The sequence below is a fragment of the Cavia porcellus genome, unplaced genomic scaffold, assembly GCF_034190915.1.
Source record: "Cavia porcellus strain 051 isolate PalLab524CR breed Dunkin Hartley unplaced genomic scaffold, mCavPor4.1 scaffold_26, whole genome shotgun sequence".
Classification (NCBI taxonomy): Eukaryota; Metazoa; Chordata; class Mammalia; order Rodentia; family Caviidae; genus Cavia; species Cavia porcellus.
Genome location: NW_026947509.1, coordinates 13106692 through 13250870, shown reverse-complemented (window position 1 = coordinate 13250870; position 144179 = coordinate 13106692). Strand labels below are relative to the sequence as shown.

Genomic DNA, 144179 nt, shown 5'->3' with positions numbered 1-144179 from the left:
ATCGAACTCATGACCTCACACTTACCAGACAGGTGCTTATGCCACTGAGCTAAATCCCCAGCTGAAGGAGGTTTTAACCTGGGGGAGATGGAGCACACCTGTAAGCCTCGCTCTTGGGAAGCTGAGGCAGGAGGATTGCCTAGAGTTCCAGGCCAGCCTGGATCACATAGTGAGTTCAAGGCCAGCATGATCTGTCTCAAGACACTGTCCCAAAAAACAAAAAACCAACCAACCAAAAAAAAAAAAAACCCAAAATAGACAACAAAAACTGGTGCCCAGTTAGTTTCATGCAGTGTCAAGGATACACACTGGAATTCTTCCATTGTGAGCATCGAACGCCAGGCCAGCTCGGGCCACAAAGTGAGTTCAAGGCTATGCTGATAGCTGTACATGCTGAAACCCTGCATCAAAACAAAACATCAAAACCAAAACGAAGGGAAGCAAAAGGATGGCAAAGCCCAGAAGACTCACATGGGCAGTAAGCCTGGAGCAGACACGGCAGCTGAAAGGTGCACCTGGTGGCCCCCTTCACGTGCTGCAGTGCTCTCTGGTGACCGTTTTATTCCTGGGGGGACAAGGTGACCGCGTCTCCTCTCTGGGCGGTGGCTGCTGCCTCATCCCCTCTGCTACTCCACAGCACTAGCCAAACTGACTTCTGGTTTCTTGCATTTGGTCTTTTTGGACCAGGTCTCGCTATGTAGCCCAGTCTGGCCTTGAACTCACAGGCGATCCTCCTGCCTCAGCCTCCCAAGCGCTGGGATTACAGGTGTGCGCTACCTCACATGGCCCCAAAACCAGCCTATGATGGAGACGCCTTCCCTCCCACAGGGGCAGCTTCAGCAGTGACAGTCCCCACCAGGGAAGGCCAGGACATTTCTTGTGTTTGGTCAATGTCAGTTGTCCTCCTCAGCCCCTCAGGAGGATTGTGGAGCTGGGAGAAGTTTCTAGAAGCAGCTCCCAGTCAGACAGCAACAGCCATGCTCTCTGGTCCTTGGCAGTGGGGCTGAGCATCCAGAGCTGGGCCCTTCTTGCAGCTCAGCGAGCTCAGCTGGGGCTTGGGCTCCAGGGCTGCTGGGTTCGGACCCAGTGAGGGAGGCAGGGAAGGGGGGTGCAGCCGCTCTGGAGCTCAGACTGGGTTGGGATGGCCTCATCAGGCCCCTTCCCCAGAGCCACAACAGCACAGCCACTCGTGTGGGGGGTCCCTGAGGGACAAACGACCTGATGGTTGCTGGGCGAGGTGGTACTCATCTGTTTTCCTAGCGCTGGAGAGGCTGAGACAGGAGGATCCCCATGATTTCAAGGCCAGCCTGGACTACACAGTGAGACCCTGTCTCAAAGAAACAAAACAAAACAAAATTTCAAACCACATCAATCAGGAGGCAACTATGGATGATGTGTTTTGAAATTTTGTTGTGGTTTTTTTTTTATCCTTGAAATCAAATGGATTTGGAAAAAAATTTAAAAATACAAAATAAACAAACCACACAAAAAAGCAAAACAAAGAACTTATGTTGGAGGAGAAAGGACCAGAAGGGTGAGCTACCCGGCTCCCTGGGGTTCAGTGGGTCAGGGTATCCTCACTCGAGGCAGGGACACTGCCCCATTCACCTGCCCAAGCCCACCAGATGCATAACAGCCCGAAGGTGCCTAACACATTTCTTAATTGAGTGACTAAGTGATAGACAACTTCCTGTGTCCTTAGCGCTCCTCCCCACAGGCTCCCCTGCCCCTCCTCCAGTCCCAGCCCCCACTGACCTTCCGGCCTGGCAGAGCTTCTGCCCTCCTCTGGTGCCCGTCCTCCCTTGAAGGCTGTTATGGATTAAGAACTGGTGGTCAACTTAACACATTTGGATTACACCAGCATGGCATTGAGCGAAGATGCTCCACCTGAGGAAAGTCGTCAGGATAAATAAGTGGAGAAGGAGAAAGAGGTTAAGGGTTGAGGCCTTGTGGGCTCTTCTACGAGTTGCTGTTTGAGCCGTTGGTTCTCCTGGAGAAGCTCTGGTCCTCACATCGAGCATTGCTTCCTGGCTCCGGAGGGGAAGACATGTGCCACTTGGTCTCCAGGATGAACTCATCACGCTGCTTCCTGGCATGTACCTGACTGTGCTTGTCGGAGGAGGAGCTCGGGGCTTCCGTGTCCCTGAGGACAGCTGTGGTACCTTCAGGACAGCCCTGGTCTTTGTTGTGAGTGTGACTTCACAGCTCCAGCATAGAACCCTCATCCTACCAGCACAGCTCCTCACCCCGCTGGCATGGACTTTCTGGCTTCCACCACTGACCTTTGGGCCTTCCTGGCATGGATCCGTAAGAGACTGGCGTGAGTCCTTGTTGTGGGCTCTGGACCTCCAGTTGGACTCATGGGAGGCACTGTCCTGAGCTCTGGGTTTTCATCTGGACTCATGTGGGACATTACTGTGGGATTTAGGCTCTTGACTAAATATTCTATGTCTTTGGTGTTGTGGATAAATTTCCTGCATTTTCTTGTGTTAACTCCCGGTGACCATTATAAAAATAGTATTATAGACTCCATGTCCTGATTCTAATTGTTCTCTGTGTACAATCCGTAGCCAATACAGAGACCAATGCCCACACTCAGACAATGCAGCTCCCTCCAAATCCCATGCCCATACCCAGCTCATTTGACTCAACCTCTGCCCCTCAGAGAGGGGTGGAACCTCTCCAGTCCAAGGGCTTCATTCAAGGCGGCTTCTGGAGAGTCCAGGGTGATAGGAATGAATGGCACTGCCCAAGGAGTACCCCGGGCCTTGCCCAAGCTAGGAGACACTGCATGTCCCTAGAATCTTACTTTGGAGCCCAGGCTGGCCTCGAACTCTCAGAGATCCTCTCACCTCAGCCTCCCGAGTATTGGGGTTACAGGCATGTGCCACCATGCCTGGCACAACAAAGCTATTTTTAAAAAACAAGCTAATGACATAGAATCATAATGCCGGCACTCCGGAAGGCTGAGACAGGACAGTCCAAGTTGGAGCCCAGCCTAGACAATTTAGCAAGACCCTGCCTCAAAATAAAAAATTTACTAAGGGCTGGAAATGTTGCAAACCCCAGTATCACCACACAAAGGAAGCCCACATCCTGCTTTGTGGAGATCTGAGAGGCAAAGTTGCTTTGTGGGCTCAGTGTGATCACCCGGGGCCCCGTGAGTTAGTGGGTGTGGACGAGAGTAGATGCAGGGCCCAGGGGCAGAGGAACCAAATGCCCAGGCCTCATCCCATGCCACACAGGCAGCCTGCAGAGGCCGGGAAGGACGCCTGCCCTGCCCCAGGGCCTGCAGAAGGGCCTCCGTGCCAGGCATCTTGATTTCAGTGACAGTGGCAGCAGATGCTGACTTTGGAAATGATCATTAATGCTCTGTTCTAGGCCACCAAGCGGGTGGCTCTTTGTTAGGGCAGCAAAGGAAACAGATACAAAGTTTCAGAGGCCAAGTCCAGCCAGGGGGCTTTGGGTGTCATGAAGTTAAGTGGAGACAGGAAACACCACACTGCCCCGTGGCCTTGAACTCGCGGGAGTCCTCCTGCCTCAGCCTCCTGAGTGCTGGAGTCACAGGTGTGCCCCATCACACCAGGTGAGAGCAGGTCCCTCACACCCTCCCAGCTTGTTCACTTACTGCTTGGGGTTGACACAGTGACTCCATTTTGATTACGGCAACGCGCATGCTTCTTTCATGGTATCAAGGAGCCCACTTTGCAGCTGAGGAAACAGAGGCCCAGAGTGGCAGATTTCCCCAGGATCACTCAGCCAACAGAGATCTCGGGGCCACTGCAGGTCAGTTTCCCACCAAATGGTGCCAAAGCTCAAGGGAGACCAACAACCCCAACCCCCAGCTCATCCATGGGCTGAGGTAGGTGGGGGACAGGTGAGGGCCCTGCACAGGCTTCTAATTTGGTTTTTCCAGCTGAGATTAGAGGTGCCCAGGAGGCCAAGGCAGGAGGATTTCAGTGAGTCCAAGACCAACCTGGGCTACATAGCAAGTTCAGCCTGAACTGGGCCATGAGACCGTCTCAGGAAACAAATAATAATGTTCTGTGCCTCTGCATGTCTCCCCAGTATGTGTTCAGTGGAAGCATAAGAAAACTCAAGCCTGTGTTCAAGAGTCTTTTTCATCCTTCAGGGGCAGGCGTGGAACCACATATTGCACCCGGGGCTCTCACAGTCTTTTTCTTATTTTTGAAACAGGGCTTTGCTAAATTACCTGGTCTGGGCTGTATTTTTCAACCCTCCTGACTCAACCTCCCAGAGGACAGGATTACAGGTGTGCAGTGCCGTGCCTGGCTTCTCTGTAAGTGACAGGCACTGGGTATAACAAAAAGCTTCGCCACACCCCGCCAGCGCTCTGTCCTCTTCCCACTGCTTGGAGCATGAGTCCTCACACACTAGAGAGGCAGCTTGCACGATTACGGAGACCAAGACTTGTTCAAAACGTGTTTGCAAATGTTTTCCCAGCATTTGTGTCGGCAAAGTATTTTCTACTTTTTTTGTGGTTTCTCACTTTTGCTTTCTTTTGCAATTTTGCAATTTGATGACTCCAGGAGATCCTCGGTCACATGACTTAGAGTTGTAAGAAATGGAAACTCAGATCAACAATGAAGAAGTGCTTTGTTCCGGGATCCACTGGTGCAGACGACCCAGCTCTTTGGGTCAGCCTGGGTCAGCAGCTCAGTTCCACTCCCAGCAACCCTTGCAGCTACACTTCGGGAATCAGAGAGTGGAAGCAGCATGTGTCCCCCTGGAGTGAACAGGTACATGAAAGGCGGTGTGTAGGATCAACCTTTAAACATCAAAGACAGACTAAAGAATCGTAATAGCTGGACACGGTGGCTGTGCCTCTCATCCTAGCACTCCGGGAGGCTGAGGCAGGTGGATCACAAGTTGGAGCCCAGCCTGAGCCATTTAGAAACTTAGCAAGACCCCATCTCCAAACAAAAAGTAAAAACAGGGCTGAGGACAGGGCCGTAGGTTCAGCCCCAAAGAGAGAGAGGAGGAGAGGGCATGATGCCATTTCTATGGGAATAAGCAAGGGCTGCTGCGATGTGGACTCACTTATGGGGGAGACAGTGGCTCAGTCAAGGGTCGGGCTGGAAGGGGAGCCAGGACAAAAGGGGTTCATGCGTTATCTGGACACAAGAATCCCTGTGACCAGGTTGACTGACGGCTGCTTCCTTGCGGAAGCACTCTAGGTGATGCCCTTGTGATTCTGTTAACTTTGACAGGACACACACGCTAAGTGAAGTAAGCCAGTCACAAGAGGCAGACACCCAACAACCTCCCCTTCCAGAAACTCTCCAACCAGATTCATGAGACAGGAAGGGGTGGGGGCTGTCAAGAGCTGGGGAGAGGGGAGGATGAGGGGTTCTTATTTAACAGGCCCACAGCTTGAGTTTGGGAAGATGGGAAAGTTCTGGAGGCGGACGGGGGTGGTGGGTGCACAGCAGGGTGGATGAATCTCACCCCCTAAACCGCACACATGAACTGGTACAACGGTGAGGTTCATCTTGCACCTGCTACTGAGGTTTTCCACAGCCTGGAGTCCCAGCCTCCTCCTGCTCACCCAGGCCCAAAGCAACCAGAGACAGAAACTCCAGAACCTGGGAGCCGAAATCAACCTTTCCTCTTTTTAAGTTGATCCATGCCAGGGGTTCGTCACAGCAGCAGAAAGCTGACCAACACAACTGCTGGAGAGGGAGAGTCTAGCAGCTTTACCAAGACTCCATGGGACCCTGGCCCCTGCCCCACCAGGGCCATCGCCTGCTGCCTGGCTGGCCCCTGAACCTGCACTTCAGGAGTGAGGAGGCCAAGGCGCTGCTGGCGGGAGCTCCTGTGCCTGCCCCGGCCTCCAGGTGTGAGGTCACCTCCTGATGCCCCTGTGCTGATGGAAACGCAGATAGCACCCAGAGATCCCATGGCAGGGCATGGCGCTGTGCACCTGTAACTCCAGCTCTCCAGAGCCTGAGGCAGGAGGATCACTGTGAGTTCAAGGCCAGCCTGGCCTATATAGCAAGACCCTGCTTCAAAACACTGCCCCAACTCCAAGAAAAGAGAGGGAGAAAGATAATGTGGGTCATGCAGCTGGACTGGATTAAGAGTTTAAAACCAACACCTGGCAGTTTCCTGCCAGGCACTGGCACTGGCACAGCCAGAGGGTGGTGCTGTGGGACCCAGAGGCCCTGCTGGAGCCCACAAGGGTGAAGCAACTGGATAGCGAGCCCACCTCCATGGCCAACTTGGGGACCAGCGCTTCAACCTTCGCCATGGAGCACCCCGAGGGCTTCCACAAGCTGGCCTGCACCTTGAACTGGCCGCTCTGCACCTGGTGGTGGGCCCATGGCTACAGTGACGTCCCAACTGGCCTGTCCTGAGGCCACCCCATGAAGCCTGGCCTGGGGTCACTGGTGCTTGCTGGAACCTAAACTAACTCTTCCCGTAGGGCGGAAAACAGCGTGTGAAGAGAAGGAGGGAAAGCAAATGATGCCTTTGACCCCAGAAAATCAAAGTCCTTTTAAAATTGGCCTTCCTTGGACAAGTATAAATTTGGTTCACATCCACAGGCTGGTGTTTTGTGAGAAAGAACACACAGCACTGATGTAACTCCAAGTGAACTGGGGATAAGTGAGCCAGGCTCCCTGCAAGCAGCCAGATCTCAGCGGCCGGGGAGCCCCGACCTTACTTGTCCTCCCCTGGGGGCTGCGTGCTTCCCTGCTAGATGTCACGTGCTTGGCCAGGCTTCAAGGTCCACCTCTCTGGGGGAGTCCTCCAGGACCAGTTCAGGCCCACAGAGCAGGCTCTTTATTGTGGGGTCCACAGCTTTTATCTCCCAGTTACCTCACAGAACCCCTGTACCCCTGTATCCCTTATCCAGCCAAGCCAAGCCAGCCCCGGGTTACCTGACTGTACTAAGAAATCTGTCGTTAAAAAGGACAGAGATTTTCCCGGAAGTTCACAAGCATAAGGCTTATAATCATTCTAGTCTCCTTGTTTAAAAAATCAGCCTTGTTCTTTCCCATGTAAACCTTATGGAAACCAGGGTCATATTTCCTTATTTCTCCTTGATATGAACACTCTGGGAAGTAAACTGCATACGGAAGCCCATGGTGGTCCCTCTTGTTAATGGTCCAGCTGACCTCTGAGCCCAGAGACATTGTGGGCTGTGTTGTTGGTGGTGTTGATCTCATTTTGTGTCAGTTTCACACACCGGAGACTCTATCACCAGCAAAACCCCACCTCCTTACTTGCGGGCACTTTACAGGACAAGCGTGCTGCTCCTGGGCTACCTGGCCACTGGATCTGTCAGTCAGGGCAGCTTGGCCTTCCTTTAGCTAATGCAGGACACTGCAAGCTCTGCACCACCGCAGTCCGTGCCGCCAGAGTGACACCACGTGTGTGTTCCGAGGAGGAAACCGCGTCCCAGAAGCAGCCGTAGAGGACACGCACCTCCGGCAACTGTTGGCTTCCGGGTTGGGGGTCCAGACAGCTGGCCGGCGGGAAAAGCTTCAGCAGGAAGAAGCTGGCGCTCAGAGGCGCACACTGGATTCCTCCTCGGAGACCTTGCTGTCTGGCAGAAGCGGGCGCAGCTTCCAGCCCCAGTCATAGGAAGAGACGTTTGGAGAAACTGAGTTAAACTCTGAGGTCCCCAATCCCGTGGCCTCCCAGGAACTGGGCCACCCAGCAGCAGGTGAGCCGTGAGCCGTGAGCCATGAGCCACAGTCGAACAAGCAAAGCTCCATCGTGTCTGCAGCAGGGATGCTCTCAGTACCCTGCAACCAGGTGAACTAGACACGCCCTCGAGCACAGTGTGCCTGTGAACTGCGCATGCCCAGCAGCTAACACCGCCCCACCCCACCCCCCTTGTGAACTGCGCATGCCAGAGAGGCAGGGGCGCCTGTGAACTGCACATGCGCAGAAGCTAGGTTGCGCCTCCGTGTGAGACTTAATTGCTGTGATCTCAGATGGGACTGACGCCTCATCTGCAGTTACAAACATAGTGAACATCAGCAGAGAGGTTTGTCTGCACATAGCTCATAAAAAATCAATTCTTTAAACTGGGTGTGGTGGCATACACCTGTAATCCCAGCACTCAGGAGGCTGAGGCAGGAGGATGGCTTTGTAACCTGGGCTACGAAGTGAGTTCAAAGCCCACTGTCAATTGCATAGTGAAATCCTGTCTCAAGAAGGCAATAAACAAACAAACAAACATTGTTTGGAGACCCACATCAGTGAATGGCAAATGACAAACTACATCTGGTGGCCAAAAAGGAGCTCCTGGGGTAAACAGGAACAAGCACACCCCTCAGGTGTCCCTGCCTCCCATCACTCCTAGGAGGGATCATCTAGCTGCGGGAACCCCCACTGATGGGGGGGGTACAGCTCTGTGGTGAGCTGTACGATTATTTCACTATTATTACACCATAATAACTACAAAAATAAAGTGCACCGTAAACATACGGTGCTTGAATCATCCCAGAACAAAATGTCTTCCCCAGGACCAGTCCCTGGTGATAAAAAGTCTGGGGCTGGTGGATTAACTGCTATTTCACTCGTGTTCTCCGCCCATCAAGACTGGCACCCCAGAAAGCAGCAGCCTGACCCCACCACAGCCCGGGCACTGTGTGATGCTCCTCCCAAGGTAGTCTCTGCCCGCCCCACCTGGCTGTGGCTGTCAGGGGTCCTGGGGTGCAGGGCCAGCGTCCTGCTGGACTTGAGGTCTCACACAGCACAGGAAGGACCCTTTGCACTCTCAGTGGGGACAATCCTGACATCAGTCAGACGAAAGCCTTGCACACTGTGGGTCTATAATCGGAAAGGAAGCACCCAGGGCTGATGAGACTGGATGGACTCGCAGAGGCACCTGAGCCCCAAGCCACCCACTGTCAGCACGCTCACCTGCTGGCCTGCCAAGGGCCAGAGCCTCAGCACCAGGCCCGGTATGGGTCTGAGTCTGTGTGCACAGGTACGTCACTTCCCTTCTCTGGGTCTCAGAGTCAACAGCAGCAGGGCCTCACCTGGGGCTGTCACAGACCTGGCCCGAGATCCTGCCGAACAAAGGCTTTGGCACCCGTGATCACTGCCAGCTCTAAAGTTCACATAAAACAATCCGAGGACGCAGTGCTGGAGGCCTCAGTGAGGAGCCGGCCACCAGGAGGTGACGACTCCTGTGTTCCCTCAGAGCAGAGCCCAGACCCTGCCTTGCAGGACAAGGGAAGGGAAAAGGGGAAGGGCGTGTATGTAAGAACATCAGATCTACCCTGTAACGAGGCTGCTGTACAGCAGTGTTAATGCCACTCAACCCACTGTGCCTTAGCTCTGCAAAACTTACTGGGCGTCCATAGCTGAAATTCTGCACCCCTTGAACACCTTCGCCATACTTTCTTTTTTTGAGACTGGGTCTCACTGTGTAGCTCAGACTGACCTCAAACTCATCGTGTAGCTCAGGCTGGACTTGAATTCACGGGGATGCTTCTGCCTCAGCCTCCTGAGTGCTGGTCATGTACCACCACACCCAACTCTACTCTCTCTAATTCTATGAGTTCACCTTTTTCACACTTCCACTATGAGTGAGATTGTGTAGTGTTTGTCTTCCTGTGCCTGGGTTACTTCCTTTAATGTCCATGTGGGCCAATCCATGTAGTCGATCCTCATGTCCATCCACGTGGTCAAAATATCCTTCTTTTTAAAGACCAAGTAATATTCCATTGTATGTGCATACCACACCTTTAAAAAGCCGTTCACGCTGAGTAACTGATTTGAGGATAACAATATCCAATGTATATTCCATTATTACCCCCTAATTGTTTTTTTAAAATTTGACTTAAAGAAAGACAAAACAAAACAGAAAATGGGTAGAAATAGTACATACTTTCAAAGAAAAAGTGAATAGTAATCACTTGTTGATGTTTACATATTGTCCTCTTACAAATAATTGTTCAAGATACAAAAGTGGAACATATAAATGGGAATTCAAACAGGGAGACTGCAAATAGTTCTGTTCAACTATCTAATAAAAATATGGCTATCAATCCTATACACTTAAACATGTACACATTTATCTATATCTTTATTTATGTTGAGATTAAATAAACTAAAGCATACTAAAATCGCTCTGAACAAAGATTGCTGGATTTCACATCATGACATTCCAGAATCAGCACTGGGTACTGTGGTGCCTTTTTTTCCCTGAAAGCATTTGTTCATTTCATCATGTGTCATAAGATCAGTTCTCGTAAACTGTTTATAGGTTTTACGCAAGCATGAGTCTTAACATGTATTTCTATCCTTTCTATATTAGAGGGAGAAACAGAACAAAGCAGGACAGAACATAACATATTCCTATAGACACATAAAACTAAAAAGACATATAAAACTGCTGTATAAGGAGTTCTACCATGATTACTGTGTTGTCTCTTGTTATCATCAATAGAATTGACTATATCATCAGATAAAGTATAATTGAATATATCAGTACATAACAGTATTAATAGAAATACAACTTTGTAAATGGTGTAAAGATACAAAAACAGATAGTAATCAAATCAGAATGGGTATTGTATTATCATTTTCAGTATAGTATCTGACTTGATACTATCAACCTAACAGTTTTGAATAAAATCTGTCAATAACAAGCAGCAATCAACAAATCACAATTAACTAAGATCAGTCATGATATAACAGTATAAGTTATACAGAGATCCAGATTAAGTTAATAGGAAATTAAGGATGATTGCTGTGCTATATCCTAATAATTCTGGGACAGCTGTCTGTGCCCTCAGATCTAGTGCTTGTATACAAACTGGGACAGAATAAGTTCTATCTAAGCAGAGCGGTGAGAGTAATATGGGTTTTAATTCCTGAAACACTATTAGCAATATCTTCTGCTGTCCTTTTTAAGACTATTCCTCCCCTCTCACTCCCGCAGGGTGTACTGAATATTTTTGGGTCTCCCCAACACCCTCGGTTTTATATTGGGGGGCAACCTGCTATTTACCTAAGTGGTTCTGAACCTTCTCCCTCCTGGACTTGATCTCTAATTGTATTTCTTTACCTATTAAAGCCTGTCTTTCCAACCTATCCACAAATACTGGTCCAGTTGCCCCTATTACTCTCTGATTCCCTGTCACATAGAGTTCTGTTTTCTCATATTTGATTTTGGTCCATATACCCTTCTTCAGGCTAATTATATTTCCTATAAAGAGTGTCTTGGTGGATCCTACCACTTGATCTGCGATTCTCTCTTTTTTCCCCTTAATTTAGTGTGTCTAAGCCATCTATATTAGAACTTATATCCAACCTTCTCTGCCTCATTTCTGTTGTGCTCTTTTTCCATCATTAGTTATCTGTTTGTCTTTTTCATTTTGCTTTTTGCTCCATTCATTGGGGCCTCTCTGCCACTGTTCCTGAAATCCTGGTGCTTTTCTCTCTCTTTAGAATGTCCTGTAGTATTCTCTATAGGGTTGGATTGGTGGTTGCAAATTCCCCCAGTTCCTCTTTATATTGGAAGCATCTTGTTTCTCCATTAATTTCCAGGGGCATTTTTTCAGGGTACATCAATCTGGGCTGGAGGTTATTTTCTTTTGGGACTTGGAATACTTCGCTCCAGTCTCTTCTCAATTTGATGGTTTGTGCTGAGAAGTCTACATAATTCTGATGGGTGTTCCCTTGCAAGTAATTTGTTTCTTGTCTCTGACAGCTTTTAATATTCTGTTCTTATATTGGATTTCTGGGATCTTGATTATTATATGCCTGGGTGCAGTTCTGTTTTGGTTGTAGGTGGCTGGAGTTCTGTATGCCTCATACATCTGAATATCTTTTCCTTTTCCTACGTTTGGTAAGTTTTCCTTAATTATTTCTGTGAGTAGCCTTTGCAGTTCCTTTGTTTGTACCCCTGCTTCTTCATTCACATTCTTTATTCTTAAGTTCTAGATCCTCTTGTCATCTTCTAGCCTTTTTATTGTTACTGCTTGTTTCCTTACTATTTTAAAGAAATTTTTTCCTTTCATGATCCCACATTGCAAACCTGTCCGCTAGTTCGGATAATCTATCCTTAGTTTCTTTCAAGCAATTTTGCCAGCTTTCAATGGAGTTTTTAATTTCCTGGTAATCTCTTTCAACCTGCTTCATGTATTCTATGTTTCCTCTACTGTCTTCATCAAACAATTCTCCCCTTTTTTTGTGTTCCTCCATTCTTCCATCTGTTTTTTTTTTCTTGAGAGGTGCTTAGAATTTCTTTAACTATTCTACTTATATCTTGCTTTACTTGGTTAAATACTTCACTTTTGAACTCGTCTATGAGGTCCCGAAGATATAGCTTTAAGTCTATTGGTGCCATGCCTGATATTGCATGTTTTCTGCCCTCATTCTCCTTTGCATTTACCTTTCCTGGATCAGTGTTCTCAGGATTGGGGACTGAGGACCCTTTCTTGTGCCTCCTCTTCTCATATTTTTTGTTCCTTCCATACAGGTATATATAGGAGGCCCAGTTTCTTTCTTTGTTGGTTACAGTTTGTCTGAATCATGTACTAGGGAGGTACAGACTGGGGCAGCCTACAATGGGCCCGCCCCTCCAGGTCAGTCAAACTGCTGAGGGCTTCACTGGGTTAGGGTGCACTGCCAGGCACAGGGACCTGGTTGGTCTAGCCTACTGGGTCTCAGTCTGGGTGTCACCCAAGTGAAGTGCTCCCCACCAATCCCACTTGAGAAGGGAGCAGCCCACTGAAGTCACTGCAGCCTCTTGTTCTGGCCAGTGTGCCTGGTCCCAGAATGTCCTCTGTTGGAGCCTCTTTGTCTATGGAAGGTTTTTATTCCCATCACTCAGCGCAGGTCAGTGCAGGGCTCCCCCCAAGCTCAGCTCTGTTCAGTTTGCCGATTCCCATCCTTAGAGGGAGTGCATCTCCAGTGAGTTGAAACTGGCAGGCTTTCAGGTAGCTGGGTAGGTTTCTGCTGCATGGGTTCAAGCAGCAGTACCGAGATTGTAGCTGTTCCCTACCCCCTAATTGTTATGTTTTGAAATTTGGTTTTTTTTTTTTCTCTTTAAAATAAAATAAAATAAATAAAACATTCACTGGGCCTTGCACATTTGAATGGTTTACTGTCTTAACCAAGAGGAACCCTCCAGCCTGACTCAGCTTCTGGAAAACCCCATCTGAAGCTGCCCAGAAGGCCTGGGCCCCCTGCTGTCCTGGTCCCCACCATGGAGCATCACCGATGTCCGTTCCTGCAGCTGAGGGCTTAACAGAGCGCAGCCACACCATGCCCTCTCTTCCGCAGACTCGCGGCCTGTGCGGGCCAGGCAGGGTCGCGGCCCCAGGCACCCTGTGAGCCTGGCCCTTGGGCCTCACGGAACCTGCATGCTGCCCGTGGTGGGTGCCACAGAGCTTGCTCAGATCTTTGGCTCTGTTTTGAATAAAACCAACAATAGCTGCCGTGACCTGGAGTTGACGCTGTCCCTGAGGCCCTGCCCTTGCCTCCTGCAGGTGACCGCGGGGTCATGTCCGCTTCGGGGTCAAGCAGGTCGGGGGATTGCTGCACCCGCAGCTCCCACAATTCAGTCACGGGTGCTGCAGTTACCCACGCACACCCGACTTCGGAGCCCCTCAAGCTGGACCTGCGGTGACCAAGGTGGCTTCGGCATCTTGCTGTAAGAGTCAGGAAAGGAACTGGAAAACACAGACGCTGGACTCCATCTCCCGCAAATCACAGTGGTCTGGAGAGACCTTGGCTGGGGCAGGTTGGCCTGGAACCGCAGACCACACACAGCCCGGCTCGGGAAGGCGGGGTCTGCCTTCCCTTGTCTAGCCGCAAGGAGAAAACTCATGGGGTGGGGAGGACGCCGTCAGGGTTTTAAGTTTATCTCCAGCCAGGCCTGGTGAGACACAGCTGTAGCCCCAGCATTCAGGAGGTTGAGGCAGGAGGATCGCTGCGAATTCGAGGCCAGTCTGGACTCCATAATGAGTTCAAGGCCAATCTGAACCAAATAGTGAGACTCTGACTCAAAAAAAAAAAAAAAAAAAAAAAAAAAAAAAATATATATATATATATATATATATATATATATCTTGGAGATGAAAGCAGATTTCAAAATCCACCTGGGTCTTTAATTAACCTTCCCGGAGGGAGTCAAGAGTCTCTAGAGGGAGGGATAGGATAGCTCAAGCCCTCCTCCCACCTCCCCAGTTGGATTTCCTCTGGGAAAGCAGGTAGGAGGCACCAAAGGGTGCGACAGAACTGAGCCCCCTCACGCCCTTCCATGTCTTTGGCTGATTTGCAGATACTGTGCATTTCCCGTCAGCTCCCTCCTGGGTGCTCTTACTGTGAACGGGACCTCAGGGAGTTATGCTTTCTAACTAGTTTCTCACTGGTTTAGAAGAAATCTAGAAAACAGGTGTTACTGTTTCTCGTTTGCAGATAAAGAAATAGAAATTAAGCTCCCTCTGAGATTCTAGCAGGGCTCAGAGATGCCCAGAAGGACCAGCTGTGCTGGACCCTGCCTTGGTGATGTTCCCCTGGTCCTCAGAGGAAAGGTGTTTTCAGTCTCTGATCTCCCAGCTCAGGGTTTGTGGCCTGGAAGTTTCCAGCTGCCAGGGCAGCCACACTCTCAGGGCAGCATGGTCCCTGCCTGGCCACACCTGGTCACATCTCCAACCGTGATGGTGCACAGCAAGCCACGACCCCAGCCCAGGGGTGCCCACAGATGGGCACGGCCAGGGGGAATGGTGTGGGGGACTTTGGCCGGGGCTGTGAGCATCATTGCTCCTCCTGTTTGGGGTGAGGGAGCCCAAGCCAGGAGCTCTCTGAATCTGTACCCACTAGGCCGGCAGTGGCACTGATTTGGGATCAACTGAGATCACGTGGGTGACAGTAATGAGTAACACAAGAGCAATCGACAGCTCACACCAGGAGAAGAACAGTGCCCAGGCCGGGTTCAGTCTCGGAACCGCTGATAAGGCCCTCCTGCTCTGCAGGCAGAAGTTACGGCCGGCCCTGCTGACCCAGCAAAACTGTGACGAGGCAGCCAGATACTGGGAGAGAAACGTGGGGGACTTGTGTTCACAGGTGCCGGTCTCCAGGTATGCTGAGGATTAAAGATTAATCCTTCGCTGCACGCTGGCTGAGGGAGACCTGGGGCCACGCGGGGGTCAGGAGCAGGGACAGCTCTCCGCGGCTGCATGTGACCATGCTCAGCCTCCTGTCTCCATTACTTTCTCATTGCTGAGACACAACATCGGATACCCTCAAATTACAGGAGAGGTTCAGAGCTTGCAGAGGGCTCAGTGTATAGTCAGCTGGCGCCAAGGCGGGGGCACATGGCCGAGGAGAGACCGTCCATGCAGGGCAGCAGGAAGTGGAGAGATCAAGGAAGGAGGTGGGCAATAGACCCTTCAGGTTACAACCCCAGGATTCCTCCGCCCCCGGCTCCACCTCTAACATCACGCTTAGCTGGAAACTTGTCCATGGACTAACCCTAGGTGAGTGTCCTGTTCCAGTGTCCAGCCACCTGCTGAAGCCCCACCCTGGAGCACAGGAGGCTTTGGGGGACTTCAGGTGTAAATCATGACACACCCTCCACTCCGCCCCAGGACACTGCTATAAAGTGACGGCTGTGCTTGATGAAGGGGAATTTGTAACTGAAAAATTCTGCAAATTGGGATAATAAAGTCAGGTCATTTAAAAAGGACTTCGAAGCCTTTCCAAGTTGTCCTCCTCCTGCTCCCATCAGCTGATGCCACCTGTCCTTCTTCCAAAGCGGAAGTGAAGGGTTCTGTGTGTGTGCATGCGTGTGCCATGCCACATGTACTCTCATGGGGGTGGACTGAAAGGAGAGAGCAAAAGAGCACACTGCTTGGAACCCCATTTCATTTCATTTCATTTTATCTTGAGACAAGGTCTCACTATGTAGTCCAGGCGGGCCTTGAACTCGTGGTGATCCTCCTGCCTCAGCCTCCCAGAACCTTGGATGATGGCTGTGCATCTCCACATCCACTAGGAAAGCCCTCTGCCACCTGCCAGCCCTGTTCAACCACCCCATGGCCACTTTGCTCCCACTCTGTCTCCTCTCTTGAGCACTGCTGCTGGTCCCAGCCCTGTCATGGTGACTTTGGGATGTCACCAGGAAGCAGCCTGGGTGTGAGCCGTGGTCAGCAGACAGCAGGGCAGTGCACAGAGCAGGTGAGAGATTTGCTGCGCTCCGGCTGCTCTCGGGAGTACACATTGGCCCCCAGCACAGATATAAAGTCCGCTGGGGTCCAAGGTGTCATGATTTCCACCTGCGCGTGGGATAGGTCGCAGTCCGTGAGCAGCTGACCGGCCGGCAGAGCTGAACATTCAGCTGGCCAAAGTTCAGCTCTAATGAGCCACCCTGCTTCCCAGGAAATGTGGCTCAGAAAGCCAGAGGTCCCCGGCTGGCCCCTGCACAGCTCTCTCTGCAGGTGACTGTCTGGTCCCCAAGCTGAGCTGTCCCCTGGCCCTCTGGGCATGAGCTCAGGCTGATGCTCTGGGTAAGGATGGCTCACGGCCACCTCCTCTGCCCCCCAGCACTCCTGCCCTCCCTGAAGCGTGGCTGTGGTCTCCACTTGGCCCCCGTGGGTTCCCACTAGAAGCCCCAGTGCACAAACAGGGAGCTGGGCTCCCCCTTTCCTGTCTGTGGCCCACAGGGTTCTCCAGTCAGACCTGCACACGTGGGGTCTGCCTGCCTGCTAACCCGGTGCTGGGTGACCCTGAGCACATTACGGTTCTTCCAAGGAGCAGCACTGGCTTGCATCACCCCCTGGGGGCTTTGCCCCTGCATCCCTCAGCACTGTGACCTGCCCCAGAAGGCCTGGCTCTTGGTATGAGGATTCCAGTTTGAATGTTGGGCTTGTTCCTGCTCCTGCCTTAGGTTGTCATCTTCTCCCTTTCATGTTCTTGCTGTGTAGCCCAGGCTGGCGAGGAATTCACTGCAATCGTCCTGCCTCAGCCTCCCAAATGTAGTGACTGGCAGGCATGTGCCACCATACCTGGCCCTATTTTTAGGATGTGCATTTGGCTCTCAACTGTAGGCTTTCATAAGCCACTTTAAATCCCTGGAGGCCAGGGAGAGTGAGTTCACGGGCAGGGAGTGTCCGAGGTCCAAGGTCCTGGGATACAATTGATCCCATTTAATCCTTCCCAGTATTCCCATTCCAGCTTCACAGACCAGGAACCCAAAGCCCAGAGAGGCCACCCTGGGCCCCCGGCAGCAGGTCCAAGTCAGGTCTGTGCCCAGAGAGGGCAGGAGACCTGGACATCACCCTCTGGGCCGGCAGTGACCACCCTGCCTGGAGAGTGGGGAGCTGAGGCTCCGCCTGCACCACAGAGATCTGCCAGGCAGCTGGGACCCTCTTTGTTTTTTTTCTGTTTTTGTTTGTTGGAGACAGGGTCTTGGTGTGTAAACATACACACTCAGGCACAAACATCGACGCGCACACACAGACCTTTGTTCACAGACGCATGTCCACCATGAGCACTGGGAAGTTCAAGCCTGCAAAATAGAGACCACATACAGCTTCTAAGCCATGTATTAATTATTTTTGGTCCAGTGATCACAGAAACATACATGTCATTATTTAGCGTGTTTATTTACCATTGTTATAATTAAAACTGAAGGACAGTTAAGTTTCTTATTGACAAAACAAGGAGTCTACCTACTATATCTGGGTAAACACCTCAGAATAAATAGAAGTTAATATTAAAAACAGAAGAGTTAATGCCAGCACTTGGGAGGCTGAGGCAGGAGGATTGCTGCAAGTTCAAGACCAGCCTGGGCTATAAAGTAAGCTTAAGGCCAGCCTTAGGTGCATAGAGAAACCTTGTCTCAAAAAAATAATGTTTGTGAGGCAGGGTCTCGCTACGTAGCTGAGTCTGTTCTTGAACTCACTGTGTAGCCCAGATTGGCCTTGAATCCATTAGCAATCCTCCTGCCTCAGCTTCTTGAGTGCTGTGAGTAGAGGCATGCACCTTCGTGTCTGGCTAAGAAAGACAAATTTTATTTATTTTTAAATTAGATTTTATTAGTGCATTTTAAATACACGTAATGGTACCTTCCCCACACAGAATTTGCACCTGTACATGACGTAACTTCACTGCTTTTCTCCCAAATTCCCCTGCCCTCCCTTTGACCCCGCCTCTTCTCCCCATTTACACATTGTTTCCATTTTTAACTTTTCTTCTCTTTTTTAAAAACCTCCTCCCTTCTTTGCCTTCCCCACTCCTCTCCCTTGTCCCCTCCCCGTTTGCACATTTTTCTCCTCTTTCACACCTTCTATACATTTTGGTCCTTATTTACACTTTGTTTCTCACACAAGCGATATTTACCCGTGTGTCCGATTTATTTCACTTGAGTATGGACTCAAGAGGCAGGAGCCGCTTAAAAGACAAATGTTAAAAAAATTATGTATAGTAAGTAAAGCCAGGCGCTGGGAGCATTTCCGGAGACCGTGTGACCGGTTCCAGGACGCCCTGACATCGGGGACAGGGGGGCAGCTTCGTGGCGTGTGGGGTCCGGCGGGGCCGCCTCACAGTGATCACAGTAGCGGGGGACCCGGGGGGACTGGAGGGTCGCGTGGGGGGCTCGCAGCAGCCGCCCCTCCTGTCCCTGGGCAGGGCCGGTTCCACGCCCTCCTCGATGAGAAATCCATGCGACCGGGAGGTCTCTGCCTTCCCAATCAAAAGAATCCTTCGTTGTTGGTATATGTAAATTCCATTTCATTTTTATTTATTTTACATTGTATTTTATTTTATTTATTTTTGAGACAGGGTCTCACTATGCAGCTCAGGCTAGCATTAAGCTCACTTTGTAGCCCAGGCTGGTCTCGCACTTACCACGATCCTCCTGCCTCAGCCTCCTAGTGCTGGGATGGATGACAGGCGTGAGCCACCACACCAGGCTACTTTATTATTTGTCTTTTTATTATTTTAAATTCTTTTTTAATGACCTAGGTCACTGCCCCGTGGAGACCGAGGTGAGCCCTTGGCAGGAGCTCGGCTTTGGCGCCTAAAACGTCGGCTGGAACCCAGCGGTTCCTCGGGGCTCCGTGTGAAAGGCTGCACGCCTGCTACCTGAGTCACAGGCGCGTGGTGACCCCGCAGTGACGGACAGAGGCACCAAGGCCAGCCCGGCTCCAGGCCCAGGACCACAGCGCCACCTGGCGGCTCGTGTCTGTCAGAACACGGGGCGAGTCCAGGGATTTGAGCGGCCGTGGGGTGGTGCTTGGTTAGAGACGCACACGATCTGTCCCTCCGTCCCTGCCCCAACCCCCTTCGACCCACCTGTCCTCTCTCTACCATCGCAACCTCCTCCCCTTCCTGTTACACCCCTAAGTGCCGCCTCTGCAAATCTGAACTCCTAGTCCCCACGTCCTCCTGCTTTATTCTACTAGTGAGCTCACAGCGACTGTCCTATCCTTGTCCCTTACTCAGCTGTCCTCGTCTCGCCCCATTTGGACCAGCAAGAACCAAGGCAGGGCCTGTCTGTCTCCTTACTGCTGTCTCTGCAGCCCCTTAAACGGTGTTGGCTTGGAATCAGTGCTGCTTAACTGTTTGTTGATTGAACAAAGTTGGAGGCTGAGATGGAGAAGGCCAGGGATGCCACAGATTCCCAAACGAAATGAAAGCTGGGGGCAGTGGTGCCCACCTGTGACACCAGCACTGAGGAGGCTGAAGCAGGACGATCACTGAGAGTTCAAGGCCAGCCTGGACTACATAGCAAGACCTTGGGTCAAAAACAGATACAAAAGCACACACACACAAATCAAAAACTTGTCAGTTTTCAGGGTAGGAAGGGCATTTCCTGAAGACAAGACTGGCTAAAGGGGTGAGGAATTGGGGCGCCTGCACAGCCCTGCATGCAAAGGACCTGGCATTCAGGAGAGCCGATCCCAGGGCGGTGTCTGTAGCTGCCACCTGGAATATGTGTTAGAAATGCATCCTGCAAGGAACCCTTGTGGACATCTGAGTCTCTGGGCGTGTGGCCCCTTAGCTCAGGTGCAGTCCTGTGTCCTCACACTCCCGCAGGGGAGTTCTCGGTCTCATATGGCCCCGGGCATCAGTTTTGCCGCTCAGCCAGCTCCAGTTGGGCCACAGAATGTGTTGAGACAGGATGTGGCAGCGGCACCTGCAGGCAGCACTGTGGGGTGAGCTCAGCAGGAGGCCACAGCCCGGCAGGGGCCCCCAGGACCCTGACCCAGCACAGAGTCCCTGACAGGCGGCAGGGCCCACGGGGGAGAAGACACTGGCCGGACTTCTCCAGGCCTGGCGTTGGGCAGCACCATTGAGGAGGCGAAGGCTGAGCCTCACAGGCCCCCAGAGGCCTGAGGCTGGGTGTGTTCATCCCTTCTGGCTGGCTCCAGGCATCCCCCACCCCGGGACAAGTCACAAAATATGAATTGCACAATTCCACACTTGAGCTAAATGCTCTGGAATTTTTGCACTTAAACTGACATTGCACAAGATAGACAGGAATGGTGAAATTCATGCCAATAATTTAAGTTTCCTTCTTTTCTTTTTGGTTTTGGTGATTCGAGAGTGTTGCTATGTACTTCAGGCTGGCCTCAAACTCTTGGCAACCCTCATCTCAGCCTCCAGAGCGCTGGGAACATAGGCATGCACCACGTGTATTATTTTTTCTTTACTTAGAGCATTAAATAGTAAATATCTATTAACAGAGAGACCTTAGAGGAAATTCCAAAGCTTCAGATGTACCTTTAATATACTTGTGAGGCCCACACCTTCATTTTAGGCCAGGCCTGGCCAATTATACAGCTGGCTGGGAGTTACGCTCAACATTTATGTCAAAACAGTGCCATTAGGATTCTTCTCTGGATATACCATCTCAAGTACTTTCTCATCGCTAAGAAACAAGATCTCACATCCACAAATTAGAGGAGGAGGTTTCCTTGGGCTCACGGTTCATAGGTTTCAGCCTGTGGTGGGCCGGCTCCCAGGCAGGGTGGGCTGGCAACAGGAAGCAGCGATCAGCAGAGGAGGAGGGAGCCCAGCCCTTCCAGGCCACACCGCCGGTGACCTCCTCCAACCAGGCTCTAGCACCCAGCATCACAGTTAACTCACCAACTGGTACAGATAAGAGGTACCCTGCCCCAGTGACCCATCTGGGGCAGGGTACTTTTTGACCCAACAAAAACTATCAAAAACGCTTCCAGGTATTACCAAGTGTTCCCTGGGCAGCAGTCACCCAGAGCCGCCGGCTTCCATGAATTAGTGATGGGGGTCTCGAGGTTCCAGTACGGAGTGGCAGAATGTCACGGCCCCCACTTCCCTCTCACGTCTCCAGTCCTGATACACAACCCCCCAATTAAGAGGCCACAATTCAAGACACAGCAATACAGGAAAACTTTTATTTAGTGGGAGAAAGGTGGGAAATGATAGCCAGAATAGACACTATTAAACAGAAACAAGGGATAAAATACAGACAACACAGTGACGAATTCCCACCACGGCCACAGGTTTGTGCTGCACTGAAATATTTACAAACTAGATGTCGTGGGGTTAGTGACCAATTTATATCTAATGTGGTTTCCTAAAAAAGTTCAAGAACATTTAAAACCCGAGACTCCAACTTTAAAGCGAGGCACGACAGTTGCAAACACATGACTCAGTCATTTAAAACTTTCCAGGAAGAGCGGCTCCAGCGTGAATACTTTTTTCCCCTGGAAACTACCTTACCAACTCTGACAAATCAGGCAAATTATTTTTTCCCCAACATCTCAAATGTCGACTCTTGTATTCCTACTGGTAACCACACACAGGGCCAACAGCCTAACCGACGCAGAAAGCATCATTCCTTCCATAAAGTGTTCTTAAAGAAGAAAGAAGCATTTAAAATGTGTTGCTGAAAACAGCAAAACATCAAGCTCACTAGGGCGAGGAGGAACCAGGGATGGAAAACGACAGCAGTTAACAGCCAAGGCCACAGCGCCGCACAAAGAACGCTGTGCTCCCCGCGGCCCGGGCTAGCGCATGCCCAGGATCTGCCGGCTCTTGAGCTGGTAGTTCTTCTCCAGGTCCGACAGCGCTTGCGCCCGCAGCTGTGCAGCGTGAAGCCTCTTCTTCAGGTCCTTGCACTTGGACTTGGCCGTGAGCTGGCTCACGGAGCTCTCCGTCTGCACTGTGTTCTCTTTGCTCTCCCTGCTGAAGTGAACCTTCTTCTTAACTGTTGAGGATGGCAGATCAAGAAGTTCTTCAGGGAGAAAAAGAAAACGGGTTTTGAGTTACGTAGAGGGGTGTTCAACTGCTGTGTCCTTCTTTTCCCCCCTTTTTCTATTGGCGCGTTCTAAGTATACATAATGATCACTTTCATCATTGGGAATCTGCGCCTGTGCACGATACAACTTTCTCCCCTCCCTCTTCCCATCCTTATTTACAAAAGCTGTTTCTTGTCTCTTATCACACTTCACAAAAATTATCATTCTGAGGGTTCCCAAGTGGAATCCAGGTGCCTGGGGTGGGGTTAGGGTGTGGGTCTGGCAGAACTCAATCGGCCTTTTAGTTGGTACCACGTGACGGGCTGAGCATCCGGAAACACGGTTTATTCTCTTCAGGCAGCTTTGCTCTGAATGTTCAGTGCACTGAGGACATCATCACAGTGTCAGACTTACGGAAATCAGGGCTATTTATCTCTATCCTTTTTTTTTTTCTTTCTCTACAGTACTGGGGTTTAAGTCAGGGCCTTTGAACTGTGCTACCTCTGCAGCTCGATTTCTGCTTTTTAATTTGAGACAGGGCCTCCCCTTTGGTCCAGGCTGGACTCCTGCCTCGGCCTCCCAGAATGCTGGAATTCCTGGCACGTGGCACTGCACCCCACTCGGTCTCTATTCTTCGGTAATGTGGGGCACTTTACTTCCACAAAGGCATAGAGGCAGACACCTGCTCAGTGCTGTGGGGGAGCGTGAAGCAGGTCCGTGTCCCAGGGAAGGAGCCTGGCAGGTCTCGGTGCTGGAGCCCTTTGCTTTCTGTTCTGTGCTTCGAGGAGAGGGTGAGCTCCGAACCCTGAGCTGAGCCCTGAACCCCGAGTCCCAACCCCCCAGCCCCCAGAAGCAGGTGAGGAGCAGACTCCAGGGGTCCGCATGGAGACTCCTCTGATTTAGCCTCAGGCTGCCAGCTTCTCCTTACATCCCGCTGTGCTCTTGCAGCTCAATTCTATTTTCCCAGTGCTCACAGCCCTGCTCCCGAGAATCCCTGTGACCCAGAGGTGCCCACCGCATGCACTGGGGCAGCCTTCATGGCACCCCATCCCGTGGCAGGGGAAGAAAGTCTCACCAGGCAGACACACGGGGGACCTCAGGAGACCCAGCGCTTTGCCCGGGCGGGGAGGAGCAGCTCCAGCACGGAGCTTGTGCTGCCTGCTCCTGTCCCACCCTGCAGCTCGGAAGCACTCAGTACCTGCAGAACTCAGTCCTCTCGCAGGACTGCAGCCCAGGGAGACGGGATTCCTGTGGCTCATTTTAATCACCACCACTGTTCTCAGCAAGATCCCTTTATTTATCATCCTGATCAGGATTTGAGTCTGCTTTCCTTTACGGATGGTAGTATGGGATTCTCAAGGATGGAATGAGTTACTATAATACAGAAATGGTGCGTGGTGGCACACGCCCGCCAGGCCACGCTCAGGAGGCTGAGGCGGGAGGACTGCTGGGAGTTCACGGCTGAAGGATGCAACCCTGTCTCCAAGAAAAGTGCCACACAGATGTGGCTTTCACACAGACCTGGAGTACAGCCCCTGGAAGCGCGCTGACCCCGTACCTGGAGTGCTGGCCAGGGACAGCAGCCTCTGCTCCCTCAGCAGCCCCTCAGCTCGGGCCAGCTTGTCCTCCGCCAGCCTCTCCCGCATGCACAGCTCTCGCTCCTTCTCTAAAGATGACCAAAAAAAGAAATCAATGAATAGGTGGCGTGGGCTCTGTCCCCATGACCTCGTCACCTTCCCGTCACTCGGCTCTCATGCTGACATCCCACGAAAGGGGGACTTCTGTGGTCACCTGCTCAACATGACTGCTGGGGCTTATTTATTTATTTATACAGGGTCTCACTCTGTAGTGCAGGCTGGTCTCGAATTTGTGGCGATCCTCCTGCCTCAGCCTCTGAGTGCTGGGATTACAGACCTGTAGCACCATAGCCTGCTACAGTGTTTCATTATCAACCACCAAAATATCAGGAATACACTGGGTGCTTTACAAACACATTTAGATACACAAACTTTATCTACCATGTTTTTTGCTTTCTAGAAAAACAGTAAAAGTCCACATTGGCATCAGGCCACAGAAGCAAAAATCAGAGGGGTTGTAAGGGTGTAGGAGACACACAGCTCCTCTGGGCTCTCAGTGTGAAGAGCCAATACCACACCAAGGTTCAGTTCCACGCAACCTTACAACTAACCCTGGAACCCTCCTCCTCCTCTGCTCTCCACAGCACGCACCCTGCACGACCCCAGCTCAGACCCTGCACTCGGCTGCAGCCTTTTGGGAGGCGCCTTCCTATATGCTGGAAGCACAGTATATCCAGGACGGGAAAGGAACAAGTTGCTGTACAACAGAATAACAGCCACTGTGTTGGGGTAAACACACTTTGTGCCAAGTATCTTCTGGCTGACTATGGATTCCGGAGAGAGAAATCTAACGTGAAGTGGCCGGTGAGCTTGTCGCCAAGGTCCCGGTTTGGCAAGAGTTTAGAAGAAGACTCTGGGGTAAGCACAGTGGCGCACTCCTATCATCCCCGCATTCAGGAGGCCAAGGCAGGAGGACCGCTGGGAGTTCGGGGCCAGCCTGGGCTATACAGGGAGACCCTATCTCAAAACACTGAAACTAAAGAAGGCTGCAGAAGGACCCCACACACCAGCACTCCGCCTGCACAGCCGCACCCGCTCTGTGCCCAGACTCACGCTCCAGCCTGTCCTCCCGCGCCTTCAGGGCCCGCTCGCGCTCCTGCAGCTGCAGCTCCTTCAGCCTCAGCTCGCTCAGCGCAGGGCTGGCGTCCCCGGGCTTCTCGGGCTTCTCGGGCTCCTCCGCGCCTGTCACTCTGCGCCCTCGCCACTCCAGCTGTCCCCTCTGCTCTTCGGTGACCAAGTCTGCTATCAAAGGGTTCTCGAGAATCTCCTCGACGGAAGGCCGATGATAGTCCTGGGAGACAGCACAGAACAGAAAAGGTCACACCAAGGGCAAAGATTCCCCCGGCAGAGGGAAGGGCTCCTCCACATGGGGGGAAACACCTGGAAAATAAGTTCACCGGCCTCAGCCCAGCCTTTCTTCACTTTATTTTGAGACAAGGTCTCTTTTAGTCACCCAAGCTGGGTTCAAACTTGTGATCCTCCTGCCTCAGCTTCCCAGAATGCTGGAATCACAAAATGTGTACCACTGATTTTTTCCTCTCTCTGGTCTCCAGCTGGAGCCAAAGGCAGGGCAGAAATGTCTGCTACACCCGAGGCAGGCGAGGACAAGGGGAGAGATCTGGGTCCCTGGCTACAGCCCTCTGTGAGGACAGAGTGGGTGGTGGGGACATAAACCAGGTCCAGCGGTAGGGCCGCCAGGGTTCGGGACCACTGTCCACCGAAGGTAACCTCAGTCACCTTCAAGTTCAGCATCCGTGCAATGAGGTCGTTCAGCTCGTCAGAGAAGCGGTAAGGAATCCGCCGGAACTTGCCCTCCCTGATCTTCCCAGCCAGCTCTTTTTGGTTGAAAGCTGTAAATGGAGGCCTGGGATGAAAGAGGGAGAGAAAGAAGTTTTAAAACATGAAAATGAAAATATACAACAGGAGCAGAGCCTGAAGTCCCAATTTCGGTCCGTGCTCCCCTTCTGGAATGCTCTTCCATAGCTGCGGTTCAAGGTTTCCCAGCCCCACTGCCAGCCTGGGCTGAGTACAGCGGGCTGCTGGCTCCCGGGGTCACTGTGACCACGAACAGAACCTCCAGCCACTGCTGCTCCCAGGCCGGGGAGCCACTTTGCCACCCGACAAAAAGGAGCCAGGTGGGCGGGCCAAGGGGAGGAGGCAGCGCTCCTGCCTGTAACCGGAGCCCAGTCCTCCTGGGCTGCACTGTCCCCATGTCACCTCTGCACCCTCCCTTGGCCTCTACAGACCTGTACCAGCGCGGCTGACATGTCCAGATCGCTCAACTCGTCAGGTCAGGCCCGGCCTCATGGGCTACAAGCTCAACTCGTATAAAGTTTGTTTTTCAGCCTGTCCGTCTACCTCGACTTAAAAGTTTTGGGATTCTTTCAGACTTTGATCTATGGTTTTGGGGGGATTTTTTGGCACAAGAATCGAACTCAGGACCTCGTGCTTGCCAGGCAGGTGCCACACGGCTGAGTACACCCCAGCCCCCTTTCAGACTCGGAATACACAGACTATGAGACACTGCTCCTCAGAATCCAGGTCCAGGCCAGAGAGCAGCCTGCGGCCTCATGGCTCTCACTGGATCCCCACCCCTTGGTCTCCTACTGTAAAAGACCCTTGCACACCTGGACAGGTGAGAGGTGACCACGAGCAGATGAGGCCCTTCCCCTGCCTCAGAGCTAGCTTTGAATAAAAATATTTTTGCTTTTTATTGGTTTTTCTTTTCAGAGGCAGAATCTCATTACGTATCTCAGGCTAGCCTCAGACTCTATGTAGCCCAGGCTGGCCTCAGATTTCTGGTGATCCTCCTGCCTCAGCCTCCCAAGTGCCGGGATGACAGGTGTGCACCATCACGCCCGGCTTCACCGTCCTTTTCAGGAAAAATGAACGGCCTCCTTTGGTTAGATCAGCGGTGAGCAGAAGACCCAGCCTGCCATTCACAGTCACACTTACATCAGCGCGCACAGCTCGTACAGCAGACAGCCCAGGGACCAGATGTCTGACTTCTCGTTGTAGGACATGCGATTCATTTGTTCCTACGTGGGAAAAGTAAAAGTAGGAGCTGAATTTATTTTAAAACTTTTTAAAAAATTATACCAAAGATAAAAATGGAATCTCAAAGCTCAGTAATGTTTACTCAAGAAAAAGAGGGAAACAATTGTAACAAATCTAAATATTTTGTAAGCATAACAAAAATCTCAAACACAAAAGGTGAATTCTGCTTACACCACAATAACAAGAGGCGGTAATTCACACTTTTATCTTTAAATTTATCATGGAAAGGTAAGGCTGTAACTCAGTGATAGCGCATTTGCTTAGCATGTGCAAGGGGCCTGGGGTCACTGCCTAGCAATGAAAAAAAATATACACTCATATGTAAATATAATAGGGAAAAGGCAATGATTTTATTTCAACATACTTACATATAAACTCAACTCCTAAGTCATACATCAATAAAAATGTTGAATGCAGTCTAGATACTAAGAATTCGAGTGAGAATATGAGAGTGCTCTACCCTCAGGGCATTCATAATCTAGAAACCCCATTTGATTTCATTAGATATTTTATTGTGCTAGGTTGCCCAAACTGACCTCAAACACCGGGGCCTCCTGCCTCTGCCTCCCAAGTGCTAGGATTACAGGTGGATGCACCACATCCAGCTCGTAAAAACTATTTTAAAAGGACAAGAGAAAACACCAGAATAACCAAAATACATATCCAGCCTATATATAAATGGACACAAACAGAAATAGCTAATGAAATTATACAAGTATTTTTTTGTCTACTGTATGCACCTTGGCAGCCACTGATCTGCTGGTTACCCATTTGAACTGTTTGCCTTTCGGTAACTCACTACCAGGTCACTCGGTCTCCAGAGTGCCAGGCTAGTACCAAGCCCTGGGGAGTCCGCTCGGCAGTCAGAACCCAGCCGCTGCCTCTGACATCAATCCCTGACAATTACGCCTCAGGAGAACTGAACTCATCTCATTACTAAAGCAGAAGGAAAAATGAAACAAAGACCATGGGTTTCAAATTTTTCAAAAACCACATATACATAACCTTCCTTTGTGTTAAAGGCTTTCTATTTGGAATTCGATACGGTAGAAAATGACATTGTTCTGGCCACGTCTAATCTTACTCAAAAATAAATCATAAATCTGTAAAGTTTTACAGTGCAGTCAAATCTGGGAACACACCTTTATAAAGATTTGAAAAGTTTTAGAGAAACTATAAGCTGGGCACAAGTCTGCCATCTCAGCATGCAGGAGGCTGAGGCAAGAGGATTCCAAGTGTGAGCCCATTCTGAGTCACTTAGCAAGGCCATCACAAACAAACAAAAACCAAGATAATGAACATGTCCACGTGTGGATCCTGCTGGATGTCACACAGATGCTGGCCCTAATAGACTCTCCTTTCTAAAGCCACCAGACGATACCTAATGACTGCCAGACCATCAGCCCTGTCACCTCAGCAATTCCCTCCTGTGACTGACACTCCAAGGAAATAACCACAGAGGAAGAAAGTCCGCCCAGATATACACGGCAGGGTCCTGGAGGAATTCTGGACACAAATACCCAGCCACAAAGTCAGTGGGTTAAGCAGAGAGGGTGCATTTCAGGAAAAGCACACGGACGGGAATCAGCACAGCAAAAACATGTCACAAGGTGAGCGAGCCCCAAGTCCAGTCTCCAAGCAGGGTCTAAATGCAGGAACAAAAAAAAAAAAAAAAAAAGAAAAGTAAAAGAAAAAACAAGAGAGGAATAAAGTGGAGCCTAAAATTCACTGGATTTGATGTGGGTCGGGTATAACAGGTACATATTTGTAATCCAAGCACCTGGGAGACAGAGGCAGGAGGATCTCTCAAGTTCAAGGGCAGCTTGAATAACAGAGCAAGAACTTTCTTACAAGATCAATAAATACACACACTAAGTTGCTAAATTGCAAAAGTTAGGCTCAAATTTGCACTCCTCCTGCCTCAGCCTACCAGAGTGCTGGCATTCCAAGGATGTTCACCGTGGCCAGCAAGCCTGCATTTTAACCACTTCCCAGTCCAATTATTTAAATACTGGATGACAAAAAATGGCATTTTTAAAATTAATTTTTATAATGGGAAATATATAATTTTATTAAATTTAATATAAAAATCGATTGACTGAAATGACACCTGCCCAAGCTGAGCTCCTGGTAAACTGTGAAGTGGTAAAACAAAGACTCCAAGTGAGTGTGAAGCCAGTGTGCCCACTGTGCCCAGGACAGACTGGGTAACGCTGCTGCTGCGGCTGCTACTGAAACACAGACAAAACCCATTTTATCTTTGCAATTCCAGAGTTTATCACATGGCAGCCATTCAACAGAAGCTTGAGCTGAGCTGCTGATAGAGGATTTAATGGCCAGTGGTCTACTTGGAAAAAATACAAACTTAAAACAGCACTCAATTCTTGACTACTGGATTTACTAACCAGCAAACCAAGAAAAATTCGCTTTCCTGGCACCAGCATGCTTGGCATTAAAATGCTGTGAAGTATCTAAATACTGCAACACTTACAGGAGACATATAGTATGGTGTGCCGACGAAGGTTTTTGCGAAACTCGTATCGTGGTTTAATATTCTCGCTAAGCCGAAGTCTCCCAGCTTGACGTTTTGCTTGCCGTCCAAGAAAACATTGGCTGGTTTCAGATCTCGATGCAACACCGTGTGACCACCGTCACTTCGCCTGTGACATTCCTTCAGGGCCAGGGTCAACTGTGTCATCACTCGAAGAACAAACTCTTCCTCTAAGTATTGTCTGAAACCAGAGCCAGTGCATGGCATGAAACTTCTGAGTAAAATCACTGCAAATATGGGATGAAGTGAATTATCTAGTTTTGAGAAGTATTCAAAGAGAAATAAATTATTCTGCCTCGAAATAGGGATATTGATTTACCAGTGATTTTCTAAATGCTACTGACCCACTGAACAAATACAGGCACACACTTTCACAATACTAAGAACTCATCCCTGATATAGACACTCGATGCTTATCAGGAACAGAAAGCCATTTTCAGCTTACATTCAAAAGACTCCCTGCACGCCTGTAATCCCAGCACTTGGGAGGCTGAGGCAGGAGGATCACTGCAAGTGTGAGCCAGCCCAACCTACATAGTGAGTTTAAGGTCAGCCTAAACTACACAGGGAGACCTTGTCTCAAAAAATAAATATATATTAATTAATTAATTAATTAATTAAAATGCCTTTACCTTTCCCTGGTTCCCTTGGTAATTACACTAGCTAGGTCCCCTCCTTCACAATATTCCATCACAATGTACAGGGTTGTGTTGGTTCGGTCGATGATTCGATCATAGTAACGGACGATGTTGGGATGCTTCAGTTCACGGAGCAGATTCACTTCAGAGACAAGCATCTGTTTCTCGGCCTCCGACATGGAGCCATAGTCAAGTTCTTTCCAAACCAGTATCTGAAACAAGAACGCTTCCAAAGTATAAACTGGAGACACTCAACAACATAAAGTCTCGAAGTCTAAAAAATTACTTCCCATTTATTTATTTGTTTTTGGTTTTTTTTTTTTTTTTTTTGGATTTTCTGAGACACGGTCTCACTATGCAGTTCAGGCTGGCTTTGACTGAACTCACTTGGTAGCCCAGGCTGGCTTCCAACTCACAACCACCCTTTTGCCTCAGCCTCCCCAGTGCTGGGATCCGAGGTGTGCGCCACCACGCCGACTACCTCCCTTTTAAATACACCCTACTACTCGGGGTCACGATCCGGTGACTCAGTTCACTAAGCGCAAAGAGCCCGGAGTTTACGGCCGCACTCTTCATTTTTAAGCAGTGAAGGTCGCCACGTAAGGAGGATGCAGAGGCCGGCGCAGAGGGTCTCCCTCAGCTCCCACCGCAAAACTGCAAAAGGGCAGTTCGATCATGCCCAGGGAGAGATGGTCAAAGTCCCGGGCCACTGTGGCGGCCGCGCTGTCCCCGATGCGAACGCTCAGGTGAGACCCCTGTCGGAAGCCAGCAAGCAGCTCCCTCTCCATTGGGTCCATGCCGGGGCGACCGCACGCAGGGGAACGGAATCCACCGCGCGGGCTGCGGTGGTCCCGCCCCTCTCCCGCTGCAGGGCCGCTCGGCGTTTTCTAATAATAGCTCAGGGACCCTGCTTGCTGTCACCATCTGTCGTCTAAGCGATAAACGCAGGGGAGGTGGAGGAAAGGGGAGAGAAACACATGACAGATGCCGGCCATGGGGAGACGCCGGGGCCTTAGTACATCCACGCCACAGGCCTGGAGGTCCCCTTGCGGGCCCAGGGAGGTCGCCCTGGGCCGAGGCAGCTCTGGTGGGGCGGGGACAGGGAGAAGACGGGGAGGGGCCTGCGCTCACCTTGCCGTCGCTCTTCCTCCGGATCTTCTGGCAGCGGCCGTACGAGCCCGTGCCGATGGTGTACAGCACCTCGTAGTCCTCCACTCGGGACGGCATGGCTGGGTCGGCCGCACCCGAGCTGTCCCCGCAGAGCCGCCCCCAACTTCACTCCGCAGCGCCGGATCGCACCGCCTTGCCGCCGACCTCAGCCGAGTTCAACCGCCGCGGGCCCTGCTCTGGCGATCCATTGGCTGCCGGCGAAGCCGCCGGCGTCTTTGATTGGCTAAGAAAAACACAACACCCTAGGCATCCTGGGAATAGCGTGTCGCTAGGCAACGTCGGAGTCCGTTCTGCGCTGCAACTCAGCTCAACCTTTAGGGGAAAGAGCTAAGCCGGGCGGAATCTGGCGCGGGGAACAGGGCCCCAGCGGGCAGGTTTTAGCAATCATAGCCCTAAGCTGAAGTCGCCAAAGTGCCTGAGGTCAGAGGATCTGTCTTAAGAATCCTTAGTAACCCGAACCTGCGCAGGGCCTCCCGGAAGCCTAGGTCAGTGCAGAGTAAGGGTGAATCCCCGGTGAGGCTCTCGGAAGCGCGCGTGCGTGCTAACCGTGCGTTCTTAAGCCCTTTGAAGTACAGTGTCTTACCTGTACTATAGCGGACCTGTATAGCAGGAACTAGTGTTACTGTTATTTCTAACGAGGAAATGGAAGCACAGGCAGGTTGTTTAGGTCCAACCGCCAAGAAGAACAGACTTGATGCAAAGGCAGTGGATCCTTATAGCAGTGATTTAAGTGTAGACATGACGTTAGGGCGCAGTCATGAAACTATTTCTGAACACCAAACTTAATGGCCCAGTATAGAATACGGACATCCCTGATGTTTGGAACATTCAGAAGAAACGGTGGTCCTAAGACCGGAAGCCTGTAATCCTGGCACTCAGGCCTGAGGCAGGAGAATCGCCTTGCATTTATTTTTGAGGGTGTGTGTGTTTTTTTGGTTGGGGAAGGTTGAAACAGGGTTTTGCTATATGTGATAACTCGGACCCCGGTATAAAATCCAAGGAAGCAAGAAATTAAAATTTGGGAAGCAAAGGCTTTATTAGGTAAAATCCAGGCCTGGTGACCTCCGGGAGCCAATTTGGAGACTGTGCACCTCACAGCTAAAAGTCAGGTCTTTTTATCTTGTAAATCCACAAACAGCTGCTGGTCACACAATGTAAGGAGGAGGATGGGGGTGTGACGCACTACAAAGCAGAAACGGCAATTGCAAGTCTCCCTGCATACTAGCAAGTTTAGGTAAGAAGAATAGAGAAGTCTAACAGCAATTAACAACTGTAGTTACCTTACTTTAGCACTACAACTGTTATTTGTAGAGGGCAACAATGGTTAACATATCAATTAGGTATTTAGCTCAGTGGCATAAGCACCTGCATTGAAAGCAGGCAGTCGTGAGTTCGATCCCTGGTACTGATAAAAAAGACAAAAAAAATTAAAAAAAAAAAAGATTTTATAATTCTTTACAGAGGAGAGCATTGATTAACATATCAATCCTTTACTCAGAGGGAAAAGGAAAACACACATTTACAGTAAGGCCAAATTACAGATTGCTATGATATAAACGAAGCTATTTTTGTGAAGAATGTACAATCTAATACAATTTAATGTAATTAACACAATTTGTGAGGGGCCACCGGCTTCGGCGCGATAGTTAGGGGGGCTTAGGTTATAACACTATACAGTTCAGAGTGGCCTTCAACTCACTGTGTAGCTTAGGCTGGCCTCAAAGCTGTGGTGATCCTCTGCCTCAGCCTCCTGAGTGCTGGGCTTATAGGCATGCATCACCATGCCTATGGATCACTATGATTTTGAGGCCCTCCTGAGCCACAATAGTGCAAAGCAATCCCTCTCCCTCCCTCTCCCCTTCCCTCTTTCATCTTCCTCTCACTCCCCCCCCCCACTTTGCTTTTGCTGTCTTCTGCTGCCTTGAACTGGTGCCATGCCAGCCTGCCTTGGAGCCAGCCAATAATGCAATGAAACCTCTACAAACAGCTAAATAAACTTTCCTTCTAACTTTGGATGCTGGATATTTTGTTTCAGCAACAAGAAAAGTAAGTAAGGTACAAAATATATCATGTATGGGTACAAATGCCCTATGATGAATGTTATCAATATGCACATCTAAAAATGTACCAATAAAAAATAAATTAAAAAAATAAATGAGCCAGGCGTGGTGGCTCATGCTGTAATCCCACCACTCCGGAAGCTGAGGCAGGAGGATTGATGGAGACCAGCCTAGGCTACAAAGTGAGCTCAAGGCCAGCCTGAACTGCATAGTGAGACCTTGTCTCAAAAAGACAAAAAAAAAAAAAAAAAGAACCTGGTTTTCTATTGATAAGAATTACAAACCTCTCCATGTTAAAAATAATTTGTTACATGCACTGAATATAGCATAAGATAATTAGAACTGCCAATCATGAGAATTTTTAAACTAATATTCAAGGGCACTGTTTTGTTTCAAAGGAGTAGGAGCTACTCAGGTTTCAGAAGGTAGGGAAGGAGCTACAAGTGACTGAGGTCAATATATTTTAGTGCCCCTTGCAGACTGGTATTTGTGCAGCTCTCTGGCTGGCCTGCCCCAAACCAAGCACACTTTCTCAGATTCCACCACCACCACGGCTTTTGTGTCTGCTGTTCCATTTGTCCAGAACTTTGTCCCCATTCTCTTCTCCATTTCCCAACTTCAGTCGCATCTGTCCAGAGGACAAACCTTGTCTTTCAACGTCCCCTTCAAGTTTGTCACCTCTGTGCTCAGGAACATCTCTAACGCACTTGGACAGTCAGCCCTCTCCCCACAGTGCCACAGACCACATGGTCCACAAAGCGGCACTTTACCTTATTGATTGTTGTCCTTTTGCAGAGCTGAGCCCCAGGCTCCTGGTAGCCAGCATGAAGCATGGAGTAGAGAATCACTAAGTGAAACCTGACAGAGCCACTTACTAGTAACTGTGCAAGGGTTTGGGGTGAGCCTTTCTGACAGTTAAGCTCCGTGGTCTTTGATCGGCCTAGGAGCCACTTGGTGGTGGTGGGGGGGGTAAAGCATACTTCTGGGTGTGTTTTATGGGCTATGAAAGGGTGATTCTGGGGTCCACATCTGGTCCCCAGCTCCTCCCTTGATGATGCTACTGTTTCCCTGCTTTGCTTCCCAGACTCTGTGGCTCCTCCACACCCTCCACCATGTTTCTGCTTGGAACCCCCTGACCATGGACTGAACCCTCAGAAGCTGTGAGCCATATCACACCTCTTCTCCTTCTAATTGTGGGTAGCAGGGACCAGAAAGCTGGCCAACACATCGTTCAACCACTCAGTTTTCAAATGTTTCCAGCTCCAGATTGAGACTCAGCATTTGAGGAGCCATCCCAGAGTATGGCCAGCAGTTTCTAGGCTGTGGGTTCATCCAGCAAATGTTTACCAGGCCCTCACTGGAGCCGGGGTAATGACGGCATGGATGCACTGGGCGTTCATTAGTAGACAGACCAAGGGGCTGCAACGGCCCTGGTAATGAAGAGTGGTAAAGGACAGTACCACAAGCCCTGATCACTGGCTGGATGAGTCCATATCAGGACGGGGCTGGGGAGGGCAGCCCAGCTGAGGGCACAGACCTAGGAGCACACAGTGGTGGCCTCAGAGCACGCGGGGATGATAGGACAGGTTCCCGGAAACTGCCCTTCCTGACACCTCATTCCCTCGTCCTTTGTTCCAGACTCAGTCCCAGCCCAGTTCCTCCTTGAAAGTGTCCCTGAGTAAGCTGGGTGTGGTGCCCAGCACTTTGGGAGGCTGAGGCAGGGGAATCACAAGTTTGAGCTCAGTCATGCGTGGATAACTTAGTGACTTAGCAAGACACAGTCTCAAAGAATACAAAAGGCTGAGGATGTGGCTCAGCATGGAGGCCCTGGGTTCAATCCCAAAGCCCCCAAAAACAGTTCTTTCCCCTGACTGGTTTCAACCCCAGTCACTCCCAAGCCAGCCTGACTGCTCTGTACTGCGGAGTTTTCCAGAGACTGCGCTCGCACCCAGTATTCATCCTGTCTGCCTCATTAAGTCAAAATCCACCTTCAATCAATGCACAGGAGCCTCTGCTGGGTACCAGGTGCCAGGCCCCATGATGAGCGAGGTGGGGGGGGGAGTGTCCTGGGAGGAGGGATTGAGAAGGACACAGAGTGGGGAGGGTCATGGGGGGCAGGTGGGGCAAGTCCTAGGCTCCTCTGCACCTCCACACATGCCCACAGTCACACCCCCAGCAGGGGTGTGGTTCTCATAAATAGGCTGCTGTAATGGGGTTTTTCTTTTGTGCTTTTTCATACTGAGGATTGAACCAGGACCTTTGTACTGAGCTACATCCCCAGCCCTTTTATTATTTTTAATTTTGATTAAAAATTTTAATCTTGCTAAGTCACTGAATTCCTCAGATAGGGCTTCAACTTGAAACCTCCTGCATCCCTGTGGTACACTCAGCATCCCAGAGTGTACCTCTACTCTTAGCTCTTTGTTTTTTGACAGGGTTTCACTGTGCAGATCAGGCTGACCTTGGACTCAGTTTGTAGCCCAAACTGGCTTCTGATTTGTGGCAATCCTCCTGCCTCAGCCTCCTGAATGCTGGAAATACAGGCTTGTGCTACCATGTCTGGCTCTGCTTTTGTTTTTACTGAGATTTGGTGAAATCTCAAATGAGAAATGATTTGCACTTTGTGTTTTCTGACCCCAACGAAGACTAATGGAAATCTCAAAATGGGTCCCAAATCAAGCTTGTGATTCATTTTTTGTTGTTTGCTTGTTTGTTTTGAGGGAGGGGTGGCTACAAAGTTCACCCTGCCCTTGAACTCCCTATGGAGCCCGGGCTGGCCTTGAACTCACTGTGATCCTCCTGCCTCAGCATCCCAACTGCTAGGATTACAGGTGTGTGCCAACACGCCTGGCTGAAATTTGTGATATCTGCCCCAGACCGGTTCTGCTGTCTGGCTTCCCTGTTTTAAGTCACTCTGGGGCATGATTTTGTTTGTTTGTTCTGTGCACGTCAGTGTCCCCAGCATCTACAGTGCGGTGGGCGCTCATGGACCTTTGCACACTCTGAATGGACACAGCCTCTTGCTGCTCTCAGCATCACTTTTTATGTTACACTAGAGGCCCACTAGGGGGCTGCAGATCACAGGAATCCCCGGGCAGCTGGTGCCGCAGGGCTGTTCTTCCAGGATCCCCCAAGTTTCTCAGATTTAAGGTTTAAAATAACACATTTTAGGTCCAGGTCTTACCGCCACAATTATTTGCAGTATACTAAAGTCAGAAAATACTTAAAATGCTTCTGAAAGATTTCTACAAGAAAAAAGGTCCCTTGTAACAATCAGCAGCTAGAAGATGTTTAAAAGCAAAAGGTCACAGGGTGCTAGTGGCAACTTCCAGACAAGTTTAAAGAACACAGGCATCCTGGGAAGATAGCGGAGTGGTGAGCAGCAGAGAAACAGCCTCTCCGAGATTTGGGATCCAGGGTTGGAATATAGTAACATGAGGAAGAGAAGAAAGGGGGAAGTGGGTCCTCAGGACTCAGCAAGGATCTGAAGTGAGAATGGACGCCCAGGGGAGGAGTGAAGAGAGCTCAGTGCGGAAGGAGATGTACATGGCACCTTCTCCCTGAGTCCGACTCACTGTGGGTGGGGACAGCTGGAACCTGCAGATGCGCGGTGACCACTGGTGACCACAGAGGCCTCCACAGAGAAACATGCCAGTGGAACTGAGCAGGGGACACAGTGGAGTCTGTTGTAAGAGTCTACCTCTTCAGTTTACCTGCAGTGACTGGGGACATCCCCCAGGAGCGGGCGTTCTGAGCTCAGAACTCAGAATGGCTGCAGGCTGGCTCCACCTAGTGGCTCCCAGTGTCAGGATGAGGATGAGGCCAAACCAAGTTCAAATCAGGTTAATGAGCTGAGTTCAAGCCGGCAGGAGGCACATGGAGGGTTGCAGGCTGAACAGATCAGGTTCCAGCCTCACAGCCAGAAAGCAGTCTGAATGTCAGTGGGACTAAACTTCAGGGACTGTCCACTCCCGGGCCATAAATCTACAGCTGGGGCTAATCAGCGCAGACCTGGACTCTGCCCAGCACTGACAGCAGAGACACTCCTTGAAGTACATGTGTTTTTAAAATTTTCTTTTTGTCATTTTTTGTTTTGTTTCCTTTTCTTTTTTCTTGATTATTTGTTCTTATATGAGTGTAAACATTGTTCCTAGTTTTCTTGTTATTCTGTTGTTTTTATTTCTTCCTCCTCTCATTCCTCCTGTCTTCTTTGTCAGTTTCCTAAAGTTCATACAAACTTCCTTTATCCTCCAGCCTTCCTTCGAATCTCTTCCTCTGCTATTCCCCCCAATCTCTTTTAAATTTCCTCTCCTGTGGATAAAATAGCCATATTGTAGGTATATTTACATATACAATATTCTGGTTCATTTTAGATTTGTTATATAACCACAAATCTAATTTATACATTCAAAATTGGCAAATCAACAGTTACCACAGTTTGTCATTTTCTAGGCTGTGTTTGATGCTGTCTTACTGCAGATTGTATGTTTTAGTCAAGATGACATAATTGTTCCGATCAATTGTTTTTCCTGGAATACCATGAGTTATGTTGCCTATAGTTTATAAAAAAATACTACAGGCCAGTGCCAAGGAACCAGAGACTAAGCCAAATAGACCGCAACTTCTCATCCCCAATAAACTGAAGAGGTAGAATCTTACAACAGACTCAGAACCCAAAACCACGCTACACCTGGAAGACATCTCTGAGAAGCAGTCCCTAAGGGTTCAAAATACTGGCAATAAAGTCACTTGCCATAAGCAGTTTGCCCTGGAATTGAACTAAAAAGTAAAGTAAAATAAAATGAGAAGACATTTAAGCAAGATGCAGCTATAGATTTTCAGCTCACCAAAGGCAAACCAAGGGGAAGTGAGGTGGAGCAGCTGAGAAGCCACCCATCTAGACCCTCTGCAGTGCTAAGGATGGAAGTAACAAAGCAGATGAATGAGGTTCTAGGGAAAATCAAATCAGAAATAATCTCTCAGATAACTACAGAGACGGTGGCCATAATGAAAGATAGGATTAGTGACTCTAAGGCAGATACACATAAAAATAATAGAGGCGCTTAGGAAAATGATAGAAACCATGTGTTACAGTTTGTGTCTAGAGTTCCCCCAAGCCTCGTGTACTTTTAAGTGGGCTTTTTCAGAAGCAGCTGAATCTAGAGTTTCTGATTTGTAGTGCACAGAAATTAGAATTAAGGGTGGGTGATTGCTGGATCACTTCACCAGCTGGATTGGCATCACCCCAATCCCAGCAGTCTGGATAAGATAAAAGGGGCAGGAAGAGGCGCGGTTCCCCACCTTTTGCTCTCGCTGTTGCTTTTGCTGTCTCCTGCCACCATGTACTGTTGCCCCTCTGCCATGTGCCACCCTACCTTGGAGTCACTGATTATGATTTGAATCAAATAAACCTCTCCTTCTTTAATTTTTTGTTGGGTATTTTGTCTTAGCAATGAGAAGTAGTATCTAAGACACATGGATGCCCAACATAGGAAAGAAACAGAATCTATGGAATAGATTTAAACAGACAGCCAGGAGATTAAAAATTCCATTGAATTTTATATGCAGCAGAATGAGCTAGTGTGACAGCAGAATCTCAGATACGGAAGACAGAACTGAGCTGGGCGTAGTGGCACACATCTGTAATCCCAGCTCTTGGGACACTGTGGCAGAGTTTCAGGACAGTTTGGGCTACATAGTGAGTTCAGGGTCATCCTGGACTACAGAGCAAGACCCTATCCCAACCTCCCCCCTGCAGAAAAAGCACAGAAAAAAAGGAATTGCAGTTAGTGAACATGAAAAGAAAGATTTCTTAAAATAACAAGGACCACAAAAAAAGATCAATCCAACAGCCGCTGGATGATGCAGAGAAGAATGATATAAGATTGACCAGAATCAATGACAAAAGCAGGAGATCGCGCAAGTTCCATTTAAAAAATCTGTTCACAGAAGCAATAGTAGAAAACTTTCCAATCCTGGAAAAAGAATTTGATGTACAGATTAGTGAGGCATACTGAACCCCAATTAGACATGATCAAAAAAGAAAATCTCCGCAGGCACAGATAAGAAGCCACGTCCCATGGTGAGCTCATCCCAAACAAATCCAGGAGACGTAGACACAAAATAAATTGGAAGCCACACACCTGAAATTCTTGAAAGGATAAAAACTTTAAGAAATAACTTAGTACTTATATTCTTTGATTAATTTTGCATGCCTGTACCTAGTAGTTTGAGCAACAGTTTGGAGGATAACAATGTGCAGTACATAACTATTGTTGATTTCCTACTGTCTTGTTTTTGGCATCCAAGGTCATTCTCATTGTATTGTTTTGTTTTATTTTGTTTTGTTCTCTTTAAAATTAAGGAAAAATCTATACCAAGGTATATTATGGTCAAAATTTCAGAAATTCAAAAAGAGAACAGAGTTGTAAAAGTATTGAAGAAACAAATTTTAAAAAACCTTGTGTTTAGCTCAGTGGTGTAAGCACCTGCCTGGCAAGCGTGAGGTCATGAGTTCGATCTCCAATACTGCAATAAATAAATAAATAATAAATACTCATGGAGAAACAAGATACTTCCATGACAAAGAACTTCTGAAGAAGTTCATGATCACCAAACCAGCACTGCAAGATGATCTGAAGGACATTTGAGAAGGAGTTAATGAAGATTATAACTTCATGGACCCCAACAGAATCAATCTACCAGAAAGACAAGTAATTAAACAGAAGAGAAAAAGAAGGGATCCAACAACAGGAAAATAACATACACAAGGATAAATCAGTGTGTATAGTTGTAACCATCAATGCCAATGACCTTGATTCACTAATAGAAACAGACTGGCAGAATGGACCAAGAAGCAAAATCCAACAATATCCTGCAAATAAAAAACACATTTCATCAAAAAGAAATTCATAGGCTGAAAGGGTGGAAAACAATACTTTATGTAACAGAAACCACCCCCCAAAAAGCATGAATACCATTTGCAGACAAAGTGGATTTCAAGTCAAAATTAAAAGAGATAGTAAAGATCACTACATCCTTGTAGTGGAACAATGCAAGAGGGAAAGATAACAATCATAAATATATGTACACCAAATACTAGTGCACCAAACTATATAAAACAAGTATCAGTGGATTTGAAAAATCAAATAAGCAATGTAATTATAATGGGGACCTCTATAGCCTGCCACCAATGAACAGATCAGCTAGACAAAAATATCAACAAAGAAATATCAGCACAGAACCAAACTTTTGAACAAGTGGACTTCGTAAATTTCTAGAGTTCCATCACACAGAAGGCACATTCATCTCAGCTTCACACAGTGTTCTCCAAAATAGACCACATACCAGCTCATAGAACATGCTTAAACAAATGCAAAGTCATGGAAATTATCCCACACATATTATCAGACCATAGTGTAATGAAATTGAAAATCAACGGCAGAAGTCACAAGGACTTCATAAATATAGGGAAATTAAATAGCACCTGTCGGGGTCGCTCCCGGCCGGCAGGAAAGACACACGACAAAGTCTGGCGGTGTGCAACCTTGCCTTTATTTGTCTCCGCGTGGGCCCCGCGAGGCCTCCACTCTGCCACCAGCCCTTTCTCGCCGGTGGACTTTCTCTATCTCTCTCTGTGCTTCCTCCTCGTGGCGGGAGAGGCATTCACTTTTATAGGGTGACAGTGGCCAATCAGTTTAAAGCGCGCGATGCGGGCTGACTGGCTAACATCAGTTGTTGCTAGGCAGACTATCTTACAGAGCGGGTTGTTTAAGTCGCCAGGGCAATCAGGGGGCAGGAAGCAGGCGCCAACTTGGCTCACTCGATGGGAGGGGCAATCTAGCTCAGGCTCCGCTCCCACCCACAGGCCCTACGTCCGCCAAGTAAGGCGACCGGTGTCGGCCGCGGCTCCCAACATCTCCCCCTATTTTATTTACTTTGAATGAATGTATGCATCGCAGCCCACCCTGGATCGAGTGCAGAGGCTTATGCCCTGTGTTGAGGCCCACCGTAGGCCCTTGGCTTGGACCCTGGTCGGCCATCCCCGGGTCCACCAAGGCCTTGAGACCCTCGTCCTTTTTCCAGGGCCAGGAGTGAACTGGACGGAACCTGGATGCACATAGGCATGCACTCATGCCCCTCCGTGTGATCCCCTCGGAGAGACATCTAGATCTGGGCAGATTCTAGTAATCCAGCGGCTTTCGTGCAGTATGGGGTAGGGCCTGGCTTAGGTCGAGTCGTGCTGGGGAGGCACGCTCTTACCCGTCATTGACTCATCTACCCTGCTGTGTAGTGTCAATAGGGAAGGAGTGCGGAAGACCCGCCACATCTAGACCCGGTCGTAGGCCAGTCGAGCGAGCCATGCGTAAGCCTGGGGGTCATTGTGCCCATCACGGGCTGCTGCCAGGGCCGCATGGGCAACCAGGCGTACTTGACGCCGGGCCGCCGCAAGGCGCCCATTAATAAATGATGTGACCCATCGGAGCAAGCATGGTCCTATAAGTAAGAGCAGAAGCAAGGAGCACAGGGGACCTAACAATGGTAAAATATAGGGGAGCAAGCCATTCCAGGCTCCCCAAAAGGGATTGTCTTGTAGTTCTTTTCTTCTCTTTTCTAGGTCTTCTTGCAGTTTCTTTAATCGGTCTCGAACGATTCCGGACTTGTTGGCATAAAAGCAGCATCTTTCCTGTAAGGCAATACAGATACCTCCCCTCTCTACAGTGAGTAGATCTAGGCCCCTTCTATTCTGCAGAGCAACCTCTGCAAGGGAATCAATTTGATCTTGTATCTCCTGAAGGGTTCTCTCAACTATAGACATGTCTTCTATCAATTGCTTGGATAACTGAGTATATTTGGTTAATGAAACTCCTAGGCCCGCAGTCCCGGCGGCCAGGGCTCCAGTTATCCCCAGACCAGCCAAGAGAGGTAAAATCTGTACATCTCTCTTATGTCTTTTTATAAAGGTGTCCACAGCTGGGATGGGCATGGGTTGGTCCCCAGGGACAATACCAATGTCAGGCAACAAGTAAGCTAGGCCACATAGGCCGGTCCAATTACTGGGCAGGTAGGTATAAGCATGACCATTGCCGCAAGCAAATACTTTGCCAAAGGGGGCACATAGCGGCGAGCTACTACTTACATTGGTTATGGACTCACACGAGGCGACTGCCAGCGCTCCAACAACAATATCATAACTATTATTTTGTGGGTACTTTTGGAAACAGGATGCATTAAACTGTCCCATAAACTGGACCCGAAATGGAGGCCCATGTGAGCAATTATAGGGTGTGCTATAATTGTAAGGTTCACTTTCATAGTCTCTAAACGGCATGGCCAGCGGCCATGATTCTCCCATCATCATACACAGCCAACAATCGGAGGCCAGCCCTGGGTCAGTAAGATTGAGTGCTTTGTGGGTAGCCTCTAATATGGATTCAGTAGCGGGGTCAAGGTTAATGCCTCGGGATTTTGGGCGTAGGAGTGGATGGTAATTGACTTCAGGGAACGGATTTAATTGTTCCCATCGCTCGATGACCTGTTCCTGCCGGTACTGGTCTTGGACCCCTCCACCGTCAGAGATGTGAACGGGAGCGGTCATAGACCAACAGACCATTTCTCCAACCTCTCCATTACAACCTGACTGCATGAATGGAGAACTGCCTACAGCAGCGGGAATGCACCCTCATGAGGAACCAGTGGGGCAGAGATGAAATTGAAGAAATTCACATTTCTGCAATTAAACAATACAACATATCAGAACTTATGAGACACACTGAAAGCTTACGAAGGAAATGTTTAGCAGTGAATTCTCATATCAGAAAAACAGTGATCTCAAATAAACATCCTAATGTTAAACCTCAAACTTCTTGAAGAAAAAGAGCAAGTCAAGCCTCAAGCTCTTTGAGGGAGGAAATAAAAGATCAGGGCAAAAATGCAATGGAGACTAAGAAAACAGTACCAGACTCAGTGAATTGAATTGGTTCTTTGAAAAATTAAATAAAATTGACAAGCCCTTAGCCAATCTTTTTCAAAACAAAAGAAAGACTCATGCAATTAGGAATGAATTAGGTAAAATCACAACAGATCTTGCAGAAATGCAGATCATCAATACCTACTTTGAGTACCTGCATTCTACTAAGACAGAAATCACAGAATGGATAGATTTCTAGATGCATATGAATTATCAGGGAAGAATCAATAAGATAGGGGCTGGGGATTTCGCTCAGTGGCATAAGCGCCTGCCTTGCAAGAAGGCAGTCGTGAGTTCGATCTCTGGTACTGATCTTTAAAAAAAGAATCAATAAGATATAAAAATTGTAAATAAACCAGTATCAGTCAATCAAATTGAAGATGTAATTTAAAAAACTGTTGTAGTCATGGGTTACAAGGAAAAAAATTACATATAGGACACATAATTTATAGTATTATTTATAATGGTCACCCAAGAGTTAAATACAAGAAGTGCAGGAAATCTGTCCACACACTGGGACCCAAGGGATCCAGCTAAGGGCCTGGGCCTGCATGAGTCCAGCTGAAGACCTAGAGCCCATGACAATCACTCATGCAATCTGTTTCACAGATCTGTACTGGAAGCCCCAAAGGTCAGAGGTGGAAGCTAGAAAGTTTGTGCCAACAGAGTTAAGGAGCTGTGCCAGCAGACTGAGGGATCTGCGCTGGAGCCAGGAAGCAACATCAAGAAAGGAGCAAGGCTCACAGCCGTCCTGAGCAACAGAGAGGTTCTGAGACTCTGACAATGAGAACAGATGAGCTCATATCAGGAAGCCAGCGTGACTAACTTCTCCTGGAGATTGAACGGCACACATCTTCCCATCCAGAGCCAGGAAGTGATGCTCAGTGTAAGGACCAGAGCTCCCCAAAGGGAACCATAGCCACTCTCAGCAACAACAAGGTCCCGAGCTCTTCTGATGAGTTCATATCAGGGAAGAAGCTCCATAACCTCCTCCAGGAGAATGCACAGCAGGAGAACCAACAATGCCAAACAGCAACCATGGGAGAATCCACGGCACTCCTCTTCCCCTCCAGGTCTCCTTTTAGGCTGGCAGCTTTCCTCAGGTGGGCCATCCATGCTCAGCACCATACTGATTCAGTTCAGCTGGTGTTTAAGTTTTTAATCCAACACAACTACCAACACAGAAAAGCACAGACCCTGACGGATTCACTGCTGAGTTCTATAAGAAATTTAGAGAAAATCTAATGCCACTAATTCTCAAGCTCTTTAATGAAACCAAAAGGGAAGCAATATGACCAAATTCATCCCTGGAAGCAAACATTACTCTGATACAAAAACCAGAGAAGAATCCAACCAAAAAAGAGAAGTACAGGCCCATCTCCCTAAGGGACATGAGTGCAAAACAAATCCACAATAAGATACTCGCAAATAGAATGCAGCAAATCACCAAGCAGTTAACACACCATGACCAAACAGGATTCATCCCAAGGGTGCAAAGATGACTTGACTCCATAAATGTAATACACCCATATTAACAGAGCCAAGGACAAAACCATATGATCATCTCAATAGATGCAGCAAAAGTATTTGATAAAGTCCAGCACCCACTTATCATAAAAAATAACCCTATAAAAATTGGAATAGATGGTCTTTATCTCAATCCAATAAGTCATCTATGACAAACCAACAGCCAACATCATACTAAGTAGACAAAAACCAAAAGCTTACACTCTAAACTCAAGATTACAACAAGAATGTCCACTATCGCCACTCTTATTTAATACAGTTCTGAAAACATTAGCCAGAGCAATTAGACAAGAGAAAGAAAGAAAGTGAGTAAAAGAATAGTAAAGGAAGAAGTTAAATTATCATTATTTGCAGATGACATGATATTTTATATAGAAAACCTCTAAACTCCACCAACAGACTTCTAAATTTAAAACTCAAATTCAGTAGTGTAGCTGGATACAAAGTCAACACTCTAAAATCAATAGCATTTAAAAAAGTCAATAGCATAGATCAGGTGTCCTAAAATTCATTTGGAATCAGAAGAGACCTAGAATAGCAAAAGCAATCCTGGGAAACAAAGGCAAGGCAGGAGGCATCACAACCCATGACTTGAAATTATACTACAAAGCTACTGTAATAAAAATAGCATGGTACTGACCGAAAAAAAAAAAAAAAGCCTAGACCTGAGGATCAATGGAATGGATTAGAAAATGCAGAAACAACCCCAAACATACTCAGCCACCTTATCTTTGACATAGGAGCCATACACTTTTAGTGGAAGAAAGATAACCTGGGAAAATTGGTTTTCCACATCCTGAAGATTAAAACTAGACCTATATCTTTCATCACAGACTAAATTAAAATCAAAGTGGATTTAAAAAGTCTAAATATTCAAACAGAAACACTAACTCTTCTGGAAGAGAGAACAGGTAGAATTCTTGAAGACTTCAGTGTAGCCTATGACCTTATGAACAAAACCCCGTTGCACAGGAGCCATCACAGAGAATCCACATCTAGGATCCCATCTCATGAAAGCTGTTGCACAGCTGGAGAAACCACCAGCAGAATGAAGAGACAGCTCACAGGGTGGAAGAAAGTTTTTGCCAATTGTTCCTCCAAGGACTACTATCCAGAATATGTAAAGAACTAAAAAAAAAACTTAAAGATTGATTTTAAAAATGGGCATCTGAAACTTCACAACTAATAAATATATGAAAAAATGTTCAGCATCACTGGTCATTCAAGAGACGCAAATTAAAACAACACAGAGATTCCACGTCACCCCAGAAAGAATGGCTCTCACCAAGAAACCAACCAGTAACAAATGCTCCAGGGGCTGTGGGGAAAAAGAAATCTTTCTCCACTGTTGGTGGGAGTGTAGACTGGTGCAACCACTGTGGAAATCAGTGTGGAGATTCCTCAAAATCTAAAACTAGAGGTTCCATTTGACCCAGCTGTTCCCTTTCTTGAAATCTTCCTAAAAGAATGAGAAGCATCACATCCCAGTGATATGTGCACACCCATGTTTACAGCTTTAATAATCTTGGAAACAGCCCAGTCCCCTTCAACTGATGAACAGCTAAGGAAGATTTGCGTCTTTTATAAAAGGGAGTACTACCCTGCCATAAAGAAGGCTAAGCTTGAGACATTTCTAGCTGAATGGATGCACCTTAGGAGCCTACTCTTACGTGAAATAAATCGCACACACATGCTTCATACCACATTGTTTCTCTGGTGTAAGAAACTGAAAGTGTAAATAAGGACCAAAGTGTATAGCACATATTGGGAAATGGGAAGAAAATGCTCAAATAAGAAGGGAACACGGAAGGGCAGAGAGGGGAAGGAAAGAGGGGATAAGGACAAAAAGGGAATAGAGGGAAAAATGGGGGGAGCTTTTTAAACACAGAGGGGAAGAGGGCCTGAAACCAGAGGAGGGGATCGGGAAATAAATGAGCAATACCTGTCACATACGGGACCCAATTCCCTGGATGACTGGGGTCGTTAAGTACCTGAGATGCTCCAATAAATTTTTTAAAAAACGCATGAGCTCACAGGCAGCCATGACTCTAATGGTGTCCTAGAAGGAACGGGGCACGGTGGAGACGGTCCTGAAGGGCTTGTCTGACGGGAGAGAACCTCGCACAGACTGAGGCAGCCGGAGCTCACCGCAGCAGCTGGCGGGAGACCCTGCGGGCAGCACTGGAAGCTGGGACTGTTTGGAAGCCGCACCCAAAGGTGCGCACTGGGGGAACCCAGACTCCTGTTCAGTGCAACGATAAATCTCAGACAGAGAGGTGTCTTTGCCTTCACAAGTCGCCCCTCAGAGTTATGGTACACTTAAAAACGCGCCTGGGTCTCCATCCTGGAGGCTGTGCGCTGAGTAGGGCAGAGGAGGAGGTGACACGTGAGCTCCAGAGGTCCCTGAAGGAGAAGCAGAGGGAGAACACTCCTGCCTCAGCCTCCCTGCCCTCGTGTTGGTGAGCAGGTGAGAGGACACCCCAGAGGCCCTTTCATGAAGGTCCGAGGAGCCGCCCAGGGCAGGATCCAGAGCCAGGCCTGGGGAAGTGCTTGCCCTACGCCATGCTCACCTCGTGCACCTGACCCGTGTGCTCAGAGACAGCTCAAATGTACCGTTTTTAAACTCAAAAGAACAGAATGAAACGGAGGCAGCCCAGGCAGAGAAAGCAATTCAAAAGTGATTGAATGCATGCGGCGCGTGGGTGAGGCCCTGCTCCATCCCCAGCACCCAGGCTAACAAATCACCTATTAACAGCCAGAAAAAGAGACTGACCCCTAGGCTCTGTGAACGGAGAGGTGTCTGTGACCAGATGCGACACCTGCATCTTCACACGTGGCAGCTTGGCAGCATCTTGGAGCTTGAAACTGTTGGTTGTGGCTGGTGACAGTGGTGTCTGGTTTGCCTTCCCGGAAGGGAACCCAAGGCCTTTCCACTGAGCTATATCCCCAGCCCTTTTTATTTTTTATTTTGAGACAAGGTCTTGCTAAGTAGCTATATTGTCCAGCTGGGCTCAGACTTGGGATCCTCCTGACTCAGCCTCCCATGTACTGGGTTCTCAGGCACACACCACGGGTGCTGGCCTCGATGATGCTTTAATAGGAGGCCCCCTCCTGCTGACGTTGACAGGTGTGGCAGTGATGCCAATGTGGCCCCTGTACTGGGCATGGCTGGAGGTCAGGAGGGCACAGTGATCCCCCAAAGGAGGGGCACACATGTGGGCAGGTGTGGGCCGGCTCCACCTTCCTGCCCACATCGCACACAGGGCAGCAGGGTCTCGGGGCCCAGGCCAGGCCAGCACTTCAGGCATCAGGTGCCCCAGCATCACGCGACTCAGCCCAGAGGCCGCGTGTGCAGCAGGGCCAAGGTCACTTATGCCTGGGCCAAGGTCAACGCCCTGGACAGGGAGTGACCTTTTAGAGCTGGGCGGGCAGCCCGGCGGTAGGGGCCTGGGTCCCACCCAGAGCTCTGAAATGAAAACCGACCAAGGCGAGGAGGAGGCAGAAGTTAGTGCCGCCTTCCCCATCCCGGCCGCCCGCTCCTACCAGCTCCGGAACCGCGCCGAGCTCCACCCCCCGGTCCCGCCGCGTCCGCTCCGCGGAGGAGCCACGCTGGGGGCCGATGTCCCGGCTGCGGCTGTGCGGTGCGAGAGGACGCGGACGCGGAGGGCGACTGCGGCCTGGAGCCTGGGCAGGGGCTCAGGGAAACATCCTAGGGCGACCCGGTCCCAGCTCCGGTCCGCGGGGTCCCGGCACCCGGGCTCCTTAGAGCCCCGGCCAGGTGCAGCTTCCAGCCTGGCTGCTGCTGCTCCCACCCCCCGCTTTTTTTGTCTTTTTGAGGCAGGGTCTCACCATGCAGCTCAGGCTGGCCTTGAGCTCACTCTGCAGCCCAGGCCGGCCTCGAACTCTCAGCGATCCTCCTGCCTCAGCCTCCTGAGAGTTGGGATAACGGGCATGTGCCACCACACCACAAAAAATTCTAATTTTTAAAGATTCCTTTTACTCTGCCAGTTATAAGAGGGGGCCCTACTCATCCTCTTATCAGCACCACCCCCCCCCCCCGCCAGCCCCGCAGCTTTCTTAGGACCCCAGAGCCCTGGGACTCCTCCCTGCTTCCCCCACCTGCTTCCGGCTTCCTGCAGCACAGCAGTGACATCGCCACACCGTCCTGCAGGGAACGTTGTTCCCACCACAGCGCAAGCCAAGAGTGTCACCCCCTGACTCATAGGCCAACAAGTACAGGGAAATTCTGTCTTCCCGGGACACCCCCTCCACAGCAGCCTCAGACACCCCGCTGGAGGCTCCGCCCCTCAACTCAGCCACGTTTTAGGTGCCAGTCAGGAGTCTGTGCTGGGAAGGGAGAGTGGGATGGGGAGGGCGCTCTGCAGGGGTCCCACCTCCCCCAGGAGAGTGTGACACTGGTCAAATATCAAAATTGAAGATGGGGGGAGCGCTCTAGGAAGAGCTGTGTACACGTTTTAGAATGAAGATCCATGTTTTTGATTTCCAGAAAGATCAAAGACTCTTTTGTTTGTTTGTTTTTGTACTGAGGATTGAACTCACAACCTTGTGTTTGCCAGGGCAGGCACTTATGCCACTAAGCTAAACCCTCAGCTAAACCCTCTTTATTGTCATCTGGAAGACCTTTGGAACATGTCCTGAAAGATCTGTCTATAAAGAGATAGCTTCTTCCCAAAGATGAGTATTGTTTTGAATTAACAAAATAGAATCGTCCTGGGTTCCATGCCACGGAATTTAATGCACGCGTACATCGGTGTAGCCACCACCATCTGGACACAGAGCCGTTTATTATGCACAAAGCCGTCCTGGTGCAATCCCTTTATGGTCCTGCGCTCCTGCCGCTCCCCACCCCTGGCAACCTGTGATCCGCTGCCTTATGTTCCTGTTTTTCCAGTATTGTTACATAAACGGACTCATACAGTTAAAAACAAAAACAAGACAGTCTGATCTTTCTGTGCTCCTGGTCCACCAGGGACACATCGCAGACTCCCAGAGCTCTCCCTGGGCTGGGTGATTTGCTGGAGCACTCAACAGTCTCAAGGAACATTGAAACTACAGTTTCTTCCACGGGCTGCAGCTCAGGAGGGTCAGATGGAGGAGTCACACGGGGCGAGGCACGGCCAGGGCCGGCTGGTGGGCCCACAGAGCTCCCCACCCCCCTGCCCCTGGGCCGCCATCTGGTCACCAACCCTGACGCTAGCCGAATGAGGTGAACAGAGGGTCACAGCAGACAGACAGCAGCCCAAAGCTCATCAAATCCCATTGCTCAATCCCATTTTATAGACTGTAATCTTCTCCTCCCAGGGGTCCTTGGGGCTGCAGGGCAGGGGCAGAGAGTCCTTGGCCCTGTAATCACTGTCTTCCTGGCCTGAGGCCAGCCAGCCCCTACCTCAGGCCTCGCTTTTTAACATAAACTCCAGTGAGACCAGCTGGGCTCACAGAGCAACAAAACCCCTTCCTACTGTGCAGGACTCTTAGGGGTCTCCTCCCAGGGCTGCAGGAGAGACCCTGAGGCTTCTTATATGACACTGGGGACACTGACACAGCACAGAGATCCAGGGAAGCCAAGCGTGTGGGAAGAAGCCACCAGAGCAGGAGGCTGAGCCCGGAAGAAGTACGCAGGATGGTGGAGCTGGCTCCGGGTTCTCATCTAGGGGTGCAGCTACGGTCCCAGGGACAGGACAAGGAGGCCACAGCGGGGTCGAGGGGACAAGCCAGTAACATACAATAAAGCATCATTCTCACAGACAGAGCCAGCAGGGCTGGGCACAGAGCCGAGGGTGCCATCGAGGCACAGGTGGAAAGCAGACCAGAGGGATGCCGCAATGGAGGTGGGGCTGAGTGCGAGGAAGGTGTCATGGTGGAGGCTCAGGTTCCCGCAAAGGTGACCTCAGGGTGACAGGCCTCAGAGGATGGCACAGGCTCTGGACCTTCTCGATGGGGAGTTCTGAGGCCAGGAACAGCTGATTCAAAAGGAGAAAGATGGTGACTTGGGGCCCCAGCAGGCAGAAGGCAGTGGAAGCCACAGGGGTGGGTGAGGGTGAGGCGGCCACAGCTGTCACAGCAGGAAAGAGACTGGAGACCAACATCACCACAGGTCTTTGCATGGAGTGTTGTTGCTGCAGCTTTAAAGCCAGGCCCTGGGGCCTGTCGAGATTAGAAGAGTTTGAGGTGTCCCCCTTCTCCTATTGGATGCTGGCAGGTCCCAGAGGGAAGGGCGTGTTGGGGCGTGAAGGGGCAGCAGGAGGGCTGCGAGGGAGACAGAGGCACCGGAGCTGGGCACTCAGGCTGCCCAGCGGGTCCACCCCAGGGTGGCCTCCCTTCCTTCCTGGGCCAAAAGGAGACGGTGGGGAGCCATGAGTGTTGGACTTGCACCCACACAGAGGCTCCAGAATGGGAAGTCTAAAGGTGGAGCCCAGCCGTTCCCTGGTGACTCCAGTCCTGGGGGGCAGCAGGATTAGGGTTCGGCTGAGGCAGCCCCTGGGGACAGCTGTGCCTTTGGCTGAGGGTTCACCCTAGATCCGGGGTCCCCCAGGCCTCCTCTACCCACCCCAAGCAGCAGCTTCAAACGAGCCCCTGGGTGCTGGTGTCCCTGGGGTGATGAGGGCCACTGTTGCCCTGGCTGTCTTCACAGCAGGCCCTTGGGGGTCTTTCCCTCTGGGACTCCCAACAGGAGTTCCTCACAGGCTTACATGACCTGTCACCAGATGACTCCTCAAAAGAATGAAATGGATGAAAAGGACCCATTTTACAAACTATGCCAGGAAGTGTGAGTGCTTGTCTCCCCTGATACTGTGTCTGTCAGCCCCTCCAAAGATGATGGGGCTCTAACCCCAGTAGCACTGAATATGGCCATATTGGCCAACAAGGTCCTTGCAGATGCATTTAGTTAACAGTGGGTCATTTGGGGGGTCCCTAATCCAATGTGACTAATATCCTTAATCCCACAGCTGAACGGGAGGATTTCCAGGCCTGCAGTGACTTAGGGAGACCCTGTCTCCAAATAAAAAGAGGAAAAAAAAAAAAAAAAAAAAAAAAAGGCGGATGCAGCTCGGTGTTCAGGCCCTGGGTTCAGTTCCCAGCACAGAAAAACAGAACAAAACAAAAAATCAGGGGCGCTGGAGACACACACAGGGAGAGCCTCATGCAAAGCCACCAGCAAACCCTGGAAGCTGGGCAGGGGGGTGCTGGGACAGGTTTTCCTCACCGTTGTCACCGCCCCCGCGGCCACCTGGATCCCCCAAACCGTGAGGCAGCCGGTTTCTGTTTCGTGGGTCACCCTGGTCCTTGGTGTGTGCAGGGACAGAGACCAAGGACACCTCTGTCAGGTGCTCTGGCCTGCGCAGAGGGGGCCCTGTCACAAAGGGCGCAGGTGGCCGCGCTGGCCGCAGCCTTCCTCCTGGTTCCTCGGCAGCGTTGGTCCAGCTCCTCCCGCGGGGCCCTTGGTCCAGGCTCCAGGTCTGCCCCGGACTCTGCGCGTCCATCTGTCCGTGCGGCTCTTTGCATCACCGCAGGCTGCTCTAGGGACTGGGCACACAGCAGGACCGGGGCAGAGGAGGACCGGCCGTCCCCGCGGGAGGAGGGGGCATCCGTCGGGGTAAGGGGGGAAGGCGGTCAGGGCTGCTGACGGGGGTCACGCCCCCCCCCAGCCCGACACTGACCCAGCCTTCTTTGGTGGCTCTAGGGACAGAACCCAGGGCCGGGCACAGCTGGCGAGCACCCGCCCCTCAGCTGCACCTTGGTCCTAAGCTGTGCATCCCGGGCGCAGCTGTGGGTGTGGGGACCTCGACGCCCTGCGTTGGCAGCGGGCCGAGGGGCCCCTGACCCCGGAGCCAGGGACATGCGACACCCTCGGTAGCTGATGACTTGGACAAAGGTGACAATGGCAGCGGGCTGTGAGTCATCAGGTGACCTGCAGAAACTTTGGGGCCGTAAACTTATGCCTGGCGGGCCCCTCGGAGGACGTGAGCTGCGAAACGGACTCCAAGCCAGCCCGCACGGGTCTCAGGGCGCCCTCCAGGGGGCGCTGGTGCCCGGAGCGGGGTGGGGGTGGGGGGGACGACATGGTCCAGGGTGCCAGCTTGGGTGGGGGACAAACACTGGTTTGACACCCCTCTGGCTTAAGGAGGCTTAGCTGCCTCATCTTTATTAAGGGTAGACGCCGGTGGTGGTGCACACACTTGTAATCCCAGCCCTCGGGAGGCTGAGGCAGGAGGATCCTTGTAAATTCCAGACCAACCTGGGCTAAAAAGTGAGCCCAGAGCCAACCGGAACTACATAGTGAGACCCTGTCTCAAAAAGATTCCCTGCCCAAAAAAAGGGGGGTGGTGGTAAAAATAGCACTTAGCTTCTAGTACTTCTAAAGCGTGAGGATTAGTCCAGTGCCAGGGACCCAGCGCAAGTGCCATAAACGTCACCTCCTGGCCCCTGTGTCACAGGGCGCCGCCTCCCATGGCTCTGTTCCTCCCTGAACCAGCCCTGTGGCATTTGCTGGACAGTGCTCTCGGGACAGCTGGCAGGCTGGCCCTATGCTCCTGCCCCGGGCTGGCGAGGCTGCCTGGCTGGGCGCCTCCTGGCCCTGCGGGCTTGTGGGACAAAGGTTGTGAGGAATCTGGATCCTGCCCTGCTCCAGGACTGCACTGCAGGAAAGGGAAGGCTGCACAGTCGGCTAAAAAGGAGCCCGGCTCGGGCTGCCCACGCAGGGTGTCTGCCAGTGCCTGCCCGCCGGGGACAGCGAGGGGGGCTTGCTGTTCAGGTCGCCTCTTTCACTCGCTCGTCCCTTCACCATGCCCAGTTGTCTACACTGACCAGCAGTGGTTCTGAACTGTAATAAAGCTCTGAGTTGGCAACAGCTCTGGCAGTGCCCAGGGAGCTGCCCCCTCCCTCGAGTCAGAAAGACCAAGAAAAAGCAGGGTGTGGTGACTTGCGCCTGTAATCCCAGCACTCAGGAGGCAGAGGCAGGAGGATGACAGGGAGTTCAAAGCCAGATTGGGCTACGCAGTGAGTTTAAGGTCAGCCTGAACTACATACTTAGACCCTGTCTCCAAAAACAAAACAAAACAAAGCAAGAGAAAAAGAAAGAAGCACAGGTCACGGGTGATTTACAAACACACCGGCTGACTTCTGAACTCACATACCCCACCCCTCTCCTCCATCATTGGGTAACACTGGGGCCTCCCTGGTCAGCGAGATACCCCAGGGCTCCTGGACCCACACAGGGCACGGCCTTGCCTCATCACCTTCAAGAATTCCCTGGGGTTGGCTGAGTCAAAAGGAGTTGGTCAACTTCCTGTCCTATCTTGGCTCACGGTCTCAGAGGTTCTGTCTGTCACCCCCTAGCCCCATTGTTTTGGGGCCTGTGGTGAGGCCAAAATATTATGGTGGAAGCCATGTTGGAGAAGGGCCCTTGCCTCATGGCAGCCAGGAAGGGGAATGCTGGGAGGGGAGGAGAAGGGAGGAGAAGAAACTAGAGACGTGGGATGAGCTTCTTCCTCCTCCTGCATTCTCTAACTGGGCACCAGCAGGGTCCCCTCAGTTTACTGCGCCACACATCGGTTATGGTTATCTGGGGACACCCCTCACAGACGCCCCCAGACACTAATCTCTGAGGGGTTCCTCAGTGCAGAGTAACTGTCCACTGCTAAGCCCACGAGGGCCGCTGTTTCCCAGAGGAAGTCACGGTTCTCCCCTACCAGGTCAAACTCCCCTTTTGCTTGCTCCTCTCCCCTCTCCTGTCCCTGCCCACAGAAAGCAGGCCATGTGCCACTTGGGGAACAGCTCTCCTCGGCCCCTTTCCTCCCCAGGGAGTCCCCAAGGAAACCCTGGCTCTGGCTCAGACCTGCACACGAGCTCTGAAATCCTCCTCCCTTGGGCATCCCGGGCTCGGACCCTCGGTGGCCTCAGGCCCCTCAATGGCCTCTGGGCCCCTAACCCAACGCACTGTGGCCTCCTGAGCTCTTTCCTCCTCCGTGTGACCCAGGTGCTCCAGGGTCCTGTGGAAGCTGATGTTCTCCTCTGCCAAAAGCTGTCCACTCCTCTTGGACATAAATCTCCAAACCTGAATCTATGATCACTCAGACACTGTGGGCTGTCATGGGTGGACGCAAGGCTTCCAGTTCAACGGCTGTGTGGAAAGACAGTGTATTCATCCTCATCACCTTAGGGAGCTGACTCCAGGACCCCTCTCCCCGTACAAGCCCCAGGACACTTCAGTCTCCTATCCGAGATGGTGCTGTATTTACATAACCTTTGCACACTTTCTCTCTTGTGTGCCTTAAATCATCTCTGGTGACTTCTAACACTGACCAAATGCAAACGCCATGACAGTCCTGTTAAACTCCACAGTTTAAGGACCAAGGACAGGAAAGCTAGGCGAGCTCAGGGCCGACTGAACCACCAGAGCCCTAACTGCACGGCAGTGTCAGCCACAGGGTGACGTTAAACAGAGATCTCAGGGGACCAGCTGCACTCGAGGATGCGGAGGCCAGCGGGAGCCCGGCATGCACAGCGCGGCAAGAGGAGTATTTGACCCCAGTGCCCAGAATCTGACCCTGAGTCTGACACTCACTTATTGTGTTTGTAGAGGAAATGATCTCATTCATTACCATTGTTTTAAAACCGTAGTAAAATCCGTAACACGAAATTAACTATTTTAAGTGCTTTGAGGTGAATCGTCTGGTAGCGATAAGAACACTCACCATGTGTCAAATCACCACTCTCCATCTGTAGAGCTCTTGTTAGCTTGCATCACTGATGCTTGGAAATGTTGACACGGGTGGACCTTGAGAAATTATCCTAAATAACCCAGTCACAAAAGGACAAACATTACAGCACACAAAATCAGCCTCGAAAGTGATGGCTTTTCTAGATCCCAGTAATGAGGTAGCTGAGAAAGAAATCAGGAAAACAACCTCATTCACAAGTAGTTTCAAAAAATACTTAGGAACCACTCTAACCAAGGAGGAGAAGGAGAGAAACACGAGAGAGAAACTGATGAAGATTTAGAAGATGGGAAGCTTCTCATGTGCATGGATCAGAGAATCAATACTGCCAAGTGGACACATGACCAGAACAACCTACAGATTTAATGTAATCTCCATCAACATTCCAGTGATATTTTTCACATAGTTGGGAAACATCCTGGGCCCGGGATACAGCTCAGTAAAGCAAGAGGTCCTGAGTTCGATTCCCAGTATCCAACAAACAGAACAAAACTGCTGCTAAGACACAACCAAAGTAGAAAACACCCCAACATTCATAGGGAAACCCAAAGAGCCAGAATGGCTGAGAAAGCCTTGCCAAGAAGAGCAACGCTGGTGGTATCACAATACCCCACTTAAACTATACTGCAACACCATAGTAAGGAAAACAGCATGGTACTGGCACAGAAATAGACCTGTAGGCCAGGGGATTAGAACAGAGGACACAGAAACAAACCCATATGGCTACAGCCATCTGGAGCTGGACAAAGGGGCACAGACACCTGCTGGACGGAGGACAGCCTCCGTGGGAAACAGGTATCCACCTGTGCAGGACTGAAACTAGATCCCTGCCCTCACCCGCAAAAAGTGAGTTCAAAATGGATCACAGACTTAAGGAAAACCCTGACACTTTGAAACTGCTAAAAGAAAACACAGGGGAAACACTTGAAGCCATGAGCATGGGCAGACTTCCTGAGAGGGACTCTGGCAGGACAGGAAGTAATAGCAATAACCAGCCAACAGGACCACATCACACAGAAAGGCTTCCTGCAGCAAGGAAACCCAGCGGGGGGGGGGGGGCTGCCGGGCAGGAGGGAGCTTCGCCAGCTGCACTTCCACCCGGAGACTCACATCTAAAACAGACGGAGAAGTCGGAAGGCTCAGCGCCAATGAAGCCCAAATCGCAAACCCACGAATGGGCGTTTTCCCATAGGGGCGCAAATGGCTAATAAGTATGTGAAAAAAGTGTTAAACATCGTTAGCCATTACGGCCTGCAAATCAAAGCCACCAGTCATTAAAATTTCATCTCACCAGTCAGAATTCTATCATCAGAATACAAAAAAACAAAACAAAAGCAGTACGTGCCGGTGAGGATGCAGGGAAAATGCAGTCTGCACTGCCGGTGGGAATGTGGATTAGTGCCGCCACTATCGAAATCAGTACGAAGTCCCTCGAAACACTGAAAACTATGACTGTGACAGGCTGTACCTCTCCTGGGTGTATACCTGAAAATTAAAGTCAGCACATTGCAGGGAGCCAGAGAGGGAAGGAAGCCCCAGGCCTCACCTCTTCACAGCCACCCCACCTCCCAACACCAGCCCCCAGAAGCCCCCACTACCCAGTCACCTTCCCGAAGGCTCTGGGGACATTCAGATGTGGGCCGTGCTGATGGCCCGGGCACAGTGGGGTGGGAGTCAAACTCTGTCAAATGAGTACAGAGTTTCCATTGGGGAAGACGAAAATGGTCTGGAGCTTGGCTGCAGTGGACGTGATGAACACTACGGAACGGGGCCATAGGATGGGGAGACCGTGAAACGCACACTCGGTGTGTTTTCACACCGAGCGGCAGTGTGTCCCTGGCACACCCAGGCTGGCCGGGCCCAGCACCGTAGAAACAGCAGCCGTGATTCTCTGCAGCCTGCAGGGGTCCAGCTCACCTGGCCCAGCCACCTCAGCAGCCTCACACCGGCCCTGATCACTGACACAGCCTCCCTCAGGCCGGGCAGGAAGGGGACCGGCTAGGGGCCTGGGGTTACTGGCTTCAGAGTCCCCTTGGAGGTGCTGCGTCCAGAAGCATCTGGGGTGCTGAGTGACCATTCATCGGAAGAGCTGCTCAGGTCCCCGATTATTTACACGCTAATAATTTGAATTTGTGGTCATTTGCTCACCACAAACTGGAGTTTCTAGAAGCCAAAGAGGGGAACTGAACTCATATTTGGACACAAACAAGGTAGACCGGGCAGAGAGGAGATTTTGAAATTTCTTAGAAGAGTTAACCGCCTCTAAGACTTTCCACAGGGGCTTCCATGAATGTGACTGCAAGCTGTCCCATCTTCTGCTCCAGCAGACCCTCACAGCCATATTTTCTTGCTTCCTTCCTTAAAAGTTCTTTTTTTTTTTCAATTTTGATAAAATACACACAGTATAAAATCTGCTATCTTACTCATTTGAAGTGTATGGTTTATACTGTCAAGTATTTCACATTGTATAATTTTTAAAAATGTACTTATAAAAGTCTCAGCCCGGCATGGTGACAATTTGTGAGTTCTCAGATGGACTTTTTCCTTCTCTTCCTTCGCAACTGCTCCAAATGCCTCGAGGCCAGTGCTGCAGCATCAGGGCCCGGTGGCCCGGCAGGGAGATGTCACTCTGGTGACCATCAGCTACGGTCTCCAGGCGACTCCACCCTGCCTCTTGTCCAGATGAGCCCACTCCTCTGCAGTTAGGGCTTCTCCCTGCGACCAAACAAAATGCCTGACATCGAGCCTGAGCCCGAGAGGGGCCGCTTCGCCTGGATAAGTAGCTTCAGCGTGTCTTTAGCGGGTCAGTCAGCGAGCTGTCCCCCGCTCCCACACTAGAGCACACACTCTGAAAAAGCTGCTTTTGGAAGGCCTGTGTTTGCCTGTTTGTGATTTCTATCTCCAGCAGAGCACTCGAGCTGGCACACTAGGAATGGGTCACTCCAAAGGCCACCAGGGCCTAGAGCAGCCACCAGCTGGGGCTGATGTCACTGAAGGCAGCTGGCGGTAGACAACAGAGAACAATGAAAAATAGCTGGCAGCCGCCGTCCCTGGTCTGAGAGAACGCCCAAGGCCTCTGGGAGCTGCTTACTCCGGGTGCCTAGGGGGGCCGCTAATAGCAGGGGCTGGGAGGGACCGACCACCGAGGTGCAGGGCTGTTAACATGGAGAGATTTCAGCTGTGCTCTGCAGGTCTGTAATTTCTTTCTTTTTTTTTTTTTTTTTATTGGCACCAGGGATCGAACTCATGACTGCCTGCTTACAAGACAGGCGCTTATGCCGCTTAGCTAAATCCCCAGCTCCAGATCTATAATTTCTACATGAATGGACTCGAATCCTTGGCTGTGCCTGTAATCCCAGCACTTGGAAGGTTGAGGAAGGAGGATTGTTGCAAGTTCAAAACCAGCCTGGACTACACAGTAAGCTCAAGGCTGGCCAGAACTGCATAGTGAGACCCTGTCTCAAAAAAAAAAAGGTCTCCTTGGCTGACAGGTGACATCTCAGCAGCTGGGACAGGGCCCCACCCCATCAGAGGGCCCTGAAGAAGAGGTCACCAGCAGCAGAGATGCGGCTAGAGAACTAGCCCATGTCTGAATTCCATCTTCCCTGTGGCTGAGGACCCCATTACAGTGATAAAACCATCACCACGTGCGGTGAACACATTTCCCCCGGGCTCCTTTGTAACCCTTCCTTCTGCACCCCTCTGACCCCCACTGCCACTCAGGCCACCACCTAACTGCCTTTTGTCACTATCAGTTCACTTCATTTTACAGAATTTCATATACACAGAGTGGTACGTGTGTGTGTGTGTGTGTGTGCGTGTGGTGATGGGGATCAGACCCAGGGCCTTGCACACACTAGCCGAGCTCACTACCCCTGAGCAGTTATGTACTTTTCTTGGGTCCAGATTCTTTCTCTGGGGCTTCATGTATCACTGAGGTATCAAGGAGCCTGCTTCGGGAGCTGCATAGTATTCCATGGTATTAATTCACCCTTGCTGGGTCATTAAGCTGCTGAGGGCCATTTGGGTTGTGCCCAGATGAAGCTGCCGTGAGTGTTGCACCGAGTCCCCGGATGCCATGTGCCTTCTTTGCTCCTGGGTGAACGCCCAAGCGTGGAACAGCTGGACCACAGGCGTGAAGGGAACTCAAGGAGGAGGAGGAGGAGGAGGAGGAAGAAAAGTACTGAGCCACATGCAAAAGCACTTTCTGCTCTTTGCTGTTCACCTAAAGGCAGAACACAAATCCCCCTTCCCCGGAGAGCCTGCTTGTCAGTCCGTCAGTCCAGCGCAGGTGTGAGCCGATGCCAAAGACAGCCAGGGCACACCTTACTTCCCTACTCTCCTCCTCAGTTACCCTGCCTAAATTTAGGAGGCGTAGACAGAAGGCGGGTGGTGGCACACGGTGTCCTCCCAGGGCTCTCGGAGGCTGAGGCTGGAGGTCGGTCTCAAGTCTGAGCCCAACCTAGGCAATGTAGCCAGACCCTGCCTCAAAAAGCATTAAGTTAAATTTAAAAATAATAAAAAGACTGGTGACGCACTCGTTGCATAGGCCCTAGGTTCCGACCCCAGTGCCTGCACTGGATCTCACATTCATCTTATTCTTCTAAAATTGATGTTTTTGTTCCAGCACGAATGGAGCCAGGCTGCCGAGTCACTGTTAGGGAGAATTCCTGGGTTCTGAGGTCAGCCTGTCTCCCTCCTGCCCTGCACTGCACGTGAAAAGCAAACAAACAAACTTGTTTTCCAGGTAGACCTGCCCTCGGGTGACAGGAATCTTTCCCGGCTAAGAACTTTGGGGGTTGAGAAAAGAAAACTCCACTGTGCTGCCACCCCCGGCTGTGCGCCCTGCCTAAGAAACGGCCTTGGGCTCCGTTTGGCTGAGGCTCTCGTGCCAGGGCCATGCCAGCCTTCCTGAATCTTCTCACCATGTCATTGTATCGTACTGTGGCTTTCATTGGCGTTTCCCTAATGGCTAATAATTCTGAGCATCTTTTCATGGGCTTATTTGCCAGGTAACCTGTGATTCATCTTTTCCATTCTCTTAATAGTATCTCATGAAAACAAGAGTTTTAGGAAGTCTTATTTGTCTTTTTTTATAGTATGCATCCTGCTTTTGGGGGCTTGCCTGAGAAATCTTTGCTTAACATAAGCAAGCACCAAAGTGTGTTTATTTACTTTTCGAGACAGAGTCTCACTACGTAGTTCAGCCTGGCCTCGAATTCACCATGTAACCCAGGCTGGCCTTGAACTTGAGGAGATCCTCCTGCCTCAGCCTCTGGAGGTCTAGAATTACTGACATGTGTTACCAGCTCCAGATTTTTTTCCTATGAGTTCTAGATATTTCCTGATTTTTACATTCAGGTTTTGATCCATTTTGAGTTTTTCAAATATTCTAAGGAGGGTACATAAAATTTATTTATTTGCACATGTCTCATTACTTGGCACCATTTTTCAAAAAGACTGTTTTCCACTGAATTGACTTCCATCAAAAGTCAGTTTTGTGCTGTCCTCGTTTCCAGGGCTGCCATAACAAACAGTGGCTCAAGGCAGCAGGAACTGGTTAGCCTAACTCACAGCCCCAAGGGATGTACATTTGGGAGGATGAGCCCACCAGCTACGGCCCGAGTCTGTGGGTTCCTTTCTAAACTCCTCACTGTCCCCGAGATCCGCCTGTCCAAGATGCCAGTGCCACTGCGTCTCGGTGTCTGTGGCTTTATTTTAAGTCTTGAAATCAGGTAGCGCAGATTCTAGCACTGTTCTTTTTCTCAGTTGCTAGGAGCTTTGTACTCCACCCAGCATTAGAATCAGTGCACCCATTTCTGAAAAGACACGTGGGTTTTTTTTTAAAGACAGTGAATGAACAAATTAACTCCCTAAGGACTCTGGGTCTGACCCCTACCTGCACGCTCACAAGGCTGCTCCCAGTCTACTTGTTCAGTGGCCCCCTCCTGATCTGTGAACCCCATGTTAGCTCTTTTCCTCCCGTTTGGTGAGAGGCAGGTGATTCCTAGCTCTGAAGCATCTCCTGCTGGGAGCTGGTCTCCTGCACAGCGAGGCAGCGGTGTGGACCCCGGGACCCCAGCCTGGCACTTTCTCATGCTGTCTCCACCACTCTCTTGCTGTGCTTGGAAGGCTCCCTGATGCCTGCTGTCACAAGCAGTCCCATGCCACCTCCCTGACCCAGGCAAATGTGCCCTGGCTGCCCGTCTCTCTGTCATCTCTCCCAAGTATGCAACTCTCTCTGCACAGGTGTGTGCTTCATGAAGACAAAGCCATGTCCTGCTCATTCTGAACCACATTCTCAATACAGGGCCTGGCCTGGCCCAGCCCAGTGAAGATGGAGATCCAGTGGGAGTCTCGAGAGCCTGAATCCTTGGTGCTGTCTTGAGCACAGCACAAAAAAGCGCTTCGGGGGGCTCTTGGCCCACCAGTGAGGGAAGGAGGCTGGGATGCTGGAGTGCAAAACCAGGGAAATAGTGAGACTCGGGTCGGTGTCTAATGGCTATTTTGATGTCTTTCTGCTGAACCGCCAGCGTGTTTGCGGAAGGGGTGCCAAGTAAACACGCCAGCGTGTTTGCACACAGCTCCCGACACATGAAGGGCCAACACGAGTGCACACAGGCATTTTCGTACACAGCCACACTCACCTGCAAACGTGCACTTGCACAGCTGGGCACACAGAGAAAGCTAAACCCTAAAGCACACAACAGCAGGAGTGAGCAGGCCGCTGCAGATCCCAGCAAATTCTCCAGCTGCCTCCCAGTAACCAGTGTTGGTCAGAGCGTTTGCACGGCTGAACACCTTCGCTTTCTCTTTTCCAGAAAGCACTGGAGGACTCAGGGCAGCAAAGAGGCGTGGTCCTGGCTGCCCGCCTCCTGTGGGAACCTATGAGGAGGCCTCGAAGCAGCCCAGCAGCCGTCCAGTGGGCGTGGGCTTTCGCACAGCTCTGCACTGAAGGGCTGGGGGCCTGGTGGGTGGTGATTTCCATGCCAACCTGCGTCTCAGACTGTCCCCAGGTCGGGTGGTTAGTGCTGGCCTGCTCTTAGCTTATGGAGAACCTGAGATTTCCTCAATAATTTATGCCCACACGCTTGCCTTGCCAGATCGCATGGCCCTGAACAAAGACAGCGAGCGGCCTTACCCTGAGGAACTGGATCCCCGAGGAGGTCCGATGACAGCAGAGAGAGGCCCCAAGGTCACCTGAATGCTGCCCCAAGCAGGGGGTCTGCGAGATGCTCGAGGAGGACACTGAAGGCTCCGGGAGCTGGGGTATCAGATGAGCCCTGCCTGTCCCAGCTGCAGCTTCCTCTGCGGGGAAGCTTCTTCCCAACCCTCCGGGGCTGTGTACTGTGCAGCTTCCCTGCCCACTCTGGCTTCTTTCCTTCCCATCGCTCCCCAAGGCCGAACCCACCCCCGCCCCAGGCTCTTGGTTCTCAGGCCGGTCACCCACTCTCCCTATGGCTCCTTCCCTCAACCCAGAAGCACACTCAGGTCTTTGCAGTCTTACAATAAATCTTCCTTTTGTCCCTCTGGTCACTGCTGTACTTTTTTGTTTGCTTGCTTGGTTCTGGTTTTTTGAGGCAGGGCCTCGGTCTATAGTGCAGGCTGGCCTTAAACACTGGGCAATCTCCCTGCTTCAGCCTCCTGAGTAGTGGGGTTTTCTAGAAGATTTTCACATTGCCCCCCTCCCCCCTGTCACCTCCCCTTTCCTACTCCCACAGCAGAAAGCTTCATTCCCTAAGGGCCTCGAGGCCCATCTGTTCTCCCCCCACACCCACCCCACTTCCTCTGTGTCCCCAGCTGCTGCCCAGCCCTCAGGTGACGTTAGGCAGCCCCATTTTGTCCTCATTTACCCTCCAGCTCCAACACACCAAGCTTCCAATCCCTGCTGTCCTTGTGTCCCCTAGGGGAGCCACCCCTCAGTGATAACTGTGACTTTGGGGCAGCCTCACCCCAGCAGGTGGCGCCTCAGTTCCCCAGGTTGATTCACCCCAAAACCAGTGTGGCCTCTTTTCTCTTTTCTACTTTCAATTCACCAGCAAACCAAGTTTACCTCAAACCGTCACCGCTCTGAAGACTTCCAAGACCTGGCTAGAACAGAAGTGCTACTCTGTGCCCTGCCCTGGGCCCAGGACTCAGCACAGCACCCAGCACCCAGTAAGCACTCAGGACTCAGTGACCAAAAGAAAGAAAGGCAGAAGAAAGGAAAAAAGGGAGGGAGAAGTAGAGAAGGGAGGGGAGGAACAATGAATCCAGGTTCCTTTCCAGGGCCCCAGAGGGTCCACAGGCCCTGCCCACAGCCCCCTCCTCAGATCTCTGCCTCTCCAGGAAGCTGCACCTAGGAGCACAGCCTCCCTACCCTGCATCCCCCCCTGCTCAGCATCTGCACCCTTGGCTCCAGGCCGTGGCCACCCCAGACTGGGCCCTCAACCTCAGGGCTCCCCCCGCAACCCTGTGGGGCGCATAGGGAGCCTCCTGGCCTTCCACTTCTGCTCGGAACTCAAGTTGCCCCTGCTTAGCAGCTGGGCTTCCTGTCTCTCCTGGACTGGGGAGTGCAATGGGCCCGGTGCACTGGGCCCTGACTATGGCACAGGATCTACCCCCAACCAGCCGTGTGGCCTCGGTTTCCTCACTGGTTCCAAAAGAAGAAAGCTGGGCCTTGTGATGCACGCCTGTCATCCCAGCACTCGGGAGGCCGAGGCAGGAGGATTGCTGTGAGTTTGAGGTCAGCCTGGGCTACACGATGAGTTCAAAACAAGCTGAACCATCTTAGCAAGACCCTGCCTCTAAAAACCATAATAAGCAAAATAAAGAGGATAAGATCACTGTCTTTTCTATTATGATGTCAACCAATATAAAAGCGCTTTTACAAACCGTGAAGCGCTCTTCCAAGGCAGCTGTAGTTACTTTATCTTCGGTTCTCTTGGGAGTGGAGTACTGTCTGTCAGTGGCGCTCACCATGAGGCCTTCCTTCAGTAGCCTGAGTTTTCCCAAGCTGTTCCTGGCTTTATGTACTAACTTGTTTATTTAGTTATTTTCAGTACTGGGGATTGAACCGAGGACCTTTGCACAAGGGTACATCTCCAGAGTGTTTTTGAGACAGGGTTTAAACTGTGATCCTTTTGCCTCAACCTCCCACGGTGCTGGGATTCCAGGCATGAGCCATCTTCTGTCTCACCAGATGGCTGTGGCTGCTCCAGGGTCCAGCTTCACAGCTGCAGCTTTAACGACTCAAACAGGAAGGTGTGGGTAGTGGGGTCTGGGTAGCTTGGTGCACTTGGCGCTATGCAGCTCAGGTCCTTAGCATCAGGGGACTGAAGGTACCGGGGAGCCAGTGATTGGCAGAAAATTTTCCCAGGAGCTGCTAGCCAATGATCCTTAGATTCTATTGGCCAGGCTGCATTACTGATCAGTCAATCACTGGCTCAGGAGAGCGATTCTAGGTCAATCAAGGCTCATTTGGGCGCAAGAGCAAACCCAGCGCTCTACCACCAAGGCAGGCCTGGAGGGACCATTGAGGCCACTGCCCAGCAGTGCTGTGCCCACCCCGCCCTCCTGCTGCGCCCACCCCGCCCCCCAGTGATAATACCCGTCCCCATCTGGCTGCTGCCCATGAGCCTGCGGAGCACAAGGCTCTGCAGAGTTCAGGCCTCTGCCCAGGCTGACTGGGAAGGAGGATTTGAGCAGGCAACCGGGTGCCCCTGGGGGTGAAGGCCCCGCTCGCAGCACCACTGCACCTGCGTTCCCAAAGTTCCTGAGAGCTGGGACAATGGCATTCCAGCCGGCTGACCAGCAGCCTGTGCGTGCTTCTCCTCTTCTGTCCGGGATGACGTGGCTGCTGCTGGGGTAGCAACTCAGTTTCCAGGAAAGGTGGCCGGGGAAGCCTTGAGGACTCCCCAGCGCTGACCCGAAGCACTAGGGTCGCATTGGGCCTCCAGGGCTTCTGTCTCCTCTAGGGAGGCTCAAGGGAACGACCCTGCCCCAGCCTTCGGCACTACCACAGATAGTCTCCCTAATGCCATGTCTCCTCCCTGTCTTCTGTCCGTCCACTGGGTAAATGCCCGCTCCATCCCCATGAGCAGGCTTGGATTCTCTGGCACCTCGACTCTCAAGAGTTGAGTACCCAGCACGTACCACGTGAAGACAAAAATGACCAATCTCAAGATACAAACTTCAAAGCTGAGTGTGGTGACACTCATACCTGTCATTCCAGCACTCAGGAGGCTGAAGCAGGAGGCTTTCTGAGAGTCTGAGTCCAACCTAGAGGCTACATAGTGAGTTCAAGAGAAGTATAAGCTACATAGCCAGACTTTACTTTAAAAAAAAAAAAAGAAAGAAAGAAACTTTGGAGAGTAACTACCAAGGAAAAACGCATTACGTTCCTGAATGCTTTTCAGGGCCAAGCTCTACTTGCCAGGCAGGTGCTGCCCCGCTGAGCTGTACCCCCGCCCAGCGCCAAGTTTTATATTTAGGCTCACATGAATTATGCAGGGCCATGGGCTGGTGGACAGCCTCCAAACACCAGCAACTACATTTCCCCTCCTTTGGATTATGACTTCATGATCTTCACTGTGAGTCACATCGGGTCTCAGAAGCAAAAGCCGTCCCTGCTGGACTGCAAGGGCTTCGGGCCAGCAGCTCTGATGTCTTTAGGGTGGGTCAGTCCTCCCTAACTGCTGCTCCCACTGGAAATCACTTTCTTGCAGCTGTTTGAGGGCCTCTGATTACCAGTTACAGTGCTGGGCTTTGCTGGTTGCTTCTATCTACCTACCAAAGGCTGGTTGCCTTTGCTGGGGCAGAGCTCTGGAAAAAAGGCCGGTGGGCGTGAGTGCCCCACGGCAGTGAGGACGGGATTGGACGGAGTGGGGCATGGAGCTTAAGTTCAGAGAGGATGAGCACGGGACCGACTTGCAACTGCTGCAAACCACGGGCGCCGAGGGACACCATGTGCTCACCTGGCTGGTGGTGTCTTAGTCCTGACAAGAACTGAAAGTTTCCCTTTGGAAACACTGCAGAGCAAGGCTGAGGCTGATGGCTTCGCTGATGGGCAGAGGTAGGATTCAAACTCAGGGACTCAACCTCGGGCTCTGCTGTGCGGTCGTGGTTGGACAAAACCTTGCCGCTGCCCCCCTGCCCCACGGCCCCTTGGTGCTGGGACATAACTTAGGGCCTCTGCGTTTAGACAAACTCTCCACTGCCGAGATGCTCCCTGGGACAGCTGAGGTGCCCAGGCCAGACTTCCACTGGCAATCTTCCCACCTCAGCCTCCTGAGTTGCTGCTACCCTCATGCCAGCCAAGACCTTGAGTTTAATGGTGCAATGATGGAAAGATACACGGGCAGTGGATGCAGTCACAGCTGAGGATTTCACCCACTGCCAGTTCCCTATCTGAAACTCAGAAAATAAACAGGAACTAGTATGATTGAGATCTATTCCCTCCTGTATGAAATGATGCCATTCTCTTCACCTGCTACTGCACAGGGCAAAACCAAATGTATTTCATTTCTATGTCCAAAAAGATTTTTAAAAATCATGGTTTTCAGATTTTTTAAAAAATTAGTTGAATACCTTCACAACATTGGGGGAACACAAGTATCCTGTAGGGCTGTGGGATTACCGCGCACACTTTAAAGGAGGAAGAGGAAATTATCGCAGACCTTAACTCTTTCAATGATTATATTCAACCCTTGATATTTAACTGTTACCAAAACGAAACACCTGAACAGAGGTAGTTTTCTAATTTGGGGAAATATATGGGAAGCAAGAGAGCTGGTTTTAATACATGTAATTCTATTTGATGCCACCAGCAACAAGCCAAAATTGTACTGAATGGGAAATTAAAATTTTAAATAAGTCTGCCAAGGATGCCCACCAAGACCAGGTAGACATGGCCCTATCCGGACAAGCCTGATAACAGAACATTCCCTCCGCTGTGTAACCCATGCTTGTGTAACTGATGGCCTTGCAATGTGACTTGAGTATAAACTTCCTCAGCAACCCGTGATGTCACCAGCCCTCCAATCATAACGCACTAAACTTGCCTCTGTACCTGTCCCTTGATATTCCCATAACCTCCCCCTCAAAACCCCTGCTGGGTGGGACTTTTTTGGGAGAGATCCCAGTCAAGCACATTGGTGTAATAAACTGCCCCCTAAACCTTCTTGGTGCTATTTCTTCCCATGTTCTTTTTTTTTTTTTTTTTTCTTAACAGTACTAGGATCATACCCACCACCCTGAAAATAAGGCAATTCCTGAAGTGCTACTAGTTCTGAAATTCCAAGAGTCAATGAGTTGGATTCGTTATAAAAAATAATAAAAGATCAGCCGGGTGTGGTGGCGCATGCCTGTAATTCCAGCACTTTGGAGGCTGAGGCAAGAGGATCAGGAAAGTTTGAGACCCGCCTGAGCTATACAGTGAGTTTAAGGTCAGCCTAACTGCATGGCAGGACCCTACCTCATCCCCTACTTCCAATGCTTCCATTTTTAGGTGGGTGTCCATGTGACTTACGAGATCTAATTTTCTTAAAGTACTGGGAAATGCAAATATTTCCAACTAATGAAAATTGTGGGCAAGCTTGTCAGAGCGTGAGGCTCCTCTGGACTCAGCTCAGGCTTCCTTCTCACAGCTGGGGAGTGTCTCCCTGTGACAGCTCTCAGGCAGCCAGCCTGCTGGGTCCACAGCTGCATCTGGGCGGCCCTGTGACTCGCTTTAACCAAACCAATGCAGCAGCAACCGCGGCCCTGGCCAGTGCCCTAGGCTTGGTGACCTGGACTTGCGAACTGTTGGGAGCCCTCACCGTCCCAGGCAACAGCTGCCAAAATCAGCAGATTCAGTGCCACCCCTGTTCCTTACTAGACAGGGTGTCAGGGAGAGGCAAAGGCCCTGTGATGCCTCTAAGAGGGTTTAAATGCAGCACTTGGGGACATGTCCTTTGCTGGGACTCCTGGAGGTGCCTGGTGCCTGAGGTGCCCCTGTATCCTGCAAAGGAGCAGCTGCCTAAAGCGGGAGGTGGGCCTTTTGGGGTGGCCCTCTCAGGATGGAGCATGTAGCCAACCTCCCTAGCTCCGGCCTGGTTCCTTCCCACAACTGAGACTGTAGGCCTGATGTCACAGCCCTGCATTTCTCAACAGCCCGATGGGTGGACAGCAGTGGTGTCCGGGCCCACCCGTGGCCCCTGCCGCAGGTACCAGCAGCCGCTGCCGCACCCTCTGTCCTGCAGTCCCGAGGCCCAGGACCCAGGGCTGGGCGCACTGTGCCAGACTCCGGCTTAAGTCTTCCTGCATGTGGCTGTGTGCCACGGCTCCTCCCCAGTGGGGAATCTTTTTTCCAATTACAAAAGGGGTCTGTCTCATTTCTGGGGTCGCCAAGCTCCTCCTGCATTCCCGTTGTCTGGTCCCATTTGACCTCAACTGGAGATTCAGCTTGTTTCCAAGCCACCCAGAGTTAAACACAGGTGACCCGAGTCCTGAGAGGTAAAAATTTATTGATTTCTATCGTATCAGCATATTACGATATGGTCACGCCTGCTCATACAGCTGACTTTGAGAGCCAAAAGACTTTTTTCTTTTAAAAATACATTTTCAGCAGGAAGAAACATTTTAAAAACACACATTTCATACTGAGGGGGAATTATAAACAGTGGGTCCCCAGTCCACGAGGATAGGGCTGGTCAGCAACAGATCTCCGGGCGCGTCATTTTGCTTTCAGGCCTTGGCCCCAGTGCGTTCTGGCTCCACAGAAGGTACTCCTGGGGACACAGACCTCGCCACCACAGCAGCCTCAGTCCAGACAGGAAAAGAGGTAGACTGAACTGTAACTATTGAAATCATTTGGCAGAGTATGCAAGGTAAATGAACACATTGAAAATTATCAGTGGGACTAAACAACTTGACAAGTAACTAAACACTCAATGCTTACATGCATGGAAGGAGATGTTGGTGAGGCTCAAACCACAGTTACTGGGCGCTGAGACATGAAGACATTAAGCTAGCTCCAGACACTGCTGTACTGCAGGAGGGTTCATTCTTGTCAGGTTCCTCACAACCAGCTCACTAGGGGTGATCTTAGTACCTTCCCACCTCTTAGAGCGACCCTCAAGGCCAGTCATAGGGGTTTTCTCAGATCCATGGGTAAATTAACTGTGAGAGTTCACTCAACACCAAGTTAAACAGTTTAATTTAAAACAAAGCAGACCAGGGCAGTGGTGTGCTGGAGACAGCCTCTACTCACCCTTGGGAGCCAATTTACCAGCAGCAGTTAAACAACTGTCCCTAAACTATGTAAGCTTGAATTAGTGCCAAAGCTAAAAAGTGGCTTCATACAAGGACCAGATGAGCTTGGGGCTGGGGACACAGCTCAGTGGCACCACTAGAGTCCGTGAAGCCCTGGGTTCAGTCCCCAGTACCAAGGAACAGAGCTTTACAGATCAGATATGCAGCTAAGAGTGAATTCACCTGGAGACGAGTTAGTACATTAGGAGGCCACACGGTCATTCGGATCGCGGTTGAAATGCAACCAAGGGTTGTAAGGTTCAGCAAAAAGCAGTTAGGTATCTGATGAGACTCAAGAGGGTATGTGGAATTTACAATAAAATATTTATGTTGTTACTGGTTGTCATATATCTTTGTTATCAGTAAACTTTGTAATGACTTCACACACACGTGTGCACATAGCTTTTTCCAGGCCATCAGAATGCCAGGCTCCGGCCAGCACACCACTGCCGGGGAGGGACGGTGAGCATGAGTGCCAGCACCCCGCTGTGTGCAAAGGAGCCCGCGTTTCTGCACCTGCTGTTCCAGCTGGCCTGGCCGCCCCGCACACAGGGCCCCAACCGCAGGCTCCCAGTTGCTAACGCCCAAAGAGCTCCATACAACACAGCCTCCCTGGCCCCGAGATGAGAAGTAAAAGCGCCACACTTGAAAAAAATCAACTTTATTTTCTCTAGGTAAAAAAAAAAAAGGAACCAGCTATCTATTCTTTGCTTTTGGTTCGCATCTCAGTTTCTGAAAAGGTGATCTGGTTCCTAAAATCACCCCACATGCATTTCTAATCCGGACCCACGTGTGACCAGCCCTTACAGCTATCGGCTCAGCTGCCACAGCCTTTACATTCATTCTCATCACACATTACAACATGCAGACACAGAGAAAGGTCAGAAGCTGAAGTAAACATGACAGCATCAGGAACATGAGAATCCATCTGTATAAAATAAGTACAACTCTGTAATGACTGTAAAGAAAATGAAAGCACTTAATAAAACGGCAGGTGAATGTATAACTCACTACCCGATCATAAAACAAGTTCCTGTAAAATGCATAGACTCCTTACAAGTGAAGAATTTGTGTACCACAGTCATGTGTCAACAATTTTACACAAAAATAAAGCAATTCAAGTGTGTGCATATTTTGCAATTAGAATATCCTTAAAATTTCTTTTGCTCTTTAAAGCATTTTAAAAAAATATTTAATGTAAAAATCCTCAGATGGAAATTTTGCAGAAAGCCCCACATTTTGTCCTCCGTATGGCTACAGTCCCCATTCCCGGACAGATCAGCACTCTCAGTGTGTTGCCAGGGTCCAGCTCCTAGTTGCTGGGGACTGGCACGAAATAAAGATTCCAATAAAGCACCAACCAATCACTGCTGCAGTGTGCGCTCAACTCTTCATGATCAAGAAACTTCCAGCAGAGGTGGTTTTGGTCCCAAACTTATTAGTTTCTACTTCTCATAAAAGGAACTGCTGTACCCAGTACCCAGTGCCCCTACAGACTCCACCTTGCATGTTACAGATGGAAGGCCACAGCACTGCAGGCAGATACACATATTTGTTTTGTTTTTTGTTTGTGTGAGAGCTGAATATTCATACAGTGGTAACTCTGGAGTGAAGTCCTGTGTAGTGACTTCAAAAAAAGAACAAAGGAAACAGTTAACCCTTCCTATTCAGTAGTGCAAATAAAACATTTTCTTTTTAAATATAAAAAGAGCACAGGAAAACAACCCATAATTAAAGACTGCTTTCTATGATTATAATCAAGACCAACTAGCTCAGAAGTCTTTAGGGAAGTGATTGTCAACAACATCACCAAGACAAACCCACAAGAGGTGCGCAACACGAGTGGAGCCCGAGTGGCCCTCTCCACACCTGTCCAGGGGGGAGACACCACAGTGACTTTCCGAGGTGACAGTGGGGAATCTGTGGTTTCAACTGCACAAAGGGCTCACAACAGTTTTGGTTCCACACTTCTTGATGACCCAGGGATTCCTTTCTCAGCCCATTTACTGCTTGAGATTTGCCATTTCCATGTCCTTTCACTACTCAATAACACAATCTTAATTAAGTGGGCAAGAGAAATTAATGAGCAATCAAAGCATTTTTTAATGTAAGCGTCTTTCTAGAAGGAAAAAAAAAAGCCTGATGAAAGAAGTTCAAGCTCCTGCATAGAACTGAATTTTTGGCTTCCCTGACTTACTCTCTATTTATCAGGTAAATAATTATGCATAATGTGTAGTTGCTTTACCATGGTAAAATTAAGGACTGGTTGTAATGTAACTGTTTACTAATATGACAGACATGAACTCTCAGCTACCTTTCTAAAACACCTATCTGAATCCTCAGCTGACCTGCTTGTCTCCCAAATGTCAGTCCCCACTCCGTGGCTCCTCTGCATTGCTGGGTGTCCTTATCACAGGTGTGTCTCAACACAAACAGCTCTTTCTGGAGCTAGGGTAAGCTGCTGCTTTGGACACATTTGCAGTTACTGGGCCTGCCTGTGGCTGAGCAGGTCCTCAACCATGTCACCTGCTGACACCAGGACTTCAGCAGCCAGTACACAGCTCCTGCTGTCCAGCTGGGGCTAAGAAGTGCTTCGATCCTACCTGGCCACCTCTGCGAACTGGGGACAGTTTCCTTTAGCCTTAACAAGACATAAAGCCTCCTTTCATCTGTCTGTAGAAAGGAAGTACAGACAGGAGCTGAACGCACTCTGCACAGCGGCCCCTGCTGTCCTCCCTGTGACCCCCACCAACAAAGAACACTGACTCTCTCCCCAGGCTCCCAGCCCAAGAGGCTGAGCTCTGGTCACCAGTCAGGTGAGGAAAACCACTGTTCTCAGGTAACGTGTTGCAAACAGAAGAGACAGAGCACGTTCAGAAAGAAAGGAAGAAGAGTAGGGCAGGTCAGCTACACTTCTGTTCACGATTCACAGATCTATGTTCAAAAACCACCTCATGTAGGTACGTGTTTGTCACTCTGGAGACGACGGGAGTGACGTACCCTGGAAAAGTCGAGCCCCCACAGGGAGCTGACCACGCACAGCAGCCAAGTGGCATCACACTCCTGCGGAGCACAGCGATGGCCCAGTGCTGAGCCCCCAGTACATGAGTGTGGATGCGTTTTTAGGACACAAGTGGCCACCCTGCCTGTGGGTGGCTTCACGGTGAGGACTGGACCAGCAGCTAGGACTGCACATGCTTACTCAACAGGGAACAAATTCTCCCCAGACTAATGCTTCCAACAGACAATCCCAACTCCTCCTGAAACGACTGGTGTGTGCCGCCTCAAACAGCAGTGTGGGCAGCTTCTCTTTGGCCTTCTGTCATCTGGTGAGACTGGCTTCCCTTACCGTCACTGCAGAACACATAACCAATGCTCTGGCTTCAAACACACTACGTTTCATAGCAACTGTTAGCAAGCATCATGTTAACACTGTCGCCACAGGCTAGCAGCAGTGAACATTTCGTGAGGTATTTCAGTGTCCCGCTGTCCCACGCATGCGCAGTTACCCTACAGACGAAGCTGCTGACAGCTTTTTTGGTGTTGCTCCACCTTTCCCACCTGACTAGGGAAGATTCACATCTCAGTTTTTTGGTTTATCTGAAAACAGAAAGCAGGGGCCGTTTGGTTTCACAGCCTACTTCTCAGAATTATTATCTGTGAGATTAGTGACAACAAGGGAGCCTGCAGTGCTCTCATTACAGAAAACTACACTGCACTGACAGACAGATCTCAGCCAAAGGGCGTCTTCGATCTCAATGCTAACCCAGGGCCAGCACTTTCTGGAGTCTGGTTCTCCTGTGAAGTAAATCAGGTGAACAGGGCGACAGAAAAAAGGTGTCCTGGAAAGAACCGAGGCTTGCCTCTATCCTCTTCACCAGCAGCTGGCCGAGGCCAGAACCCCTTTCGTACTCTCTCCTGGCTATGCCTGCACGGAGGAGAGGGCGTGGATGCAACGACTGGCACATGGGACTGGCCAGAGCCGGCAGCTATAGCATGAGAACTCGTCACTGCTCCAGTCTCGTGTTTGGCTCTAGATCTTAGATTCCTAATAAACTAATCTATTCCCCAGAAGCTGATCACGTAAATGTTTTGCATTAGTTTGTGTCAACCATCCCCAAATGTATTTAGTGCTATGTCAAGTGGGGAGGGGGCTCTAGCTACAAATGAGGCATCGCGACGGGAGGGGTGCAGGGCAGGGTGGCACCGGAAGCACCTGCAGGTGAGTGGGAGACACAGGGAGGCCTCTGGGAGCCAGCTCGTTGCTGAGGCTCACTTGTGTTTTCAGGGTACGTTACTATCCTTGGCTATAGCTGCATCTGATAAAAGTGCATTTTGTAAAATACAATGATCAATCTATGATATGCCTTCTACACAAGAGGAGAGAACGGGCCTCCTGCCCCGAGGAAGAGAAAGCACTGGCACATGTAAACACGCGCTGGGCTGCACTGGTTCCGGGAACGTGTCCTGTGCCAGGACGAGATTGGTGGACAATGCCATCCCCTGGAGCAGATTGGTGCTGTTCCTCGGCCTGGGGCTGGGGGCTGGAGTTTGAATCTGCTCCTCTGGAGGTGGCCCAGATCTGCTCACTGCAACAGCGATGGCACACATGGCTGTGGGATGGGCCCTGCAGAGCCCAGCTTGAGAGACATCTACTGGGAGGGGTGGACACAACCCCTGCACTGGAACCCAATGACCAATAGTAGCTGGTGGTCACAGAGCTTCTTTCAGTCTTCCAGGATGGTTTTATGATTTTGCTTCTCCAGATGTGATGCTCGCTTAAATATGTGGTCAAGTGTATCGCTTGAAGACATGAAAAGTTCTTAAAATATATTAGCAGGTCATTATATTACTGATCTTCATTTTAGCAGAATTTTAAAATATCCCAAAGGGGGTTAAATAGTAATCCATCCATGGAATTTCCTTTGCTTTTCTTTATATGTTCTGATTTGCACATGTAAATAATGCACACTTAGGAAAGTCTAAACTCCTATGACAAGTCTGAGTCAGCATCTAAAACAGGCAATGGTAAAAATACTGAATGGCGCTGTACCACATATAGCCTGACAAAAACGCAAAAGACTGTATGAAGAAGATCCACACGTTGCTGAGGGTCATCTCCCGGGAAATGGCTTCCTTGTGGCCCTCGGGAGGAGGAAAGGCTCCTAAAAGACAACACAGAAACATTTCCCTGTGGGGCGGTCTCCTGGAATACACTATGGTAGTAGTCTAACTTGCAGGATGGTTTTTTGTGACTTTCTGTTGCTCCTGAAGAGAGGAGTCATTTGGACCTCGACCTGGAGCGCCCAGGGCTGTCCCTTTCCTCCCCACAGGAAAACACACCCGCCCCTGGGATTGCTTCCTTCCTGGAACCGCTTCTCTGCTGCTCTCCTGGACCACCTCCTATCAGCACACCAGCAGGGGCTCTCCTGCTGCTCAGGAAGCCCCAGCAATTTCCACCCGTGTTCTATGACATGACACCAAGCCCCTTCTAAAACAGCAGAATTTACACTGGTCCCTTTATTTACAAGCGCTTTTTTTTTCCTACAAGAAGTGGTTATGTTATACTGACATTATTTTCAAAAGGTAGAATGGTTATGAAATGTCTTAATAATAAAAAGGAGAAATATGAAGTAAATAGAGGCTTCCGCACTTTCTCTTGAGAGGCAGCTTCCGAGCAACCCCACTTGGGGTCTCTACTCCCTGGCTCCGCCACGCAGACAACCCCAAGACAGCTGCTCCAGGGGAGCTGCTACCCACAGGCGTTTACAGAGGCTCTTCCAGGTAGCCAGATCTAACATGCGAATAGCTTCTGAAAAAGAGGCTTCCTTTACTGTTGCTGCAATTTAGGGCCGACAGCCTGAGTGAGACTGGTGAAAGGGTGGGCCCTCGCTGGCCTCTTAGTGGCCCCGGGCTTCTCGGCCTCTGACTGTGGCCGCAGAATGCTGTGTTTAGCTGGGCAGGGATCCCTGCTTAGTGCTAGAAGAATACAGCAGTTCAGGATCATGCCGGCCACTTCACCAGTGTTACTTCCTTTCTTTTTTCCTCTCCTCTCCCTCTCTCCATGGTTTTCTTACTGCACTGTAGGAATTTTTGTCTGTGTGTGATACGGAGGACTGATCCGCGGTTCTATCTCCCCTGCACTTTTTAACAGAACTTTGAGTCCAAGCTCACTATGGAGCCCAGGCTCCCCTCCAATCTGTCATCCTCCTGCCTCAGCTTTCCAAGTAGCTGGGATTACAGGTGTGCACCACCACGCCTGAGGCATTTTATAGAATTTTTAGTTTGTATAGAATGCAGATAATATTATAAAAACAGAAGGGAGCTTAGGATAGACTTCTTTATTTAAAGGAGAAAAAGACTAGGTTTGTATCCATGAAAACTTAAAAAGTGAACACTATGTAAAAACGTGAGAAAGCTTTATACAATCTGAAGAGAAACCAAAGTATAAAAAAATGGATATTCATGTAAAGAAAAAAATATACCCTGTAAAAACACAGTTTAAAAGGACCTCAAATGCCTAATAGGTTACTTACATGACCCAGTGAGCTGTCAAAACATGAATGTTCCTTGCTACTTTCTAAGAAGTTCCATGGCTGTGAGTGGTTGGCCACCTCCACTCACCAATGGGTCTCCCATGGACCCCTCCAGCCACATCCCGCCCCAGGGGTGCCTGCCTGTCCCACTGGCCTTGTATATAGGCTGGCAAGAACAGGTTGGCCTTTACAAGAATTCTAAGCTGAAATTCTTACATATAGAAACATTCTGATTTCTTGGGGGTACCTAAAGAAAAAATGGTTCTCTCCCCTACAGTAAGCCTTTGGAATTTCCAGTAACTTTAGAAATGCATACCACAGAAAAGACTATGTACCTGTTTCATAAAAATGGGCTAAGAGGTGCTCTTTTTCAATAAATCGTTGATAGAGCCAGTTGGTAAGGTCCTCAGTCTCCAGGGGCACATCCTTAACTGGAAAAATCCTATTGAGAGAAAAATAAAAAAGACAAAAACTATTTCAATTAGAAGGGAAAGTCACTCAATCACAAAACGGCTTTGATAATGAAAAGCCAAGTAAACTTAGCTTTTGCAAGGATTGGTTTGGCTTTTAAAGGCCTGTTTGCTTTTTTTTTTTTTTGGTCTTTTTCATTTTTATCGGTACCAGGGATCGAACTCACGACTGCCTGCTTGCAAGGCAGGCGCTTATGCCGCTGAGCTAAATCCCCAGCCCCCCCCCCCTTTTGGTCTTTTTCATTTTTATGGGCCTGTTTGCTTTTTAAAACTTATTATTCAATAGACTTCATTTTATACATTCATTAAAACATTCACTAGATTATTATGTGTTACGCCCTATCCTAGATGCTGAAATAAACTTTGAAACTGCCCTGTATCTTTGAATAATTACTGAGAAAAAGTATGTCTTTCTACATTCATGGGTTTAAGTGGGAACAGTTATGGAGAACAGATGGAAGTTTGAAATGTAGCTCAATCAGAACCCATTCAGCCACCCGGGTAGAGTCAGACCAGAGACTCGGGTTTCTTGAGCAGGGATAACTTCACTGAGCGGGGACGCAGAAGCGCTGTTCTGAAGATGCTGGGCCCACGTCTGAGTCAACAGAAAACGCACTTGGAATGACTGATGACACCATGGACGTGAGGGAAGGGCAGCACGCAGACTGTGCAGCTGCTGACCTTGGAAGTGTCTTGTTTTCTTGTGTGTTAATTACTTTGTCAAAGATACACAGCTTAAAGCCAACAGAAGGTTTGTATAAAAATGTCGTTCCTGTCCCTCTCCCCGCTCCTGGGATGGGTCGCCTCTGCCAGCCAATCCCGCCAGCCAGCCATCCTTGCATTTCCTCTTCAGTTTAGGCCTCCACTTCTCCGCTTTCTCCCTGCTGCCACGTGTGCACGTCCTTCACGCCACCCCAGCAGCGTAAATGCAGCAGACAGCATATTCGAAGCTACAGGTCAGGCCTGTAACTCATGCAGTAAACCATGGCTACTTTCCCTTCTTGCTCAGTTTTTATTTTCCCAGATTAAATGATTAGGGGCCAGGGATATAGCCCAGTGATCCAGCACCTGCCTGGCAAGTGCAAGGTCCTGAATTCAATTCTCAGCACCAAAAAGAAAAAAAAAACAGATTAAGCAATTACACTGCTGTTCATTTGCTTAATTTTCTACATACATATATGTAATTCAACCACAAGCTCTCAGCCAACTGTCTAGAATCAGCTCTCTAGACCAGCTCGCATCTTTTCCTAAAGGACCAGGCAGAAAGTCTTCTGGGTTGGCAGGTTAGTTGCCTGGTATATGCCACCCCACTCAGTTGGGCCTTATGGTATGACAGCAGCCACAGACAACACAGACACAAATGTGCAGAGCCATGTTCAAACAAAGCTTAATTTAAAATTTCACCCAGACTCTGGATTCAACAGCTAGTTTTCAAACTATGAAGTCCCCCACTGTCATCCTGGTGGTCTGGACTCCCAAACTGTAGTCGTGTTCCCATACCACCCCTTTTCTCCTCCTTTTAACGCAGGTCTCCAGCAGTTCCCTGAGAAAGGGTGCTGGAAATCTCCCCAACCTGCTGGTGCCTCTTCCTCGGGCTTGCTTCCATTTGGATCTTAAAAGTCTCCAAAGGCCCACAGGCTGGAGCTTGGTGGCTGTGGGTGTTGCTGGGGTCTTTAACTCTCTTGCGATGCCCCTGAGGGAACCATGGGGCCTTGGCCTCCTTGGTTTACTTTAGCTTCCTGACCTGAGTGACTGGCTTTACCTTGCTACCTGTTCCTAAAATGATGTGGCCCCAAAGCAATGGGGCCAACCAATCTGGAACCAGAAGTTCAAATCTGTGAGCCAAAATGACCCAGAGATGATCACCCCAGATACTCAGTTCTGGTGTCAAGAACTCACAAATACAGGCTTCACATTTGGCTGATAATTTGATTAGATATAATATTCAACTGAGTTTAGAAACCAACTTCTGTCTGTTCTCCTTTCCAGGAACTTATTTAATGTCTAAATCTTTTGAGTGTTTATTTATTATATTTCTAATTTCTTGAACTCTTTTACTGACCTATACTCCAAAAAAGTCATATGTTACTTTTGCAACATTTCATTGTTATGAGTTTAAAATATTACGATGAAAACTTTTACTTACGAAAATAAAGCGCTCATAAGCCCCACTGTCCTCTCAGGGCTTTACGAGTGCTCTTTTCACTGTGCTGTCCCTGTACCCTAGTGGCCCTCTGTTTGTCCCACCCTCTCAGACCACAAGCTGGCTCCATCAGGGCCAACTGCTTCTGCTCCCTGGTCTGCTGGCACTTGTACATGTGGGGATGAAGAGCCCCACGTGCCCTCAGAGTGTGTGTGGAGTCTGACCGCAGCCTTGCTGAGGATTATCTGGCCGGGCCACAGAAAATGGTTCTTGCTCTTGAACTCGAGTTCTCTGGGGAAAGAGCTCTGGTTGCCGGCTTAAGAGACTGGAGCACTCTGGGCGTCAGGGAGACGAAGGGCCACGAATCCCAGCACTGCGCCCTGCCAACCCCTGCCTGCAGCATGGAGCTGGAGCCCAGTTCCAGCTCGCTCCCTGGAGCCAACTTCAGGACTTACCGTGGTGGGGAAGGAACACTTGCCCAACCTTTGGGGATAAGGCAAGGCTCGGGGGAACTGAGTTCTTCCTTATCAGACTGTGACCAGTCTGCCCCACTCCCACAGGCACCCAGGCCTACAGCCTTCAGAAGTTTCAGGGTGCTTGCTCACAGGGGTCCCGGCTTCCTCACAGCTGGTTTCAGGTTCTGTCACATTTACTGTGTCTCCCAAAGTCCCAAGGTTTGCTAACTCCCCTCGTGTTCCACTTTTCGTTATGGACTGTGTACCCTTCTTTAAAACAAACAAAAAAACCCTCCCTATTTAGTGTTAATTTACTGAGATCTTGGAGGAAAAAAACCAAAGTAGAAAATTTCCTTTCTTAATTTCATGGGAGACATGGAAATAGCTGAGTCTCATGCAATGTATCTTCTGAGAAGTTTTCCTATTATTTCTGAAAGGTCTGATTTTTTTTTTTTTTTTTTTTTTTTTTTTGTCTTTTTCATTTTTATCGGTACCAGGGATCGAACTCGCGACCGCCTGCTTGCAAGGCAGGTGCTTATGCCGCTGAGCTAAATCCCCAGCCCCGAAAGGTCTGATTTTTAAAAAAAAAATTCTTTGGCTTGATCTACCATTTGTCATTTCTCAAAGGGACTTTTCCTATCATTTCAGGTTTAGGCAAAATTCTCACCAGTTAGTAAGGCTGTGAAAAACAGTAAACAACTTACACAGTGTAAGCACTGAAACACAATGTCCAGACGAGTCAAATAAATCCACAGGCCCCCAAAATAACAAAGATGAGACACTCAGACTCCTCAACGTTTTTTAAAAATTGCTCATGTACCATGGTCATTTGCTCATAACTTAGGAAAATAAATCAGAAGGAACATTACTTAAGTATCACATTATGCTCAGATTCCTTTCTCTTTGTTAAGCCTTTAAATAATCCAGTTTGGGCATGCAACACCCGGATTTAAGTGTTAGCGAGAAGAAAGGGAAGAGGAAAGGAGTGCAAGCCAAACTCTGTGTCACCTCTCTGTGTGGGGATTTGGAGGAGGAATGAATGAAGACTAGAAAGACGGGTTCGGGAAATGCCTTTCCTTAGGGTTTCTTCTTCTCTAAGAAGCCTGGCGGTCTAGGTGTCTTCATTCACATGTTAGAGGCTCTGCTGAAGTCGGGGTGAGTCTGGACCTGCCAAGTAACGGGAGCCTTACTTTGCAAGTAGAAAGACAAATCAATGCAATCGCAGACAAACTTGATGATTCTACCCCTCCTTTGTTTACCTTCCATCTTCCTGCCCTGCTGCCCCGTTAGGACCCATTAGCACAAGGTGGAGGGAAGCAGTGATGACCGGCATCCCTCCCTCTCATTCATTCTCTCATTCAGGGCACATCGCACAGTTCACAGCCATGGCATTTGCTGTGCACTTTTTTTTGTATATGCTGTTAATCAGATTAAATAAATTCTCTTCTACTCCAAGTCTGCTGAAAGTGTCTTTTTAAAGTCATGAATGAAGGTTTCATTGTCAAATAAACCTTCCACTCACTGAAATGCTTAATTTTCCTCTTTAATTCTGTTAATATGACAAATTACATTATTTTAAATTTTAAACCACAATGTCACTCCTGGAATGTATTCCCTTGCTATGTAACATGTATTTTTAATATACTGCTGGGCTTACTTTTATATCTATAATCACGTAAGAGGTGTGCCAGCAAGCTCTCCTTTTTACTGTGCTTGCCCAGGTTCAGTGTTAGCCTGGCACCGGGAGGCCCGGGAGGCCCGGGAGACACGGTGAGGGCTCTTCCTCCTTTCGGAAGAGTTTTACCTCACTCCTCTCACCGCCTGTCTTTTCAACAACCACACAGCTGCGATGGAACCCTTCTTTCATTCCTCATACTGGTAATACAGGCTTTATTTGTTGGTCAAAATGACAAAGTTGATCTGCTTTATTGTGTTTTCAAAAATAATTTTTGGGTATTGTTATTCTACTGTTTTTAGTCTCATTAAGTTCTTTATTTTTCCTGCTCTTTTGATTTGTTAACTTTTTGAAATAGATCACAGATTTTCAGTTTTCTTTCCTAATATAAGCATTTTGTAAGCTATAAATTTATAAAAAATATATCTTCTATGCAGATTAGATTACCTCTCATGAGATTTGACAAATATTTTCATCATCATTCTGTTAATTTCTAATTTTCATTGTAATCTTACTACATGGCAAGCACTAAATTATGTAATACATGGCAAATACCAATATATGGTAAATATTATTAGTTCTTCATCTTTTGTTACTCTGAGCAATGTGGTAATAGACACCATTATATAAATGCCCACTTATGTGCAAATAACTTTATATACAGAATAAATTCTAGGGGTGAAAATATGACTCAAACATTAAATGTGTAAGTAATTTTGAAAGATTTTGCTATATTATCTTCATAAAAACTGTACTAACAGTTATTTCCAAAACTGACTAAGAATTTCTCAATGTGGGGGCCATATTCTTGGGGTTCCATCCATGAGTCCTCTTTATTCTCTTTTAAGAATACAGCTATGTTGAACAGGAAGTGATGGTACATGCCTGTAATCCCAGGTTTTCTGGAGGCTGAGGCAGGACAATCTGCAAGTTCTAGCCTGGGCAGTTTAGCAAGACCCTGCCTCAAAATAAAATTCAAAGGGCTGGGAGTTTTGCTCAGTGGTGGAGCATTTGCCTAAAGCCCTGGGTTCAATCCCCAGTACCCCAAGGAGAAGGAAAGCATTAGGCCAACTTGTGTTTTCACTCTAATATTGGTCTTAATAAAAACACTCAGAACCATACACATCTTGCAGGTCAGCACTGCAATGTGGCCCTGCTGCCTGTGTCTGTAACCCTTTTGCACAGAGCAGCACTGCTTGGAGGGGCAGCAGAGGCCTTCGAGAGCAGGTGCCCATTCAGGAGCACAGTCTACTCTTTCGCTTCAAGCTAAGAGACTGCAGGTGCCACGCTGAATATCATTAAATACCCCGAGAGGAGCCCCGCCTTGTGGAATGGCAGAGTGGACCACAAGTAACAGTTACAAGGTATGGACCAAACACAGAAATTACTGAGAGATGGTGCTGGGGAGTAACTAAAGCAGGCTGAGAATGGGGGAGGGTCATCCTCAGAAGGGACAGCTGAAGGTGGCTGACCTCAGTTATTATAGCTTTTCATCTGAGAACAAACCCAGTTAGCGACACAAAGGAAGCGGAAACTTACACAGAAATTTATGTAAATCTCGCGGGTTTGAAGACAGAGATTAGGGTGGTCCAGCAGCTGGAAAATGCAGGAGCCCCAAAGCCTAACTTTCAACCCGGAGGCAGTGGCCAGTCCGGAGCTGCCTATGCCGGACAGACCCCGGAAGACAGCCCCTCTGCCCTGGCACAGCCCCAAGCGCAGCACCCTTCACCCTTTGTTTCTTCCCTTTTCTCCAGTTTAACTTGTGCACTACATGCCCTTAAAAGGCACTGAACCTTGGGCCAGGGATTTAGTTCAGTGATGTAAGCAAATGCAAGGTTGTGAGTTTGATCTTCGGCAAAAAAAAAGGCAGTAAATTTCATTTTGATACTAGCAGGATGTCTACTAAAAACTGAAAAAGCAAGACTTTATTTTTAAAGGGAATGGTATCAAAAATTTGAGTTCTGTTAGGTGACTCTAATACTGTCTTGGTACATTTCTGCAGCACTGTTCTTCACCTCCGCCATCCAGAGTGGAGGTCAAATGGTAATGCATATATTTTTACCTTGCTGACACCCAAACCTTAGCATGAAACATTTACATGTGCCACCACTCGGGAATCCTTTCACTGGGGCAAAGGATCCTGTTGCTTTTCTCTAAAATATAAATAAGCCCACCCAGAGTTCCTCTCTGCAAATCTGCTGTCACCAAGCCCACTGTGGTGGCCCCAACACCTGCCCACCAAGAGCCCACAGAGATCAGGGTAGAAATAGGCCAAAGTCAGAGCCAAGGTGGCGCAAAGGGAAGCTCTACCATAACTTTGGGAAAAATTAGAAGGGACCTGGAAAATCAAGTCAGTTTTCTCTTGTCTTTGTCTTTCATGGAGACTGGAGTTTCTGGCAGCCCAGCCACTATCAGGACGAACCCAGGACAGGGAAGAGACAGGACTGGGGAAAGCTCAAGTCCCCCACTGAGCCCAGATGAATAATGCACACCTCTTCTAGAGGTGCAGTTACATGAGCACAATTCTCTGACTGTTACAGACTAATTCTGTTTGAACTGGGCTTTCAATTACACACAGATAGGAACATTCAGCTTGACCTTTAAGGTACAACAACATCTTCTTCCCATTTTCCAGCACTATTTCCCGTAGCTGCCCTTAATGCAGGCCAGCTGCCCTTAATACAACCTGCTCAGCTTCCCAAGAGCACGCACTGCACCTCCATAGCCTGTTTGCCCACCAAGCTGATACTGCATGAAATGCTGCTCTTCAGTTCTTCCCACATCTACCGACCTGAGCTCTACCTTTCATGCAGGCCCACTACAAATCATCCATGAAGTTTTCCCTGGTCTGCGAAGGTCATAGCCCAGTGTAGCACAAAATAGGCCCTCTTTTTAGGGATGAAACCGTGCTGCGGCACATCAGATAATACCTGAAGCATGTATCTTACTATGTAAGATTTAGTTTTGGTTCACAGAAAATCAGTTTACGAGTAGAACTCTCGAAAGAACATGGTGAGTTGGTGGAGCAGCTGAAACAGCGGTGGGTAAGCAGGGGTGGGGCTGGACTGGAACCCACGCACAGCAGCCTTGAACCATGCAGATATTCCACTGCCTCACAACAGCAGGACGGAGCTAATGCTGAGTCTCGAGAGCAGCCCTCTTCTGTGTCTCAGATTGTTTGGTCACCAAGGGATTAAAATATTCAAATGAGTAATCCCTTCCTATGGCGAAGGACCAAACACACTGGATGCCAGTTCTCTTGGAATTGATTTAGAGAAGTTCTTGTGAAATTTAAAGAAATGAATCTATGCATATCAGAAGTAAACCTTTATGATATCTACAGCTATCCAAAGAGCTGGCTCTGAGTTTTATGAAAAGCAAAACTTCCCATCATCAGTAATCTAAAGTTGAATACACATTATTCTACCAATACCATCCATAGACTCCAATTTAAGAGCACTAGATGAAACTGTACTTTAAAAATAATGGTTGGCAGATGGCACTCTCTATATTCATGCTAGAGCATTTGAATTTTTAAGCCACCAAGACTTCAAAACACAAGTCAACAAAGAATATGACTAAGCCCTCAATTCAATTATGGGGACTACATGTAATGAACTAAGCATTCAAGCAAATTCCAAGATAAAGCATTGCTGTTTTCAAAAGGCTAACAGCCTGGCAGAGAAATAAGAAAAGTAAACAATCAGAATATGAAATGGTCCACTGAAGCTGGAAGCTGGGCGTGGGGGAACATGCATGGAATCCCAGCACTCCAGGAAGCTGATGCAGAAGGGTTGCAAGGTCAAGCCCAGCCTGGGCTGTGCAGCAACTCAGTGAGATCTCGCCTCAAAATAAAAACTAAACAGGCCAGGGAAGTAGCTGGGTTCAATTCCTACTATCGTTCTCCTCCCCCAGAGTCATACAAGGTGTCTGCAGAACTAAGCTGTGAGTTTCATGAAAGAAAGTGCCTGTTCACCTAAGGCATAGGTTATAAGAAAAAGTTATTACTTGAGTTTGACCTAAGAGCATGAGTGGACTTAAAATTTTTAAAAATGTGCACATTGCTTTTAAAAGTCAAAGCATACTGCCAGGTAAATGATAAAAACAATAGCTCCCTTCTAAAATTCCTACTTCCCAGACCCACCCTTCCCACTGTGTTGCTTTGCATTTGCTTCCATAGTCCATAAACATGTGACCACCACTTTCTCCTGAGCATCCATGGAAAATGTACTCCATGCGCTCCGACTAGGAGAATGAGGATGTGGCTTTCTCAGAGCTGTCTTCCTCTTGGGTATTAAAATGCCTTCTCAGCACCAACTCTGTCTTTTGCAATCAGGCCTGGCACCCTTGTTAGCGCCCACTGATTTTGAGTCCATCTTCTCTACCAGGCTGTGCTATGCTCATCATCTCTGAGCCCCCGAACCAGAGGCCAGTGTCCGGTCTTTGGTGGAAACTCAAGTGTGCCGACCTGAATTAAACTGACAGTGCTGGAATAGCACAGATCTCTAGGAGGGGCCACATGCAGACTCTCAGCAATGCCACAGCTCAGGCCAGTGACACTGCCAGGTGAGCAGGACAAGAACTCCAATTCCAGAAACGCCTGTTACCAAAAGGAGATTCACAGAAGAGAAGAGATACTGTCAAACTCAGTATTCCAGGACCTCCCACAAGCTTGCCTCTTGGCCACCGTCCTGAGGTAAGCTGCCCAGAACTAATCCTCAACGTACAAACGTTTAATGGCTTCCCCTAGAACCATTCAAAAATTTTTGTTTTCTAAAAGTCAGTTATTTCAAAACAGAATTTAAAACTCAAACATTAACTTTTACCTTCTTAACACAGGGAATAAACCAACGCAAACATTTTCAAAGGCTTTACCAGTAGCGAACTCTTGTTACAGGAGATAATCAAGTTACAAGACACTGTCTTGAGAGAGCATCACGTCTGCATCTGCAGTGGTTCAGTCCAGGGCAACCCTGGCCGGAGACCCCGCACCCTGCTCCTTGCAACAGACAGGGCGGTAACAAACCAGGAGCCACCTGAGCACATAAATAACGAGGCACTCACTCATGCATCCTGGACCCCTGCACAGCCAACACACGCTCACACATCCCAGACGTCCTCACACAGCTGACACGCACTCACACACCCTGCACATATTTATGTATCTGATACATGCTTCTACATCCTGCACACAATAAGACGTGTACCAAGGGCTTGCTGAGTGACCAAAGTTAACTACCCAGGAAGCAAATTTGACCCTGGCATCTGGGCCTGAGAGACTGTTATACTTTCCATATGTCTACAGGCTTTTAAAAAATTGTTATTTGAAATCATTTCAGGTTAAAAGTTACAGGAATAATACAAGAAATTCACATATATGCTAAACTGAGATTTAGCAAATATTTATTTTCTTCTATTTAACTTTACCATATTCTTCCTTTCTATGTACACATATTTCTCTGACATAAGTTTTTCCTCACTTTTTCTGAGTAAGTTAGATGAAAAGTTTGGGCAAAATAACCTAGGTAGCCCTTTCATTTTTTTAGGTAACTAAAAGATGAACAGTGATCATCAGTGAAAGTTATGCTTAACCACTACAGTATCCACTTGAAACTTAATTTTTTTTTTTTTTGAGAAAGGGTCTCACCATGTAGCTGAGGCTGGCCTTGAACTCACTACGGAGCCCAGGCCCTCTAACTTGCAGCAATCCTCCTGCCTCGGCTTCCCAAATGCAGAGATTATAGGTGTGTACCACTATGCCCAGCTGAAAACTCCATTTACATTAATTTTAATTTTATTTTCTTCCATGCTGTGAGTCAGTGGTTCTACAGTTAATAACGGAATAGTTCTTTACTCCACTGACATTTGATGTCTATTCAAATCATACATGAGTTATTGGTTTGAAGCCATACAATGTTTTCACTCATTAACCGCAATGGTTTTAACCAGGTTGTTCGATGTTAGTATCTATGATAGCACAAATAGCTAATTTGAAGAAAGCAACACAACATAAAAGCTAGTGCTGATTTAATATCATCTTGTTTTGAAGTCCCATCAAGCTGTAGTACATCTGTTTCCACTGGTTTTAACATGTTGTATCTTACTATATTTCACTATATGCTATAGTATAAACAAAATTCTTCATAGGCAAAGAGATAATACAGAAACCATTGTTCGTTTTCAATTAGCAGGTTCTAAATACCCTGTAATTCTTGCATTCTCTTGAAAGGCTTCACACTGTCTAGATATGCTTGATATTATAGCATGCAAAGTTACACTGAAATAATTTAAGGAAAGCGGCACTATGGCAACTACTATTATGTTAGATTATCTGGTGGTGAAACACAATGATGCTTGAATTGCTCGGTTCTGCCCTGCATTGCTCTATTACAATGTCCTCTCTTACCTCAATCTCCCCCCCTTTTAAAAATTAATCTATTTTCTCTCATTTTTTTAATTAAGGGAAAACTAAATTAAAAATAACGGGACATGTTATAGTAACTTTTTTGTTGTCCTATTAACCTGACTTGAACCCCAGTATTGCTCTCCCCACCTTGTTCTGTCTGATTATTATATATTCTGTTTTGTTTGATAGTATCAAGTTTGAGGGTATAGGCAATCACTTTGAAGGCAATAAGATATACTATGATGCCCAATATGGATTGACTATTATCCTTTTTTTGAAGTCCTGTAAGGTCTTCAGTGTAGGTTTTATTGGTTTTGTTCTGTACTGTTTTGATCAATTCTATTATACCTGATGATATAGACAACTCAATTTAAAAATAGCAAGAGGCACAATGGTAACCACTTTTGATCACCTGGTATTCTATTTTTGCATCACGTGCTATGCCCACCCTTCTGTTCTAACTGACTCTGTTTTGCTTAGTCACATTTGGTTTTATTCTCTTCAAAAAAGTAATAAGAACCGTGAGAGTAATAAACCCTAAAAGTCTAATTGTTACTGTAAAAAAGAGAGGAAAGTAAGGTGGACTAAAGGATATAACCACAGGTATGTTCAAGTATGTAGGATGGAAAACCATATAACTGAGCTTTTATTGGATCATTGAATGGAACTGTCTCCAATTTCACTGTATGAATATCCACTTTATATCCTTTAATTTAGTGATATGGACAACTGTTTCTGGGAAGATAATATGTAACCTATTAATTGGTGATTTCGTACTGTATATATTTTTTTCTTGAAATACTGTATTATTTGTACCCTTTTACTGCATTGTTTTTTTTAATGTCCTTTCTTTTTTTTCTTCTCTCTTGAAATAAAAAAAAAAAGAGGAAAAAAAACCCAAATCATACATGAGTTAGCAAATAAATCTAGATCTCAATTTTCTAACTTTACATTGACTGAGGGCTGCCCCTGTAATAAAACATTTTAATTATCCTAAATTTTGGTATCTGGTAGAAAGAATTCCTCTGTTTTGTTCATTTTCAAAACTATTTTAGCTTTTCATTTGTTAAATGACTTCTTGAACCATTTTGTCAAATTTCCTGAAAAACTGTCCTGGATTCTGAGTGGAGTTACAATAAATCTATAGATTTATTTGGAAGAAACATTATCTTTATGAGTTTTTCCTTCTAGGAATACAGTTCCTCTTTCCAAGTCTTTTATGCTTTTTTATTTTAGAGAGTATACCGTGAAATTTTCATAAATGAAATGAGAAATGCTTCAAGAGACTCCATTAGAGTCTGGGAAATAACACAGAAAAAAACCAATGCTGACCACAAGTTGACAGCTGTGGAAGGGGTGTTAAGAGGTCATGGGGCTCTAAGTACAGGAGATTTTCTATGAAAAAAAATTTTGGAGAGAGAACTATTTCTGAAATGATAGCAACTACATCTTCTATTGTCATCTTAACATTGTGTTATTTTGTGGAATGAAAGGTAAAAGCAGAAGGCAAAACCAAAATCATGTATTAATCATAAATACATACATATACGTATCATTACTAAATGTTATACTGCTTTTAAGCATTAGTAATTTTTCTCATAAACAAGTTTCCCCCTCGTCCTTTGACAATCAGTCTCACTATACAGATCCAGTCTTAATAGTGTTCTCCAAATTAAGATAGGGAACCGTGCTTTTCCTACGCGTATGTCAAAGTCATCACCTAATTTTTGTAAATCTGACTAACTTGAAATGGCATATAATTTCTTGTTAATTAAAAAGCTCTGAAGTAAATATGACAAAATGTCAACATCTGTGTATGCCTGCTAGTTAGCATATTTGTCTTAAAACGTAAGTTAAACATCCCTTTTCTGAATTAATCCACCTCACACTGAAAATCTTACCCAAAGTCCCTCATGACTGCCTCTCCACAGTACTGAAGGCCCTTGTCAGATTACATGCAAAAGCAAAAGCTTTTAAGAATCTATCCTACTACATTTGGGTTACACTTTTTCTCCAGATTTTAAAAATGAAAGCATATGCTACTTCTGTACAAAAAGCCTATCATCTCTGAGTCACTGTCCTAATCTGGAGTGAAGCAGACAATTCTACTGTTGTCATAACCACTCTTCCCTGCAATTAAAATCTAATCATGCTTAATTCTCTGATTAAACAAGTAGTACTACTTTGTGTGCCCACTACTTTCTCAACAGGAATAAAGCGGTCTTCTAGCTTGACAAAAAAAATGCAAGGGGGGGGGGAAATATTTTACTCTCTAATATTTCCCACAGTTAAACTTTAGTTTTTTTCTTTTTTAAAAAAGCTTTATTTTTGAAAAAGTTCAATAATGTAATGTAGGCCAACTAATAAAATATAAGTAGCACTGGGAAACAATGAAAAGACATCTTTTCTCTGCAAGTTGTATGTAAGCAGCTGAGACACAACATACGGTAAATGCTGATTTATAAAGACTGCATTATCAATAATTGCTGGATGCTTACATATGGTAATAAGAAGAGTTTGTATCTGTAAAGCATTTGTAGTTTTAAAACATTTACCCCCCCTAGAACACTGATTAGTGCTCACAACAACGCCGTCATGAGAGTCAGGGCAACCCCTCACCACCGAAGTCTGAGACAGGCGCCTCAGAGCCCTGCGACCACGGGGCTCACTAGCTGAACGGTCTGGGTGCGTAATCTCTGTTTGCCCCAAGTTCTCTATGGACTGAGCTCCAACACCTCCTGAAAGTTCCGATTTTAAATGGTGATACCACCAACTGCTTTTTAAGAAAGGACCTAGTTTATAATTCTGTCACAAACGTTTACTTTCTCTTCTACGTGTTATTTTAACATTTGTATTTTATATATAACATGTATGTTCAGGGTTCATATCTGCAGAAATCCTGAAAGTCAGCATAGGGCAAAGAATCAAGAAGTGAATTCAAGCAGCTGAAAAAAGTGACTATAGTTTTGTGCTTTTTCCTAAGCACCCAGTACAGGAATCTAGAACCTGCAAAAACACTGTTGCACATGCTAGTTATCTAGATACAGTATTCTTTTTATTGCTTAAAAAATGTTTTTGAAAAACATAATTAACAAGGGCAGTCACTGTAGAGAAAGTATCACTTTTGCTCAGGAACCTCTGTGTCATATTATGTTTGTTTCAGCGAGGTATGGAGCCGTTAGTGCAACTTACTGTGTAACTTTGACTATAATTTCTAAGAGAAAAGAAAAATATTATGGAAATTTAAAATGCTCCAGCCACTCAAGAATGTGAAGTATATAAATGACACCAGCTGTGCTGCTTCCTGGGTGGCCCTGAGGTAAAGAACAGAACACCAGCCATCCCAGGTGCGTCTGAGGCCCCCAGCGGGCACCAAGGTGTCCTGCTAGGACTGGAAGTCCACAAAACTTATCTAAAACAGGCCCCAAGCTGATCAAACACACAGAAACTTACTACTACAGATTCAACGCTCTTAGAATCGTGCTTGACTTAATTACTGCCCTCCAAAGATGCTCTGGTCTGATCTAAAGTGATTACCTTTTAAACTGCAAGAGTGTTCTAGGGTCCATGTAGCTCACTTCATGACAATGTCCTACCAGCCGTATCTTTTAATGGGGAAATTAAAATACATGACATATTCTAAGGGGACGTTAGGCTGAACAGATTGGGGTAATTATTTGATGACTCCAATATGTCATATTCTTCAAGGCTAGATTGAGAAAATAAGCAACAGTACTAACTTGTCTATCTATACCATAGTCAGTACTGACCACTTCAGTTAAATTCCTTAGGAATGAGCGCAGTAGTATTTTTTAAAAGTTGGCTATTGTTCTTAAGAATAACACAGTAATGAACGGTGATTAACTGCAGGAAAATATTCACTCATAAATAGTTTTCAAATTTGTCTATAGGTGAAGATAAGGCAACAGTAAGCAAAACTGTTTTCCAAGCTCTTTACACTTTCCAGACAACAATCATTCCCCACCTGAAGCAGCTGACTCGGTTCAGTTTTTCTTGCCAACCTCCTCACATTAAGAGTGAGAGGGATCTAGCCCTAGCTATTTACACCACACACACACACACACACTCTCTCTCTCACTCTTACTATTTCTAGTGTTGTTTAAAGACTTCTATTTTAATCAGAAACATCGTTTAAAAATTTTAAAATGGGACTTCCGGGAGAACATGGCGGACAGATAGCAGCAGCTACGGAGGCTCTCTGAGAGACCCAGCTTAGAATCCAGGAATGGTACGGAGTGAGGAATCCTAAGCAAGAGGAGATATGCCCTGCTGACCCAAGAATGAACTGGGCTGAGAGAAACCAACTGGGAATGCAATCCTGGTGCTATACCAGGAACAGATAAAGCCTCAGCATGCAAGCTGGAGCCGGCGCCATTGGAAGCCACGATTTGGGTTTCCTGCTGCCACGGCTGCGTCTGAATCAGCTTGGCAGGGAGAGAGATGTGCAAAAGCTTTGAGAACGGGAATCAGTGAACGGAGTTGAGAGCGGGATGGGTGGGGAGCCGTGCATCGACCTATGGTGAGTGAGAGAAACTGGGACTCTTTCACAGTCTAAGAGGCTCCAACAGAGGCCATTCTGGGGCTGGGCAGACTTGCCGGAACAGGGCGCTGTAGTGACTTCAGTCACATATCCCCCCTCAAAAGCGGGAGTGGTGAGCAGTGCCTAGCTTATGTGACGCTGCTGGCTGAGACCCAGTAGGCTAGCACAACCCAGGTCCCAGCTCCTGAAGGTGACCTGGAGGGGCAGGCCTTGCATAGGCTGCCAGGTCCGTAACTCCCTGGTGCGCTGTGGTGGGCGGGAACACCTAACCGGCGCAATTCAAACTGACTGTGGCCAACAGGGAAGGAAGCTGGGCCTCCTATATATGCTTGCATATATAAGGAACACAGAATATGCGAAGAGGCAGCAACAAGAAAGGGTCCTCGGCCCCCAATCCTGAGAAAGAGGCAACAGCAGACACAGCACCAATAGATATAAAGCACTATCTCCAGAGCCTCATAGACAAGTTCAGGAATGAAGTTATTAATGACCTGAAGCTAGACATAAGCAGAATAGTTAGAGAAATGCTAACCACCACCCAAGAAAAAACAGATGGTGGAATGGAAGAACAGAAAAAGAGGGGAGAATTGTTTGATGGAGAAAATAGAGAAAGCATAGAATACGTGAAGCAGGTTCAAAGAGATTACCAAGAAACTAAAAACTCTTATCGAAAACTGGCATAACAGCTTAAAAGAAACTAAGGACAGATTATCTGAACTGGAGGCCAGATTTGTAATATGGGAGAATGAAATGAAAAACTTCTTAAAAATAACAAAGAAACAAACAGCAATAATACAGAGGATCTATAACTTAAGAATTAAGAACATAAAAGAAGAGGTAGGGACACAAACAAATGAACTACAAAAGCTATTCGCAGAAATAATCCACGAGAATTTTCCTAATTTAGCAAAAGGTAAAGATACTCAGATATATGAAGCATTCAGGACCCCAGCCACCTACAACCCAAACAGAGCTACACCCAGGCATATAATAATCAAAATACCAGAAATCCAATATAAGAACAGAATATTAAAAGCCATCAGAGACAAGAAAAGGATCACTTACAAGGGAACACCCATCAGAATTACAGCAGACTTCTCAGCACAAACCATCAAATCACGAAGAGCGTGGGGGGAAATAATTCAAGCTTTGAAAGATAACCTCCAGCCAAGATTGATATATCCTGCACAACTATCCCTGGAAATTGATGGAAAAACAAGGTGCTTCCAGGATAAAAAGGAACTAGGGGAATATGCAACCACCAATTCAACTCTACAGAGAATACTGCAGGATATTCTAAAAAAGAAAAATACGAAGAATCCAGCAATAGCGGCAGAGAGGCCACAATGAATGGAGCAGAAAACAAAATGAAGAAGACAAACTGACAACTAATGACAGACAGCTATTTTGGAGAAAACAACGTCATAATAGGTAATGCTGATTTAGTATCATCTTGTTTTGAAGTCTCATCAAGCTTTTATTCTTCTGTCTCCATTGGTCTTAACATGTTGTATCTTATTGGATCTTATTATATGTGATAGTATAAACAAAAACTTTTATAGACAAGGAGATTATACAGAAACCATTGTTCATTTTCTGTTAGTTGATTCTAAATACCCTGTAATACTGTCATTCTCTTGAATGGTTTTACATTGTTTTGATATATTTGATGCTACAGTATATGAAGTTATAGTCAAAGATTTCAAGGAAAGAGACAATATGGTAACTACTTTTATGTCGGGATTATCTTGTGGTGAAACACTATTTTGCTTAAATGGTTATGTTTTGATCTGCACTGTTTTGTTGTTATCCCCTCTTTTATCTCAATCTCCATTTCATTATTTACTTTTTTATTTTTATCCTTTTAATTAAGGGAAAAATAAATTTTAAAATAGTAGGATATATTATAGTAACCCACTTTGATTTACTATTAACTTGATTTGAAGCCCTGTATTGCTTTCACCATCTTGTTTTGACTGAAGTTCCTCTATTCTGTTTTGCTTGATAGTACCAGGTTCGAAAGTTTAGGCAACAGCTGTGATGATAGTGGGATTCATTATGACGCCCATTCTGGTTGACTATTATCTACTTTTGAAGACCTGTAATGTCTCCAATGTTTTAGTTTTGTTGGTTTCATTCTTTACTGTTTTGTTCAATTTTATTATAACTGATGATATAGGCAACTCTATTCATTGGTAACCATTGTTGATCACCTTGTATTATGTTTTTGCATTATCTATTATGTCCACCCTTTTGATTTGACCGACTCTGTTCTGTTATGTCACATTTGGTTTTACTCTCTTCCAAAAAAAGTAATAAGAACTGTGGGAGCAATAAAACCCAAAATGTGTAATAGTCATTGTACAAAGAGAGGAAAAGAAAGTGCTCTAGATGATATAACTGCATGTATATTTAAGTGTATAAGATAGACAATGATATTACTGAATTTTGTTGGATCATTGAACAGAACTGTTTGGTCTCACTGTTTGAATGTCCACTATATAAGCTTTAATTTTGTAACTTGAACAAATATTTCTAAGATGACAATATGTAATCCATTAACTAGTGATTTCCTACTGTTTATTTTTTTTCTGAAATTCTGTATAACTTGTACCCTTTTTCTGCTTTTTTTCTTTTTCTCCTTAAATAAAATTTTAAAAAAAATTAAAAATATAGTCAAACAAACACCAAGTCAGAACTAAGACCAGGCATTCCTTCTCCATCTCTCTGATGCCCTGACCCTGCAGAGGTGCTGGCCTGTCCACACTAAGCACATGGCCTTTGTTCCCTGCTGGCTCTTACACCAGGCCACCTCTGTGCTCCTGTGCTCCCCTCTTCCTACCTGAATGCAGGTCCTTCGTCTTCCCTAACACTGGCCAGACAAGGGTCTCTACTGAAAATTCCGGGAAGTCTCCTCCCGTGTCCAGGACTCCTATAGGTAGACACGAATGAGTACCTATACGTAACCAGGCATAATGTATATTTTGATGAGTATTTTGTTTTTGTTTTTGACTTTTGAAACAAGGTCTTGCTACATAGCCCAGGCTGGCCTTGAATTCACAATGATCCTCTGGCCTCAGCCTACTGAGTGCTGGGATTACAGATGTGCACCACCATGCTTGGCTTTAAAGAGTATTTTGGATTAAGATTCTAAATTATAATTTAATTTCCATTAGTTTAACCCAATGAACTTTTCTTTGTTATTCTATGTTTGGTAATAAAGTTTTTTATAAGGAAACGTATTTCTGAAAAGTTTCATTTTCATAAATAGAAGTATTTGTCTGAATCGAACTAAGTATTTCTCATCTGTAATTTGTTCTTGATCTCTAAGTCAGGAGTTTTTTTTTCTCTTTTTTTAAGTCAGGAGTTTTTAATCTTTTTGTCATGAATATTTTGAGAGTGAAAGTTATGAACGTCTCTGTAAAAAAGCTACCAAACATAAAAGTTTATATATCGATTTGGATAAAAAATTCTTGAGGTCCACCCGTGAGGCCCATGGTTAAGCACCTCTACTTAAGTGACTTTTAAGAGTTTATTTTTGTTTCTGGTAAAGTAATTTTGCAAAAAATTCACTAATTCTTCAGTTTCTAAGATTCCTTATGATTATATTCTCTGATTATTTATAAATTATTGGTTAAAATAAAAAGTGAGAAAGTGGACCAATTCCTCACATTTGTAAGACACCTGCCATCTTTCACTAGGAAACAGAGCAAGCTAAACAGCCAAATTTGTGATCAAATCTATACAGGCCTAATCATGCCATGCTTTGATAGAGATATATTCACACACTGACAAGAGCCACGTTCCCTAACACTACATTAAAAAAATCTCAAAGACCTCGCATTGAACAGATGCTCAATAAATGTTTTGCTGTTGCTTATGTAAGACAGATATATTAAAATACTAAAAATTTCTAAGTTATCAATCTAATCACTCAGAAACTCTTATGGGAGATTTATAATTATCAAAGCAAATTCCATTTCTATTAATACACATCTACTTACCCCAAGTAAGTATTATCTATGATGTTTGCCTTTTAGTTACTTTTATTCAAAGGAGTCAGGCAATCAAATAATCATAGTGCCTCTAGAATGTCACTTTTAGAGATCCTTCTCAGTGACAATAGCTACTACAAATGATACTTTCACACTAAAAATTCTACACGAGAATGATTTTTTATTCCGTGCAAATACAAATCACGCCAACTATTTTCACTGTCAGATTAAAAATTAAGCATTAAAACATGCACACTGTCCTGAGGTAGGTGGCTGGGCACAAATAAGTTCTAATGTAGAATTCTCACCTGTAATGTACATGTGTGACTGTTGGTTTCCTGTATCCGAGGATCCAGGTTTGAATATCTAACAGCTCACCTTTGGGGTAAGCTATGGTTGTATCTATTATCCACTGGAGGCCTTGTGATTTATTCTCTGAAAACAAAAAACAAAATGGCTTAAAGTTGATCAATTCTTCCATGCAACAACACAGTACACGTGACTTGAACAGTGTAAAGCTTACCAATGTACCTTCTACTGTGAAGAGAGCAAGATGAACTATGTGCTTGGGTCCCATAATGTATTTAGGAGGGGATCAGGGATTTCTCAGTCTGTCATAAAATGGCTGGATTTCAACTCAAATGACAGAGCACTATTTCTTACTGAATACAGAGCATTCAGTATTCAGCACAGCTATGTGCTGTCAAGGTCTAATTTATATTTTATCTTCCTATAAAAATAGGCCTATGAAAAGATCAAAAGCTAAACATTACATCACAAAAAGAAAAAATAGACTTCAAAGCAAAACCAGAACATTCACTAAACATAATACTAACACAAAGATCTGTAGTATTTGGGAAACATTAATACATACTGGAACATGGTGGTAAAATTAAGCATCTTTTAGACATTTTTTTTTCAGTTCCTCCTCTTGTTTGAAAAGCAAGAAACTCCCAGTTCCAGCAAGTTACACACAAGTGAAACAGTAAGTCTTTCTGTCCTTTGGAAGGCAACACAAGGAACTACTGCTGTAAAGAGGAGCAGAGTTTATTTAGCTTCATCCTTTGTGCATGGGATTTGTTCCCAGCACACAGGAAAATGTTAGGCAAAAACTGAAAAAAGAATCCTCACGGAGAACGATGATAGCCACTCGAAAGAGTAACAGGCTATTCTGTGCTCCAAGCATCTAGGAGGTTCCTAAAAACAAGTAACTCACTTTCAAGCCTAAGTCAAAATTCACATTAGGAATCAACAGTAAAATACCTTTGCTTGTCAAGTACTTAAACACTAGCCTTAATTTCTTTAAGGACGTTAGAATACCATTCTGAAGGGAAGAAAAAAATCTGTGAAAGTAAATTTCAAAAAAATACCACTCACTCACTCATTCATTTATTGAGACAGGGTCTTAGCATGTTCCGGGACGGCTGGAATATGGTGATCCTCCTGCCTCCAATGCCCAACTACTGAGGTTACAAACATGTAGCTTGTAAAGCCACATCCAGCTTTAAAGCCATATCCAGCTTTTAAAAAAATTACTTTAAAAAAATTGCAGTATTTAAGGGGCAGAGTTTAACAAGATATCAATGATATATATGCAGAAATGTTTAGGAGTGAAGTATACTATTTTGAGATGCATTAAAATTCAAAGATGATGGAGAAGTAGATAGAAGATCTTCCACAGAAAAGATATGATAGTATGAGAAAATATAAAGTGTTACAGAAACTAGTTGATCAGCTCATTGATACTGCTGTAAAATTCTTTCAATATTCATGTAAGTTTGAAAGTTTCATAATGAACGATGGGAGAAGGAATCACAATGGTTCAGTTTAGTACCTGCTAGATCATAATGCAAACATAAAAAGATACCAACACTATTGAGGTTAATCAAACAGAACTTAACCTTGATAAGTGTATGCATCCCAAAACAACCACACGGGCACGACTTGTGTTCCACAGGGGTAAAATGCTGGTGAGTCTGAATTCTAAAGGAACTAAAGTGTAAAATATGAAACCCTAGAGAAGAAAATCAGTAAAGCACAGGACAAACGGGTTCCCATATATGCTGACAATCTCCATGACACGGCCAGAGTGAAGGAGGCAGGTCAAAGGCAGACGGCTTCAGCCACTGCTCTCTCCACCAGGAGCGCTGGAGGAGCCCTGTGTGGCTCGGCCACACTGCTCCGGTGGTATCTTTGTAGACTGCAGCGACTCACAACTTTCCTTTTCTACTAAAAGACTCAATTTTTCTTTTAAGTAGATGAGGAAAGGGCATGGAAGCTAGTCGAGCAGTTGCTTGAAAGAAACAATGAAAGGAAGACACGGTGCAGCCTCCCGGGCTACATCTCCCCTTCTGTTCTTTTTACTGTTTACAAGCACAGTTGAGAGCCACTCCTTTCAATTTTCCTTAGTTTGAAAATATTAAAATAGCAAAATGTGAATAAGGAAACAGGTCTAGTGAGGCTCTTCTGTCTTCTCACTAAGCCCTCTCGGGAAAGCTGTACCTTTGAGTGTGGCTTACTTTCTCCCAGCTATAAAGGTAACACACACTTATCATTTAAGGAACTGGACGATTCACAACAGCATTAAGAAACAGAGGCAACCACTCGTGTTACAACTCAAAGGAACTGTCACTGCTCACACTCGGGTTCTCCCCCGGGCTTGTACCCTGGGGCTTCCACGCACAGACTTGAGCTCGTACAGTTTTCACCCAGGCTGTTGGGCCCTGCCCTGCGACCGGCACAGCACAGCACTCTGCCCCACCAACAGCAGCTGTGCTGTAGCCTGCTGTCTGGATATCTGGTAATGATTTATCCATTCTCTCTTTTCACTGTTACTAATTTTTTGTTGTTATAAACGATGCTACAGTAAGTTTCTCAGCCTATACTACAGACTATTATCCTCTGACAATATCATTTGTGAATGAATAACAGGATCATTTATTAACATGTTAAGAGTCTTACTAAATATAGCCAAGCTAAATTATTTTCTGTGTTAAAAGCAAAAAAAAATTTTGATAAATGATAAATTAAAAAATTTTAGTTTCATCTTTTCCCGGAATGTTAGTTCTAACAAAACTATAAAAAAAGAACAAAAATTTACCTTTCATTTAGAACAAACAAACGTTAAAAACCGTCATACCTAGTTCTTTTGCATCTCCTCCTGCTGGACTTCCATTTTCCTGTCGTGCTACAAGTGCACTCAAAATAATTTGTGTTGCCCCAACCCTTGGCAAGGTAACATGTGTAAGAAATGGCAAGTTATTTTTCTTGGCAAATGCCTGACTTGTTTCTCTTCTCTTCCTGAGAAAGCCCCCTTCCGGGAACAAAACAATCCATTTTCGATCTCTGCTTCTGTAATTATTTTCCAGGTGCTTCTTGAGAAGCACCAGCTGTTGGTCACGATGAGATTTTCCCTAGAAGTTAGACACACAGTCAGGACAGGTACACAGGAAATAAAAATCGGCAGTAAGATTACCAATGATAATAACTGGGATATTGGTGCACACCTGTAATCCCATACCAGAGAGGCTAAGGTCGGAAGATCTCTGCAGGTCTGAGACCAGCGTGGGGTGGGCAGTGAGTTCAAGGGCAGCCTGCACTAAAAAGCAACTCTGTCTCAAAAAAGCCAAACCCAACTCAAATACAGTAATAACCACTTCTAAATTAAAATCCATTTACAGAACTCAGATGCTAGTACCACTTAGACAAACTTTTTTTTCTGAAGGACACAAGTTGCTGTGATGGCCTGGCAAGTACAATCATTTCAATTCAATGACTATGCAATGAGCAGTGATAATTACCAAGCACTGCCCCACACTCTAGAGACAGCAGAGTAACAGGAGGTCCTCCAAGCGCTGCTATCCTAGCCTGGCAAGTGATAAACATGGAGCACAAACTCAACAGGAGCTATGTATTAGGAAGGAAGTCAGCTGTCCAGACACACACCTATAAGCCCAGCACTCTTGGGAGGCTGAGGCAGGAGGACAGCAAGTGTGGGCTCAGTCTGGGCAACATGACAAGATCATCTCAAAATAAAAAAAAAATATGAAAAAAGCCAGGGATATAGTTCAACGTGAAGGCCCTGGGTGCAGTTCCCTAAACTGCACTGACCAAGTGACATCTGTGAGAGAAAAAAGTCAGATTATAAGTGACAGGAACAAATGGGCAAAGGCCCAGAGATGGGAACAAGCTTGGCACATTCAAATAAGAGTACAAGGCCAGCGTGGCAGGTGTCAGTGATCAGAAAGCACTGAGAGAAGGCAGAGACCACATCAAAAGAAGTTTGGGCAGGGCCAGGGATTTAGCTCAGTGATATAAGTACCTGCCTTGCAAGCGTGTGGTCATAAGTTTGATCCCTGGTACCAAAAAAAGAAAACAGAAGAACTTTGTACATGGGTAGTTTTGGACAAGAAATTACTGGATAGCTCTCAACAACAAAGTGTCATAATGTTCACATTTGAAAAACCCACTAGCTCCTCCCACAGGAGAACTACAGAAGGTAAGTCGGGGGCAATGGCAATGGCCATCAAGGGAGCTGGGTGAGTCAGCTGTGGGGTCCTAGGGAGATGCAGCTGCAGTAGGGAAAGCCATGAAAGCTAAAGGAACCAGGCACTGCGATGGGCTGGATCCGAGCTTCGAGCAAAGAAAGGAAACGGGCTGGCGTAAAGACTGAAAACCAGGATCCAGAAAAGTTTGCAGGAAGGCCCAAAGCTACAGCCAAAGTTCATAAAGGTTCTTCCTCTCAGATTACTAATTTTTTTTTAACAGTTTCAACCAACACAATTGTAGAAGTGCCTCAAAATAATTAGTATACTTCCATTCTTCAGATTAAATATACCCTGAATGTAAAACAAGGAAGACTTTTTCTTAGCTAGTTCACTAAATTCAACTGATTAAGACAGCTTTTAAGGCTATATGTGAAATATTTTTACTATTCTTGGAAGATCTTTTCAAAAATTGGTCTAGCAGCAAAGTCCAGAAGATTTTTTTAAGACATTAATACTTTTTCTATTCCATCCTCACTTTGCCTCATGTCCTAGATCGTCACTACTAAGCTCTGAGGGCAGATGTTGCTCTTGAGAAACAATCCACAAATCACTCGGGTATCTTGAAAAATAAGTCTTTATGTGTGTAAAATTTACATCGCAGTAACTAGGAAAACACACCAGAGTCGATAGCTTTTCACTCTGCCCCCATAAAGTATACTGGCTTCGTCTTGATAACTGAGGCTCATCATTAGGATCAACTGCTCCATGCACTAGAGACCAGACCTCAGGCAGCAAGCAAGGACTCGGCGAGCTTTTCTTTTTGACCCCTCTCACCGGCTACGCTTCTGTCCGTTCAGTCGCTTTCTCTGAGGCACAGGGCTCATGTCATCATTAAGTCGCTCTGATCACTGTTCACTTAGTGTCTCGACCTGGTGGCCAATCCCCATCACCATTTCCTCCTGAGGCCCCAGCCCATGCTGCTGTTTGTCTATCTGTCTAGGACATCAGCAAGAATGTGTCCAGAAGAAATAAGAGAATCGCAGAGCATGCAAACAAAAGCATATACATAAAACTGTGTGGACAAAGCTGGCATGTTTGTGAGACCTAATTTCACACAGCTTAGAAGTTTTGTAATCATTTCCAGCTTATCTCTAAATTTATGCTGCTTAGAAGATGCTTCACTTGGGGCTAGGGATTTAGCTCAGCAGCATAAGCGCCTGCCTTACAAGCAGGCAGTCGTGAGTTCGATCCCTGGTACCAATAAAAAGGAAAAAGACCAAAAAAAAGAGAAGATGTTTCACTTAATTTGCCAACTCTACATTAAGTACGTGCAAAGCACACAATCCAGGTTAAACTGCTAACACAAACACTAGGTAAATGTGGCATTACCACACATAAAAATGCTTCTATACTGTATTTTGGGTTTCCATTAGAAGAAAATGAAGCATACAACACCATTAGCACCCTAGGCTGACTACGATTCTTCTTCCTACACTAAATCATGCCTTATGCTTCAGACCCTTCCCAATCCATTCGTCCATCAAATCCATACCTACTCTGTAGAATTTAGGTCAAGGGGCTGGGGATTTAGCTCAGTGGCATAAGCACCTGCCTTGCAAGCGTGTGGCCGTGAGTTTGATCCCCAGTATTGATTAAAAAAAAAAAAAAAGAATTTAGGTCAAAATACCACTTTCTCTGGTAATGTTTTCCTCATTTCACAGAACTCAGACATACTCTTTTCCTACCGTGCATACCCACATTTCTTCTTATTAATGTTAATTAATTTACCTCCCTACTTGTTACTAAGGTATTTTCTGTATCATATAACAAAGCCCAAAAAATAAAAATGCTAGAGGTAATATAGGTAGTGATAGTGATGACCATAACAAAAATGATAGTGAAGGTCCCAAGGGCTGCTCTGAATATTTCATGTGTATTAATTAATCCTTGCAACTGTTCGAGAGGGGTTACTATTATTTTCATTTGAAAAACCTGGAACTTTGAGCACGTCCAAAATTTGTCCCATTCACCTCTCTAGGAAGAAGAAGAAAGCAATGTGGCAGATGTGAGTTAACGTTCACTCAGCTATACCTCCCAAGAAGAGGAGAGATTGGAATAAGCACCTTTCTACTGCCGTACCCTCCAATGTGGACTGAAGGAAACGTTTAGGGAATGAAAGCTCGGAGCAAAAGCTCCTCCACCCTCCGGAGCTGGCTGTCCTCCCCATCGCCAGTTAATCCTCTGAAGGAATGGGGTGGCACGGCTGTCACCATGAAAATGATTGCTCATCACTTACCTGCCTTATAAAGAAGTCTCCATGGATTAGTGAAACAATTCCGAAGTTTGTATACTTAAAAATATGATCCATCAACCACATCATCTGAGCAACAACCTAGAGTATTTAAAAGCAAAAGCTAAGTAAGTAAAAGCCATCTGACTATAGTTTAGCCAAGTCTTCCAAGTTTTAAATATAATTAACCAGGTATATTCTTAATATAATCAGGTATATTTTAAATATTTTAAGTCTAATGCTCTTTCTACATTTACAAGATGATTACTAATAGCATACACGGCTTAATTTCAAGTGTTGGGATCCTAAGTCTCATTCATTATATATGTTATTATATATATTAATACACGTGTGTGTATGTGTGCATGTATGAGATGTGTCTGTATTTTCACAGACATACTGTGTAACAAATGAGGCTGTGGGTGGGGAATATAGCTCAGCAGCACAGTACCTGCCTGGCAAGCATGAGGCCCTGAGTTCTTTCCCGGTACCAAAACAAATGAAGCTGAATTAACTTCTTAAATTTGGATTTAGATTTAATGATTTCAAATCTGTTCTACCTTAACTATGGTCTTTGTAAATTCTTTTTTTTTTTTAAATACCAGCAATCGAACTCAGGGCCTTATGCTTGCCTGATGGGTACTACGCCACTGAGTTATATGGCAATTCTTATATACCTTGTAAAATTATTTTGAATCAGTGCAATAAAATGGTTCAAGTTAACAAGTTAGGACTATACATGCAATTAATAAGCATTAAAGCTTTATAAAATATGAGCATACATTAATGTCTAAAGTATAAAAAAATTAATATCCAAACTAAGAACATTTTAAAGATAATTTAACAGAATGATTTATACATTCTATTATATTATGAAAAACTCATTAATTTATGCAGTCATATTCTTTGTCAGCATAAAAACATTTAAACTTCCTCAGTTGTTAATCATAAAAATATTAAACACTGCTGACAAGAGTTAATTCTCAAACTGAGAGGAGAAAACTTCATTTCCAGCAAATTTAAAAATGAAAAGTAAGTGTAAACCACCCCTAATTAATGAGTTGGTTAATTGCTCTTTCCCTGCTGAGGAAACAGCATTCCTTGCCATAAGCCTTAAATAAACACAAGAGTGTAGAATGCACTGAGCTCTTCTTTGGTTTCCTGTGGGAATCATATCATAAATATCCCTCCAAGCACCAGGTGATGTAAAAAACAGCACTGACACTCAGCTGACACATGGGCAGCTTTTACAAAAGCGTTATAAAACCCATCTGTACAGCTTCCGCCTCAAGTTTTCAGTGAAAGAACTCCAGTAGATATTAAAATAAGTCACTTTAAAAAAAAAAACTGAAGATCTGTGCCCAGTGTAAGTTAATACAAGTAATCACCAGCACATTCTCTTTCCTTTTTGTTTTGCAATGATAACTTTGTTTAAATAAGTCCAGATGTAAGCTAAAAGAATTTGTTGCAAAGTGACCAAGAAACAAAAAAAAAAAATAGATTCTACCTATAAAACTTTTCAACTTTATATATAGTATGAAATGTAGCTGCAATTTATTGGTCTCTGGGTTTAAAATACCAGCATCAAAATAATTGGCTTTTATGTTTAATCTTCTATGGATACAGTTTTACCTCTTTAGTTAGAAGACTCACCTAAAACAAGTAATGAATTCAGGAAGATAGCCAAGCTGTATTCTGATATTTGTATGATAATTCTGACCTAACTTATTTTAGGGGAAATGTTATAAATCAATAAACGATTGTTAAATATTTAACAAAAATTCTCTTTAAAGAAATAAAGATTCTTAGTTTTATCAGGAGCTGTCATAAAATGACAAGACTTCTTACTTCGCAAGCACTCATTAAAAAATACCAGATGTGGGCCAGGAATTTAGCTCAGTGGCTTATTGCCTGCCTGGCAAGGGTGAGGTCATGAGTTTGATCTCCAGTACCAAAAAAACAAAACAAAACAAAATAGCAAAGTCTGAAAATAGCAATGTATCCTATGTTTCATATTCCTGTTTTTGGGTGGGGTTTTTTTGCCTTGATTGAGACAGGGTCTCGCCATACAGTTCAGGTTGGCCTTGAGCTCACTTTGTAACCCAGGCTGGTCTCAACGATTCTCCTGCCCCGGCCTCCTGAGTGTTTGGATTTCAGGCGTGCATCACCATGCCCAGCCTAAAGTAGTTTTTACGAAGTTTTAACATCATGAATTTAAGGAGTGAGCAGTAAATATTATCATAAATGCAATGTATTTACACAGTAGTATTCTACAATGAAAATTCTGAATGTAAGAAAGGACTGAATTTATTTTACATTCTGGAAAGATTACACCTATGCTTTTCAGATAAGAAAAACAGATTCTATACCACTTATTTACTTATTTAATTTTGCGGTGCTGGGGATGGAACTCATGGCCTTCGTGTGCCAGGCGAGACCTCTAATACTGGGTCACATTCCTAGTCCCCATGGTTTCCTTCAATCTCATTTCATTTTGTGACACTGTCCTGACCTACTGAGTCAAAACTGCTAGGACCTAATGAATAAAATAGGCTTCTTGGCAACTCTGATTTTTTGCCAAGGTGGTTTCACTGAGGAAGAAGGCCCTTGATTCAACTTTGAACTGAACTCTAATTATCCTTTACGCTTAAGGCCCAGTTCATGTACTTCCTCTGTGCGGTTTCTATGCCTGTCAGGTACACCGTGAACTCATGGCATCCTCCAATAAAACCCTCCTGTCTGCAGCAGGGACTGCTTGGACGCTTCTCTCCACAGTGCCCAGGAACCCTTGCAACGCGCGCGTCCATACTTCCTGCCCTCACTGAACTCAACAATTAAACACTTAGTGAATTCCTACTGACTTGTTACTTATTATTGGGATAAATATTAACTTAGCTAATTTTAAACACTATTCATTTAGTTTTCTCTGAAGAAATTTCATAACATCTAAGTAACTTTTTAGAGATTAAGATTGAATTTTTTTGCATTTTTTAAAATTTCAGAATGTCTTGCAATATAATGAATTACTGTTAAGAAGTATCCTGCTTTTCATATGAAAACACTGTGCACCACTGATAAGAGGTGAAATAGTTCAGTGACTTCTGCAGGAGAAATTCACAGGGCTCCCAGAATCAACACAAAACCTGGCCTTGTCCCCACCGCTCTGGCTCTCGAGGGTTAGTTTACCTGTAACCTGGGACAGGTGCTAAAGACCAAATTTATACTTTACATCTACTTTATGTCATGACATTTTAATTTTTGATACAAGCATCTAAGATCAAATGTTCAGACACAGTTTTAGTAATAGTGGATAAAACAAGCCTAATATCCTTTCTTTTTCCTTTTTTTTTTTTTGTGGTACTAGATCGAACTCATGACCTCACGACCTCATGCTTGTCGGGCAGGTACTTATGCCACTGAGCTAAATCCCCGGCCCCTCCTAATATCTTTTCTTTCAATTCCCACTGTAATGAAATCCAAAATAACAGACACTGTTTTCTTTTGGCTAAAGATTTACAAAACTGCCTAATTCACTAATTAATTTCACTCTCCTATTTTCAACAGTATTTTTGTGTCTTTATACTTCTTAAACAGGCAACCATCCACTTCAGCTCAAGACAGCCTTTGATTTGAACTATATTAACTTTGTTTTCATTTCAGTTATTATTTTTAAAAAGTTTAATGAGATAGATTTCATGATGTGCCAGTTACTTATTTTTTTAAGTCTCTAAATCCGCCTCCTAGAACAGCTTAGAATTGCACATTCTTGCCTAGTATTTTGTAAGCATTCAGGAGAGAGACGCATGCTGAGCCCAAGCCCGGCCCTCCCTCCTCCCCCTGATGTGGCCTCACCATCCCCTTGTCCTGCAGGCACATCATCAGTGTGCACACGTCTCCCGTGGACTGATGGTTCACCAACATCACGGCTTCATCTTTCGAAATCGCTTTAACATCTTCCCCCCATTCCACCACTGTAAGAATAAAAAGTTCGAAAGCATCATTTTAAAGATTTTTAAAGGACCAGAAAATTTCTATTAAGAAAAAGTGATTACTGTATGTTACCTTGCTAAACTTCTGAAAGTTTAGAACTTAGACTATTTCCTATAAAAACCAGAATGTTGATATATTTTATAGAGCCCCAAATGGCCATTAAAATATAAAACAGTCATACCTTTGATCTAAAAGTTCTATTTCCTATATCCTACAGAATCCAAATAGGATTGGCCAAATAGGCAAAAATATAGAAATAAAGGATTCTTATTACAACTTAAATGATTACCAGCAGGGAAGAATACACATGAAAACTGTAACAGAATTGAATAAATCCATTAACACAGTGACAGGTTCTCTATACACTGATTACCATAAAACCACATCACCAATTCTAACGTGTATTTTGGGGGTTTTGTCTAAGACTGCCGGCTCATACCTTCCTCCTCACAGTAGGCTATGGAAATTAGAGTCTATCTTCCCTCTACTCTTCCCCACCTTTTCTGACCACTGTGTCTGACAGTAAAGGGTGAGACTCCCATTTTAGAAGTGGCCTGACTCACAACAAGGAGGAAGAAATGTCAAAGAGTGGGGCCTGGCTGGGTTTCCGCACCCATCTACCAGCATCTACTACAAAGTCCCAGAGAAACAGCCAAGGTTCTGGTCGCTGGACACGAGGCTCGTGCAGGGTGGCCTCTGAGCAGGCACACAGGCCCCACATTGTTGCCTTACATTTTGCCCCATTGTGGCTCTTCCCAGAATTCTTTGTTCCAATATTTGTAAAAGTGAAATGTGTTTCCCCAAATTCTGCAAGCTACTCCAGAAAATCAACATGTGAGTACGGCAAACCTGAATTTAAAGTCAGTTGGCCAGAAGCACAGGTGAAATAACCCCTTCACCTATGGGATCTGATGCAATCTCCAGGTCAATGGTGTCAAGAGAGCTGGGTTAGAGGGCACCTGACTGGCATCCATTGCAGAACTGACTGTGGGTGCAGTTTCAGGGAAAATGGTCCTATATCTAGTATCAGAAATGACTGATGCTGTGTGAGCACAGCAAGAGAAACTGAGCTTGAATTTTATTTTCTTGCTATATCTTTAGGCCAACTAAAGCAAGGCCAATCACAAATGATGTATTTGATACAGTTAATCTTTTCAAAGAATGAGTAAAATTTATGTGCTACTATTGTGGTTTGAGTCTTAAAGTACTCCCAAAGGCCCATATGCTAAAGGCATGGTTGCCAGCCAATGGTGCTCATGGGAGGTGATGGGACGTTTAAGAGCTGGCGCCTCATGGAAGGAAGGCAGGTGGTTGGGGACTACCCTTTCAAGGGTTATCAGGTCCCCCTTCTTTCCTCTGTCTGCTTTCCAGTTGTCAGAAGGAAAGTAGGTTTGCTCCACCAAATGCTCCCAATGCAGACCCAAAGCTACAGAGCCAGGTGATTGTGACTGAAACCTCTGAAAGTATGAGCCGGAATGAGCCTCTTCTTACAAATTGTTTATCTCAGGTACTCTGTTGCAGCAACAGAAATCTGACTACCCAATGTACCTAAAAGTCTGGAGAAGTAACTCAAAACTATTAATGCTGCTCATCATTGGGAAGAGTAGCTGAGTTATGACGTATCTATGCAATGGGCTACCATGCAACCATAGCACTTACACACTACAACAAAAGCAGAGTCTAGAGCAGTGTGAAGGACACTACTAGCTGTGTTCTTAAAAAGAGGAGAATACATTTACTTTGTATAGACTTTCCATAAAATCACAGTCCTGCTGACAAGCTGTTATGGCTTATGTCTAGAAGATGCCTAAACCCTCATGCGATCATACGTGGGGCTTCTCAGAGGTGGCTGGATGAGGAGTGTGATGCTGAGATTAAGGGTGTGTGACTACTAAGTCAGCCATCGATTGATTTGACATAGTTCTAGGTAGGGTTAAGGGCACCCTACCCTGGGTATGAATGCTACTATTATATTTCATAGACCACAGATGTAAGCATGTCCTTTGAAATTAAGTAACTACTTAATATAAAAAATAAACTGCTCTTCCTTTGTAAGTTTTCTCTCACTTTTGTTAGCAATTCAACTTTTAACAGTGATTGAAGTATGTTCCAAGGGAAGAATGCCATGTATATTAAGTTTTGTTGAATAAAGTTTGGGTTGCAGCAAATTCAAAATGACTATATATTACTGTATTAGGACAATCTCTTGATTAAAAATTTGAGTTTCACTTTAATTTCTATGGTGTGTGAGTTCTGGTAAACTGACATGTAGTTTGAAAGTAAGTCTAGGCTAAATTCTGGTTAAGAAATAAAATATGTGTTAAACCAACTCTTAATAATTATACTATTTTACCTTGAAAATATTTAGAAATGAACACTAAAAACATATATTATACATTAAAATTTTCTGAATAACAGAAGTATAATGCAGTTCTTTTCCTGTACTTGATAAGAAAAAGTATAACTTTGGGGAAATATCATGGAAAGGGGAAAGGATGGGAAAGCTGGAGGTGGGGCATTATCTTTCTTTCTTTCTTTCTTTCTTCCTTGGTACCAGGGATCAAACTCAGGACCTTGCATTTACCAGCTAGGTGCTTATCCACTGAGCTAAATTCCTGGCCCACAAACAGTACCTGACTACCCAATAAGAGTGTGAAACTTTTTCGTTTTGGGGGCTTTCTTTCTTTCTTTCTTTCTTTCTTTTTGTAACAGGGATCAAGCTCATGACCTTGTGCTTGCCAAGCAGGTGCTTATGCCACTGAGCTATATCCCCGGCCCTTACATTAATTTCTGAAGAGTACCATAACAGTACTATGAACTAGGCGGCTTGAACAGATATTTACTCTCCACAGTTCTGTAGGTCAGAATTCTGAAGTCAAGGCATTAGCGCAGCCATGATTTCTCGGCAGCAATCTTTCTTGTCTCTTCCTAGCTTCTGATAGGGTTGTCAGGCCCCTGGCTTATAATCAGACCACTATAGTCTCTGCCTCTGTCATCACCTGGTGTTCTTCCTCTGTGTCCATGTCCCAATTTCTCTCTTAAAAGGGTTCCAGCCAGCTCGGTGTGGTGGCACACGCCTGTAAACTTAGCCCTTGGGAGGCTAAGACAGGAGGATCATTAGTTTGAGGTCGCCAGGGGTAGATAGCAAGTTCAAAGACAGCCTGGATTACACAGGGAGACTCTAACTCAAGAAAAACAAAATCAAAAGGGTGTCAGTCAGCTTGGATTTAGAGTTAAGGACCACATGACCTCATTGTAACTTGACTAACAAATTCTGGGTGCATGTGGACTGCAACAGATACGTTAGTCAACCCAGTAAAAAGGGATCTAAATTCATTTACATTTTTATATTTAAGCCAGTCACACTTATTAATTTATATTATATAAGACAAATGAGATACATTTTGTATTTAAAAGAGCTTATTTTTATTTTTAGTTGTTGCATACATGCTTTCCACTGCATGGCCTAGGCCTGGGTGTATTACATTCTCCATTCATTTAGCGGAGGCTGCAGTAAAGGAAAGTTTGGCTCCAGCACTCTGGAAGCAGATGCAGAAGGTTTGCAAAGTCTGAGCTTAGCCTGGGCAACTTAGTGACTTAGAGAAACCATTTTAAAAAATGGGTTGGAGTCCAGCTCAATACAAAAGCCCTGGGTTCATTTTCTAGTACAGAAAGAAAAAAAATAATGACAAATGGTGAATGTGTTTTTCTGTTTCCATTAGAGGGTTATGTTTTACTTTTCCTTGTTGCTGAGACAAAATACCCAACAGCTGAAATTAAAGGAGCTCACAGTGTGTAGAGGTTTCATTTTATAATCAGGGGGCTCCAAAGCCAGGTGGCAGAGCAGAGGGCATCACAGAGGAGGAACAGTTCATAAAGCTAATCTTAACCAAGGAACAAAATTGTTCTCACCTTAAACAACAGAAGCTACAGACACCTGCCAGTTCTTATATTCTACTTGATTAGAACAAAAATATTCTAACACACTGTTCTTTGAGACGAATTCTCAAGAAAAGAACTGGGTCAGGTTCACTATTTTTTAAGGGAATGAAAGGACACCTGAATCAAAACTGAAAGTCTCCCAGTTGTAATGAATCTAAAATTCTTATTAAAGAAGAAAGGTAAAGATTTTTCACCTATTATACACGTACACTCTAAATTATGTATCCAAAGATATAGATTAAAAATGATCATATCTGAGAAAGAAAATAAAAACCATCCATGAAAAACTGTTTAAAACTGTGCTGCTGAAACCATTGTGCTGATCTATAAAATAGTATGTAAAGAAAGTCTGTTTCATATAATCCCATAATTTTCTCTATTTTATCATTTTTGCCTTAGTTTTCTCATTTATAACACTCAAACACATGTGAAAGTGAATGAGATCCTGTGCAGTAGAATTACAGGACGGCAAAGTCCCTTTAGGAATCTTAGTGATCAAAAGAGCCACTCTCCTTCCGCCTCATGTACAGTCAGCCTTCTGAGGTGAGCAGTGAACAAGTAAGAGCCAAAATGCGCCACGAATGAGCCTCACCTTGCTAAAAACAAAACAAAGAATCCCACAAAGTACAGCTTTCAGCAGCCCTGGTCAGAGGCCACTGGACTGGGTTTCCCCAAGGTAGGGATTTCCAGAGCTAAAGCGAGAGTGCGGGTGGGAGGGAGGGCTGGGAGGAAAAGCCTGCTGAGGTGATGAAGAGGAAGCGGGAGGAGGGGGGCGACTGCGCAGCAGACACCTGAGGGCCTGAGTCTCTAAGAACCTCCAAATCTAAACGCTGTTTTTTATTTTTTTTTAAATGAAGTCTACTGAACCACAATGAAATCTTGGTGTGTATACAGTTTTTGGCACTTAAAATTTAAGAGTTGGGGGTAAGCTTCAAGCTATTGCTTAACTATAGTAGTAGCATACATTATTAAGTAATATTCAAATAATAATAATCTTAATAGCTTACATTTATAGAATACTTACTCTGTGCCAGCATTAGTAATTAGTAATCACTGCTTTCCTAATCTTCACAAAACCACAAATGCATATATAGTATTATACCCAATTTACAAATAAGGAAAACAAGACACAAAAAGCGAAGCACTGTGTTCACAGTACATAGTTAGGAGGCACTGAGGGAGGGTTTAAAAGCACTGTATGGTACTGTCACCGCTGACGGCCAAAAGCTTGAGGACAGGACCTGGGAAACAGCTATAGCCACTCCAAGGCTGTAGTGACAGGGAGTGGAGGCGTGAGGCACATCTCCAAGTCCTCAACAAATAAGGTTGCTGAGTGGCAACAACAGGTGGAGGTGGGAGGGATACAGCTAAAGAATCCATGTTTCCTGAATGAGAGCTGATTAACACTTTGTTCTAAAGAGGTGGTGGATATTTAAGAAAACTCAGCACTATCTTTGGGCCCAGACACAGGTATGTTAAATTTAATATGCTTAATACAGGCTTGGCTCTTTTCTCTAATCCCCCGCTCAACAAGCGACTTGTTCACTTAGTTATCTCAGGAGAAAACTTCAGAACACCTCTGATTATTCCCTTTCCTTACTCCTTCATATTTAATCCATCTCTACATCCTATAAACCCTTCCTGCAAAACATATCCTGCATCCCGTTTCTCTCCACTAAAACTACCAGTCTACCCTGAAGCCGCCAGTAACTATTATTCGGACTTCTACAGTGACCTAACTAGTCTTTTACTTGAATTCTTTGGAATTCCAGCTTCAAATACTATTAAAATTAGAATCATATGAACATGAATTAAGGGAGAACAGTAAAGTAAAAAAATAGTACCTGGTAATTAGCTTTAACTGATTCTGAAATTTGCTTTAAGTTAGACTGTATTGCTTCCAAAAAGGGGAGCAATTGACATTTTGGATGAAGCAACTCTTTCTCCTACAGTCATCACATTGCAAAAATTTTAGTATCTCTAGCCAACAGTCTCCACGTCAAATCAAAGGCAATTCCAAACATCCTGTCTCTGCTTCTGTCTGAGAACCATTAAAGAGATCAAAATAAAGCAGGTCAATATAAGCCTGAGGTAAAATCAGAGTGAACAATGAGAATCACCCTGCTGACATGAGGACGAAGTAAACTTGTGCTTAGGATCCATCTCTCCAATCCCCATCCTTTATCCACTCATCTCCCAAGAAAGTGCAGCCGGAATACGGCAGCGTCTTCTCTAGGAAACCCAACCAGCTAAAGAAAGACCTGTTGGCAACTTGGAGTCGGCCAATGACACGTTCCAGCAGTATCGTCCTACGATGAGAGACTCACTATCAACAAGTCTCAGCCACACGCACAGCCACCAGTCAACGTTTAGTCCCTTACTCTTGAATCAACAACAGACAGCTGAAGGAGATTGTAACACGCTGCTTCAAAATGTCACTTTGGCATACTGGTGTTTTGAGTCGAAGGCAACTGAGAAACAGCAGATGTGGGAAGGGCTCTGTCTTTGCCTTTTCTGCCTAGAATCAAAAATAAATTCCCCATGAGGCAGGTACCCATCCCTGGTGCCAGAAAAGAACATCCCTATCCCCAGAAATGGGGAGCTGATATGCAGATGAGTTCGCACAAACTTTACTAAAATAGCCCTCATCTTCCATTAGGTTCCCCCATATATTTCCTAGTATCTTTCCCTCAACTTACTGCTCCTAGAGGCCCAGACCCCTTTCCCTATCACTGATTGCCCTTTATTAAAATGGTACACACAAGACTTGGAGCCCAATGGCATTTCTGGAGTTTTCACTTTTTTCCTATAAGCCCCAGCAAACCATATAAAAGTATTGACACTAAGTAACATTTGCATGCTTCTCTAAGGTCAGTCTGGTTTTTTGTTTGTTTGGTCAGCCTAGTTCACAAAATCTGAAGGAAACAGAAGAAAAATTTTTCCTTCTTTATATAGTCATATGTTACAAGACACCTGAAAAAAAGTTCTCCAATGTGAACACAAAGAACAAAGCACACAAAAATAAAGAGCCTGGGGGGACCAGAAATAACACACAAGCAGGACAACCTGCAAAGAGGTCAGTGCTAGTGTCTGCACTGCGGGGTGAAGAGCAGCTCAGGAGGACAGTACTTGTCTAGGGCCACGGTTCAACCTCCAGCTCTGCATTAAAAGGTAAGCCACGTCGAGGTAACAGATAAAATGGTGATCCTGTGGCATCAAGTGATCATAAAATAGGAACACTGTGCTTTTAAAAAAGATTTGTTGGAAATTAACATGACAGCAAAAAAATGTTTCAACAGATGAACTGGAAGACAAATGAGAAAAATCTCACAAACAATAAGGTAAAAAGATATAAAACAGGAGAAAAGACTGATCAGACCAACATTCAAATAGCAGTAGTTTTTTTAAAAAAGGAAAACAGAAAAAGAAATAATGAAAAAACATTTGTAGTAATGGGTGATGATGGTATACAGCTATACTTCCAACTACTTGGGAGGCTGAAGCAGGACAATCACTTATACTGGGTGTTTGAAGACAGCCTGGGAAACACAGTAAAAGAATGTCTCAAAAAAAAAAAAAAAAAAAAAAAAAAAGGAAAGAAGCTGTGTTTGAGTCTGCCCCAAGCTCACGCGCTAAAAACCCCACCTGCGGTGCAACAGTGCTCGGAGCCAGAACCTAGTGAAAAATGATTGGTGTTATGATCAGGTAGGACTAACATTATCCTGGAAGTGGGTTCCTCACCCCGCCAGCGGGTTGCTGTAAAAATGACTTCAGTGCCCCTTGGACTTTCCTATCTGCCAGCCAGCTCTCCCAGGTGGAAGCAGAATGAGGGCCGCTCCTGGTGCCAGCACCAGCCAGGAGCTGCAGTTTCCACAGTCACAGGCCAAACCCGCATTTACTGTTTATCAACTGCGTACTCTGTGCTTTCTGTGAGAGCCGCAGAAAATGGACCAAGACAATATCGGAGGACAGGGACATCTAGACTGACACAGATCATCCAGCAACCAGCACTGCATCTTCATGAAATTTCATAGCAAACACAAAGAGAAAATCTTACGAACTTAGAAAGGAAAAGCAGGCCACACACAAAAGCTAAGGAATCAGACTGACTTAAATTTCTTACAGAAAACTAAAAGACTGCTGAGTTTCATCTTTAAAATTCTGGAGCAAATAATTTCCAACCTGTTATATTTTAAAGACCTAACCTCCCGCTCTCAGTGAAAGCCTAGATTACGCTCTTCACTGACATGAAGGAATAAGGCAAGAAAAGACAGACGTGCAACACAAGAAATTGGGGCTATAACCCTGGAGAGAAACAAAAAGAACTCGCAGGATGACAGGAAAGGAAGATAACGGGGACACTGGCCATACTCCAGGCTTAGCGGAAAACCAGTCCCAACCCTGCAACTCGTTAGTTTCCCCCAAACACTTCCTCCCAAAGATGAAGCTGACCTGAAGGGAGATCCCAAACTGGCAAAGAGTCTGAGTGTAAATTCATGATCATTTCACAGAAAAGCAAGCAGTGGCGGGGGTGGGGTGGGTGTATACTACATTTAGAAGAAATTCTGTGCAAAAAAGGTGAAAGCAAGCAGTTCACAAAAGGCTCATCTCTGAATAAATTTATATATTCATAGAAAAATTCAAGTATTTGAATAAACCAAATTACAATAAAATTCAGCTATAAAACAGAACATCTACCTTTAAAATATTATTTAAAAATAAAGCAAGAGCTAATCTTTTTATGAAAAACTATACTCTAAACACTAAAATAATATATGTTCATTGTAGTAAATCAGAACAATACAAAACAACGTAAAGAAGAACATTACCCCAAACCTTCATATTCAAGCATAAGAAAACACTACTAAATATTTGAACATATTTTCCAGTGATTTTTCTATGGGTACAAAGATAATTTTTAAACCACTAATTAGTAAGTCTTAACATACTGTTTTATGCACTTGAAAAACTGTAATTAGCTGTCATTAAATAATCTTCCATAACGTAATTTTTGTCTGCATAATTCTTTACATGTAAGTCTTAATAGATGAGTTAATTCTCTAATGATGAGTACTAGCTATTGATTATAATGAAGTACAGCATAAATAACTACAGTGTACAAAGTAAAGAACTACAGAATTTCTGCTCTAAAAAGTTCTGCGACTTTCACTAATGTTAAAAATATTCCATCTTACCAATGTTAAATCACCAAAAGAAATAAAACCAAAACCACAAAAGTTTATTTTGGGAGGTAATGAAACTATTCTGTATCTTGATAGTGGTGGTGATTACATATAATATGTCTGCATATGCCCATCAAAATTCATAAGAGTATTTCATGGTTATGACTTATCCTCCATAAACTTGACAGACACACACAAAAATTTTCAGTAGGCACAAAGATTTTTTAAACATGTTTTTGAGCCAGTCAGTAGATAAATTCATACAGAAACTAAAAATGGGTTTGGATGTAAATAAATTTTATACAGATAGACTACCAAAGAATACAAAGTATCAAAAGAACAGAAGTCAATGAAATAAAAAATATCGAAAACAGGAAAATAGAGACAAACCATTAAACTAAAAGTGACTCATTGTAAAGGTCAACACAATTTGTAAAATTAATTTCTAACAAAACAAAAAAGAAAATCCAATGTCAGGAATGAAAGAGAAGATACAGCTATAGACTGTATAGACTGTAAAGAATATTTAAATATACAGCTATAGGCTGTATATTTAAATATTTTTTCTACATAATCATGTGTTCATGAGAGTTTTCTTCTTTAGACTATAAATGTGGTGGGTTACTCAGCTATAGACTGTATAAGAATATATAAATATACAGCTATAGACTGTAAGAATATTTAAACACACAGAAAAAAGGGAATACTCAGCAATAACTCTGTAAATTTGATGGTTTAGGTGAAAAGGACCAACTCCTTGAAGTGTTACCCATTACCACCAAAACAGATCCAAGATGAAAGAGATAATCTGAATAGTCTATTTCTCTTGAATATGATGATTATGTAGTAAAAAATCTTTTAAAAAATACTTTGCCTGACCCAGGTAGTTTCACTAAGAAATATTTCAAAACAAAACAACAATATAACACCAATTATATATTATCTCTTGGAGAAAACAGGAAAGGAAGAAATATTCTCAAGTTTATTTTATGGGTTCAACATTATTCAGATAACAAAACCAGAAAATTAAAAATAAAAAATAGTACTAATATTCATCACAAATAAAAGCAACAAAGTCAACAGAGTATTAACAATGGAATCCAACAAGACACCCCATGGCCAAGTGTGGTTCATCCCAGGAACAGAAAGTTGGCTGAGTAACCCACCACATTCACAGTCTAAAGAAGAAAACTCTCATGAACACATGATTATGTAGAAAAAATATTTAAACACCCATGCATAACAAAATCTCTGAGCAAACTTAGAGTAGTGATTTCCCAGTGTGATAAACTATTTCTGCATGCAACTTACAGTTAACACAGTACATACTAGGGTTTAAGATACTTTCTCCTGAAGACTAAATGGGCAAAGATGATCACTCCTACCAAATACTGTGCTAGTCTATCAGAAGCCCTAACCAGTTTAATAATGTAATAAAAAGAAAACTTAAAATGCAGTAAAAAGAAAAATAAAGGCACACAGGCTAAAAAGATAAAATTCTTATTCACAAATGACGACTGCCTAGGTAAAATATTCCAATTGGTGTACAAAAAGTTCTGTAGGGAGCAGCACAACAGCCCCATTGCTGCCTCCCCACCTCTCCCTCCTATGGGCACATAATGTGCCTACCTACATTAACCATGATCCTCTCCTGCTTATGTCACATACCCGGACGTGACGATGACCCATCAGAAACCACCCCGTAGCCTCTTCCTGTCCCACCAGCCCGCCCTTGGCCCATAAAGGATCCGACCACTTCCTGAATAAACGAGACTTGACTGGACTCCTCAACTTGTCTCCATCTCTGTCTCCCACCCTGTTTTATCATCCGTTCCCTCTCCAGGTATATACCCCATGGATCGATCCGTGGGCCGAATCAAAGTTCCAACTACTAATAAAGTGAGAACAAATACATACTAGGAATGAGAACAAGAAATTAAAATTTAAAATCCCACTTATAAAAGTTTATACCAACATTTACACCAGCTAAATCTCAGAAGAGATGAGTGGGTAAAGACAAGGTGGTACACACACACGATGCAGTACCCTTGACGACAATGAATGCACCTGAGTCATTTGTAAGAAAATAGATGCACCTTGAGACCATAATGCTGAGTGAAATAATTCAGATACACAAGCTTAAGTATCACATGGTTTGTCTTATATAAAAAATACGAAAATAAAAATAATTCAAGGAGCAAAATAAAAGATAACAGGAAATGGGGAGGTAGATCTTTTGTGACTAGAAAGGGGATCTAGATATAAAGGAGTAAAGGAGAGAGCAGGGGAAGTAAGAAGGGTTAAAGTGTGGTACGCACATGAAGCAACTCCCCAAGATGAATGTATTCATTATATAGAGCCACGTGGGCTAATAAAAAAGTTCACCTCCCAAAATCAAGTACTAAGCAATAATTAAAACACTGTAATCTAAACCCCGAACACTACCACTGATGAAAGAAATGCTCATAACCCAGACACAGACATGAAATCATGTTCATGGAACAGAAGACACAATGTAGCAAAGACATCTTTTCTACATAATGCAGTGCCAGTCAAAACCCTGGTTAGGAGCCATTCTCTCTGGAGATGGAATCTAAGCATTGTTTTAATTTGCATCCCTTGAATGGTCAGTGATGTGGAACATTTTTTCATACATTTTTTGACATTTGTATCTCTTCATCTGAGAAATGTGTATTTATCTCAGATGCCCATTTTTGGATTGGACCTTTGAATTTGGGGGGTCTGAGTTTTTTTTTCAATTCTCTTTTATCTGAGAAACCACAAGCAAAAAATGTTTTCCACTGTGTGGTTGTCTCTTCACTATAATGGTTCTATCAATTCTCTTTCAGCAGATTTAATGTCTCTATTTTAATACTTAGACTTCTGATCCATTTTTAGTTTAGTGCATGGTGAGAGACATGGTCTAGTTTTAGTCTTCAGTATGTGGAAAGCCAGTTTCTCCAGCATCATCTATTAAAGAAGCCATCTTTCTTCTAGTCAAAGTGGCCCCTTTGTCAAAGGTAACATGGCTGAGTGTGTTTGGAGCTGTTTTCTAATCCATTACACTGATCCTCAGGGTTTTTTTTTTTTCCCAGTATCATGCAGTTTTTATCACAGTAGCTTTGTAGTATAATTTCATGTCAGAGACTGTGGTGCCCCCTACCTTGCTTTTGTTGCTCATAACTGCTTTTGCTATTCTAGGTCTCTTACGGTTCCAAATACATTTTAGGAATTTCTCTCTAGTTCTGTGAGGTATTCTAGTGATTTTTTGACTGGGAATAAATCTATATAACAATTTTGGAAGTATGGTCATTTTCACTAAGTTGGTTCTTTCTATCCAAGAGCAATGGATATCTTTCCATTTTCTGATATTCTCTTCAATCTTTTTTTCAGAATACTGTAGTTTTCAGTGTAGAGATATTTTACTTCCTCTGTTAGACTGATTTCTAAGTATTTCTTTTTATTTTCAATGCTGTTGTAAAAGATGCCGTTTCCCTAATTTTTCCCTCAGTGAGTCAGTTATTAGCAATAGGAATGCTTACTGATTTTTGAATGGTAATGTGTATCCAGAAAGAATGGCTATTAGCAAGAAATCAACCAATAACAATGTTGACAGAGCTGTGAGGAAAAAGGAATCCTTTTCCACTGTTGGTGGGAGTGTAAACTGGTGCAGTCACTGTGCCACAAAGCTAGGACTACAGATCCCTTCTGACCCAGCTATTCCCCTTCTTGGGAATCTTCCAAAAAAGAATTAAAAGCATCATACCCCAACAACATACACACACTTATGATTGTACTTTATAACAGCTAAATCAGTGGGGGTGGGGTACTAGGTATCAAACTCAGGACCTCCCGCTTGCCAGGTAGGAAGTGCACTACTGAGCCTTCTCCCTGGCTAACAACTAAACAACCCAGATGCCCATAAACCAACGGATGGCTAAAAAACATGTGGTTTTTCTTTTCTACAATGGAGTACTACTTAGCCATAAAGAAGAATTAACTTGAGATATTTACTAGTAAATGGATGGACATTGAGACCTGAAATACATCAGATACACAGGTGTAAATATTATAATATCTTAACTCTAGTGTGAGAAACTGAAGATGTAAATGTGAGCCAAAATGTACAATAGGTAATGTGAAACAGGAAGAAATTGTTCAAAAGGAAAGGGGTGATGGCAGAGGGAAAGGAAGGAAGTGAAAAGGAAAAAATGAGAAAGAAGCATAAAATGGAAACAAAGCTTTGTAATAGGAGGGAAAGAGAGGCTGAAGGGAAAGGGCAGGGAAAAAGGAATCAAAACACGTCGTGTACAGGTACAGATGCCCTATGATTAATATGATCATCACGTTCATCTAAATGGTACCAATAAACTTAATAACTTAAAAAGTACTATTTGGAAAAACTCATAAGAATTTTCACAGATAAGTTGCTTCTAAAATTTTCATAGAAAAGATCAATAAATTAGAACAGCCAAAATAACTTTGAAAAAGAAAAACAGAAAACAATCACACTACCTGATTTTAAAACCTCTATAAAAGCTACAATAATATCAAGTTGATGAACAATAATAAAAAAGCTACAATAATGAAGATGGTTTGATAATAGTAAAATACACATAAATCAACAGAACAGAAAAGAGTCCAGAAATAAGCAAGTCACACAAATATGGTACAATGCTGGGGACAGGAGTAGCGGGGACTGAACAAAGAGAGGGCTGAGCTACTTTTCCAGCCCTTTTTATTTTCGGGACAATCTCACTGAGTTGCCCATACCAGCCTCAAACTTATAAGCTTCCTGCCTCAGCCTCTAGAGTAGCTGGGGTTACAAATATGAACCATCATGCTCAACACATAGGAAAATTATATTTTATTTTTAATACCATGTACATTTATTAGAAAAGAAAGTGATGAAATATCCTCATATCTTTCCTTGAGAAATTTTTTAAAAACAGAATAAAATCAAAAATAAATAGAAGAAAATAATAAAGATCAGAAAACACAATCCCTTATCAAAATGCCAACAAGAAAAACTATTTTTAACAAAAGTGCAACTTATTGTTGAATGGAAAAATAACTGTTTTTTTTTTTTTTCAGTAGAATGCTACCAAAATCTGAATTCAAACCTCATACCTTATGGAACAATTAATTCGAAATCGATCACATGTTAAAATGCCAAAGTCTAAAATTTCTTGAAGAAAACACAGGAGAAAAATTCCCATGACCTGGATTTTTGCAAAAAGTTTTTAGGTATTACAAAATAAAACCCACAAAATAAACTGAACATAATTAAAATTTAAACGTTTTGTTCAGGAAATGACACTAGTAAGAGAATACAATAGAAGAAAATAAATGCAACCACATAGCTTACAAGGAATTTGTACCTAATAACATATAAAAAATTCTTAAAACTTAGCATTAAGACAATAAACCAATCAATTAAAATGAACAAAAGATTTAGACATCACCAAGAAGGATACTGCATGCAGACAGAAATGACTACATATATATGAAAAGATGTTCACCATCATTAGACACCAGAAAAACAAAAAGCAAAACCTTGGTGAGTTACTATATGCACTTACTAAAGTGACTACAATGTTTAAATACTATAGGTCTAACAATACTAAGGTCTAACAAGGATGGAAAACAATTAGAACGCTGGTGATGGAGTACAAACTGGTACAACAACTCTAAAAACAATGTTCACCTCCTCTCCAAAGTTAACCCCACTGCTGAGTATTTACCTCAGAGCAAGGGTCCGCAAGTATGTTCCAAGAGGCCAGACAACACTCTTTTCCTCCAAACCAAAGTAATTACTGGATATATCACTAAATGGACTATAGTCTTTCGTCAATGTTTAATCTCTTACACTCACTACCTAATTACCTCTCCCCCAAAGGAGCCTGCCTGCCTCGAGTTTACTTTGCTTGGATTGAGATGTAAAACCTTAAGTTCCCTTCTGTAGTGTATGCCTTTAGTTTAGTGTATGGTGACAGACACAGCTCCAGTTTTGTCTTCAACATGTGGAAAACCAATTTTTACAGCATCATTTATTAAAGAGGCTGTCTTTCTTCTGGTGAACATACTTGGTTCCTTTGTCAAAGATAAGTTGGCTGAGTGTGTCTGTAGCTGTATATACATCTTCTATTCGGTTCCACTGATCCTCAGGCCTGCTTTTTTGCCAGTACCATACTAATTTTATGACACCAGCTTTGTAGTATTAGGGTTTTGAATTAATTGTTCCATAAGGTATAAGGTTTGAATTCAGATTCACATTATGGCAGCATTCTGCTGAAAAAAAGAAAAACAGTTATTTTTCCATTCAACTTATTTTACACTTTTGTTAAAAATCATTTTTCTTGTTGGCAGTTTGTTAAGTCAAGGTGTGATGCCCCCTACCGTGCCTTTGTTAGCCAGGATTGCTTTTGCTACTCTAGGTCTCTTCTGATGCCAGATGAATTTTAGGAGTGTTTTTTCTAGATCTGTGAAGTATGCTAATGGTATTTTGATTGGGATTGTATTAAATCTATAGAACAGTTTGGAGTATGGCCATTTTCACAATGTTCTTCCTATCCATGAACAAGGAATATCTTTCCATTTTCTGAATTCTCAACTTCCTTTTCAGAATACTGTAATTTTCAATGTACAAATCTGTTTTACTTCCTTTGTTAGATTGATTTCTAAGTATTTTGTTTTCTTGGATGCTACTGTGTAGAATACAGTTTCTCTAATTTTTCTCTCAGTGACTTTATTGTTTGTGTACAGGAATCCTACTGATTTTTGAGTGCTGAGTTTGTATCCAGTTGTGCTGCTGAATTTGGTTATTAAATCTAGAAGTCTTTCAGTGAAGCTTTTGGCATATTCTACGTAGAGTACCATATCATCTGCAAATAATGAAAATTTAACTTCTCCCTTTCCTATCTTTATTCCTTTTATTTTTCTCTAATTGCTCTGGCTAACATTTCCAGAATTATACTGAACAGGAGTGGTGATAATGGGCATCCTTGTTTCTTTGTACCTGATTTTAGGTTGAAACCTTTCAGTTTTTGTCCATTTAGTAGTATGATGTTGGCTGTTGGTTTGTCGTGGATGGCTTTTTATCAGATTGAGGTAAAGACTATGGGTCACGGTTTATAATCTTGATGATTTGCTGAATTGTTTACTAGTATTTTATTGAGAATTTGTAGCACAGTTTTAATAACTAAATATTGGAAATAACCCAAATGCCTGTCAACTGAGGAATGGATAAAAAAGATTGTGGTATTTCTATACATTGGAGTACTACTCAGCTATAAAGAAAAATAAATTCAAAGCTTTTATTGGTCAATGATGCAACTAGAAACCATACTCATAAATGAAATAAATCAGACTCGCATGTGCAAACATCATACTGTCTCCCTCGTATAAGAAACTGAAAGAGTAAATAAGATCCAAAAGGTACAACAAATATTATGAAAGGGAAAGAAACTGCTCAAAAGGAAAGAATAACTGGGATGGGGAAAAAGAGCAAAGAAGGAAGGGAAAAATACATATATATATATACATATATACATATATACATATATACACACACACAAGATTGCTAAAACAATTGTACTATTAATTCTCTGGTTCATGAAAGGAAATTGTGAGTGCTTATATTGTGTAATCCATTTTGCATGCCTGTATCTTGTAATCAGAGCAAATATTTAGAAGATCACAATATGCAATATAATAATCATTAATTTCTTATCATCTTGTTTTGAAATCCTATTTCGTTTTTATTTTTTTCTTTTAATCTCTTTAAAATTAGAGAAAGAAAGAGAGAGAGAGAGAGAATGAATGGAGGAAATAAGAAAAAACCCACACACAAGCATTTCAGACAGTGCGTGCAACTCGTCTGCCTTTCCAGCCACAGCTGTGTGCCCTGGGGTAGGCGTAAGGCTGAATTCACAGTCCCCATCATTTTCAGCTCTCATGTGCCCCCCGTCATGCCAGCACCTCACCACACATCAGGAATTTAATTCTTGCTAGGTGTAGAGGTGCATACTATAATCCCAGCCCTCAGGCAGCTGAGGCAGGATTGCCTCAAATTCTAGGCCAGCCTGGGCTGTACATAGTGAGTTCAAGGATAGGCTGAACTATAAAGCAAGACCCTGCCTCAAAAAACAAAATAAAATAAAACAAACACCCCACCCCACCCCCAAAAAAAAAGAATTTAATTCTTTCAGTACACATTCCTTTCATACACACCTTTAGCCAACTTTTGTTTTTATCTTTGATACTAAGGGTTGAACGCAAGACCTTCACACTGAGCTACCTCCCTAGTCTGCCCTTCTCTCCTTCCTTTCTTTCTTCCTTCCTCCCTCCCTCTCTCTCTCTCTCTCTCTCTAATGACACAGTCTTCCTAAATTGCCCAGGCTGGGCTTGAATTTGGGATGCCCCTGCCTCAGCCTCCCACAGTACTGTGTTGTGTGCCACCACATCTTGCTAAGCCAACTTTTTAATAAGGTAATATGATCCTTGTCCTCAAGGAGTTTGCTCACTTAGTGGGAATAAAACACCCATGAAAATATGTACCTTCAGGGCTAGGAAAGAAGAAATTCTTGTGAGTTGGAACACGAAGTGCCAAGACACCAACGGCGTGGGGAACACGTGGGGGAGAGGAGTTCTGAGCAGAAATGAGGCGGCACCTGTGAATACAAAGGCAGCTATGGCACCGCTTTCAGGCCAGATGCCTGAGTTTAGGCCAGGGGATAAAAAGTTCCTTCCAAGTCACCATGCTGGCGTCAGTGGGGAAGCAGGCTTCTGTCACAGCAGGAGGAAGCAGGGACTGTGTTTCAAAAAGGGTGCCACACTAAGGGGGAGACAACTCCTCAGCTCCTGTTTTGAGCTGGATAGGGCAGGTGGGGACAGAGACTCAGACCATTACATACCCTGACTCTCGAAGAGGCCAGCTGTGTGCTGCGTGCAAAGCTGCGCCAGCACTGGGCCACATGAACCCCGGGGGCTCTGGCACTCGGCGTAGCTGTATGAGCTGGGTTGGGTAAGTAGAGCGCTCTGTGAAGCCTGCCCAAGGACGAAACTTCCCACAGTCAAATGTCTCAGAAAACATCTCCATCATTAAACAACACCTGACTATCATCAGAAACTCGAGGGTATTTTTTAAAGTTAAAGAGGAAAGAAACAGGGTTTCTGAGTAAGCAGGAAGGAAGAGAATCCACACAGAGGGACCGGCTCTTGGTAGGAGGAACATTCTACCCTGCAGCAGGAAGAACAAAAGGAAAGAAATGTAAGGCTAAAGAGCCAGTTTTGGGGAGCAAGCCTCTTAGAGCACCAGAATCCTCAATATTATGACAACCAAAATCCAGCAGATCAAAAAAATTAACACTATGAGGGAAGGAATGAAGACCCGAGTGTGTGTTAATTTTTTTTTTTTTTTTTTTTGCCAGGGGATAGCAGGGATTGAGCTCAGGGCTATTACACTGAGTTACACCTCCAAATGTTTTAATTTTTTTTAGACAGTTCTTACCAAGTTGGCTAGGCTGGGCTTGAATTTACAACCCTCCTGCCTCAGCCTCCCAGAGTATGGGATTACAGGCATGCATCACCATTCCAGCTACACTTCATTTTAAAGAATGCCATCAGTATTTTTACTAATCTGGAAAACCAAAGACAGAAGGAGACACAATTATCAAGATGAAGCAAGAAACATGGGACACTATCCTTGGATAGCCAAATTAGGGGTGAATAAATTAGGGGAGAGCGATAAAAAGGAAACACGTGGCACAGTAACCACCAAATCAAGGCAGAAAGAAATGCTAAAAATTGACCTAGGGAAGAAAACTGCTCACAAAGTTTTCACGAGCACGAGCACGGAGATTCTCCCTCAGGCTGCGTGAGACAGTGGGGCAAACCCATTAAAACCATAGGGCAGAAAGCAGAACACAAGCATTCGCAGCAGCCAAATGCCCAGGAGACCTCAAGCAAAGAAATTCACAGCTGGGGTGAAGGCGGGCTCGGGATGAGGGCTGGCCCCACTCCCTAAAGGTGAACTCTGGGAAGGGAAGAAAAGAAAAGTACTAAGATGATGATCAAATGAGAAAATGCTAACTGTACTACGGACTAGCACAACTTCCCCAGTGGGAAGTGCTTTCGCTCATAGTCTCTCCACAGTGCAAGATTCCTAAAGGACATTCAAACCAGCGTCAGTCTTAGAGCTAAGCATCAGACAAGGTCTCACATGAGGTAAGTCTCTCAACAAGGATGCAAAACTGACTAAATCCAAATCCCTCCCTCCTAGAAACCAGAGCGCAGACTGTGCTCACTGAAGGAGACTCCCAGCCACCCTGCTACAAGTGCACGGCTGTGCTTTTGAGGTATAAGGCGCTCAGAGGCCCCACCGTGGTCGTGGACATGCTCTGCCTGCGGATGTCCTTCTTGCTAGCTCACTGCCCACACGCAGCGTAGAACCCAATGTCCACCAGGCCCCTGTGCTCTATCGGGGCTCCTCTCAGGCCTGCTTTGTCACCAGACCAGAAGCCATGCAACAGCACTGCTGAAAGTCCTGGCACACCAGGCATCCCGCCCAGCTTCTCTTCTCACCAGAAGCATGACCAGCTATCTACTGTTCATTCGCATCAGAGTTACTTGCTTGGGAGTAAACAGGCTTTATTTTTTCAAGATAACTCTTCAGAGAAATGAGAAACTAACTAAAAAAGAAACTGTAGGTATTATTAAACATTTTCTACAAGATTTTTACAAGATTTTTATTGATGAAACAAATAAAAATAATTGACTATAACTCTTTTGTAACACAGATCTACTAATAAGAAAAAATGAAATCCCTGGAATAGATATGATCTTGCTTAACTGGAGTCTGAAATTAGTGTTTTCATATCAGCAGACTGCCTGCAACCGCTCAGCTGTATAAACCCTTCTTAGCTGGAGGGGACAGACAACACCGGAAGTGAGCTGGATAGAGCCCAAGCACTGCAGTTTGCCAATCTCTCCAGCAAAGCATTGTAAGAAGAAAGAACCACAACTCCTGCCCTTAAGCAACCGACAAGAGTCAAGAACAGCAAAGGTAAAATGGTGAAGAACATGAAGCGGAACTCCAAAGGTCATATAGTGTAGGGCAGTGACTCCTAACCTTTTCAAGTACAAGCATTCTTTTTAAGGCCAAAAAAAAAAAGTGGCAGATCCCTATGGAGTAGTTCATCTTGCGGCAAGTGAAAGCAAGTCAAGTCTACAAGGCTTTTAAAGGATTTCTTATTAACCAAAACAGAAGCTGCACGTACTAGGAAAATATTAGCTCTGATTTACAAGACGCATCATGTGTTCATCCACAGATGGCTCTTAATCCTCTGTGTGGACTCCTGGCCCTGGGGATGATGCCCAGCGCTGCGGAAAATCTCAGCCCAATGGTTAAACAGCTCAGGACAGGAGGGGCCAGAGAAAGGAGCCAGTGTGAACTGGAGCAGTGGGAAGAGTGCTGCGGGGCCAGATAGGCAGGAGGAAGTTGTCAGACAATGAGAACAGGTTTTAGGAGAAGAGTGTAAACGAACAAGTGCAGGGGTTGTGGGAGAGCGGCTTCACTACTGAGCAGAGCTGGGACCAGAGCAGGAGGTCCCGGAGCTTCTGGACCTCTCTGCCCGTCTCTGCCACCAGAGCCAGCATTCCAAGCACACAGCACCGTCAGACTTTCTCATTCAAGTCTCACCAAGAATAGTTTCCCGGACACATCGGCTGTGCAAGGAAGTGATCTCGGTTCCCCAGATACCACCCTAAGATGTCAGGCTTTAGACTTTTCCATCTTAAAAATACAATGTTTGAGAGACTTCCCTTGATCCTATACCCCTCCTGCAACTCCGCCACCATGTCTCCATTGCCGGACTTGTGCAGTGGGCCATCCTGTTTCCACTCCATCCCTGCCCACTCATCACCCACTTCCAACCTCAAGTCCAAGTCTTCACCTCAAGGAGGCTGCTCCTGCCAAATGTGTGGAGGGCACTGAGTCCCCACAGGTTCTGCAGCCCTCCCCTTGCACACAGGTGTGGCACTGCCCTCTCAGGACAAGCATCCCTTTCTTTCCAGCTGCTCCTCCGAGCCTGAGTTCCAAATGCTGCTGCTCTCTGGGTCAACCCTGGGCTCTCTCACTCAGTATTCATGATATCCTGAGGCCATCCCCCGCCCATCTTCACTGCTTTAAATATCCTGAAATTTCCCCATTTCTCTCTCCAACAGTTTCTGAGTTCCACTTGGATGTTTGTTTCTCTTCCACCCAATGACAGAGTTTGTAAACCTTTTCTCCCATTCACTGCTCCTTCTCTGAATTTCCCCACCCACACAGATCTCCCACCAGAAACCTCAGGGGCATCCCTGTCACTTCTCCCATTACTGCATCCTCCATATCCGATCCCTCAGCAAGTCTGATAATTTTCCTGCCTATAAAACTCTCCAATTACCTCACTTATTTCCATCTCCACTGTCATTACTGCAAAACCAGTCAACTATCACCTTCACCTGAACAGGCGAGAATCTTCCAGGGGCCATGCACATGCACACAAACACTCTTTCTTCTCTCTAATCCATTCCCACAAACCCAGCGCAGTATAGAATTACAAGGAAGAATCTGATTTCATCATTCTCTTGCATAGAATTCTTTCCGTTTCTTCCTAAATAAACTCCAAACCCATTAACACACACAGACACGGCCCTGCTCCTCATTCCTCATGGACCCACCCTGCAGCCAACTTTCTCTTCCTTTTGTCCTCAGACACAACAAACCCTCTCCCGCCTTTGTACATGACGTCCTCCTGCTGGCTTCACCTGGGCAACTCCTTAGCCTTGGAGTTTTAGCTCATGTCAAGGAAGCTGCTCCTCCCTAATGTGAACACCTGGGAGCCTGAGCTCCTGGGTCACACCCTCATGCACCTGTGCCATTGTGACACCATGCTTATTACCTGCCCCTGCTCTCTCCTCCCCCCTCACAGGTAAAACACTTCAGAACTGGAGCCTAACACCAGCAGGCATACAAATGTCTTCAGATGAAGAGGAGCTAAGTTTGTGTATCTTCAAATTCAACTATACTCACTGAGATATGCCTTTCCACAAAAGTTGAGCACAGCTGCTTTTCTAGGCGTTACTATAATAATAATAAGAATGAAAGTTATTTATAGAATGCCAAAGACAAAGCTGTTCACTTAAGGTAAACATCGGGTTTCACAAGAGACAAATATGGCACCCTCCATTTTCACAGCCAACTCGACTGAAGCTCAGAGGAATTAAACAACCAGCTCAGAGTTAGCCATCTAGCATGAGGGGGGTGGTGGCAGGATTCAAACTCACACTAACTCAAAAAACATTGTTTAGCCAAGCATGGTGGCACACACCTCTAATCCCAGTGCTCGGGAGGCTGAGGCAGGAGGATCACCATGAGTTTGAGGCCAGCCTGAGCTACCACAAAATGGTGAGCCCAGGCCAGCCTGAACTACGTAGCAAGACCCTACCTAAAAAAAAAAAAAGTGAGTCCCACACATTGTTATCCCTAATATATTACTTATTTAGTAATATTATTTGTTGAAAATATATCTATAAATAGATATTTGAATATTTTAAATATACATAAATATTTGAAGCTTAAAACAGCTTAAAGTCATTGTCTCTAACACAGCCTAGCTCTAGCCTACCCATATAAACTAGCCTGTGTCGATGGTTCCAAACGGTATCTCTGCTCCTTATCCATGTAATCTATCCCTTTTTACCAAATAAATTTACTCCCAGTTAGCTCTGTTCTCTACAAGGATCTCAGTTTACTTGGACAAATGGAGTCACCACATTAGATGAAATGTGTACATCAATCTCTTCTTTTTTTTTTTTTTTTTTTTGGAAACTTTCCACTGGGACATTTTAAACACATAGTTCATACCAAAACTCGACTATTCCCCCAATCATGCATCAGAATAAAAACCATGACAAAAATCCTTATGGTAGGAAATCACACTCCCTAGCCCAACATTTTACAAATCAGTAACTTTACTATGACAACGGGTGGTCAGAAAGAGTTGACTGAGCAGTCACACAACCAGAAACACCTCCAATGAGGTCCTATTTTTCTGGTTAATACAATTCATATACCTTATAACAATTCCAGACAACGCCTACTAAAATACATAACTAGCGTACATTTTCCCAGTATGGAGACAGGAAAAATTCATTTAACCCAACTATGTCTATTAGCTCGGAAAAGCACGAATCTAACTCAGTAAACATTTTAAAATAAAAAATGGTTTAAAATTTCTGAGTAGTGAGCTAGTCTTGTTATTAAGTCATATTAGATAACAAAAAGAATCTTGAATTTTTAAAGAATTAAAATACAGCAAAAAATATAACGCTCAAGATTTATTAAAAAGTGACACTAATGAAGACAATCTGGTATGGATGTAAGAAGAGATATACACATCAATGGAAAAGAATTAAGAGTCCAGGAATAAATACATACGTGGTCAACTGAGTTTTAACAGTAATGGCAAAATGATTTGATGTGGAAAAAACTAGTCTTTTTTTTGGTACCAGAAATTGAACTCAGAACCTTGCGTTTGCCAAGCAGACATTGTGCTGCTGAGCGAAATCCCTCACCCCTAGTCTTTTTAACTAGTCTCTGTCCAATGACGCTACTAGGCAAACTGGACATCCACAAGTAAAAGAATGAGGTTTGGACTCATTTCACTCCATGCAGAAAAATTAACTTAAAATGATCACAGAATTAAATATAAAAGCCAAACTCTTCATCACATAGGTACAAACTTCACGAACTTGGATTCGGCAGTGATTTATGATACTAAAAGCACAAGCAATGAAAAAATAGGGTTTAGCATACAGAATTTAGAAAGAATTCTTATAATTTGTATTAACCAGTTTTGCATTATTATAACAGACACCTGAGAGAGAAAAAAACCTCATGAAAACAAGAGGTTTGTAGAGCTCACAGTTTAAAGGCTAAAGTTCAAACAGCAGGGTGCACCTGCAGGCAATCCTCTCCCCCTCAGTTGTGTCACCCTGGTGTGGATTGCAATGGTATGCGCCAGTTGATCCATCACCAAACAGGAAGTCAGAGGGTGGGGCAGATCAGGCTTTCCTAACCACCCTCCAGAGAGAACTACCAGAGTCCTCAGTCGGCGCTTCCCCAATTGACTGGGGCCTCTCTTAAGTGCCATCCTGGGCTCAAATCCCCAAAACATGAACTTCTGTACAGGGACAAGCAAGTCAAGGCTTAGCACAACTCAACCACAGAAACAACCAATCCATTTCTCCAAGATGTACAAATGGCTAGTAGATACACGGAAGATCATTAGCCATTAAGGAAAAGCAAATCTAATCACAGCCAGGTATCATTTCACACACATTTGGATGACTAGAATTTTACCAAAGAAAAAAAGTACTGTATGTATGAGGTAGAGAATCTGAAACACTCCTACACTGCTGGTAGGAGTGCACAATAGTGCAGCTGTTACGGAAAACAGCTTGGCAGTCCTTTCAAAAGTTAAACATAGAATTAGCAAACGTCCCAGCAATCTGACTCCTACGTCTAAGAGAATTGAAAACATATGCTCATACAAAATGTGTACATGACTGTTCACAGTAGCATTATTTATAATAACCAAAGCCAAAACAGTGTTTATTAACCAATGAACATATAAAACATGTGGGATGTCCACGTAGTGGAATATTATTCAGCCATACAAAGGGAAGAAACACTGACACGGTATAAACTGGGTGAACACTGAAACGTTATGCTAAGTGAAAACATCCATACACAAAAGATCACATGTCATCTGATTACATTTGTATCAGGGTCCAGAACAGAAAAATCCACAGAGATGAAACCTAGTTAGTGGTTGCCAGGGAGTGAGAGGAGGGGGGAATGGAGAGTGAGAGCTAAGAGCTTTGGAATTTCTTTTGAGGGTGATGAAATGTCCTGGAATTAGTAGTGATGGATGTATAACCATGTAAAACTACTAAAATACACTGAGTTAAATCCACTTTAAAATGTGGCTATTAAGGATATGTATTACATTCCAAATTTAAAATATATATACATATATATATGTAATATGCTTAACACTAAAGCTATACTGAACATAGTTTTGCTTTTGGAAGACTTAGAAACATCCTGATGTATTTACCTACATTTTCTCACTTAAAGTGTCAAATGCAAACTTCCAATAGCATATGCAAAATGCATATTATATACATGATTCATATGGATTCCTAGTATTTAATGAGGTTTAGAAGTTTGGGAAAGTGTTTTACTAGCAAAATCTAGCATATATACCAAACCTTAAAAAGTGGAAATGCAGAACTAATTTTATGAATTTTTAGTTAACTATACTATAATTTATAATAAGAAACAAATCAACCAGGCTTTGTTCTTAATGTATTAAATGATGAAACAATAAAGAGAAATAACACATTTTAAATGATCTAGATTTTACATAATTATATTAATAAGAATGAACAGCAGAACACTCACTTCCCCAATGTAGTGGCATGTAAGTGAAACTTTAAAAAATTCTTGCTATTTAAAACAAGAGGCATTATAATTATAGTAAGCACTGTTGATTTTCTATTATCTTGTTTTGATGTCCTGTGTCACTTAACTGTTTTGTTTCGATTTGCTTTATTCTGTTTTATTTTGCTTGGCTTTATTCTCTTTAAAATAAAAACTACCAAAACCCTCTTGTTAACAGCACTTAATTTTTCCGTTCCCAATGAATGCCTCTGCTTCCTGAAATCAGTAATTAAGGTCACCAACAAACTTCTAGCTTATAATAATAGTTCTACGTTTTGGGCACTACTAAGGAGTATAACTGCAAAACACCTCTCACATGTCCACAGAAACAGACCAGTGACTGTAACTCGGGTTTTCATCCCTCCAGTCTCTGAGGTACACGCAGGGAATGACTGAAGCAGCTGGGCAGGGCAGGGAAGGAAGAAGCAGCTGGTGGGGAGCTGGAGACCTGGGCCCACCTAGAGGTGGAGGCCACTTCACAACTCCAGCAAGCTGCTGCCCACAGGAGTGGCGCTCGGCACAGACCAACTGCTAAGCTCTCAGGAATAACTGGAAGTTCAGACTTTTTTCATGGAAACTCCATTATTTAGAAGTGGTGGCAACTGATATTTTTAAAGTTTAAATACTGCTGAGGCAATAAACACATCCGCTGCTGACTGTAGCCTTTAGTTTACAAACTGAAAAGAAATCCTTAAAACAAAGGCCAATTACTTAGCAAAGCCTAATTTTAGATTAGGAATGGTAAACACAGAAAACAATTTTTACTAACTTTTATCAAAGTTTGGGGGACACTAGTGAGCCTTAAAATTTTCAAAGTTGTCCACAGACCAGATCCTAGAAAAAAGTTCTAGTGTCACATTTCATTCCTGTTTGTCCCTGAAGTACAGAAGTAATGCATTTCTTCCACTCATTTTGATGAAACTTTCTTACTGAAGCCAAGTAGAAAAAGACTGGCTGTCTTACCATATGCAGTGGTAAGCAGTCCAAGAATCAAACAGCTTGCAAACTACTGGGAACAGAGAAGAAAACACACATTTTGGAACTTTCTTCTTGGTCTTGGCACAAATGTCAAAGGAAGTTCACTGGATAGTAAAACTGGTCTCTACTTTATAACAATCGATCAGCGCACAGTAAAATGATAGACAGTGCTACGTGACTACAACTGCACAGAAGAACAAGACTCTTGTGTCGCACTTCTTGGTACAAACATGGTGGCATTATACAGGTAAGTTTCCTTGGAAGTTACAAAAGCAACAAGGAGAAAAAGAAGGGAAAAAAGAAAAGAGAAATTCCTTTTTAGTAAATCTAGGAGAACAAACAAACATGTGAAAACTCCAAGTATCTGAGAGCAGGACAGAGATCAAACAAAGCAGACAGAGGCCACACTGGGATGGCCCGGAGAGTCCTGACACACAGGGTGGCATGGGATGAGGCCAGCAATGGCAGAACCCTGAAAGCAACAGACCAGCCTGCCACCCCAAAGAAAGGGACTGGTTAGCACACGAGCTGTGTCCTTCTAGTCACAGCTGCCAAGCAGCAGGACATCAAGCATTGGCACAAAAGGCCTCCCACACTCGGTCTGCCTTGAAGAGGAGGACTCATGGCCACAAAGAGAAACATCCAGGTGCCCTGTGTGAAAAAGATTATCTCTTGGGCAAAAACCTAGAAGTTACACTAGTCCCAAATTTCCCAAAAAGAACTCAGGAAAACCCAGTTCCTTTAAGTTCTAAGGTGTAAAAAGGTCACTGGCATGGCACTATCCAAATGAGAACCAAAAGGTACCAACTACCTCTGCCACAGGACACAAACCAGAACAATACCACAAAGAAGAAGGTAAAAACCGTAACACAATATTCCCGCATGAATTTAAGAAAATCAGTGACATCACCACCACACTGAGAAAGACCACAGAGTAGAAATCCAACAGCTCAAAGGAAAAATGTCTAGGTAACAGGAATGGAGAAGCACAAGCTGGCAGAAGTCAACAAAATAGGGAAATGAAAAAGAAACTGAAAAGGGAACAAAGATGCTGCAGAAAACACAGTAAGAGACATTAAAGAAATGAGAAAGTATACAAAAAGATTAAAAGGGAAATAATTGCTATAAAAGATATATGAAGACTCAATGTATATACAAAAGTTTGCAAAAACATATACCTCAGGAAAACAAAAACTTGTATAAATATTTTAATATTAAATTTTTTGAGACATCATGAAATTAATACAAATTACCTCCTGCCTGTGCAGTTGTAAGAGGTGCTGCAGTGGTAGCCGTTCCTGTCCTGACATTTACTAGCATAGCAAACTGCTAAAGTGTATATACATTTTTAGTGATTCTGTGTCACTAAGGTCTCCAAAAACAGAGAATCAAAATAACATAATTAAAGAAAAATGCCTTGAAATAAAAATAAGACGAGTATGTATTGGAAGAACATACACATACCAGGAAAAATTCAACTAAACATTTAACACCAACATGTGTGAGTAAAATTAGTAAATAAAGACAAAATCCTTGGGCAAAAGATGGGCACAAAAGATCAAGTAACTAATGAAAAAAATTCAAGCTGGCTTCACACATCTTCACAGTAACATTCAACACTAGCAGACAGGTGCACAACGCTGTCAGCTATGCCAGGAAACAAAGTATGGGCCAAAGATTTTATAACCTGCTAAGCCATCCTTCAAGTGCAAGCAACAAAACTGAAATTCTGAAAACGTTACAGGAAAATATCACCATTTTTTCCCATGATCTTTTCTTGAGAAACCAGAGTTTAAGCAGCCCTTACCTAAAATAGTTCAGACTCCAAGCGTGTGAATCTCAGATTTTTTAAGGGGAAATTTTGCAATATGTGCATGTAGGTAATAAGATTTCATGGAGATGAGACCCAAGTCCAGACATAAAATTCATAAAGTTTCTTTTAAGTTCGTCTACACCTTATACTCATACCCTGGAGGTAACTGTATGCAGTATTTTTCATGCTCCTACACTGTGACTAAGATCCACCATCATATGGAGTCAGGTGTGGAGATTTCCTCCTGCGGTATCATGTCCACCCCTAAAAATGTTTGAGTTTTGGAGTATTTCAGATTTGGGTTTTCTGGATTAGGAAAACTCAGTCTGTACTATAGGATGGACTTTAGCCAATCCAGAAGGTTGACTGGGGAAAATTTCACAAAAGTATCTCGGTATTACTACATTTAACTGCAGAATTAAAACAGATGGATACAAGGGTGGTGAAACAAAATATACATAAGGGTCATAGCAAGGTATAAATACAAATAACATATACTGGGGAAGGGAATAAGCAAGAGGAATGGACAAACTTACTGATTACCTTGATGAAATGCTGGGGAGCCAATGAACAGGCTTTAAAGCTCACAATTAAGTGGAAGTATAAGCACACACACTAGCATAAATGCACACACTACTGTGAGTAACTACTGGTGACTACAACTGAGCAATGGACAAGAGAAAGACAAAAGAGTTAAAAAGAACATTACCTTTGTTATGGAAGATTTACTATCAATAGAGACCTAAGGCTATTATATAATTAACAAGACAAAAACACAAAGCTTCCTAAATATTTAACAAAAAAAGCAAAGAAAAATAGAATTCACAGTAGAAGACCGGACATTTTCGTATCTATAAAAACATAAAGCAGATGAGTTTTATGAAACTTCCAGTACTGTACTACAAATACTTTCACTGAAACGATTTTTGTTTCCTTCAGACACAGGTCTCAGTACATACTCCACACTGGGCTTGAACTTGCTGTGTCCAGGCTGACCTCAAACACACGACTCTGCCTCACCATCTCAAGCACTGGACTACAGGTGTGTGCCGTGCAAGCAGCAGTTAACCGATTGTAGAAATCCACAGTTGTGACACTACTTTCAGATATTACAGCTGCAGCTTGAGAAAGAGATTTCAAGCATCCAAAACAAAAGGGCATATGGGGTAGTAAAACAAACATTCTAGGAACATTATCTAAAGATCAATATTGGCTCTTTAAATAGAAAAATAAACTCACAGAAACATCAGTTAATGCTTGAGAGGAAGTAACTGTGAAACCTCTTTCAATTTCAACATCAATAACAAAAGGAGAAGAGATAATAGTAGGAAACTGATAAAATTGTGAGCATAAGTGGCTAGCAAAGTGACAAAGTGAGATCATAGATTCATTAATGGACAGCATTACTGAACACAGCTTGGCTTATATTTCAGTAACTGATAATTAATATTACCACAAAGATACAAATTTCAAATGAGTTATTTACTCTTAATTCTTAAAATTAGTGATGGTAGATAAGACATCACAGAAAAATGCATCCCTAATGGGATTTTAAAAAGTACAATAAGCTCCCTTCCCTAAGTTCTGTTTTCCTCCTCTGCTGCACCTCCTGGGACCCCAGATCAGGACCTCTGCACCCCGTGGGGTGGCTCTGTGAAAGCAGCACTCCGTGTACCAGCCTGGCTTCGCAGTCTCCCTGCCACAGCACTGTGAGCTCCTCACAGTCAGCAATGACACCTGTACATCTCGGAACCTCTGCCAGGTGGCTCCAAACACAATACAAGTTCGGTAAAAGGGCCAGTTAACTAACAAGTATGTATTTCATATTATTTGGTTCAGGGCTCATCATTTACATTTACAGGCTGACTTTATCGGAAGGTCACCAGCTTAGAATCAGGAAAGAAAGGATCATTCAACATAGAGACACTCGGGCAGGGAGTGTAGTTCAGTGGTAAAGCACTTCTGTAAGTGGGGCTTGGGGTCAATCGAGCCACCAAAAAACAAACAAACACAAATTTTTAAGCACTCTGTGAGCACCAGCCAACAAGTTAGATCAAGGGTTAGAAAGAAGACCCAGCAGCACGGAGTAGGTAAACATCTCACCCCCACTACAGATAAAGACTGATGGACTCTGCTGGCCCTCAGTTCTCCCAAGCTGCAGGGCCCTTTCTACTACAATAATGTCTTTCAAACGCTGACAGCACTCTGTGTAGCACCACTCAACACAGTTACACACATTTCTAATCTTTTTCATTTAATTCTATTCAATTTTTTTCTTTTTTGAAATGAAGTCTTCTTCTGTATTGCTCAGGCTAGCTTGAACTCCAGATCCTCCTGCCTCAGCCTTCTGAGTAAGGTGAATTACAGGCACAGACCACCAAGCTCCAGGCAATTTCACTCTTTAGAAATGTTCATCTTGACATACTAAACTGGTGCTATGACTCAAAAATTAAAATACTGCTCCAGAATATACATTTCTGAAACTTCCTCTAAAATTTCAAGGTCAGGGGCTAGGTATGTAGCTCAGTGGCAAAATACTGCCTAGCATGCACAAGACCTTGGGTTCAAGCCCCAACCCCCCCCACACACACACACACACAATTTCAAGGTCACATTTAATTCCTAAACATTTTTCTTATACAATAAATCTGCATCCCAACGGGGGCGGGGAGCAGACCACTACCAAATAGTAAAATAACTGACAAAAATGAACATAGAGCCACGGTAGCCAAGAGTAGGAGCAAGCTAAACCTGATCTGCATCAGCTTTCCCTAAAGCCACCCCAAGTAAATTATCTAAGAAAAAAGCATTTGCTGAGCAAAACAGCTGGGCAGCAAGTCCTCAGGCACCCCGACTGCCCGCCAGCCAACTTGGGACCTCAGACTCTATATGGAAGGTCTAGAGCTTCCACTTACAAAGAATACCCTAAACGATTACAGGTACAGAAGCTAATTAAATATGTTTGGATGATATGACTTCATTAAAATAAGTGAAAATCAAAATAAATATTTAAAGTAAAGGGCTGTTGTCTAAAAATCTCTCTGGAAGTACCCTAGATCTAAACAAAGCAGGCATAAGTGAATCATTAGTTAACCTGCTCTCTCTCCTGCTTTGCCCTTTTAAGACATCAGGACAAAGGCAGTCTAAAACTCATCCTTGACAGGAGCTGTCCAGACGGCACTTCCCACTGAGAGAGAAGTCACCATCACAGCGCTACCTTAAATACAAGGAGCCAGTGAAAGCCACTGTCCTCAGAGTACTTTCAGGAAACATATCTTGAAAAGAAGTCAGAAACAGGCAGAAAAAGGAGAACATCCCTCTTCCCTCTGCAGCGTCCTTGGGTAATTCTCCAGCTCTGAGGATGCACATGAAACACAAGAATGTTCACTGAGGGTCTACATCCAAAAACCATGTCTACTTTTAAAGGACTCTTTGTTTTCCCAGTCCTGGAGACTGAACTCTGGAATCACTGAGCGGTATCTCCAACCCACTTCCTCCTTTTTCTTTTTTGAGCAAAGATTCTACTAAGTTGCCCATGGTGGCCTTGAACTTGTGATCGCCTGTCTCCTGCAGAATTGGGATTATAGCCCACCACACAAAGCTAAAGCACTGATTTTTGTGGTATCTATTAAAAGGTAATTTCACAAACTTTAATAAATCTTGCATCCTCAAAACAAAAAATCCAGTCAGATGAGGTGCTATGAATTAAATGCAGGGTTTGTGCATGCTAAGAAAGTGCTCTACCACTGAACTACACATACACATCTGGTGTGGAAATCTGTTTAAAACTAGGAAAAAAATGTTCCTTTTACAAAAATAAAATGCAATTTTCTTAAGAAAATGGAGAAAGCCCAAATTACTACTTATTAGCTTTGTCCAGCAGAACTCTATGATGATGAAAGTGCTCTCCAGCTGCACTAATCCAGTGGTCACTAAACCACCTGGTACTGAGCTTTTGAATGTGGCTGGTATGATTGAGCTGAATTTCCATTTCACATTTAAATTCATTTAAATGTACACAGTCACATGCAGCTAGCCACATGTCACCAATCCCCAGCAGCAGATCTGAGTGCCTGACTTGTCCTATACTGCACATCACAATTAGTCTTCTATACCCATATTCAAGTTCAGCTTTAAGTCTTTTCAGAAGTGCTTCTCAACAAAGTTTTGGCAATTTGTACTGTAAAGCATGATCATGCTAGATCTTTTAGCAAAGTTCAATTTTCTATCTGTGACACTCTGGAATAAGAAAGGGGTGGGGAGGTGGCAAGAACATGGTCCTCTTGACCCAAAGGGAAGAAATGAAACACATAATCCAAAGAAAGGCTGATCTGGCCCAAGATTTTTGGGTATACCTTCTCATCCATTCCTACTGAGGTCTGCTGCTTTAAATCCAGTTGTGGCTTTCAACAAACTCCATTCCATTTGTTTGGCCTCCTGTATTCTGCTGTGATCACACTATATGACCATAACCTCTGAAGTCAAGTGTTCTATCTATGGGAAAACCACTTAAAATACACATACTACCCCAACAAAGAGCTACCTCAAGAAAATACGTTTAAGGGGCTGGGGATTTAGCTTAGCGGCATAAGCGCCTCCCTTGCAAGCAGGCAATCATAAGTTCGATCCCTGGTACCGATAAAAAGACAAAAAAAAAAAAGAAAATATGTTTAAACATACACTGCAGCCACACGATAGCCATAGGACAGCTAACTTCAAGCACCAGCACTGTAGTCCTTACAATTTCAAGGTCAATGGCAAATTCATTTTTTTCATCTTCCTATCATGCGGACGCAAATATTTTATATACACACGAACAGACATTTCGGTATTTTCATTGTGTTTAAGTGGAACAAATTTCTAAAATCTATCCCTAAAGCCTATGAGCTCATTTTAAACAAGCAAACTTCACAAATAAAGCCACTAGTATCACACAGCACATTTGGAAAAGCTCAAGACATATTAAGCAAAGCCACGCCAAGGCAATATTGTGATTCAGATAACAAAATTCAGCATCACTCACTACAACTTTCTTTCCTCTACTACTACTGCTTCTACTACCAGGTCCTGAAGAAGAACTAGGAGCTCCCCTAGGGTATCTATCCAAGAGCACTGCAATCTCTACAAGACTCAGGACAAGAAGCAAGGCGGCACACACTATCCCAGGAGCTCCTGTGCTTGTAGAGTGTAATCAATGGCATAACAGAAAAGGCAGCTCAGAGCATCCTGACAGAGCCACAACCGGTCAGGCTCCAGAAAGGCTGTGTACTGTCAGTCCTTTCTCCTGGGCACACATAAAACCTGCAGGTGCAGCCTGGGCAGAGAGAGAAAGACAGGATTTAAAATGGAGAACTGCCACGCTGCCGGACCCTTATCATGTGTGCCAGTCGCTCTTCCAAGCTATGAACTGCAGACTGGACAACTGAGCCTAGAATCTGCAGCAGGCAACCTGCTGCCTGCAGGCTAAACATCTCCATGATAAAAGCCTCCGCATCTGACAGGGATAGGAATCTCGGGGTTTTCTTCATTATCCCAGTTCTTAAAGAAAAAAAAGCCCCAGTGAATGTAATAAAGGATGCTGCATTTTCACATGAGAAGGGTAAGTTCTCAAAGTAAACGAGGTTTATAAGCAGAGAATAAACACGACTTCTCATTTAGCTCCATAAAAGTCCAGTTCAGAACAGTGTTATTCCTCCTCCTCAAATGCTATTTAAAAGCAGAAACAGAAATGCAAAGACACTTAAGAGATAAATTAGCTTAACACAGGTAACTTAATTTTTTAAGATTTAATAGTTTTGTGAGATAAAATATAGATTCTAAAAAGCAAACAATGTAACAGAGAACCCTTTCTTGACTTGGCTTATAATGTTAGCTGTACACTATTAAATGAAAAAAACTTATTAAACTCTCTTAGTCATTTGTCTAAATGCCCAGTATTTGTGTACTAAACACCTTACATCCTCACTTTATACACCTTCAAGTTCTAATGTACTCCTATTCCTAAGAGCTTTTACAGCCCAAGTCTAGTAAATAAATGCCAATCCATATTTAAGGAATTTATCAATTTTTAATTACAAAATAATACGTATAAAAGCACTGTTTCCCCAGTGACAGTCTGACAGGAAACCCAACAAGACTGCTTTCTATTTATTTCTTTCAACAGTGAAAGCATTAAAAGCATCTTCAACTCAAAGCAGAAGCTCTATTCAATCATGGCTCCCTGACTCAAGAGTAACAATTCTTTTTCACATGCATTAAACAAAAGTGCTCCTGCACTTACCTGTGTATCCAGCATGCCATCCCCAAGAAGCCACCATCCCCAAAAGCCATTTGTACATGATTCCTTCGATACACCAGAACCGCTTACTGTCCAGCAAACGAAGGGGCTGCAGCAGAATTACATAGCAGACGTAGGATGGAATAGCGACCAGGTTGTTGGCAACCATGAAGGCGAATCTCAGCAGGGCTTTCACCAGGATCCAGCCCAGCCGTGGCACTTCTTCCCAAGTCACAGCCATTCTCACTTACACCGCAGTGGGTCCCGTCTGAATGGGAGGTGAAAGGACAACGCGTTTACAAAGGAAAATGGATGAAACACATCTAGATCAACAGTCACCAACCCAGGAACAACTGCAGCACACACAGAAAAGAAAAGCGAGGATGTCCAAGCTGGCTGAGTGCAGTGGTGACCGGTGATCCCGGCAGATTCCTTAGGGGGACAAGGAGCGAGCGGCAAGCACCGCGCAAGGTCAAGGGAGCAGTGCGCTGAGGGCGCGCGGGTCACCATCTATCCGGTGAGGACAGCACCGTGCCCAACGCGACCCCGCGCTTTTCAGCATAGAAAAAGGACCCGCTTGCTTTGGACACCCTGTCCCCAAACGGAGGACACAAGGGACGGGAGGAAAACGACGGAGACAGGGACCTATCGATGCGGTCCCCACCGTCCTGGCACATCGTTCACGCTTTTAAAGAAAGGTCTCTCGCCCCAGCAAGGCGAGACGCTCCTTCGGGGCCACGAGGGTTTGGTTCTAAAAGCGGGGTCAGGGAAGAGGGGATGCGGGGAGAGGAAGAAAGCGGCGCCCCGGAGACAGCGCGGAGCAGCGGGGGAGGGGCGCGAGCGGGGCCAAGGGTCGCCGGGACGAGGGGCGCCGGCCGCCGCGCGGCCGAGGGATGGAAGCGGCGGGAGCGGCGGGGATAGTGGTTCCGCGGGCAGGCGCTCGGCGGGGTCACCTCACCTCACGGCGCGGGCGGCCGGCCGGCGGCGGCGCCTACTCCCCTCGCAGCTGCCTGCAGACACAGGGACGGCGGCGCTCAGAGGCCAGACCTGTCACCGGGGCGGGTCCCGGGGAGGCGGGCGGACGCCCCGCGCCCCCGCCTCCTCCCCGGGGCCTACCGCGCCCTCGTTCCTCCGGCCACGCGCCGGGCCGACAGCCGCCCCGCCCCCAGGCCGCGCCGCGCCCGGGCCTGCGTCCGCCAGCAGGGCCGAGCCGGGCCAAGCCGGGCCGAGCCGAGCGGAGGCGAGCCGTGCCGAGCTTAACCGAGCCGCGCCGAGCCGCGCCGAGCCGGCCGGGGTTACCTCGGGCTGGGGGCGGCCCGGGGCGGGCCGGCGGCGCTGGAAGAATGCATGGCTAGCGGCTGGGCCCGGCCCAGGCGCTGGGAGACGCGGTCCCCGGGGCCGGTAGCGCTCGCGGGCGGGCTGGCGGGAGGGGCGGCAGAGGAAGCGGCGGGCCGGGCTTGGCGAGGCCGCCCTAGAGCGCCCTCTAATGAGCGAGACGCGGCCGCCGCCCGGTGGCTCCGCGGGCCCCTAGGCCGGGACCTAGAGCCCGCGCCGCCGCGGGGCACGAACGGAAGCGGCGCCGCCCCCGCGCCGCGCAAGGGCCGCCCGGACCCGGTGAGAGCCCCCTCGGCGGCCCCGATAGCCGCGTGGCATTGCCGGCTTTCCCGGGGCGCGCCAGGAAGCTGTCCTTGAAGACCGGGTCGTCTCCGCGCGTCGGGACACCCACTCGCGTCCGCGGCTTGCCTTCGGACCCTTCCAGAGCGCTGTGGCAAGAGTTTTAAATCCGTCCCTTCAAGGCTGGAATTACAGTTTCCTGAAAGCGCTGAATCGGTGATGGTAGTTCCATCCCTCCTGACACTCCCCCCACAAAACACTCCAATGAGAATCCAACGATCTACACAAGCTGAAATCTGGTCAGGGAGGGAAAAGTTGAAGAATTGAAGAAGTAAAAAACAAAAAACAACAACAAAAAAACCTGCTGCAGGAGCCCCCAGCCTGGCCTGGCCACTAACAGGCACGGGGGACCCCATTCTGGTTGGAACACAGAGAAATAGTCTAATGTCCTGAGCATTCTCATAGGACCTGTCTAAATTTCAGTTTTAAAACCCCAATTTATAAAACTTAATGTTCCTTGATCGAGTAAATACGGTGGCAGTTTTTACCTGTCGCTTGGAAACCCAATGGGTGCCATCTATCCTGTCTGTTTTGAAAGTGCATCACTGTCTGTCTCTCTCTCCTTCTCAACTTCATCTCCATTGCCCTTGATGACATAAATAGAAGTGCAGAGCCTGTAGGAAGTATATTTTAGCCTTTCCCAGTTATTATTAGCTTATTTCACTTACATGTTGTCTATTTCACCATTGTATTTTAACTGTACAGATTATTTCAAGGCCCAGGCTGGGCTGGCAGTGTAGCTCAGTAGAGTACTTTGCATCCTGTGTGGGAGGTCCTGGGTTTTTTTCTCAGCACTCGAAACAACAACAACAAAAATATAATAAGAAAAAGAAAAAGACCAAACCAGTCATGTCTGAAAACTAGCCGTACAAGCTCAACGGATGCACAGCAACAGAAAAATTAGCTATGCCC

At 45.6% G+C, this 144179-nt stretch overlaps 2 protein-coding genes and 1 long non-coding RNA gene across 9 annotated transcripts; 1 reads left to right on the top strand and 2 right to left on the bottom strand.

Moving 5' to 3' along the window:
* Positions 1–21345: 21345 nt before the first annotated feature.
* Nek2 (NIMA related kinase 2) lies at positions 21346–63128 on the bottom strand. The gene is made up of 9 exons (XM_003474223.4): positions 62711–63128; positions 31235–31496; positions 30098–30315; positions 29406–29646; positions 26813–26895; positions 25595–25721; positions 24911–25148; positions 23779–23886; positions 21346–22216 (listed from the first exon to the last, which is right to left on the bottom strand). Exons 2-9 carry the CDS (start codon positions 31328–31330, stop codon positions 21990–21992), a joined length of 1338 nt encoding a protein of 445 aa, XP_003474271.2. The 5' UTR covers positions 31331–31496; positions 62711–63128; the 3' UTR covers positions 21346–21989.
* Positions 62370–63096, top strand: LOC106028656 (uncharacterized). Of its 2 annotated transcripts, none has more exons than XR_001202272.3 (2): positions 62370–62539; positions 62673–63096. It is a non-coding gene; the product is annotated as an uncharacterized LOC106028656 (long non-coding RNA). The 2 variants fall into 2 exon arrangements; XR_010043315.1 differs by having other exon boundaries at positions 62370–62585.
* A 5905-nt stretch (positions 63129–69033) lies between the features above and the next one.
* Lpgat1 (lysophosphatidylglycerol acyltransferase 1) lies at positions 69034–143031 on the bottom strand. 6 transcript variants are annotated; one of them, XM_063236744.1, is made up of 10 exons: positions 142893–143031; positions 142552–142603; positions 141597–141861; positions 106711–106829; positions 102865–102960; positions 99221–99494; positions 96390–96516; positions 94929–95018; positions 76712–76818; positions 69034–75005 (listed from the first exon to the last, which is right to left on the bottom strand). In XM_063236744.1, exons 3-10 carry the CDS (start codon positions 141832–141834, stop codon positions 74854–74856), a joined length of 1203 nt encoding a protein of 400 aa, XP_063092814.1. In that variant the 5' UTR covers positions 141835–141861; positions 142552–142603; positions 142893–143031; the 3' UTR covers positions 69034–74853. The 6 variants fall into 6 exon arrangements, with proteins under 6 accessions (XP_063092814.1, XP_063092816.1, XP_063092815.1 ...); XM_063236746.1 differs by lacking the exon at positions 142552–142603 and adding an exon at positions 109848–109948; XM_063236745.1 differs by lacking the exon at positions 142552–142603.
* Positions 143032–144179: the final 1148 nt, after the last annotated feature.

Bases quoted from the DNA above. Each gene is read 5' to 3' on its own strand.
- Lpgat1 (XM_063236744.1), bottom strand. From the start codon at position 141,834: ATGGCTGTGACTTGGGAAGAAGTGCCACGGCTGGGCTGGATCCTGGTG. The intron at 99,495-102,864 runs GTAAGTGATGAG...TCTAACTTCTAG, and splicing joins GAGACTTCTTTATAAGGCAG to GGAAAATCTCATCGTGACCA. The intron at 76,819-94,928 runs GTAGGAAGAGGG...TTCTCTCAATAG, and splicing joins GACGAAGGACCTGCATTCAG to GATTTTTCCAGTTAAGGATG.
- Nek2 (XM_003474223.4), bottom strand. From the start codon at position 31,330: ATGCCGTCCCGAGTGGAGGACTACGAGGTGCTGTACACCATCGGCACG. The intron at 30,316-31,234 runs GTGAGCGCAGGC...TTCTTGTTTCAG, and splicing joins GGAGGAAGAGCGACGGCAAG to ATACTGGTTTGGAAAGAACT. The intron at 26,896-29,405 runs GTAAGTGTTGCA...TTTCCCACGTAG, and splicing joins CACCATACTATATGTCTCCT to GAACAAATGAATCGCATGTC.